At 35.1% G+C, this 110,013-nt stretch overlaps 2 protein-coding genes across 2 annotated transcripts; one reads left to right on the top strand and one right to left on the bottom strand.

Moving 5' to 3' along the window:
• The first annotated feature begins 391 nt into the window (after positions 1-391).
• Positions 392-13,899, top strand: LOC131848713 (synaptic vesicle glycoprotein 2A-like). The gene is made up of 10 exons (XM_059198650.1): positions 392-506; positions 2,110-2,313; positions 6,435-6,597; positions 7,591-7,772; positions 9,127-9,311; positions 9,446-9,597; positions 10,736-10,951; positions 11,655-11,840; positions 12,504-12,631; positions 13,844-13,899. Exons 1-10 carry the CDS (start codon positions 392-394, stop codon positions 13,897-13,899), a joined length of 1,587 nt encoding a protein of 528 aa, XP_059054633.1.
• Positions 13,900-20,337: 6,438 nt separating this feature from the next.
• On the bottom strand, positions 20,338-75,430 carry LOC131848657 (mothers against decapentaplegic homolog 6). The gene is made up of 5 exons (XM_059198578.1): positions 74,856-75,430; positions 57,476-57,529; positions 32,599-32,691; positions 25,115-25,302; positions 20,338-21,283 (listed from the first exon to the last, which is right to left on the bottom strand). Exons 1-5 carry the CDS (start codon positions 75,118-75,120, stop codon positions 20,939-20,941), a joined length of 945 nt encoding a protein of 314 aa, XP_059054561.1. The 5' UTR covers positions 75,121-75,430; the 3' UTR covers positions 20,338-20,938.
• Positions 75,431-110,013: the final 34,583 nt, after the last annotated feature.

Here is a 110,013-nt window from a genome sequence, read left to right as displayed (position 1 = left end):
CGTCACAGATAAACAATAATACAATATAAAACAATAACAAATAAACTTTCACGGATACCAATATTTGCGAAGAGTAAAACAACTTCATATTGTCTAACAAGTGTAGTTTATAATGTACACACAGGTAACTATTTCAGTCAGTAGTTGTTTGAACTGAGATAAAAAGACTGGAGAAATACTGAAAAGTGTTTGCACTGTGCTTGCCTACTGATTCTATTGTAAACTTCAGAGTAATCTCCCAAGAATCCATATATAATATACCATAATTTACTTATGAAGTTAGTTTGGTAGTTGATCATGGTACGGCGGGAGTTTCGTAGACAAATGGACAGAAATAGTCCAAAAATTAATATTAATTAGTGATATTATTGGATTGTTAACGGTTTAGAAGATGGTGTTGTCAAAGACAGATGCGGAGGCCCCGGCAGCTAAGGAGGAGATTCCTCATGACCATCTTTTCAAAGTTACCGGATTGTCGTCGACAAATTTAGAGAAGTTGGCTCAAGGTACGTACATTTATATTAGTATCTAAGTAAATTTTGAAATTATATCTGGTTAAGATATAGAGATTTTTAAAGATGATGGAATAATTCTCAAAACCTTGGTAATGGTATACGCTGCTAGGACATCAATAGAAGATGATTGAGTGAGGACAAAGTCACTTGACAAAGTCACTTAGAATATACTAGAAAAAAACTAGTATGATTTCTAAAGAGGCACGTGTGGATGTTGATCTGTAAAGATGTCCTTCATCATTACAGAACTATTCCCAACAATCCGCTTCCCTCTCAAGTAATGTAGATTTAAGCACACATATTTGCTGCTTTTCTATTAGTTCTATAATTTATCTGGTTTTTACGTACGAGTTCTCACTCCCAAATAGTAAAGAACTTTGAATCAATTTTTGATATTAATTAATATTAATTTACGTCTGTATGTCTATAGGTACCGTATATTTGTTAATGTTATGCTTCTCAAATTCAATTTTTTTTAAGCTACTACCAGTCTTTCCCAATTCAATTCAACTGATTTTATTTAATCATATTTTCAAACGTTATTCAAAAGTGCATGGACTTACTAAAATATTTGAATTTTATATACTGTTTTCCGCCATCTTAGTGTTCAACATTTGCAATTAATATAATTTATAAGTGCTGTATTTATAGTCGTTAGTTTTTCAACAAAATAAAAAACACAATTTTAGATTCAACTGCATTGTACTTAACAACAACTGATATGATAGATGTCCTAAATGTATCAATTATTGTGACTTTGACTTTGAAAATGATTTCATATTCAATTGTATTTGTATTTTAAGATATTTTTGTACGCTTGTATGTTACTCTTCTTTCCACAAGATTTTGTAGATTATTTTTGCAATCAATAAATGTTACTCCTTGTAAATCTAATAACTGACATAATTAAATATCTTTCTGTACATCAAAAATACTAAAACCTACTTTGGTGTTGTATCTTAATAAAACTGGAATTGTGTAATTTGTGGAGCTGAAATAAAATGAAATAAATTTATCTGCGAGTGTAATGAGATAGTTTCAAAAGACATCGCCGAAGAATCTACAGATGTTATTCGTCAAAATTACACCAAAAATATCCCAATACCTGTTACAAAGTAAGAGATTATTAAACAAAATACGCCTCAAACTGGTCTAGTTTACGTTAGCATTGGAATAATGCCAAGTGTGAAACCAGCCGCCCATCGACGTATTTACTGTGAAATGTCACAGTACAGTTTATGGCGGTTTAAAATTTTATGTTTGGAGCTGAATAAATATTTATTTAGAGAATAGAAAAGCACGTCCATAGTCACGAATGGTTGTTCAAATTTTCCAGGATATTAATTTGTTTTATTGTTACGAAAAAAAATTGTAAAATTGATCATTAATTGATCAGTCTCACCTATTTCTGCAGTCAGCAGCTTGTTTTGTAACATGTATTTCGTTTTATTTTTTGTTGTGTTTTGTTTTTTGCTGTTGTTTTTGTTGGTTGCCAGATTAGGCAGTGAAATTACACGGCATCTTAGTTCTACCTGATGATAACGAATGGATGGTATCGCAAATATACATTAACTACGTTCAAATGTATTTTTAGATGCAGAAACAGCAGATTTCGAGACGGCCATTGCGGCTACAGGATACGGCAAGTTCAATGTGTACCTGATGCTGTGCACCTTACCTGCCTTCTGCAGCGCCGTGTCTGTTACCAGCTCGGTGTCATACATCTTCACACAGGCACAGTGTGACATGCAGCTCAGTCTACTGGACATGGGGACACTGAACGCCATCACATATGGAGGTAATAATAATAATAATAGCCTTGTAAATTGGTGGTTTGTATTCACACACTTAAACTTAAAAATGTAAAGTAATAATAAAATTATTTAAAAGAGCAACACGCAAGTAATAATAATAATAAGTTTATTTGAATAAATGATTTTCTATCCTATTCTATTCTATTTCTGGACAACTCATACGTTTCACGTAGTTAGTCGCATGTTCGATTCCTCGAATCGTGTTTACTATGTTACACAAGCTCTGCTTAGCTTGGGATTATATAATAATACGTTATAATTAACACAGCGTCATCTAGTCCCAAGTTAAGCAGAGCTTGTGTTCTGTATACTACACAAGTGGTACAAATACTTAGATATTTATTTTTTGTAGATACATAGAAAACACTCAGACCGGTACAAACAATCATATTCAAGAATACTAATATTTGCATTACGCAAGCAATGTAACCCGCGACCATCGGAAGTAAGGTGGTGTGCTAAACCGCTAGACTACAGAGGCTGTCCAACAATTATATGACAACAAAAGACTGTAAAGACTCATGAAAAGTAATTTTTTATGAGACTAAAAAGTCTGTATCACTTACTTTACCTACCAAAGTTACTAAACTGTGTCTGAATTTCTTTAAAATAGAAAATACTTTATTCAAACAAACTTAAATTTAAGCATTTTTGAATAGTCACATTTATTCTTTTTAATCTTTTTTTATACAATTGTGGTAAACTGAAATCAGCTGAAATAATCTGAAAATCAGCGCTGTAGTGACACGCTGCGGCACCAGCTGAGTGGAAGCCTTTTCAGCATAGCGAATTATTAGTTTTTAAGTTTTCTTTTTTACTCTGTACTCTTTTTTATGCTGAATAAATGATTATTATTATTATTATTATTAAACAAGCATACGGCTCATCTTATGGTAAATGGTTACCGTAGCCTATGGACGCCTGAAACAACAGAGGTCTTACGTGCGCGTTGTCGTTGCCCTTAAGAAACCTTAATATACCCTTCTTGAAAAACCCCATGCTGTAGTCTCGTGAGAAAACCGCGGCAGGAAGTTCCTCTACTTAATCTATATCTCATTCGGAAAGCTGTCTCATCACAAGGAGAATGAGCAATAAATTTGCTTGTTGCTCTACACTCGGTTATATTTCATCATAATTTCTATTTCTTTGCAATATTATTAGTAATTATTAACACTATTACTTACAAAGAATAACTTGTCGTTAAAACACGAAAACACCTAATTTATAACGGTTTATTTAATATTCAAATTCCTCCTAGTCTAATATTTGTATACAAACTGAGTAAAATGAGATCATACATGCGTACATTTATATGATAATATTGATTCAATACTAGGTTATTATAATATAATAACTGGCAGAAAGAAACTGAATAAGCGTGGCCTAGGTTCTTGCCTTGGGGAAGGCCTGGACTGAATATGGGTGGCCCAAGATTGTGCCTTGAGGAAGGCCTATCCCCAGTCAGGCAATATGGTAATAATAATTATACTTAGTTCAATTTCCAATACAGATTGAACTGGAAGGTTTTTTTCAGACTACTCTAATACTGTTTGCCTGCAGTTGGCCTTTACAGCTTCACAGGACGATAAGGAGCGAGTGCAGATGGCACTATAAATCCGCGGAAGAACTTATGAAGCGGCTGAAGGCCAACTCCCGCCTGACGGATATGACTTTAGTCTGCACAGCTAGGGGTTCGAACCTCGTCTCAGGCCGTCGTAACTTCGAACGGGATTGTTAGAGTTGTGCAGGCCTAGTCAACGGAGAGTCCAGTCAAACGAGTTACAAACATGAGAATTATGTATAAACTAGCTTTTCCTCGCGGCTTCGCTCGCGTTAATTTATCCCTTTAGGGGTGGAATTTATCAAAATCCTTTCTTCCTCTTCTTAATGCAAGCAAAGTCTCAGCCAGATTGGTTTAAAATTGATGAAGTTTCATATAAACTTTCATCCCCTATTTTATCTCCTTGGGGTAGAATTGATCAAAATCCTTTCTTAGCGGATGCCTACGTCATATCATCTACCTGAATGCCAAATTTCAGCTCGATCCGTCCAGTGGTTTGGGCTGTGCGTTGATAGATCACTACGTCAGTCACCTTTGAGTTATATATATTTAGATGTATAAAAAATATTCCTTGAAAAAAATTCTGATTACCTATCAAATATATCAGCAAATTTAATTACAATGAGCCTATTTATAATTACGTCATATAGCAATAAGATCGTTTAATTGTTTCACGATGACTTTGTTGAAAGTCAATATAATAGCGTAATTTTCAGATGTAAATATTGATTATACAAACATTCTGTATTGTTTAGCGAATGCGTGAAATTTACATAGTATCATAGTTATTTACGGTTTGTTTGATACTCATACATGTCTTTTAATTAAACGAGACAATATTGTTATCAAAAATATTTCTCGTACCATTGGCAAATAATGTTATGCCCCACATGATAGAAAATGGTGATCATTGCTTATAGACATGAACACGAACATAGAATGTACATATTATATGTATTGATGTGCTCCCTCTAATATGACTTAGTATAATGATTGTAAGATATATCAACTCTATGTACTAATAATAAAATAACAACTATATAACATTAATTTAACTATGTCTCTAACAAAATTCACTTTAGCATTTAAAATATAACCAGTACATCCTGTGCTCAAACACCGAATGCCGCGGCTTACAAAAACCTTCCCTTTTATACAGAGAAGATATGAGTGGGGGTTATACGAAACTAGTTTAACATACCGAGTAATAATGAAACTACCTTCTTTTAATATTAAATATTTGTACTTATTTTTGGTAAATTTGTATTATTATTTTATTTTTATATTATATTGACATCCATAAAATTGTTATATGGGGCCTGACCAAAATAGATTTATATATAAATCAAATTAAGTCAAACAAAAATGCAAAAATTAACTTAATAAGAGCACGGACTTTGTGTCTGTGGTTAATAATAAAAAAACAAAAAAAAAATATTAAATATCAGATTTTTCGACAATTTCGATCTGAACCCTAACATGATGACTGGCTCATCCGTCATACTCGTAAACGGCTGCTGCTATCAATAAATATTAGGTGATTCACATCGGATATGATAATAAAAATATGCCTATGTCCAGCAGTGGACGTCTTCCGGGCTGCGATGATGATGATGATGATATTAAAAATCATTGTCATTTTATGAAGAATTTATATAGTATAAATAATATTAGTGGATGCCCAGTGGAAGTTTGACTATAATTGAAACAGTCATGCTCGCTATAAAGTTCAAACTTGTGGCGGCGTGGTGGGCTGGGTCGATGTGCTCCCTCTAATATGGTTGAGTGCAATGATGACTGGCTCATCCTCGTGAACGGGTGCTACTTGGACTTGAACACTGATTAGACTTTTTGCTTTTGCAATAGCATATGTGTCACTCCTAAATTTGAATGAATCTGTATTATTGTAAACATGTACAACATTTATTTGAAAAGAATACGAGCTGAGTTTCTTGTCAGTTCTCATCTCGAAATCATTCCGAACTGACGGTAGATTTGACATATCATAAGAGTCTGTAATAGACCTACATGAATAAAGATATTTTGATTTTTTTGGAAATCTTACTAATATTATAAACACGAAAGTTTGTAAGCATTGATGTTTGTCACACAAAAACTATTGAACTGAATTTGATAAAACTTTATAGTAATATAGTTTATGCATCAGAATAACACATGCTATATTTTATATTTTATATTGGGACTGGTCTGTTCAGGTTGTGAACACTGATTAAATTTTTTGTTCTTTGCGATATCATATGCTGGTGGTCACTCTATTCTCGCAAATTTGAATTTTAATGACTGTGTATTATTATAAACATGTTCCACTATTATTTGAAAAAATACGAGCTGAATTTCTTGTCAGTTCTTCTCATCTCGATATCATTCCGAACTGACGGTAGATTTGACATATCATAAGAGTCTGTAATAGACCTACATGAATAAAGATATTTTGAATTGGAATTTGAATTGAAATTTAACGCGAGTGAAACCGCGGGTACACAGCTAGTACCTATAATAAAACTTAAAACAAATGGTTTCCAGGTATGATCTCATCAGCTTTGGTATGGGGCTTTCTATCAGACACCCTGGGCCGGCGGAGGATCATGGTGTGGGGGTTTTTGTTCACTGGCATCCTGGAAATGTGCGTTGGCATCAGCCAAAACTTCATCATGCTACTCCTGACCAGGTTCTTCAGTGGTTTCTTGTGAGTATTTATATTACACTAACTGTGGAGCGTGGCTTCGTCTAACGATAGTTGAGATATTACAATGAACTTGGACAATTCACAGAGTGCCATCCAATCCCAAGTTATCAGAGCTTGTGTTATGAGTACTAGTCAACTGATATAAATACTTACACATTTGTTTTTGTATATGTAATATGGATAGAAAACATCCAGACCGATACAAACAATCATACTCATGAATACAAATGTTTGTACTGTATGAAGAATAGGACCTGAGATTATCAAAGACTTTTGAATAGTTATAATAATAATAATAAGAGTGTGTTTATTATGGCATCAATGACCCATTTGTGAAAGTGTGTGTGTAAGTAATTTTAAATCTAATGTTAGTATTTTTTTTTATTTTATTATCCTTACTAATATTACAAATGTGAAAGTAGGGTTGTTTGTTATGCTTTCACGCAAAAACTACTGAAACGATCATCATGAACTTGTGTACAATACCTCCAGAACATGTCTACGAAATACACATGTTCTGGAGGTATTTAAATTTAGAATGAACATAAGATACTTTTTATTAAAAAAAAAAACAAATATTTATTATAAAAATAAAATAAAATAATATCAACAATTTGCCACTTCAACTCCATTTAGCAGCCAGTAATGAAGTTAATTAATGGATTCAATGCAGACGAAGCCGCGGTTAAAAGCTATTTTGAGAATGAGAAAGAAACTTTCATATTGTTATTTTAAATAAGTGTTCTTTATTATTACATTTTTAAGAACATCCTAAGTAGACCAGGACCAGGACCAGACCAGGTTTTAGAGGAGCTTCCTCCCACGTACGCTTATGTCGAGGCCAGGCCCCATGTTGTAGGCTCGCAAAATAACCTGCCGAGGTTTTCTCACGAGACTACAGCATGGGAATTTTTAAGAAGGGTAAATAAAGATTTCTTAAGAGTTGGCAACGCGCACGTGACTACTGTGTTACACGATAATCGTACCTTTCAGTTTCAACGGCCCATTCGCAGTCCTCATCTCGTACCTGGCGGAGCTCCACCGCACCGAGTTAAGGGCTAAGGTGATCCTCCTCACCAGTTTGTTTTATACGATCGCCAACACGGCCCTGCCGCTGCTGGCCTGGGCTATACTCACCAAGGATTGGCACTTCTACATTTTTGGGACTAGTTTTGGTGAGTATAAACATTTTAACTGATTGATATGAAATAAAGATTAACAACTGGAAATAGAAATCTATTCAAATAAACTTAATGTAAGCACTTTTGAATAGTCACATTATAGGCATGTTATGCGGAGGAACGAGAACCATGTATTATGGAAAGTGTATATGACTGTGGATGGTTGTAAAGGGAGGGGACGCCCTAAGAAAATATGGATGGATTGTGTGAAAAATGATGTGAATAAAAGAAGAGTATGCTCAGATATGGCGGCCGATAGAGAGCAGTGGAAGAGAATGACATACTACACCGACCACAAATAATAGGATAAAGGCAATGATGATGATATTTGTTTTATTTTTCCAAGCAGCGGATCATGTATTGTGGGGCCCTGGGCTAAATCTGCTTAGGTGCCTACCTAATTATATTACTCAACTAAAAAAATACACCGACCAAAAACAAGCGACCAGAAATTCTCCGTTCCTTTCTATAGACTCGCGCTTACATGGGTTGATTTATGAGAGTTTTTTACCATTCTAGATATTTTGTATATTCTAAATATCATTTTATTGGTGACTGGCCCTTTGTATCTTCGGGCTCCCTGGGCTGCAGCGCAAAAAGTCCTTAGGTAGATCCGCCCCTGATTCTACCTCTCATTCGGACCGCATACTCATCACAAGAAGAATGAGCAAGAAACTTGTGTGTCGATCTTTTATTTAATTTTAAATAAATGTTGTTTTAAGTAGATTTACATTAATAAGGATTCAGTATACCACAATCTACATAGAAACCGCCACGCACTCGATTTTTGGAGAATAGGGGATTATTAGTAAGAGAAGAATCTTCTCATTACAAGTCAGGTCCCCTGAAACCATCCTGATCAATTCTGCATGATAAGTAACTGATCGAACTTCATGCTGATCTTATCGTAGTCCACTGTGGCTAATACCTCTAACAACCCCATCTAGTTTAATTGTCGTGAAGATATTTATTTGTAACTGCGTTTGTATATGTAGCTAAGTTAAAATTGAAACACGGCAAAAATTTATAAAATATAATAATAGTAATAACCCCAGGACAATTCACATAGCGCCATCTAGTCTGCAGCTAAGCAGAGCTGTGTACTGGTACCCATAAGACAACCTGTACTTAGAATACAACTGATATAATATTTAGCATACTTATATATCTTTTTCTAAATGCATACATAACATAGAAAACACCCAGACAAACAAATGTTGAATTGAACCCACGACCATCGGAAGTAAAGCCGCGTGCTAAACCACAAAACTACCAGGTTTCTCTGTCGAAACTGTAACAAAAACCAAATAATTTATGGCATTGGAGAAATCATAATCTTTATTAACAGTAATCCATGCTTGGAACCTGTTCCTCCTGGCGACGGCCTTGATTCCGCTGATCACTGGCCTGGTCTTCTTCTGCATGCCAGAGAGCCCCAAGTTTTTAATGTCAAGAGGAAGAAACGCAGAAGCAATGCAGATCTTCAAAAGAATATACGCTATGAACACTGGGAAGCCAATGGAAGACTATCCTGTAAGTAGAATAGAAGTAGAATAGAATATAATTGTATTGACTCGTTGTGTTGTGTCAAGGAAAATAATAATGACTGAATGAATATAATTGAAATAAAGAATATTTCAATCTTAACTAGATTAAATTATTTTCAGATAAAATTGTTAGTTGAGGAGAAGTCTGAACAGCAGGCTGAGGGGCTGGCGGCGCTGCGAGGTGGCTGGTCGCAGCTGGCACCTCTGTTCCGCCCTCCGCACCTCAAATGGCTGATGCTTATCTGCGTCATACACGTCTGTTGTATGTTTGGGTACGTTGGTGTATAATGTAGTAAATGAAAATGTCCTGGACAGTTTCCACTTACGCCGCTAGAGGACGTTACTATGCTATTAAGATTTTTTTGTGCTCTGAGTCAAACGAAATGTTTGTATTTGCGATTCGATTCCATCAGGTCCTGTAGCAATCAGTTCTAGTAAAGAATATATCAACCACCTGTACTTATATTTAGTACATCTTGATTCTAGAGATGTGCTAACTCGCAACAAACATAATTCGAGTTAACTCGAGTTGAAGATCAGATGGCTCGAGTTAGATGGTATAAAGATTTTTTTTTTAATTTTTCGAACAAATCTAATGTTTTTGGCCGCAGCTAACCTTGAAAGCTTCACCGAACTATAGAGAGTTATGCCATTCACGAGTATGACAATGTAAATAGATAACGATGTTACAAAATATGGGTTGGTGGTGGAGGCGTGAAAACTTAGGAGTTTATTTATTTATTTTTATTTATTTATATACTCTTTATTGCACCAGGAAAAATTACATTAATAGAGTAATTAAAATAAAAGGGTACAAAAGGCGCTATGCTATCGCTTATGCAATCTCTTCCAGGCAACCTTTGGGTAGAGGAGAAAAAAAACAAAAGGTGGTAGGTGGCACTAGAATAGGAGAGAGAAAAAAAAAAACATAATAATAATAATGACAAATGAATAATAATGAATAACATAACATATTACATATATAAACAGTATACATCAATATTAATATTATATATATATATATAAATATATATATACATACATACATACATACATAACAACATGCAACAAATAGATACAACACAACACAAAATAATGCAAGCAGCAAGTAACTGTGATACACGCATAGGAATAATACCTACTAGTAATATAACAATGATGACGACAGAAAAGAAACATTATAAGGAAAGATAATGTGATTTGACCGAGTTCTTAAAGCTGGGTAGTGATCGTGAGCTACGTATGGAGGAAGGTAATGAGTTCCATAGTCGAACGGCATGTACCGAAAAGGATTTGGTGTAGAATGAGGATGTGTGGGAAGGGATTTTGAGACGGAGGTTTGTTGCACTGCGTAAGCCATGATGTTGAGTTTATGTATTTCTTGGTTATTTCCAATGCTTGTCCATACAGGTCCAATACAATAAGATTGTGGTACCCTCAACTAGCTTCTATGATTGACTCGGGGAGCAACGAGGGGTTGTGCTCGGCCATCGCTCCGGATACCAACCCTGCTCCTGACGTACTGTGCCAGCCGATACAAACAGATATGTTAACATACCTCCAGAGTGCAGTAGTGGGCGCTGGCTCTGTTATTACGTATGGTATTGGAGGTCTGCTGATTAATAGGTAGGTACATATAATACTAGCTACTCGCCCTGGCTTCGCCCGGATGTACATGTATTATACATATAAACCTTCCTCTTGAGTCACTCTATCTATTAAAAAAAACCGCTTCAAAATCCGTTGCGTAGTTCTAAAGATTTAAGCATACATAGGGACAGACAGACAGTGACATTGTTTTATACTATGTAATGAAGGGGCCGTTAAGATATTACGTAAGCAGATTTATTACAATTATTTAACCCCCATTTTTCAATTAATGTATTGTTTTTTAGCAAAGACAATATGAGGGTTGCCATTTTCTACAGATGACGTAATCATCATCTATACTCGCTCACCCCCATGTCACCCAAAATAAGCAATCCAAAATAAGAACGTCAAGTTTTTAATGTTATAATTTTAATTTTTTTCCCTACCGTCCAGTTACGTATATAGATCTAATTGAGAAGAACTGGCAAGAAACTCAATTGAATTACTGTTTTTTTTAAAAGCAAATGTAGTCACAATGTATAGGTATTTATATAGGTGTCTATGTCTAACATTAAATGAAAATCCCGTGCATGAATAACTATTACCATGCACGCTCGTAATTCAAGTAATCGTTTAGTGAGGCTTTGCTCACTAAATATGATTTAACAGATGTTTTGAATTTATTTAAGGGTAATTCCAATATATAATTTATTTATTATTATTCCTTTCTTCATTACAGATGCGGCAAGAGATTTGTCGCTGGCATCTGTAGTTTGTTAAGTGCAGCTATATTGGTTATGCTACCTTTGTGGGGTACCGGAGCTTTCTCTGTGGTTGCTATGGTGACCATTGCGCTAGCATTCACCTCGCTTGGTGGCGCAACTCTGTCTAGCATCTGTGTAGACCTATTTCCTACCTCGCTAAGGTAAGTTACCATCATCATCAAGTTTAGTATTGAATAAAAGAAGAAAATTATTAAGTGCATTTCAAGTTCGCAACACGCAAGTTTCTTGCTCGTTCTTCTTGTGATGAGTCTGCGTTCCGGATGAGTGGTAGAAAAAAAAACTCTTTATTGCGCACACACAAACAAAGAACAATAATTTTTACAAAATTTCTTTTTGAATGTTTTTTTTCATTTGCCGACCAATTTTTTATATTGCGTCAAAACTGGTCACATCATGTTCAATTTAAAATTTTACTGGTCTACCTAGTAAATTTATGCATGTAAAGTCTCAGCCCGATCGGTTTGAAATTGACAAAGTTTCATATAAACTTTCATCCCCTATTTTATCCCCTTGGGGGTAGAATTAATCAAAATCCTTTCTTAGCGGATGCCTACGTCATAACATCTATCTGCATGCCAAATTTCAGCCCGATCCGTCCAGTGGTTTGGGCTGTGCGTTGATAGATCACTATGTCAGTTACTTTTGAGTTATATATATATATATATAGATCTTTATATCCCAGGCTATCTTTATATTAGCCTGGGATATAAAGATACTCATGAATACAATTGCATCGTGCGAGGTATAGAACTTGTGACCATGGGAAGTAAGGCGGTGTGTCATAAACATGTCATCACTTACAGAGTGATGGCAATGGCAACATATCTGATGAGCGGCCGGCTGGGCACTATCAGCGGGACCATAGCCTTCCCGGCACTCGTAGAGTATGGCTGTCTCCCACCGTTTCTCACTATAGCTGCTGTCCTTGCAGGTAAGTCACTTTTGATAGTCTTACGGTTGATAATGGAATGGTGCACCCATTAGGTCCGGTCAGTTAGGCCATCGTCGCAAATTCACCAGGAATTTATCATGATGGTTACCAGGGGGAACCGCGTGGAGGTCAACATACAGTACATTGCAATGGAGTCAACAAACTACATTACTAACAATCCCCTTTCTCCCTAAATTATTTTATTAATATGATATTATTTAGGACTAGCTTTTGCCCGCGGCTTCGTTCTCGTTAATTTATCCTCTTAAGGGTGGAATTCATCAAAATCCTTTCTTAGGGGTTGCCTACGTCATAGTAGCTTTATGCATGCAAAGTCTCAGCCCGATCGGTTTGAAATTGACAAAGTTTCATACAAACTTTCATCCCCTATTTTATCCACTTGGGGGTAGAATTAATCAAAATCCTTTCTTAGCGGATGCCTACGTCATAACATCTACCTGCATGCCAAATTTCAGCCCGATCCGTCCAGTGGTTTGGGTTATGCGTTGATAGATCACTATGTCAGTCACCTTTGAATTATATATATTTAGATTCAGTACAGAATAATGAGACACATGAATATGTAACAAAGATACTCGAATAGTACGGTATTAATATCTATTAGTCAAACTTTTCACTAATAGAACATTTCTATTAAGTAGAACATATAACATGTAACCCCATCTAGTATTAAAATGTATTAACAGAGAACAAAAGTTAAATAGCGCCATCTGTAATAAGAAATTGAAACTACGTACACTTATTTTTACAAAAAATATAAGCCTGTGTTTCTAGATGGCGCTGTTAAAATTTATGCCCTGCTAGCACATACTGCAAGCGCAGATGTCTGGTTTAATTCCCATATTTAATTACAAGTGTATTTAATTACATGACGGCCTCGGTGGTCTAGCGGTTTACCACACCGCTTTACGTCCGATGGTCGCGGGTTCGATTCCTCGCACGGCACAAACATTTGTATTCATGAGTATGATTGTTTGTATCGGTCTGGGTATTTTCTATGTATAATATGTATGTATTTACGAAAAAAAAAACTATGTATTTGTATCAGTTGTCTAGTACCCATAACACAAGCTTTAGTTAGCTTAACTTGGGTCTAGATGGCGCTGTGTGAATTGTCCTGAGATTATTATTATTATTATTATTATTATTACAAGTGCATTTTAAATAAAACTATATATTTTCTGATTTCAGCTTACGGCATTGGCTGCGCATTGGTTCCAAACACCACGCTAAAGAAACTAGAATAACTGTATTCATATATAGCCAAAGATTTTTATATGTTAATGTCCCAAATTATATGTAAAATTGTATTTTTATGGATTCTGTATATGTTATTTCTTTTTTGTTAGGATTTATTTAGTATAGTTACACTTTGTAACTAATAAGTAAAAACAAATTATATATATTGTTATATCATAATTTTTTATTATTAATATTTTAAAATGTGCCCTCTCTCTCTCTCTCCCTTTTTTTTATGCCACTGAAAACCAGAGTTATGTTCAGACAGAACATACAATATAGCTGAGTGGAAACATTTCAGTCCCCATATATATGTAGAAAATGATTCTTATATGTAAATTTATTTTAAATTTTCTATATATACATGTTAAATTGAGTTTAAATATATATTTTATTTTATATTTTTTTTGTTTATATCGTAACTGAAAAGCACTGAATATTTTTTTCTTTCTTCCTTTCATGGAGCAAGAGTGAATTAAATTTATAAATTAACCATAAATTGCAACTTATATTATAATGATAAAGTTTGTGAGTTAGGATGTTAGAGATGATCTCCGGACTAATTTTGAAAATCTTTTAGTTTTTTCGGTGTGTTTTTAACCATAGTGTTAACTAGCTTTTATTGAAGAAGGTTATAGGGCAGGCTAGGCGAACCAATGGCACGCGTGCCATTGACGCACGCGACACAATATTTTGGGCACGTCGTCGATCATAAAACTGTTTGAAGAAGCTGGCTCCTGCTATTTTAACAATATTTTCACCTACCTATGCCTGCGAGTCATTATTTTCAGAGATGAATAACATTAAAAACTCGGTTAGAAACCGTTTGACAGATGAATCAAGTTCAGCATGCATTTACCTAACAGTAACATCGTACAAGCCTGACATAAATTATTTACTAATCTGCAGCAACAGAAGTCACACTAATTTTACAGTAATTTAATTTATGCGCGTAATGAAAACAATCCAAAATGTACCTCTTTAGTTTACTTTATTTCATGGAGAGTTTTGATAGTATTTATTATTATTATTTTCCAAATAATCAGAAAGTCAAAATTATTTGATGGCACGTCGATGACCCCATTAAACATTTTTTAGAAAAATTGTACGTTGATGCGTAAATTTTCGCATACCCTACTATAGGGTATATGACATCTCGCTACAACTAAAAGGAGCGGAGCTACAATAAAAACGTTGCTAAAACTATTTGTTACGATAAGTTGTTTCTGTCTTTACCTGAATATTATGTACAAATAAGGTATTAAATAAAACGTCTGAGATTTTTAAAAATATTCTCTTTTTTATTTATAATTTATTGTATCCTAATCGCATCCGTCTGTCAGTCAAACTCATAACATAACACGCAATAGGCGCATCAGGGAGACTATCTACATTATTAAATTTCTTATTATTTATAGGCAACATATTTTTAACAATATATATATATATATATCAATGTAATAATGAAATATGGACGGTTCCAAAATGCATTGAAGCAAACACACGTGGAGAATTTAACGAAAAGCGGCGCCAATTTTCAGATACATTCTAAAAATATCTCTAAACAAATTTTTATAGAATCTAAAAACAAGTTGAAAATTGATTTCAGTTTCTCTAAAATGAACAATTTTTTAGAGAATCTAAAAACAATTTAAAACTCTTTTTAGTTTCTTTAAAAATATATCTAAAATGAATAATTTTTAGAGAATCCAAAATCAATTTAAATTCGTTTCCTTAATTAATTAATGAATTAATTTAATTAATGAAAAGAAAGCACCGCCAATTCCGAGATATATTCTCTAAAAATATAATCTAAACAGATTTTTAGAGAATCTAAAATGAGTTTAAACATGTTTTTAGTTTAAAAGGCTAGCTAAAAATTATTTAGTTCTACATACTCTTTATAGATTGTACTAATATATCTCTAAAACGATTGTTTTATATAACCAAATGGTAAACAAGCTGTCTACCTTTAGTGGCAAATAGTTTAGAGATACATTTTAGACAACTACAATTTTTTTTAATCATTTGTTTTCATATATAAAAATCTTTACATATTACAAAACGCAATTCGCTTCCCCTGTTTGTTCGCTCATATCTTTTAAACTACGCAACTGATATTAATGCAATTTTCAGCAATCGATAGAGTAATTCAAGACGATGATCTATATGTATAATATATGTAAACCCGTGCAAAACCGGGGCGGATAGAAATATAACAATTGATTGAATCATAAGTTGCCTTCACAAAAGAAATTATCTCCAATAGAAACTATTAGAATTTTCTCCTATTAATTATAAATGTTTTTTAACACAAAATATAAATAATAATAGTAAATATTGTTAAAAATATGTTGCCATTTAACATGCTACATCAGTCCATAGCAATAGCAATGACTAAACAGCTGTTTTAAAACTACACATGGTCTTAAAATCAGTAAATGTTGGATAGTACTCTTGTTTTTCTCGTGTGTAGACAAATTAGGGAGATTAAATATTACTATTTGTCTACACACGAGACGAGTTAAGGTAGACCGTTGTTCAGAATGACCACTGACTTGAAAACCGTGTGTAGATCTCTTCAATTATAACAAGGTTAACAAATTATGCTCGGACTGTACTTTGTGACAGCTAGGCATGTTTACAAATCCCGGATTTCACTGTTTGTTTAAAGAACTATGCTCATAAATATATTGATTTGAAACAAGATTTTTGTTAAGAGTGTTCACTACTGAAGTGTCGCAATATATGACATTATATGTCAATAATAAGAATTATACAAACATACAACAAAAAAAAAAAGTGAGAAAAATTGATGCAAAATATTTTTGGCGCCGGCCAGATTCGAACTTGGGACTTTTCGATCTAGGTCCAGGTAGTAAAATCAATAGGCAACGTTGCTCTTTCTCTTTCACATAATAAATAATTATTAAATAATATAATAGTTTAAAAAAAATAGAGAAAAAAACGTTGCAAAATTTGAATCGCAACACTCTTAATATTCTTGTTGTTGTGTAAAAACGAATATCTCATACATTTTAACTATTAAAATGTTCTATCCAATTATTTCAAATTAAAAATAAAACTAACTCGAAAAACCGAAAAAAAAAAATATATACTAGTAAAAAACCGGACTCCAATAATTAACGATTCATAACTGATAATTATTAATTTCCAGAAACAAATACCTGAATTTAACTGGAAAGTTCAAATACAATCCCTATTACAACATCTGAGAATTTCCCTCGATTAACCTGGGATCACATGGTCAGATCGTAAGACCTGCCTACAACATCTGAGCATATACCCTCGATTAACCTGGGATCACATGATCAGATTGGATCACATGGTCAGATCGTAAGACCTGCCTACAACATCTGAGTATATACCCTCGATTAACCTGTGATCACATGATCAGATCGTAACTTGGTGATAATAAGACTATTTCATGACTATAACCTTTGAAATAAAAAAAGAATTATAAAAATCGGTCCACAATTAACGAAGATATCGCTGAATAATCACTAAAAATGCAATTTACAATATTATTTAAAAAAATTTACACGCCGGAAACTGCATGGCATGTTTAGATTTACTATAATTTTAAGACCATTATCCAGTAAATAAATGTAATAAAAAAAGAAGAGACCGCATATAGTGTCCTTTTTTGAAGTCGGTTATAATGGATAGAACTATTGAACAGTTAAAATGTTTGAGGTATATATTTTTTTGTATAAAAACCGTGATTAACAATTGACTGGGCCGTTCATAGTCGCTGAATAGTGGACGACAAAGCAAGATTGCAGACTAGAATTGTAATATCTTATTGTCCATTCACTTTGTCAATACAATACACACTTAAATTCGAGGCTTACACATAATAATTTGTATATAATTTAATATATATACTTAAATAATATAGGCCAGTTAAATTGACTGCATTACCCTATGTAAATTTGGATTTATACATACCATTAAATTTGAATAACCCAAGGCACAATGTTCAATGACTGATTGAGACAATTATATATTTTAATGTATTATAAATTGATTGCACTAATTTACACGAATCCTTTCAATATTGGCAGATCATTCTCGATTTTAACAACTAAAAGATCGTATTTATGTGATTAAGGACGCTCCACGTTTAAGGTTATATCGGACAGCTCGTGTTTGATTGGCGCGTTGAATGCTACGGGCAGCCATTTTGGAAAATGCACCAATAGCTGCCTTTGCACGTACGCTTTTAAAACTTAACGCGCGATTCTGCTTTCATGCAGGAAAGAATGTGCATAATAAATGTAGACAAAGAGAACGGGAAAGATCGCGCGCGCATACCATCGTGTGCATTAGCGCCATTTTGTAATAATTAGTTATCATTGCAAAATGGCGGACATCTGAGTATGAAGCAAAGATTTATAGATTGATGAACGTGTCTTTGAAAAATAAAATGTTTGGAATAAAAAAGAAAGAAATGACATGAAACAAGCGCGAAAGAGTGAACATAAAAAGTAGTTAAATGCAATCGCTCGCGATTGCCCGCGTTGTCTTTCCCACATTAAATCTTTCCCGCGTTAAATCGCGCGCTGCGCTGTCTTTCCCGCGCTGAATCGCTCCTGATCGCGCGTGTAAGTACGTGTAAAGGCAGATAATCGAAAGGCAGTCATAGGAACGAGTCGTCCGAACGATTATGTGTGAGCGCCGTTATACGCTCTACAACTATGTGTGTATATCTGTGTTCACTGCTCTCCTTACGCACACCATTAATATCTGAGATTACAACTTCTAGTGAATTATTAAGATTAATATTGTTATGTAAATTAAAATATTGCTCATAATTTTAGTGCGTTGATTATGTCATAGGCATATGAATATAAATACGGTACATTCACCAAAATAGCATTTATTACCATCTTCGTCTGTCTGTCTGTTTGTTCCGGCTAATCTCTGAAATGGCTGGACCGATTTTGACGGATTTTTATTGGCAGGAAGAGTAAGTTAGGCTACTTTTATTTTAGAAAAATGAAGTTCTAGGGTGCATTTAATAAACATAAATGCTTCTTAATCTTAATATTTCACTAGAGTTGTTACAATCTCTTACACTTACACGTGTACACTACAAATCTGAATTTGGCTACAAATGCTTATCACACAGCCTTCGCATTATATATCAGAGTGTGATTATATAACGCTGTTGCTAACAATTCTCATTTCAAACAAACAAAACTACACTTCTGTATATATATATATATCTTTATATATAAAAATTACGTGGCACGTTATTTGTCCGCGATGGACTCCAAGCGATTGCAAATTTGCTGTGAAAAAAAGTGTTCGAGCAGCGACAGAATATTCAAGGGACAGAATTTCTCACATTTAAAATATAAATAATCTTTATTCAAATAAACTTAATATAAGCACTTTTGAATAGTCATATTTAAATACAACTCACAAAGCAAGTTCTGACACTAAAGTAGTTTTGTTTGTAAATGAAAATTGTTCTACAACTGCATTTACACAATCTAACATCTCCAGCACACAACTCGCATATACAAAACTATGTCAAATGTATTATTTTTGTACAAAAACGAATACATTACTCATATTACAGTCTAGGGTAAGGCATATTCCATAATTATAAATAGTTAATTACATATATTTATAGTTGAATTTATATACAGTCTCACGCGTTCTCTTAAAGCCGACATTTTACATTATGTTACAAAATTGTATAGGCGACTAATTGTTGATTGTTATATAAAAATGAAAGGCCACCCGATTTGGTCGCTTTAACTCTAGGAGATCGGAGATTGGGTGCACTCTACAACAAAATTGGCTTATCCAATTTGTGAGAGACACCATCATGATGTGTACATTGTAATCACGTTTAAATATCCCCCGTTAGGTTGCTGATATACAGTCGGTTATTTCTGAGATAAAGAACGCAACACTCAAATGTGCTAATCGGAATCCATCTGAACGATGGACTTATAAGAATAACCTGACGATTAACCGACTGTATATCAGCAGCCTTATTCATAAAAACTAACCATTTATTTTGCATTTTGAGTGTTCTATCACTTTCTATCAAATGAAGATACTAATTTAAAAGAAAGGGACAGCAGTTACATTTGGTTTTTGGTGTTCACAAGTTTTTATGAATGGGGTTTATATGTAAAAATTACATTTGTCATCAGTTTCGACAATTACAATGTACACTGGAGTTGAAACATTTGATTATGTTGATTTTTATTAATATAACGTAATTTTAATGATTATATTTCGTTTGAAAATGAATGATTTTTATAATATCTATCCAAAACTCCTCTGAATTTCAGCGATGGGCCCTCTTATATAAAGTTATCAGAAAACAATGACCTATTTGGTAATATATTAGAATTTAACAACAATATAATCATAATACTTGTATAATATAAAATCAAATGAAATGTATAACTTTCCTTGCTATTTGATGTACTAGTCAGATTTAAATTTATATATTAAAATTCATTATAGATATAGAAACGATCATATATTTCTGAACAATCCCAATTTTTATATAACACAACAAGTTTTTTTTTAAATTTATATTTACAGTCCTAACTGAACGGTATAAATCGTAAATAAATATACATACATATTGATGTCAGGAAGGTACTTACATACTCGTATATCCCCAATAGGAGATTACACGCAGCCAATAACGCTGCGTTACACAAAACGCATTACATGCGCCCAAAACAACACATTCAATGATAAAACATTAAAAATACTTAAGTAATGGAAATTATAATCCACAGAAAGATCCACGGCCATTTTGATGTCCGTATTTATATCAGAACGCATACACCTATGCCAGTTTATGTTAAAAAAAAAAAGTCAAAAGTCTACACTCATCGTAGTTCGTAGTCTGTGCACTTCACTATATGGTCCAAATTCCACTGTGCTTGTCATTTGTTTCACTAATTGTTTATGATAAATTAAAAAAAGAAACTCACTGTTCCATTTTCAAATGCGTGGCCAAAGTTTATAACGTTAGTTTTGGCGTCAGCTATTCGGGGCCAGTAGCACCTCTAGCCAGCAGGGGCATGCCGTAACGTCTCGCCTTGAGTATTTTGGTCCCCAGCCCTTCGCGAACGAGATCCTGACCGAGCGGGAGTCCACTGGGCCTATGTGGGGCAGCGACAGCGCTGGCGGCGGGCAGTCCGGGTCAAACACACATAAGCAGTGTCCTGGAGCGACCCGCCATACCAATAGCGCTTTTGCAGCGGCTGCATCAAGCGCTGGTGAGCTGACGAACACGGGTTCTTGGCTGCGATTGTACAGCCAGACGCCGTCGCTCTCGAGTGAGAGAGTCACGCCGAGACCGATTTTCGCTCTCGTTTTTCGCACCTGTAATGAAAGAGACAGATTGACTATCAAATGGGATACTTGTTGAGAACGTCTTGGCCTAGTAGCATACTATACACTTCAAAAAACTGAGATTCGAATCTCGCCAGAACAAAAGTCAAATATTTCTAATCATTGCTAGTAGTGGGGAGGGGGGGGGGGGGAAGAGGGGGGGGAGGGGATTGTTAGTAATGTGTACTAAAGATCCTATTGCTAGCAATGTATTATGGCACCCAAACCACTGGACGGATCGGGCTGAAATTTGGCATGCAGGTAGATGATATGACGTAGGCATCCGCTAAAAAAGAATTTTGATTAATTCTACCCCCAAGTGTATAAATATAAAATAAGGGATGAAACTTTGTATGAAACTTTGTCAATTTCAAACCGATCGGGCTGAGACTTTACATGCATAAAGCTACTATGACGTAGGCAACCCTTAAGAAAGGATTTTGATGAATTCCACCCCTAAGGGGATAAATTAACGAGAACGAAGCCGCGGGCAAAAGCTAGTTCTAAATAATATCATATTAATAAAATAATATAGAGGGAAAGGGGATTGTTAGTAATGTAGATTGTTGTACTCTATGGTAATTCTCCATTGCAATGTACTGTATGTTGACCTCCACGCGGTTCCCCCTGCAAACCATCGTGATATTTCGTGATCAGATATACCAATCCCGGTAAATTTGTCACGTTGGGCTAACTGATCTGACTTCATGTTCATCTTATCATCTCCACTGGTGCCCCGTCAGCGTCATGAATACAAATTGTTTGTGCCGTGCAAGGAATCGAACCCGCGACCATCGGTCGTAAAGCGGTGTGCTAGACCGCTAGACCACCGAGGTCGTCTAATCATAAGTATGAATATTTGTATTGGCGTGTTTTATATGTATGTATTTACGATAAAAAAAACATGTATGTATTTGTATCAGTTGTCTAGTACACAACACAAGCTTTAGCTAGCTTAACTTGGATCTAGATGGCGCTGTGTGAATTGTCCTGAGACTATTATAATTATTACTAGGTATATAACTATTTATTGTAATTCAAATCTATGAGTAATAAGTGTTATTTGTTATCTTATCAGTAATATGTAATAACAGCTTAGAATCGACTATTTAATGATCCAACCTACTTCAATTGTGAATGACAAAAATATATTTGAATGAGTAGACTTATATGTTTATATATAAAAACTAGGTGCACTCGCGACTTCGTCCGCGTGAAATTTAACTTTATTTTCTTAAATTAAAAGTTCTAAAAAAAGACTATGTTACTTATTATAACATTAGCTACCTGCCAATAAAAGTGCCGTCAAAATCGGTCCAGCCATTTCAGAGATTAGTTGGAACAAACAGACAGACAGACAAAAATTGTAAAAAATATTATTTTGGTACGGCACATACCACCGTATAAAGACTATGTTACTTATTATAACATTAGCTACCTGCCAATAAAAGTGCCGTCAAAATCGGTCCAGCCATTTCAGAGATTAGTTGGAACAAACAGACAGACAGACAAAAATTGTAAAAAATATTTTTCGGTGTACGTACCGTATTTATATTCATATGCATGTAGTAAAAAACGATTATTTCAATATTGCAAACAGACACTCCAATTTTATTTATATGTATAGATACGTAACGTTGTTTGTCCGCGATGGACTCCTAAACTACTGAACTGTTTACAAATTTGATTTGCACATTGTGTCCAATTTGATCCAACTTGAAAGATAGGATAGCTTACATCTCAATTTATAGTAGCAATTTTATTTTATTCAAGAACTTTAGCCACAGCAACGCGTGGCCGGGTCTACTAGTACATAGATAAAATACTGTACTATATGTAGTTCTATATTATTTACTAAATAGGTACATAGCCTATATGTTATTCTGATGTATAAGCTACATTTCTGTACAGTTTTTGCGTGAAAATGAATGAACTGTGAAGAATAACAAACATTCATACTGACAATCTTTTTTGCATTTTTTTTTTTGTGGATGATAATGGAATGGTGCACCCGCCTGCGCTAACGGTTTACGCTGGCATACGTTACACGTACGTACGTACATTTACGCTGGATGAGCATGAGGTCAGGTCAGTTAGCCCATCGTGACAAATTCACCAGGAATTTAACACGATCGTTTCCAGGGGGAACCGCGTGGAGATCGACCTGACATGGTACATTGCTAGCAATGGGGTTATCAATCCACATTACTAACAATCCCTTTCTCCCCTCTTTTTTGTATTCATGAGTATGATTGTTCGTTTCGTTCTGGGTGTTTTCTATATGGGTACCCATATCTCAAGCTTTAGCTAACTTAACTTGTGTCTAGATGGCGCTGCGTGAATTGTCCTGAGATTATTATTATATTTAAAATACTAATTGAATATCATTACAGCATTAACTGTAGGCAGAATGTCAGTGCTTTAGCGAAATATTCACGGTATCTCACTGATAACGGGGTTATCAGCAGACAGGGACCATTTCCACTAAATCGATATAATCGGTACGGTTCTGCACAATCATTAGAGACCCCTTTGAAGGAGTAATTAATTCTAAAGTATAATGATTAAGATATTATATATTTTTCCAATAAATAAAGCACAAAGCACCATAAAATTTAATAAATATAGTTTCAGTAGTTTTTGCGTGAAAGAGTAAAAAACTTCCATCCATACTCACAAATGTTCGAGTTTATAATATTAATCATCATCATCATCATCATCGTCATCGCAGTCCGGAAGACGTCCACTGCTGGACATAGGCCTCCCCCAAAGATCTCCACGACGAATATATTATAATAATATTAAGTAATTGTAAATGTAATTTACATTTTTGTCTGTCAGTCTATCTGTTTGTTCTTGGTAATGACGAGCGTGCATGGCAATAGTTGTTCATGCACGGGATTTTCATTTAATGTTAGACATAGACACCTATATAAATATATATTGGAAGTAAACTAGCTTTTAAAAAAAACTCAACCGAGTTTCTTGCCAGTTCTTCTCAATTGGATCTATATACCGAGATAAGGAAAAAAATAAATTTATAATATAAAAAAATTCTCGTTCTTAAGCGGCTAAAATGTCCTACATTAATTTTTTTATTTGAATCTCTGAGACGTTGATATTTTCACTCGCAGGTAGTAATTATTTTAAGCAGTAACTTGTCAAAATTATCTCAGCTAATCTGCTAATATTGTAAAAGGGTGAAGTTTATAATTTGTGAGGTTGAGACTTTTACCATGGGCTAACTGTTGATTTCACTGACTCATTTTATCATCCTCTACTGATGCCCCGCCAGCGTAAACCTTGAGCAGAGGCGATTGCATCATTATCATCATCTACTTCTTCCTTATCCCATTTCTTTGTGGTCTTCGTAATATGTTTTTCTCTTCCATTCATCCCTGTTCGCAGGCATTTCGTTATTCACTTCCTTTCTTACCATATCATCTTTCACACAGTCCATCCATCTCTTTTTCGGTCTTCCTCTGCCCTTATAACCATCCACATTCATATGTTACACCTTCCTTAAAACATTATCTTCATTCCTACGCATTACATGTCCATACCACGATAGACGATTACTCAACCTCTCCGACACCGGCGCTACTTTCATATTCCTCTAATGTATTCATTCTTTATCTTATCCATTCTTGTCACACCACACATCCACCTCAACATTCGCATTTCAGTTGCACGCAGTCGTCTTTCATCCGTCGCCTTTACGGGCCAGCACTCTGATCCATACAAGACAGGGCAGGCCGGATCATGGTCTTGTAAATTTTTCCCTTAAAGCGAATGCACTATTCCATTAAAAAAGATTTATACCTGTTCCACTTGTGGCGCGTCGCTTCTCTGCTCCAGCCCATCCAGGCAGAAACCGCCCTGCCCGCTGCCCAGGGCGCTGCCCCCGAACACGTCGACAGCAGGCACCCGAACACAGAATTGTCTGCCAACCCGCTGGGTCAACTCCCAGTATGCTAGCCTACACCATTCTTCCGTCCAGGTCCATCGCCCTGGAAAGAAAATTATACAAATTCAAATCTTTATTCGTGTAGATCTATTACAGACTTATGATATGTCAAATCTACCGTCAGTTCGGAATGATTTCGAGATGAGAACTGACAAGAAACTCAGCTCGTATTCTTTTCAAATTTATAATAATACAGATTCATTTTTAAATTCAAATTTGTAAGAATAGAGTGATCACCAGCATATGTTATTGTAAAAACAAAAAGTCTAATCAGTGTTCGTAATCTGAACAGACCATTCCCCAAGCAGCACCCGTACACGTATGGCCATGCAAATAGACGTCGACCTTAAAAAACATCGATGTTAAGAGTTTAATTTGCATAAAACAAATTGCGGTGGACCACCCTTATCACTTACAGTTATAAAAAATAGATAATAATCTAGTCTAACTAGTGATCAGATAGTATAGACCCTGTGAAAAAGCAGACTACTTTAAATGCGAAGAAAGGTTGTAAGGGGTTGAAAGGGGTTGAAAGGGGTTGAAAGGGGAGAAGAAAGGGGTTGAAAGGGGAGAAGAAAGGTTATATGGAAATATCGTAATTTTTAAAGCTGCTACATCAAAAGTTTGTAATTTATTTTTTGTCTATGGGTGCTACTTGTCACCACAAGTAACGGGTTCTACTTGTGGGGACAATAAGCACCCGTTCACGAGTATGACGGACGACTATACTTTAATTATCGTCTTTGAGCAAATAAATGATTATTTTTAGATCGCGATAGGCAAAACTAGTTTGTGTAGTTTGACAAACGGCTTATCATATTGTTATGATGTATAATTTATAAGTAAAAGTAGAAGCTACAAAATTCAACAAGACCCTACATTATCGCTATTTTATCATTTATAGCTAGGAACACGAGATATGACGTCACTATAAATATAGACTAAATGCTGGTGACTAACTCCACATTCAGTAAAGCAGGACAAACTTCACTAATGCTGTTTAGAAATTCTTTTTACAAATGGTGGAAAATGGTACTGTAGTTACTACGTTACCACTTGAAAACAAAAGGTCAGGTGAACAGCAAAATGTTTTCAATACAAAATATCTTCATTCATATGGGTCTATTACAGACTTATGATATGTCAAATCTACCGTCAGATCCGAGTGCTTTCGAGCTAAAAACTAGCAAGAAACTTAGTTGGTACATCTTTTTTAAGTGTTTTTTTAATGAACGGGTTACGTTGGCGGGGCACCAGTGGAGGGTGATAACATGAGCGTAAGATCAGGTCAGTTAGCCTATCTTGGCCGATGGCAATTTATCATGAGGATTTCCAGGGGAAACCTTACTTAGCACATGGAGTAATTAATTGACATTGCTAGCAATCCTTTTTCAATTTATTATTTGATTTAGTCAGATTCAATTAATATAATGTTACATAGAATTTAAGTAGTGTATATTTCTAACATTATTTATTTGTCTGTGATCAACGTCCATATGTACTCTGTTTTACATCTAAAAATATATAACTCAAAGGTAACTAACTGACATAGTGATCTATCAGCGCACAGACCAAACCACTGGACGGATCGGGCTGAAATTTGGCATGCAGGTAGATGTTATGACGTAGGCATCCGCTAATTTTTTTCATTAATTCTACCCCCAGGGGGATAAAATAGGAGATGAAAGTTTGTATGAAACTTTGTCAATTTTAAACTGATCAGGCTCAGACTTTGCATGCATAAAGCTACTATGATGTAGGCATCCTTTAAGAAAGGATTTTGATAAATTCCACACCTAAGGGGATAAATTAAGCGAGCGAAGCCGCGGGCAAAAGATAGTTTTATATATTTGTCTATGGTATACATGTCTATGTGCACTCTATTTTACTTTCATACAATGTCGCCTAACAATGTATATTATATATACATTGTTAGATTTTCTGTTAATTTTATAGCTCCGATAAGGATATGTTCGAATAGGTACGTCCACTGTGTCCTAGATTCCAGTGTCCACTGATAGTGTAAGTTTCTATCTACTAGGTTGTAGGTCGGTCAGTTTTAGTTCAGTCAGCTTCAGATCAGTAGGTTTTAAATCAGTCAGTTGCTTACTTAAAAGGAAAATTTTATTCTTACTTTCAAATCTTTAAGAGATTGACTTCCAAAACTCTGGTACCTAACCTATAAGATCTTTAAAAGAATGACTTGAAGTCCAGAGGGCAGCAGGATCGAAAGCTAATATGGGTTTCCAATTGACGGCCTTGGTAGTCTAGGGTTTAGGTCTCACTTCCGATGATCGCGGGTTCGATTCCTCGCATGATACAAAGATTTGTAATCATAAGTATCATTGTTTGTACCGGGCTGGATGTTTTCTATGTATAAACTATGTGTATCAGTTGTCTAGTACCCATAACACAAGCTTTAACTATTTTAACTTGGGTCTAGATGGCGCTGTGTGAATTGTCCTGACATTATTATATGAATACTCATGAATACAAATGTTTACGCCGTGCGAGGAATCGAACCCGCGACCATCGGATGTAAAGCGCTGTACTAGTCCGCTATACCACCGAGGTCGTCATAAACAAACGTCACTTATAACCAAAGCTAAGTTACTGACAAAATTGAATTCGAGCCTGCACGCCGTCTTTGTAGTTCCAGGTCGTTGTACCATGCAATAGTTTAAAGCTGAAAGAAGTGCTGTTTCAGTTTTCATCGAGGTCAGCGGTTCGTTTCGCGTGTGAATATCACATAAATATCTTTAATACACACAAATTATATAATTTTCTCTTCATTTTTATATACGAGATACCTACATAATTATATATATAGGACGGCCTCGGTGATCTAGTGGTTTAGCTCTTTACTTCCGATGGTCGCAGGTTCGATTTCTCTCACGATACATACATTTGTATTCTGTAGTATGATTTCTTTTATAATAAACACATAATATACATATATATTATATCGATGTTTGCATCGGTCTGGGTGTTTTCTATATATATTATGTGTTTATTTTATAAAAGAAAATGGATTTATGTATTCATATCAGTTATTTAGTACCCATAACAAGTTTTGCTTAGCTAGGGACTAGAAGGAGCTAGAATATTAATAGAATTAAAACTCTAAACACGACCACAAATATTCCAAATTCAAAATATCTTTATTCATGTAGGTCTATTACAGACTCTTATGATATGTCAAATCTACCGTCAGTTCGGAATGATTTCGAGATGTGAAAAACTGACAAGAAACTCAGCTCGTATTCTTTTGAAATAAATGTTGTACATGTTTACAATAATATAGATTCTTCTTTAAATTCAAATTTGGGAGAATAGAGTGAGTACGAGCATATGCTATTGCAAAAGCAAATAGTCTAATCAGTGTTCGCAACCCGAACAGGCCAGTCCCCACAAGCAGCACCCGTTCACGAGTATGACGGAATGGGGTGCTATTTAAATATAATAATATAATAATAGCTAGAGCTTGTGTTATGGGTACTAGATAACTGATACATATACATAGTTTTTTTTTTTTGTAAATACATACATATTATACATAGAAAATACCCAGACCGATACAAACAATCATACTCATGAATACAAATGTTTGTGCCGTGCGAGGAATCGAACCCGCGACCATCGGTCGTAAAGCGGTGTGCTTGACCGCTAGACCACCGAGGTCGTCAAAATGAAAGTCTCATGCATGAGCAACTATTATCATTACTTAAATACGATTAAAACCTTCGTATAGACAAATATAACGCAGTGGTAGTATGTTACCACAGTTGTCCCACCATCCCGTGACGGTGACGGTGGTGTGGGTACGGCGCCGGTGTGGCGGGCTGCGGCCAATCGATCAAGGTTACCGCCACCACCTCACCACGCTACCACTCTACTACCACCAGACAAGTGGGTTTGGGACACACTCCGCTGTTTTATAAACGCAAATTTGTCTTGGGAATGGTCTGTTCAGATTACGAACACTGATTAGACTCTTGCTTTTGCAATAGCATTATGCTGGTGGTCACTCTATTCTCCCAAATTTGAATTTAAATGAATCTGTATTATTGTAAACATGTACAACATTTATTTGAAGAGAATACGAGCTGAGTTTCTTGTCAGTTCTTCTCATCTCGAAATCATTCCGAACTGACAGTAGATTTGACATATCATAAGAGTCTGTAATAGACCTACAAGATATTTTGAATTTTGAATTTGAATTTAATATAATAAACACGGAAGTTTGTGAGTATGGATGGATGTTTGTTACTCTTTCACGCAAAAACTACTGCATGGATTTCGATGAAACTTTGCAGCTATAGATTACAAGCACGTACCCCTATATATGCGCTGATCTATTCATACTCGCTCAATTTACATAATATCTTTTGAAATTATACATATATCTATATACATACACATATATGTGAATGGTAACCAATACACAGTATTTGTTATTGGTTACAAATTACTTTTTGCGAAATTTGGTCGAAACAATTTTTTTTTGTTTTGGACAAATTTGATCTCATTGTCATTAGATATACATAAGTAGAGTTGTAATCCACTACGCCATGACGTTCTCTAATATAATATGTTAACAACAAAACAACTTGCTGTTGTTATTTTAAACGTAAAAAAAAATTGAATCATTCAAACACAAAGTTATTGAGAGGTGTTGACTAGTAAGCTGCTAAACCAATACACAGTACCCCCATTGGTTAGAAATTACTTTTTGCGAAATTTAGTCGAAACAGTTTTTTTTTTGTTTTGGGCAAATTTGATCTCATTGTCATTATATATACATAAGTAGAGTTGTAATCCACTACGCCATGACGTTCTCTAATATAATATGTTAACAACAAAACAACTTGCTGTTGTTATTTTAAACGTAAAAAAAATTGAGTCATTCAAACACAAAGTTATTGAGAGGTGTTCACTAGTAAGCGACTAATTAACAGATCTCAAGAAACAGCTGCAGTTAAACAAATCACAACGGATCCCAGCTGATTGATATTACTGTGGGCTGACATCAACAATGGCTCCAGCCAACTTGGCGAGTTCCTACCACGAACAACCACTGCCAACATAATGATTAAATTAATGCTTTTAAACGAAATTTAAATCCGATAAATGCATCGAAAACTTGTAAAAGATGGCGAAGTTGCAAGTTAACTCGATTAAATACTTATTAATAGATATATATTTATAATAATAATAATAATCTCAGGACAATTCACACAGAGCCATCTAGACCCAAGTTAATCTAGTTAAAGCTTGTGTTATGGGTACTAGATAACCGATACATATACATAGATATTTTTTTTGTAAATACATACATATTATACATAGAAAACACCCAGACGGATACAAACAATTATACTCATGAATACAAATTGTTTGTGCCGTGCAAGGAATCGAACCATCGGTTGTAAAGCGGTGTGCTAGATCGCTAGACCACCGAGGTCGTCGTATATTAAAGGAAATCCAACTGACTATACACATATAGAATTAATATAAACGCCATACTGGGGGAAAAGGGGATTTTCAGTAATGTGGATTTATGATCTCATTGCTAGCAATCTGGTTTTTTTATTCGGACTACTCTAATGCTGTTGGCCGCAGCTGGCCTTTACAGCTTCACCGGACGTTAGAAGGCGAGTGCAGATGGCACTCCAAACCCGAGGAAGGACTTATGGAGCGGCTGAAGGCTACGACTTCAGTCTGAGGGCACAACTAGGGGTTCGAACCTCGGCTCAGGCCGTCGTAATATCGATCCCCGTTTGAATTGGACGGGGGATCGATCGGAGGGGCGAGCAATCTGGTATATTAATAAAATAGTCTACAATATGTTACTTGTCGGTTCCTATTTTAATATTAGTAGTAACTAGCAATCGAAAGTAATAATTGGTATATGAGAACTGGCCAAGTTAGAACTTAGGCTACAGTATATTATCCTAAGTTATAAGAAGAAATTATATTTTATATTGTTATAAATACATTTCAGGACAGACCATTGAACTTGGCACCCATTTAGATCTCATCTCTTTTGTCGTAGAAGTCAACAATCAAGGCATATATCATAATATTAAACTCGGCTATCATTTCACATTTATGTTTTTGATGGGATATAGGATTACTTTGATTAGTTAAAATTGGATAATGAAAAAATTAATCTAGTAATACTATTGGCGAAGATTATTAATTGGCATACGACAATATAATATGACAAGTAACATGTGAAATTACACCGTTCATCTTTCTAAAATAAATAAATATATTTATTTATTATATATACAAGCACTAATTAATGTCGACGGCTTTGAAGCCGGCTACCGGAAGGAAAACCCCAAGCAGCGCCCGTGACTTGTGACACGGGTGTAGGTTTAAAAGGCCCTTTTAGAATGCATTAACGCTCACCTTCACTACTTGCAGCTTCCCCCCAGGCCCAACTAAGACCGGGATAAACCCATTCCTAATAAAATTCACTTTAGTATCCAAAACACAACCGGCACGCTCTGCCCTCGTCGACTGAATGCCGCGGCTCACGCAACGAAAGAGGATTATTCAACTACCGACCTCCGTATTTATAGACCGAAGTCAGTGTAGTAATTCGGTCTATAAATACTAGATGGCGCTATTTACAATATTTGTAATAATCTTTACACGCATACTTCATTAGTACTAAACACAAACTACCTTCTTTTAATGTCTTTTTAAAATATCGGATTTTTTCTACAATATTGATGTGAAGTCTAACATATACATATATATTATATGTCATAGTAGAACGAATCAAATATAAACTGTTGAATAGCCACTATTGTTATCTAGTGATAACAAATGGACCTATCGGGCTTAGCGTGTTTTTAGAGTATTAATCATTGGAGAAATGAGGGATACAAGATCCGGTCAAGTGCGAATAAAAAGTATATAAAAGGTTCTAGACAAATTAACTAAATATTTTTTTTCTTTACATCGATAAACACGCATAACTATAATTAATTATCATACTTATGCATATTTATACGTAATGATGATTTCTATTGACAGTCTCGGTGGTCCAGCGGTTAGTACACCGACTTACGAGGGTCGCGGGTTCGATTCCGCACGGCACAAACATTTGTATTCATGAGTATGATTGTTTGTATTGGTTGGTCTTACATAGACAAACCAATACAAATAAATACCATTGCTGGAAGGTAATTCCACAATGTGGTTGTGCGTGGCAATGAAGTAATCGTTCAGCGAGTGGCTTTGCTCAGTAAATATGATTTAACAGATGTTATGATTACAAACATATGACAATAATAACGCAGTAGTATGGTAAGTGGTACAATACCTTCACCGTCAGTGGCGAGGGAGTCACCATCTAGCCGCTCGTGGTCAGTCCTCCTTGCGTCCTCAGTTTTTTTACTCTTCTCTCTTTCGTGCTCTGGAAAGAAAGAAAACATTTTTTACTATAGGTATGGCGGCGATTTAGTCGAAGTTTTTACGTAAAAGAGTAACAAACATCCATCTATACTCACAAACATTCGCATTTATCATATTACTAGCTACTCGACCCGACTTTGCACGGGTTTACATGTATCTAAATATATATAACACAAAGGTGACTGACATAGTGATCTATCAACACACAACCCAAACTACTGGACGGATCGGGCTGAAATTTGGCATGCAGGTAGATGTTATGACGTAGCATCCGCTAAGAAAAGATTTTGATTAATTCTACCTCCAAGGGGATAAAATAGGGGATGAAATTTTGTATGAAACTTTGTCAATTTTAAACCGATCGGGCTGAGACTTTGCATGCATAAAGCTACTATGACGTAGGCATTCCCTAAGAAAGGATTTTGATACCTTCCACCCCTAAGGGGGCAAAAGCTAGTTATATATATAAATCTTCATCTTGAAGCACTCTATCTATTTAAAAAAAAACCGCCTCAAAATCCGTTGCGTAGTTTTAAAGATTTAAGCATACATAAGGGACGGACAGACAGCGACAGCGACTTTGTTTTATACTATGTAATAACATGTTATTCTGATATATAAGCTGCTGTAGTGTCACCATAATTGGTTCAGTAGTTTTTGCACAAAAGAGTAACAAACATCCATCTTACCCAAACTTACGAACGTAAGATGAATCCCTAATGCACATCAATACATGAGGCTCTCGCTCTCTCTCTAAATTACCAACTGACTTAAAAATGCAAATTTAAACCTTTTAAATCTAGACTTTATAATTGGTTATTAGAAAATTGTTTTTATAGTATTAAGGAATTTTTCTGACATGTAAAATAACGTTAGTTGCTGACACATTTTAATACATGAACAATTTAATATAATTATTAGAAATATTTTAAAAATTTATCTATAATATATAAAGCTGCATTACGGTGACTCACTCACTGATTGACATAGTTGTTCTCCCAGAAGGAGCGTCCGGGGGTCGAGACGATGTATGGGGGAAATGTTCCTTTGGCTAGGGTGACCACGAGAAAATTCCGAAATTTGGGAAAATCCAAGATGGCGGACAAAGATGGCGGCTAACTTTTACAGTTTCGCTCGGATCGATTCCGTTCAAAGAGTGATTTGGCACGTCTCGGCGGGACCCAGAATATGGCGTAAAAACAAAAAATTAAAATCCAAGATGGCGGTGAAAAAATTGCCAAAAACTGGTTGAAAATTTTCTAGGATTTCAAAAACCGAAATTCCCAGGGTAGTTGCGGGGGTGCTGGCGACACCGGTTGTAGGGCATAGGAAACTCGAAGGACCCGACCTCTAGGGAAAATTATGAAATTTCGAAAATCCAAGATGGCCGACGAGTTGGGGGCGTGTGAATTTGGTCCTAAAAATCCGGATTATTTTCAAAATCATTTTTTAGATATAGGGCAACCCCGCAGCGAGTCGGCTTCTATGGGGCGATGATAGGTCTCGGTAAGAAGTATTGCCAGCGATAAAAAGAATTTCCGAATTTGGGGTAATTTGGGAGAAATGTCCCAAAAAGTGGGAAAAAATTTTTTCGGCATTTTTGACAAAAGAAGCATCAAGGCCTATCGAGAAACATCCCCTAAAGGGTTTTAGGTGGGTTTTGTTGGAATTTTCTGGCAACACCCATACATGGTTTGACCAAAATAGAAATTGGGGTGTCTCTCCAAAAACTGAAATTCCTAGGGTACTTGTGGGGATACTACCGATCCCTATTGTAGGGCATTGGGAGGCTGAAAGACCCGGCCTCTAGGGAAAATTATGAAATTTCAGAAATCCAAGATGGCGGCCAAGCTATGGGAGATTTAGTTTTTCGAAAAATTTTGAGATATTTTCAATCGCGTTTTTGCTGCACATGGCAACCTCGAAGCTTGTCTCTTCCTACGGACTTGGATAACTCTCAGCAGGAAGGTTTATCCAGCCTAAAAAATTTCCCCGATTTTGGGTTAATTTTGGAAAAAAGTCCCATAAAGTGGGAAAATTTTTTTTTGACATTTTAAATGAAGAACTCGTTTTGGTCTACCACAAATCGTCCCCTGAAGGGTTTTAGGTGGATTTTTTCAGAATTTGCTGGCAACACCCATACATCATCGGACAAATTTTGAAATTGAGGTCTAGCTTCAAAAACTGAAATTGATAGGGTACCTACGAGTATGCTAGCTCAACGCACTGTACGGCGTCGGATAGCCGAAGGACCCGGCCTCTAGGGAAAATTATGAAATTTTAGAAATCCAAGATGGCGGCAGAGATAGGGGAGTTTTGCTTTTCGGAGAAAAATTGGGATATTTGTAAATGTAGTTTTAGGACACTTGGCAACCCCACAGCCAGTCGACTTCTATGGAGAGATGATGTGTCTCAATACAAAGTATTACCTGGTATAAAAATTTTCCCCGATTTTAGGGTAATTGTTGAGATAGGTCCTAAAAAGTGGGAAAAATTTTTTTCGATATTTCAAACAAAAGAATGATGAAAATCTGTCAAAAACAATCCCCCTATTGATTTTAGGTGGTTTTTATCAGAATTATCTGGCAACACCTTACATCAGTATTCTTAGAGAATAGTACTAGAAGGAGTCACCGAGGCTCTATACAATGTATGAACGAAATGTTTCTGTCACTAAGGTGAATACGTCAAAAGTATTAAAAAGTAAAAATCTAAGATGGCGGCCGAGTTAGGGTACTTAATTTATGTTGACATTTTTAGGGACTTTTAAAAATTCAATTTTGGGGTGCCACTAAACCTTGCAGCGAGTTGACTTCTATAGAGCAATGGAAATTCTCGGTGGGAAATATTACCTGGTCCAAAAAATTTTCCCGATTTTGGGGTAATTTCGAAGAAAAGTAAAAAAACGTGGAATTTTTTTTCGTCAATTTGAACAAAACAGTGATGAGCATTGTTCCAAAATTATCCCTCAAAGGGCCCTAGGTGGTTTTTGTCAAAATCTCCTGGCAACACCATACATCGATTTTCATAGTAAACCGTACTAAGGAACTCCTAGGTGTATGTAACCTGGGCTCTGTACAGTATATGGATGAAATGTTTCTATCACCAGTGTATATGTTAAAAGTATTTAAAAAGAAAAAATCCAAGATGGCGGCCGAATTAGGATACTTTATCTATGACGACAATTTTAAGAACTTTTTAAAATTCAGTTTTTGGTACCTATCATCCCTGCAACGAATTGACTTGTATTGAGGAATGGAAACTCTCGGTGCGAAGTATTAACTAATTTTCATAGTAAACAGTACTAAGGAACTACTAGAAGGAGTCACCTTAGCTCTGCACAATGTATGGACAAAATGTTTCTGTCACCAAAGTGGATAAGTTAAAAATATTCAAAAATGAAAAATCCAAGATGGTGGCCGAGTTTAACTATTTTATCTCTGATGATAAATTTAGGAATATATTTTGGGGTACCTGGCTTCCCTGCAGCGAGTCGACCTTTATTGAGCCATGGTAGATTTCGGTTCGAAATATTATCTAGGCTACAAATTTTCCCCGATTTTTGGGTAATTTTGCAAACCCAAAATGTGGGAATTTTTTTTTCTACATTCTAACATAAGAGTGACTGGGATCTATAATAAATCTCACCTTAATAGTTTTATGCGATTTTTTGTAAAATTAGTTGGCAACACCATGCATCGATTTTCGTAAAGAGTAATATTTACTAAGGACCCACTAGAAGGATCGTGTCTCTGTACAATATATGGATGAAAAAGGAAAAATGGTATGAAAATTTACCCCGATTCTGGGGTAATTTAGAAGACAAGTCCAAAAAGTGGGAATTTTGTTTTTCTGTATATCAAACAAAATAATGATGGATATCTGTCAAAAATCATCCCCTTATGGGTTTTTCGTGGTTTTTGTCAGAATTAGTTGGCAACACCTTAGATCAGTTTTCTTAGGGAATAGTACAAGAAGAAGTCACCGAGGCTCTACATAATGTATGGACGAAAAGTTTCTGTTACTAGGGTGAATACGTCAAAAGTATTAAGAAGTAAAAATCCAAGATGACGGCTGAGTTAGGGTACTTTTTTAAATTCAGTTTTCAGGTACTCATTGTCACTGCAGCGAGTTGACTTTTATGGAGCAGTGGAAACAAGGTACGAAGCACTACCTGGTCTAAAAATTTTCCCCGATTTTAGGGTAATATCGAGAGAAGTAAAAAACCGTGGGATTTTTTGTTTCATCATTTTAGACCAAACAATGATGCCGATCTGTCAAAAATAATCCCCAAGGGGTCTTAGGTGGCTTTTGTCAAAATGAGCTGGCAACACCATACATCGATTTCCATTGTAAACGGTACTCAGGAACTACTAGAAGGAGTTACCTTGGCTCTGTACAATGTATGGACGAAATGTTTCTCACCTGAAGATGTATATGTTAAAACTATTTAAAAAGGAATCATTCAAGATGGCGGCCGAGTTAGGGTACTTTATTCCCGATGACAAGTTTAGGGACGTTTTAAAACTCATTTTTGGGGTAGTATTTTATTCCTTACAGCAAGTTACTTCTATGGAGCAAAGACGTGAAGTATTATATAGGCTACAAATTTTCCCCGATTTTTGGGTAATTTTGCAAACCTTAAATGTGGGAAATTTTTTTCCGACATTTTAACATAAAAGTGACGGGTATCTATAATAAATCTCATCTTTATAGTTTTATGCAATTTTTTGTAAAATTAGGGGGCAACACCATGCATAGATTTTCGTAGAAAGTAATATTTACTAAGGAACCGACCGAATATTTTAAAAGGACCGTGTCTCTGTACAATATATGGACGAAATATATCTGTCGTCATGTAATATATACGTCAGAAGTATCAAAATGGAAAAATCCAAGATGGCCGCCGAGGTTGACTTTGAACAAAATTTGGAAGATTTTTTTATTTTGGTACATGGTAACCATGCAGCGAGTCCGCTTTTATGGGATGGCATTGAATCTTAGTATTGCCAGCGCTAAAAACTTTCTCCGATTTTAATATTTATGATATTTTAATTAAAAGAGTGTTGAGTGGTTATTATTTATCATAGGTCCTTTACCTACGATAAATAATAACCCTAAGGCTTTTATCAAAATTGTTTGGAAAACTTTACTATGAAAACCGATGTAAGTTGTTACAACGGTTTTCATAGTAAACTATTAGAAGAAGTTGACAATGTATGGACGAAATGTTTTTGTCACCCGGGTAGCTAAGTCAAAATAAAAAAAAATAAAAAGTCGAAATGGTATATAGAATGGTATAGTAAACAAAAAGGTAGCTTAGTTTAGGTTTTGTATTATGATTTCTACATTAAAAACTGTGAACCCAAATTAATATAGTATACAGAAAGGTAGGTAATGTGAGGTTTTGTATTGTGCCCATTGCAATAAAAATTAAAGGCACAGGTCGAAATGGTATATAGAAAGGTAGGTTAGGTTAGGTTTTGTATTGCGACTCTTACAGTAGAAATTATGCCCTCAGAATAATATAGTAAACAAAAAGGTAGGTTAGGTTAGGTTTCGTATTATGATCTCTACATTAAAAACTTTGACCCCAGACTAATATAGTATACAGAAAGGTAAGTTAGGTTAGGTTTCGTATTGTGACCATTACAATACAAAGTTTCGCCACAGGATGGTACACGTGAAACAAAAATTCACTGTTACAATAGGAAGTCACCTAATCGTATCAAAACAGACAACTCTACTTGCCAACTAAGTCTATTCGAAAAGAAAACCGTCTTCACAAAAAAAATCAACGACAACGCCTCGCGGGCCTCTTGAGGCCCGCGCACACACGCACCCTCTAGTTCAATATATAAAAGTAATAATGTATATAAATGTTGCCTGTTTGCAGGCTGAATATATTGAACGAATATTCATCTTGTAAGACCTAATTGTAACATTGTATTATGCAAATAAATAAATAAATAAATAAATAATAATAACAGTTTCGTTCAATTGGTGGTACGCTGTTGGCTACAGTCGGTTAATTGTAAAGGCCGATTGTAAAGTGGCACTCCCATCACATACGAACGTATAGATACATACATAGATAATTTCTTTGTTACTAACTTCGTCGGAGATTACCTCGAACAAACAAACATACAAACTTTACCTCTTTATAATATTAGTATAGATTGAGTATTGAATTGTAAATTTTTAAAAAATGTTACCTCTATAGCGATTTTTTTTTAATCATGTAGGTCTATTACAGACTATTATAATTAATTTGTAACAAATATATGTATTTTATAAAGATATTAGCGAGTATATATATATGTAGGTGCGTGAAATCTGTAACTGTAAAGTTTCATCGAAATCCGTTCAGTAGTTTTTGCGTGAAAGAGTAACAAACATCCATCAATACTCACAAACTCCCGCGTTTATTACATTAAATTCAAATTCAAAATTCAAAATATCTTTATTCATGTAGGTCTATTACAGACTCTTATGATATGTCAAATCTACCGTCAGTTCGGAATGATTTCGAGATGAGAAGAACTGACAAGAAACTCAGCTCGTATTCTTATCAAATAAATGTGGTACATGTTCACAATAGTTGTCCTCTCCATTGATACAACCATAGCTTGAACTAGTTGCTTCCAAAATCAATACGTCAATCAATCAAATCGCACGGTTATAATAATAGATATAGACTAGCTGTAACCGCGACTGTCCGTCCGCGTTGAAATAACTATATTTTTCTAAAATAAAATTAGTCTAAGTTACATCTTATTACATCAACTACCTGCCAAAGAAAGTCCCGTCAAAATCGGTCCAGCCATTTCAGAGATTAGCCGGAACAGACAGACGTAAATTGTAAAAAATGTTATTTTAGTGTATGTACCGTATTTATACGCATATCCTTAATAAAATTAGTCTAAGTTACATCTTATTACATCAACTACCTGCCAAAGAAAGTCCCGTCAAAATCGGTCCAGCCATTTCAGAGATTAGCCGGAACAGACAGACGTAAATTGTAAAAAATTTATTTTAGTGTATGTACCGTATTCATACGCATATCCATGTAGTAAAAACGGTTATTTCAATATTACAAACAGACATTCCAATTTTATTTATAAGTATAGATTATTGAATTGGCTTGAATGGAAGAGTTGAGAGTAGATCTCTGTAGGACCATAGCTTCAACTAGATGCTTCCAAAATCAATTCGCACGGGCTAATAAAAAAACTCAATAGGTAGAAACATAGCGGCCGGCGGCGGACCAGAATATCGGGTTTATGATGAGATCACGTCTGGACACCTGCACGTGTCTACACAGACACACACACACTATATAATGATATGCTAATACGACAGTATAAAATCAGTATTAAAATAGTTACGTGTATTACTAGCTGTGCCCGCGGATTCACCCTATATGTTATTCTGATGTACATATAAGCTATATTACTGTAAAGTATCTGCAAAGTTCGTTCAGTAGTTTTTGCGTGAAAGAGTGACAAACATCCATCTATACTAACAAACTTTCGCGTTTATAATATTGTAAATGCGAAAGTCTATCCGTCTGTGTGTCACACCATAACTACTAAACCGATTTAAATGTAATATGGTACACAGATAGTTAAGTTTTTAATGCGAAAAAAGAGGTTGTAAGAAGTTGGAAGTAGAGACTAAAAGTTGTATGTAAGTATCGTCATATTTAAAGCTACAAGCTTAAAGCTTATTTTTACAGAGTTGATTAAATACAAATATATATAACATTAAAAAAAACCAATTAAGGCTAAAGAAGGGTTGAAAGTTTGAGTGAATTTTAGTCATTTTTGAAGCTACAACGAAAAACTTTTTCCTTTGGTTTTTTTTGGGTTAGATTATATTATTGTAGGTTTTTCCTAATTTCGTTAATAGTTCAAAATTCGTGTTTTACTGGTCGTTACTTAGATATATTAGATTTTCAAATATGACGTCACATAATTTAGGTCACACCTCTTGTCACACAATGTCACATTTTGTTGACCCCCTCCCCCCTCTGCGCCTACTTAAAGAGTAAAATAATTTATAAATAGCTAATAAAACTTTGATACATACAGGTTGTAATACACATACAAATAAATGTATGGTAAGTAATGGACAACTGAGCAAATGTCACAATTAATCACATTTGTATAATCCCCTAGTGTGACAATATAAAAATATTTTAATAATTCAGATTTAGTGGTTTTTTGGTTTGTTACTTACATATATTAATTACATTTTGAAATATGACATAAAATTTTTGGTCACACCTCTTGTCACACTTTCTGACCCCCTCAGCCCCCTTAAAGAGTGACGCAACGTATGACTAATAAAACTTTGATGTATACAAATTGTTATGCATAAATAAATGTATGGAAATGAATGGACAATTGAGTAAATAATGTTTACGATCTATTTGGGGCATTTACATACATAAATCATACATTCACGAATATATTTAAGAATTACCTAGATTAGTTGTAAATATCTAATCATTATCTGATAAATTTAGTGATAATTATCAGGTAGCGAGTCATTACGTTGAATTTATTTAATTTACAACACTTATATTTTTTTAGTGGATGATAATGGAATGGTGCACCCGCCTGCGCTAACGGTTTACGCTGGCGGGGCACCAGTGGAGGATGATAAGATGAACATGAGGTCAGGTCAGTTATCCAATTGTGATAAATTCACAGGGAATTTATCACAAGATTTATTTAAATAAAAATATTGTTAGATTTCGCAAATCTATCTGCTGTTTTAGATAAAAGGTAGTGAATACGCGATATCTTTATACAATCTATCTTCATTGAAATAAGTTCAGCCGTCTAGTCATGAAAAGGTAAATCAGACAGACAGACGTTCATATATATGTATAATACCTACTAGATGTGCCCCCTATGTATTATTCTAACGTATAAACTAAATTACTGTAAAGTTTCATCAGAATCCGTTCAGTAGTTTTTGCGTGAAAGAGTAACAAACATGCATCCATACACACAAACTTTCGCGTTTATAATATAAATAAAATGTTTCGAAAATTTATATATAGAAATATGTTTTTATATGTAAGCACTAGACAATTAACTGATAGAAAAACTTGTATAGTTTTTTTATGAAATACATACATAATATACAATAAACTCTAACCAATACATACAATCATATGAATACAAATATAAGTAGATGTAATGTGCTATGGGCGGAATTGAACCCGCGACCGTAGGATGTAAGACGTGTGCCAAACCACTAGACCACTTACCGCCGGTTGGCACTTATCGGTAGGCTGTTACCACGTTTCCCCATTTCGGTTATATTAAAAAAAACTTAAGTTAGTCAAAACGGAATTTTATATAAAATCTGCGTGTGTGGTCTGTACCGTATGAGGTATGTAAATGAATGTATGTATGACTTTAATAAAAATGTACGTAGGCCATTCGTATCGACCTTGATAAGATCGCAGTATGTTAATAAATAAATAACATATACCTACATATATGTTAAAAATAACTATGCAAAAAACTTAAAACTTAATATTACATTTGCCAGTAAATGGTAATCATATGAGCAAACTACCTACTCGCTCCGGCTTCGTCCGCGTGGAATTTACTTTATTTTTCTAAAATAAAAGTAGCCTAAGTTACTCCTTATTACAATAACTACCAGCCAATAAAAGTCCCGTCAAAATTGGTCCAGCCATTTCAGAGATTAGCCGGAACAAACAGACAGACAGACAAAAAATGTAAAAAATGACATTTTGGTGTACGTACCGTATTTATATTCATATGCATGTAGTAAAAAACTGTTATTTCAATATTACAAACAGACACTCCAATTTTATTTATATGTATAGATATATAGATTAGAATAGAATTAAAAATGGGTTCAAAATAATGATTTCATGAATGTTGTATGAGAACAATGTATGTATTCTTGTTAATTATGACCGCGGTGAATAATGTATGTATGTATGGTCGGTTCATGTACCTTTTACCTACATACATTGCTAGTATGAATGACTCACGGTTAAATAATCCGTGATATTTAGATTAGTGTCATTTTTATATAAATTATCGTTGAATGGTTCAAATAATTTAACTGTTTAAGCTACTTTAAACAACGAAGAACGAACTGGAGCGAACTGGACGGTAGTAAAAAAAAATTATAATGTAAAAACTTGATGTTCAGAGGCGGCTAAAATGTCCTACATGAATAAATGATTTTTTAATTTGAATTTGAATTTGAAGTGGTTCTCAATATTAATTGTATAATAATAAGTAGCTGTCCCGACAAACGTTGTTTTGCCATATAAATTGATAACGCTATAAAAAAATAGGGGTTGGTGATAGAAGGGTGAAAATTTAGGGTTGTATGTATGAAATGGTTAGCCAAATTTTTTGGCAGGTAGCTAATGTTATAAGATGTAACATAGTGCACTTTTACTTTTGTTTACAATAAAGTTAAATTCCTCGCGGACGAATTCGCGGGGACAGCTAGTATTAAATAAATTAATAATAATTAAATAATGTTTATGTAGATTATGCTAGGTGATCAAACATAAAACATCACAATACGTGTCTTGCTCCTGTCTTGTCTCTATTATGAATAACGGTAAAAGTAAACTACACGTGTTGCCAGTGTTTACACGGAAAATGGATTCCGTTTTAATAACACTTCAAACATTATTCAAAAGCTTATGTAAAGAATCCGCCAATATTTAAACTAAAACACGCTCCCCGTTGGAGGTGTTACCAAAGTATGCTGGATTGTTTGTAAATTGAACAAACAAATGTTTTGTTAAACAAAATTTGAATATAAATCGCGAAAATACAAAACAATACAAACAAAAACAACGGAATAAGATTTCAAATCGTAGGAATAAAATGGAAAAAAGGAGAGAATGTTTTTAGGAAAGTGTAATATACGAATGTGGATGGTTTTAAGATATATATATATATATATACTAGCTGTCCCGGCAAACGTTGTTTTGCCTTAAAATAAAAAAAAAATTAGGGGTGGACTACCCCTAACATTTAGGGGGATGAAAAATAGATGTTGGCCGATTCTCAGACCTACTCAATACGCTCACAAAATTTCATGAGAATCGGTCAAGCCGTTTCGGAGGAGTATGGGAACGAAAACTGTGATATGAGAATTTTATATATAAGATTGAGTTTCTTGTCAGTTCTTCTCATCTCGAAATCATTCCGAGCTGACTGTAGATTTCAATCATAAGAGTCTGTAGACCTACATGAATAAAGATATTTTGTATTCAATTCAATTCAATTACAGGTACAACCGACTATCTATTTATCTAGACAATAATGTTGATCTTAATCTGGAACTAGCCTAATCTAAATAAATTTACGCAGATATTTTGTTTATTTAAATGAAATACAACCTTCTAAGAAAGGATTCATACGCCATCGTTATCAGCCACTATGGAATCTACTCGAGGAGTTGTGGAATGTTTTGCTTAATCAGCAAGTTTAGCTTTATTCTCGGAGATGACAGCATCACTGTTATGAGATGATAAACGTGAGGTGACGTGTGACGTCAACGTAAGCGAATACCGAGATTTACAACATATGTACTATTTAAGGCCAATTTTACACTAGTAATATATATAATAATATATACTAGCTTTTGCCCGCGGCTTCGCTCGCGTTAATTTATCCCCTTAGGTGAAAATACTTTCTTAGGGGATGCCTACGTCATAGTAGCTTTATGCATGCAAAGTCTCAGCCCGATCGGTTTAAAATTGACAAAGTTTCATATTAACTTTCATCCTCTATTTTATCTCTTTAGGGGTAGAATTAATCAAAATCCTAGCCTACGTCATAACATCTACCTGCATGCCAAATTTCAGCCCGATCCGTCGAGCTAGTAATGTGGACTAATAATCACATAGCTAGCAATGTACCATGGAGGTTGACCACCACGATTCCACCTGGAACCCATCGTGATAAATTCCCGTTGAATTTGCTACGTTAAGCTAACTGACCTGACTTTATGCTCATCTTCTCATCCTCCACTGGTGCCCCGCCAGCGTAAACCGTTAGCGCAGGCGGGTGCACCATTCCATTATCATCCACAAAAAAAAACCCAGCTCCGGCATAGGCGCTTACAGATACATCGTGTAGTATTAGTAGTAGTAGTTATTGGGTAAAAGTCCCACTCACCACCCCACCATCTCTCCAACAAGATGACGAATTTAGAAGATTTTTCACACGTTAAAAAAATTGGTTAACTATAGATTAGCAGATATGTAGCTAGACTAATCCTGGATTAATCCTACGCGTATGATAGCCGCAGAATCAATGTTTGATAGTGTAATGATGGCCTTACACTAAATCTAGTGATGTCATGCTATCTACAATCAAGTCTGGCGTCGTGATAAGACACAGTTCAAGTAGTACTGATAAGACATACTAACTATAAGTACAGTACTCTATAATTGGTAATAACAATCTTTAGAATAACCACACTTTGTTCAAAGCCATTTGCATATGTTTATTACTAGCTTTAGTCTAGTTAAAAGTTGAACAAAAGTAATAAGATAAATAAATTCTTTATTCACTAACTAGCAGTTACTTGCCTCGGCTTCGCTTCGTATGTACGAACTTCGTATGTATTATACATATTATTATAAACCTTTCTCTAGAATCACTCTATCTATTAAAAAAACCGCTACAAAATCCGTCACGTAGTTTTAAAGATTTAAGCATACATAGGGATGGACAGACAGCGACAGCGACTTTGTTTTATACTATGTAATGATTACAAAAACAACATACATGAGGGACGTTGTTGCTGGCAGCTTGTCTATCATTCTTTTTATAAACTTTATATTTTTATATCTATATTTTTATACGTCACTTTTGACTATTACATATTGTTTTTTATTACTTCTTGCTGTGAGCCCTTTTGGGAAGAATACACATTTTTACTAATATTTTGGTTTTTATTAAAATAGTACTTGTGTTCCCGCTCCAGTAACAGACGTGTTGAACAAAATTATTCATAAATTACAAACATATAGCATAAATTCATTTATATTTAGAAAAAAAGTGGCTTTATGTGCCGCAAAGGTGAATAGCCAACCAACTCAGCATAAAGCTACAGATAAACCTGCAGCGCTGATAATCTTTTTTTTTTATAGCACAGGAGAGAAACGAGCATACGGTTCACCTGATGGTAAGTGATTACCGCCGCCCATGAGCACCCGCAACACCAGGGGAAATGCAAGTACGTTGTCGGCCTTTTAAAAAGGAATAAGCTCTTTTCTTGAAGGTTTCAATATCGTATCGGTTCGGAAATACCATTGCTGGAAGGTGATTCCACAATGTGATTGTGCGTGGCAAAAAGTTTCTAGAAAACCGCACTGTGGTGGACCGCCATTCATCCAGATGATCAGGATGGTATTTCAGTTTCTGGCGGGTGGTACGGTGGTGAAACTCAGCAGCTGGTATTAATCCGAACACTTCCTAAGAACACTCCGATATATGCGGTAGAAAAAGTAGAGAGATGCAATATCTCGCCGCAGAGTCTATGGGTCGAGTCTGTCACAAAGACGTTGTAATTATGTTGACTATATATATCAGGTGGTCCGTCCATTTCTTTAACATTCCAATTACAATAAAAAGGACGTATTTTTATGGCAGTAGGTACTACTGACTTTACCTAAATGTCATTTAACTAAAGTTAGTAATTCGTTTTATGGTAATTGCGTAAGGTTTTACAACAAAATACCAGAGTTTGTTATAAAACTGGCTGAAAAAAGATTTGAAAGTCGTATAAAAAACTTCCTTTTTAAAAAAGCATACTATAGAATTGAAAGTTCATTAACGATAATAATGTTTTTTTTAAACAATCTTAAAATTCATAGCCCTGACAATATTATCTGATTGCACTAAGAATGAGTGCGTAGCGGTTTCTATGTTGATTATCGCATGCCTTTTACTTGTTATTGTGTTGTTATTTATATAAAAAACATGTATTCAAAAGAGCAACACGCAAGTTTCATGCTTGTTCTTCTTGTGATGAATCTGCATTCCGAATGATTTGTAGAATCAAAAATATGACTATTCCAAAGTGCTTGTAATGAGTTTATTTAAATAAAGATTATTTCCATTATTTCTATTCTATTAAAATATTTAATACATACCGTATTAAATATTACGATTTTAGAAATATGGACCTTAGCAGCATATTAAAATTTCTCACTATAACATTATTACGAATGCTGAGAAAAAATGTAAAAAGAGATTCAGAGGAATTAGTACTAGAATTTTTATTCACAATTAATAAAGATTATTTCTATTTCTATGAATGCAACACTAACAAACGATTTCTCACCAACTTGTTAAGTGTAAACGTGTCGTACCTCAATTCGCATATTTGTAACCATACGCGTCATATGAAAGTGACGCATAGTTAGGACCGATAGAACGATAACCGTAGCATTCCGTGGACGGGTTCCGTGGTATGATGTGTTCACACAGCGCCGCACGGCAACCGAATACTTGAAAGCTCAATGACACCGCCGAGGACGGTTTACACTCGACGAGACGATGCCGTTACAACGTACTATGGACATCCGCGGAGCTTGAGCCTTTAATAAAAAAATTCTTCAAACGTGTTCATCACGGTTAGCTCTGCCCCTTGTATCAATTGAGTAAGTAAGAGATTTTTTATTAAGTAATTAGTTCAACCAATTTAGTTATAATATTTAGCTTAAGTGCGAAACCGCAAAAAAACGTAATGAAGAAGTCCCTTCCCATGGCTGTAGTGAAAAGAGTATGAGGCAGACCACCATGGCAAGTGCACCAAGGTACAACTACCTGTCCATAGGGATATGAAGGAGTTGGGCCTGTCAAAAGACGATGCTTACCAGCGAAATGTATGGCGCCTCAAGATCTGGAAAGCAGACCCCGCGTAACTGGTAGAGGCGAGGATAAAGAAGAAGAAGAATTACATTAACCAAAGCAATCCTTATTTAGTTAGTCCATCAAAAAAACTTTTGCTGTATCTGAATGTTAATTAGCTTTCAGAAAGTTTAACGATTTTTTTTTTGGTTTGACTTGCAACTCGCAGTTGTATACACATTTTTTAAATGAGTAACTTTAACAATTTCACCCTCCAAGAGCGGTGATATAATTAATCAAAACATTTATTAAAAAGAGCAACACACAAGTTTCTTGTTCGTCCTTCTTGTGATGAGACAGCTTTCCGAACGAGTGGAATAAAAAATATTCAAAAGTGCCTATATTAAGTTTATTTGAATAATGATTATTTGTATTTCTAATCAAAGAGATTCCGGAAAAAATATCTTGGTACTAGTATCAACAAATCGTGTCCGACGGACAATATCTCCAAATATTGATACGTCACTAATACTTGCACAATTGGTCTATCTAATCTAAATAATAGAACAATGTTTTGTTTTGTCAGTGGTTGGACACTTTTAGGGACCTACAAATGCCGAGGAACTATGATTAAACAAATAAGTAAAGATAACAGTAGTTGACGACCTCAGTGGTCTAACAGTTCAGCACACCGCTTTACATACAACAGCCGTAGGTTCTATTACCCACATGCTGCAAACATTAGAGTTTGTATCTGGGTATTTTCTATACATATTATGTATTTAGAAAAAATGTATCTATGTATTTGTATCATTTGTCTAGTACCCATAATACAAGCTCTGCTAAACTTGATATTAGATGTGTAAATTTTTCTGATATATTATAATAATTGTTTTTAGTATATGCATATAACGTACTACACGTGTATGTATGATGTATAGTTCATATAACGTATATGATGTAGAACTACAGTAATCTTACAATCAATCTATTACACACTATGATATGTCAAATCTACCGTCAGTTCTGAGTGCTTTCGAGCTAAGAAAAACTGACCAGAAACTCAGCTCTGAATCTTTTCAAATAAGATTGTAAATGTTTACAAAAATACAGATTCATTATTAAATTCAAATCAGAGAGAATAGAGTGACTAAGATAATTGAGAGGTGAAATAGATAAATTTCTATAGGATATTTTTTTTATACTACTATGGTCGCAAACAAGCATACGGCCTATCTGATGGTAAATGATTACCGTAGCCTATCGACGCCTGAAAAACTTTCTAAGGAAATAAACCTTCTTAATAAGTAAATAAATAAATAAACTAAAGAGCTATTACAGCAATGGGAAAACATTCTCATTTCACGCGCAGTTTAAACGCAGTCTGACATACTAACGCAGCATTTATTCACCGCTTGTTTACAAACGTAGTTTCATAGTCGCGGCAACAAATACAAACAAACACGGACAGATACGGGAACACTGCATTCTAAACTTAGACGCGCTGGAGACGGAATAACTTGCAGGTTTTGATGATTGCTCATCATGTTCATCTGAACAAGTGCTATAGTTGTACACGTCTGGGATGAGATCCCATTTACCGACGCCAGTATCTTCGGAACCTTGCCTAAAGGAACTTCTTTCAATAATATAGTATATTTTAGTTATTGTATTATATTTTTTAAGGTTTTTAGTATTACCTTCATTGTTCTAGTATATATTTTTTTATTTCTATTTAAATTAAATATTTTTGTAAGTTTAAATTTCACATTATACTTAAAATTGTAACGATTATAGGAAATTAATTGTGGTACAATGTTTCCGTTATACTACGGGAAACTTTAACTTATTATAATGGTAAGTTTCTCTTTATATACCCATCATTGCTTTGGTAAATGGGATATCATGCCAAAAGGTAAACGCTCGATGAACTGAATTAGACTTTCGGCAAAGTTCTCTGTCACGCAAATTATTGGTTGCTGTGTGATCTGTGCTTCAGCTTGAAGAGTGAGAAATTAATGATACTTTTGTGAAGAAATATGTGACATACCTAGTCATAATAATAATAATTATTATTATTTATTTGCTCATATTCTTGTATATAGACCTACTGCTATTACTTTCTGTTCCGGCTACACAACTAGTAGAGTTTCAAAAACTGAAACTGACAATATTCTCATATAAAATTGTTTGTGTATACCAGGAATGTTAAGGAGCTTTAACCGTAACCGAATCCGAAATAAATGTGTCGGATAATATTGGATAGGGGCGGAGCCTAATTGAGACACGCTATGTAACCATTAGTGTTTTACTTTTGAAATTCCTTAAAAAATTAAAATCTGTAACCGAAATTATCCGAAACTAACGGATAATCTGAAATAATTTAATACCTATCCGTATCCGAAATTTCATATCCATAAATCCCTGGTGTATGCTATCCATTACAAAAAGAAAATCTTTCCTCATTACAATATTAGTACAGACTAGCTGCGACGGTAAAGATCATTTGATTAAAGACCATAAATCAAAGATGAGAGACATCAAAGTCGCGCCCGCACCTTAAGTACTTAGTGGCTCCGACTCAACAGGCCGACCACTTAAAAAGCATTTTGTCACTGATAAATCCTGCATTACCCAAATGCAGCTATCAAATGATAATGCAACAACTTAAATGCATGAAGATTAAAGTGACGCTGTATAAGGTAAGGCGTCTGAACACTTACAAGAAACCTGTTGTACATTAAACAAAGCCAATGGACAGCAATCTAGAAAATATTTGATAAAACCAAACTTGAGGGCCACTGAAGTCTATACAGTGGATGATTAAACTGTAATACCGAATATGGTCTTAAAGAAAACGTTCTGGCTTAGGATTTTCAACCCTGAATTAAAGCCTAAAGAGTTCAAATCTGGCAAACACTAAGTAGTGTGTCAGTTTCTATTTTTGACTAATACACCGATAACAGACCAAAACCAATCCAATAGACAGAGACTTGCAACTTTGTATTAAAATACATAAATGGAAAATCCCCATATATGTCGCTATGTAGTTCTTAAATTAGGTTAAGTTGTACATACATTTAACTAACTTTAGTACATTTAAGTCAAGTTTATTTTAAGTAAATTTCCTGGCAACAGTTTGTATTGCCTCTCCGTTAGAACTGGAATAGATTTCAGTAAGAATATATATACGAACATTTTTAAAGTTCTAAACTATTCTTCATCAGAGCCTTGTCTCTATACCAGTAGAGTAGAGGCAATATAGCTTCTTCCTCAACTGATTCTTATCAGCCGTCAAATCTATGCTTATCGACCTTTTATAAATATCGTCTTTCACGAATACCATAGCCTCAGTTTCGGCCTATTCTTTTTTTAAAATTTAAATGATCTATGCTCAACACCGGCAGTTAATATCCAATGTTTTTCGTAACTTTAGTTGCCTTACCAGAGAACAATAATGTATAGAGTATCTAATTTCTTTTCATATATTTCATAAAACATGTAGTTACTTGTTTTACAATACATTTAAGCACAATCATTCTTAAAAGGACCACACGGAAGCAATTTTTATAGCTTTATTCTGTACCATTTTCCGGTCCTACCATTTACCTCTACTTATATGAGTCCTGTCCTGACTTTCTGACTGACTCATCATTGTTGTTTATATCTTACCGCCATAGCAACCTAATTCTTTATAACTATTAATTAGGTTTAAATATTACAAATTTGTAAATTTGTACATTGTGTTATATTTAGAAGTTATCTTCATTTTTACATTAATATTAGCACTATAATAATTATTAATTTAGTAACTTAAATTCTTATAACATGGATATAAAATTAATTATGCACTATATTTGGAATCTTGTGTCACATTCCTTGTAAATGATCCATTTATATTATATATTTTAAGTATTATCATTTTTCCACAATATTCGGTATTTTTCTGATTAAGAATCGAGTGGACTCCTTATTTATTTTCTTTTTCTTCTATGTTCACGTTTCAAAAATTCATATTTGTGGCTCTCAAAAGCTCCTTGTGTAATAATGGTTCGTTAAGACAATAAATCTATATCGAAGTGGTAATGATTAACAGCACCTAATAATAGAAGGGTCCTGATCACCTCAGAGCAGACAAAGACTAACACTGCATGGCCAGTATCTGTGTCAGGCAGCGGCGCCGGCGCCACGATAACGAAAGGATAACACTAATGGAAGCGGCTGTTATCGGAACAACGACCAATACTCGAGAGAAGGGATCGATACTCAACAACCTACTAGCAGATGAATACCCTAACAACAGGAAATACGGTCCAAAATTCCGTACAACAGTACACTGGCAACTACAAAAGTGAAGTTGTGGAGGTGTAAACGAAATGAATGGATTCGGGGAAGCACGTGAGAAAGAGCCCAAACGCAGGAATGTCAGTGTCAACCGTATCGAAGAGGGATAGTTCATTGAGGAGGCGCCGAACAGGATGTATCGATCGTTGTTTTTCATTTATAATGCTCTGCTTTATAAAAACTACAGCAGTAGAAATATAAATATATGTTCTTTTATATTCAATACTCATCCTTATATAAGAACTTCGTGGTCTTTTGAGATGTCTAATCAGACATCTCAAAAGACTAACAAGTTTACATTTAACTAACATTAAACTAACAAGTTTATTACTGGTAAAGGTATTTCTATCGTAAATTAGAGTTGCCAACCGTCCTGTTTTAACAGGACATGTCCTAGTTTCCCTGGACATGTCCTAGTTTTTGTAGTGTCCTGGTGTGTCCTGGATAGTTTATAAGCAGCGTCCTTGGTTTTTAAAACGCCCTGATAAGATCATATATTTTCAAAATTCACGCGTCTTTTTTACAATGTCTGCTCGAATTGTTGAGTTCTTTTAAAATACTTTTAAGTACTAAAGACCAATTATTACCATTACTTAAATTTTATTAATTTAGCCTATTGACATTATATCTTATATATAAAATTCTCGTGTCACAGTTTTCGTTCCCATACTCCTCCGAAACGGCTTGACCGATTCTCATGAAATTTTGTGAGCGTATTGAGTAGGTCTGAGAATCGGCCAACATCTATTTTTCGTACCCCTAAATGTTAGGGGTATTCCACACCTAAATTTTTTTTTATTATTTAGACAAATTTTATGATACAACATACAAAAATACAATCCTAAATTTTCACCCTTCTATCATCAACCCCTATTTTTTTATAGCGTTATTAATTTATATGGCAAAACATCTTTTGCCGGGACAGCTAGTAATAATATAATTATAACAAGTATAGTACTGAGTCCTACTGGTATTTCCAACTTCAAATCCTAGTTTTTTAAATTTGATGTTGGCAACCCTATCGTAAACACTATGGCGCCAAATGGTTAGTAAAAAGGCAGTAGTCTGGAGCTTTTGGGAAACCCAACGATGAAGGCTCGACGGAATACTGGGGAAATGTAGGATGTGTACAACCAGGAAACATCGATTGTTTTGGGATTTCCTGTGACGCTATGATCATGGCTGGCAACACTGGCGATGCTTCAGATGGTAACATTTCAATGATTCCACGAATCAGTTCATTACATGTGCTTCAAGTTATCGTTTAAGGAATTATGTATACAAAATCATTAAACATTTCAAATACCACTGGCATACTGGCTGAGTGTAATATTGTATTTAGTCCTTATTACTATAAGCAGAAAGTTTTAAATGCCTAACTGGCACATATGTTAATCTCCAACTGTGCGTAATATTTATATAATTACTAGATACTCGCCCCGGCTTCGCCCGGCTGTACATGTACTATATACATTCCTCTAGGATCACTCTAAACCGCTTCAAAATCCGTTGCGTAGTTTTACAGATTTCAGCATACATTGGGACAGACAGCGAAGTTTTACTGAATTACATATAATCAAGTAGATTCATAATAAATATGTTAGAATATTTTAGTCTAAGAAAAATTTTAGAAAGTAAAAGAAATTTTTATATTAACTATGTTTTTTTTCACCTTGAACTTCCTTCTTCCGGTTTGTTTGTCTATCATAAATCTTGTCTTAGGTTCTGATACGTTTTTTTAAATAAATAAATTCATATTCATTTTAAATACATAGCACTGACAATATTATCTGATTACACTAATAATGAGTGCGTAGCGATTTCTATGTTGATTATCGCATGCCTCTTACTTGTTACACTGTAATTATTTATATAACAAAAACATCTATTAAAAAGAGCAACACACAAGTTTCTTGCTCTTTCTTCTTGTGATGAATCTGCATTCCGAATGAGCGGTAGAATCAAAATATGACTATTCAAAAGTGCTTGTTGATTAGTTTATTTGAATAAAGATTATTTCTATTTCTATTTCATAAGTTTAAATTAAACCATTTCCACAATTGTCATCTATATATTTGTCTGTATATACCCTCTCCTGTATCTCTTTTGTTGGACTGTATTTATATCTATTATCGCCTTGTCATTTGTGTACCATCTCTATTTTAGCTAAATGTGTATTTTACATAAATATTAATTTATATCAATTTATTATATACATATTTAGTATATCATATCATAAATCATGTACAACACGGCAATACAGCACCCCAGGTCTTGTGCTGAAAAACAGCGTTGCAGCGCTCCAGCCGCTGCAGCATTATGCTGAGCACGGACCTATTCAGTAGATACACGTAATTTGTGTACTGTTTTTTTTTTTGTAATTTTTTTTGTAATTGTCGCACTGTTATACTTGTTTTTTTGTTTGTTTAATGTGTGTTTTAGTTTTTTCTTCTACTGAATAATTTCATTTCATTTCATCAAAATACTATTTAAAAAAATAAGGCCACAAATTAAGGAGGTCTCCATTAATGAGTGTACGTGTACCGCAAGGGTGTCTATTAAAAACAAATATATTGTGCCCACAGCACGGGGCCGTTGGATTGACGAATAGAAAAAAAAACAGTGTGATGTTTGCCGTGCCGCCGCGCCGTAAGCATTAATAATGTTGTTTAAAGATGGCGGCCGAGGAATGTGCGCGCGCAGGCTGAGGGACCAGCTCTCATAGGGCGGGTAAACATCGAAGGTGCATATATCGATATTTTACGGTTTTTATCGGTAACACGATTGTGTCCGTAAAACGTAAAGTTATCGATATTTTAGATTTTATCGATAAAACTGGAGCCGTAAAATGGAAAGTGTAAGTAAATTTTACAATTCATAAATAATTGATTTATATCGTAAATTGTTTTACTTAGTCATACATTCAAAACACTGATATGATTAGTCAATCATGTTATATCTGTTATCATTAGGTATTAACTTTTGAACTACACTGAACAACAGTAGTTGTTCATGCATGGAATTTTTATTAATGATAGACATAGACACATATATAGGTATACGATGTAAATAATGTGATTTAAAACAAAAAAAGAAATACAGTTGAGTTCCTTTTGTAATTCACTGTCAGTTCTTCTAAATTATATCTGTATATGGAATCGGATGGTAGAGAAAAATATTAATGAAAAAAACTTAACTTCATGAATCGTTGAACTATTTATCGATAAATAAGTGGCTAAAATGTCCTACATGAATAAATGATTTATGAATTTAAATACAAGTCAATCGGTTTGAATATAAATCAGAAAGTACATTTTCACTACAATTGTGTGTTTGTTTTATAGTGTAATTTTTCTAAAATAGCCTGCTGAGATATTGATCGTGTCAGCCAATCACGTGTCAATATTTATCGAGTGTGGAGTGCGCGGGCGCCGGTCGCCTTCCGCGGCCAGATCTCCACATATTTAATTAGCAACGATAACGCTATTTGCGAACAAGCGCGTGGTTATCGCAATAATTATCTGTTTGTAAAGCAGAAATGAAGTAAACATGTAATTTTCGAGTTTGTATAAGCTTACGTTTATTAATTTTATTACATTACTAGAATATTCAATTGAAGATAAACACGACATTATTTGCGTCAGCGTAAGGATTCATTCTGTTTATCTCATATTTTACAATTAAGTATAATAAGAAATAAGAGAGAGGGAGATAAACTATCTCTTATTGCATTTACACAAAAGAAACAAATGTGTTGGACAGAATTTTGATACACTTAATATGTGGAGTGATATTTTACAAAATATAAAAGTAAAAATAGAATAATCGGTTGATATTTCTATGATTAATCAATCTAAATAAAACATTTTGTTAAGAACTTAAGCTTGTTTTTCCTATTGGTGATTTTGGCGTTGCATTATCGCTTTTTGACAGTATTGTGTGTGGTCCATACTGATAATGACAGCTCTAAGTTTTAAAACAAACAATACTGATAAGATAAATCAGAATAGCGTTGCAAGGATATGGTTTGCGATACATACACTTAGGTACTCACTACTTGCAGTAGGTAGAGAAATATATGTGTTTGAAGAAGGAGTAATAACTGAATACGTGAATGTTTTTCTACAGGTCGTATGTAATTTCGCATACATCCCACACTCACCTCAACATTGAAATCGTATTATTTAAAAAAAAGTATCGACGTAACTTAATAAGAAAAATATTTGGTTTAATTTGTAAGTGCTTTGTATTATTAACTATTTTAAATTAGTATATTTTCTTAGTATATTCTTTTATGACTACTAAATGAGAACCGAGCCGAACTTAATCTATACATCTATACATATAAATAAAATTGGAGTGTCTGTTTGTAATATTGAAATAACCGTTTTGCTGCATGCATATGAATATAAATACAGTACATACACAGAAATAACATTTTTTATAATTTTTGTCTGTCTGTCTGTTCGTTCCGCCTAATCTCTGAAATGGCTGGACCGATTTTGACGGAACATTTTTGGTAGGAAGCTGATGTAATAAGGAGTAACTTAGGCTACTTTTATTTTAGAAAAATAAAGTAAAATTCCACGCGGACGAAGTCGCGAGAACAGCCAGTTCTCTATATGACATAAACGAGTTCAAAAACTTAACGACTTGTATAAATCTAAACTTTACGGATATTTTTTATCGATAAATAGTACAAAGAACATCACTACGCATCCCTAATTTCCAGGAAGAAAGAAGGTCGGGCGCCGCCACGGTCGAATTCCACGATTTCCCGCTCTTTGGACCACATCGGATCCAAGAGCGAAAAGATCTATCTATCAAGTCTACGATCTATTAAATTGAACACTAAATATAAACTATATTAGGTTGATAGTTAAATACTAGATTATAATTATAGGAAATTAGAATTTAATATGAAGAATGTATTAACAATGTATGATTACGGTGACCATTGTTTGTATGTAATAGTGGGACGCGTTGAAAATATAAGAACATAGATACCTACACATATTAAGTCAGTGTTTGTATACATTAAACTGAACAATTTAATAAAAAAAACTACAATATGCTGATAAAACTTCATGTAAAAAAAATAAGGGCATAGGAACACTAAGCCAGTGTTTGTATAATAATAATAATAATCTCAGGACAATTCACACAGCGCCATCTAGACCCAAGTTAAGCTAGCTAAAGCTTGTGTTATGGGTACTAGATAACTGATACATATACATAGATTTTTTTTCCAAGTACATACATATTATACATAGAAAACACCCAGACCGATACAAACAATCATACTCATGAATACAAATGTTTGTGCCGTGCGAGGAATCGAACCCGCGACCATCGGTCGTAAAGCGGAGTGCTAGACCGCTAGACCACCAAGGTCGTCTGTAATATATATTATATATATGTATAAGTACTTTAATCTGATTTACTCAATAAAAAAACTTCATAGAAACCTTGCAGTCACATGATCAATTTAGTATGAATGTAGGTATATAGTTGTATGTACAGATTATATTGTTATTTTATAACTTTACTAACCTTTAGATTTGATGTCGTCCATGGCGTAAAGACTGTATGGTGGAGGAGGGGATTCTGAAAATAAAAAAAAAACAAATTAAAATTTTCATTCACTTAAAAAAAAACTTAACTAAGAACATATATATGTTAGCCAATAAACAGCTATGTGATGTTATTTTAACTAATGCATACAAATACTAGAGGGGGTAAACGTCATTATTAGATATTTTTTTATACATACAAAATATACATAGAAAACACCCAGACCGATACAAACAATCATACTCATGAATACAAATATTTGCACCGTGCGAGGAATCTAACCTGCGACCATGGGAAGTAAAGCGTCGTGCTAAACTGCTAGACTAAAATAATTAAGACTCAGTTAACCACGTAGATGACTATCCAAAAAATCTCCTTTAAGAATACCCTCCAAGGTAAGAAACCTGTTTCCAATTCGTCAGATAATCACTAACTGCATTACCTCGGGGTCAAAATTGAAACAAAAGCAAAACGCTAAAACAAACACCAAATGTTCCCCGGCGCCCGTCCAATTACCTCGCCCGATTCGAACCCAGGCCAGGTAAATGAACAACCTATACTTTAGTTTATAATAACAATTTTAGGTTATTTCAAAAGATTGCTCCATAAAATTGGATTTGGAATGTTCTAATGATTTCCAAATTACATGTGACGCAGGAAATACGATGCACTGTAATAGTTGTGTGGAATAGCAATCAGAGGGACACTTTGTACAAAGTTATCTGAGCAGGTACAACCTTTTTCCGGACTACTCTAATGCTGTTGGCCGCAGCTGGCCTTTACAGCTTTACCGGACGATAGGAGGCGAGTGCAGATGGCACTCCAAACCAAGGAAGGACTTATGGAGCGGCTGAAGGCCAACTCCCGCCTGATGGATACGACTTTAGTCTGAGGGCACCGCTAGGGGTTCGAACCTCAGCTCAGGCCGTAGTAATTTCGTTCACCGTTTGAATTGGATGGGGGATCGATCAGAGAGGGAAACTTATTTTTTAGGCTGCTGATTATATTTGATAAATAAATATGACATTCAATCCAAATAAAATAACTCAAGAAAGTGTTTATGGAAATTCGTCATTTTGAAGTTATGAAACTTTTTTCTTTGGGATTTTTGGGTTAGATTATTTCTTTATTTGTCAAGGTCATTATTCTTCGTGGACGAAGTCGCGGGTACAGCTAGTCTCCGATAAATAAATAAATAACCCTGTACAATTAACACAACGCCATCTAGCCTCACGGTAAGCAGAGCTTGTTATGGGTACTAGACAACTGATATAAATATTTAGTTTTTTTGTGGACTGATGAGCCCATTGTTAGTAATGTTCCATGTTCAGGTTGACATCCACGTGATTCCCTCTAGAAACTAACATAAATGTCTGGTAAATTTTTCACAACGGGCAAACTGACTTTTTTTTTGTGGATGATAATGGAATGGTGCACCCGCCTGCGCTAACGGTTTACACTGGCGGGGCACCAGTGGAGGATGATAAAATGAGCATGAGGTCAGGTCAGTTAGCCCATCGTGACAAATTCACCAGGAATTTAACACGATGGTTTCCAGGGGGAACCGCGTGGAGGTCGACCTGACATGGTACATTGCTAGCAATGGGGTTATCAATCCACATTACTAACAATCACCTTCCACCCCGGGCACTGACTTGATTTCGTTCATCTTATCCTCCACTGGTGCCCCGCCAGCGTAAACCGTTAGCACAGGCGGTTTTGGTCCTAACTGACTAGGCTTGAAAGTAAGTTAACTATTGTCGTTTAAATCCGGAACGCGATCTATTCCATTTTCGGATAACCGCGCACGCGCTATTGGCCATTTCGAATTTCGAACGCCATTAACGTTTTCGAATTTGGAATGCGAATTGTGCAATTGTCATTTGCGATTCGGCGCCAGTGCCGGCGGGACGTGTCGCCGCGGTGCATTTCGACAGCATCGGTGTCGTGTCACCGACAGAATATAAATTATGTGACCATTATACATTACCGATAAATACTAAAGTATAGGTTGTAGGGTATATTTGCCTGCTTTTAACATTATAAAGCTGAAGGGTTTGTTTGTTTGAACGCGCTAATCTCAGGAACTACTAGTTCGAATTGAGAAATTCTTTTTCTGTTGGATAGTCCATTTGTCGAGGAAGGCTGTAAGCCAGCTGTCTTCAACGTTTTACAAATCAAGGGCCAAAATATTTTTTTCTATCTAGCAGGTCACATCATATGTGTTTTATAAGGATTTTTTAATTATATTATTAAAGTTACTTTTTATAACTTAATTGATGTCGTTACTGAGTTACCTATGCTGTTGGAGAGCCTCAGAAAACACATCGGCAGGCCGTAAGTGGCTCGCTTTTTAAGCTATATAACATTACGCTACGACCAATAGAAGCGAAGCATCAGGGAAAATTGTTGCAAAAACGTGGAAAATTATTCATATTTGAGATATCTCATCTCTGACAAATAAACAAATATCCCTGGACAATTAACACAGCGCCATCTAGTCGTACGGTAAGCAGAGCTTGTTATGAGTACTCATATAAATTTAGATTTCCCGCCAGCGTAAACTGTTAGCATAGTTGGGTGTACCATTCCATTGAATATTAAAAAAATTAACATCATGCTCATCTTATCATCCTCCACTGGTGCCCCGTCAGCGTAAACCGTTAGCTCAAACGGGTGCACCATTACATTACCATAAAAAAGCGATGTGGCAGGTCTTACGACGAGAATGGCCATTTCTTTTATCTCAAACGTCAAGCAAAACCGCATAACACGGCTAGTTTGCTATATGCCTACATTGTGACGTACCGTCGCGACACGGCGTTCTAAGAAAGGTTAACTGCATTTGCGCAAGAAATGTTTCAACTTTCTTGTAGTCCGCTCGTGCACCTGCATGTTGATGAGGAATAAGATATATTTTAAGTATAGTGGTTTTTGGGATGGGAACCTAAATGAATGGAATGCTTATAGCTATTTTATTGCATCATCGAACCTTTCCACACTCCCACTAGGCTTCCCAACCCTCTTAGATTGCCGATGAGTGAATGAGAGCAACTCTCCAACCAACCCATGGCCATTCCAACCTCACGGTTATACTGGCCGAAACGCGGGAGGTGCGCTTTCGCACATCTCTCTTGACTCCCTACAAGTTCTACATTCCTTGTCCCTAGTGTACTTTCACCCCTTTCTGGGGCAGTGGATTCCACAGCAACAGCAGTTGAGACTTCGGTGCCGGGCAGCACTCCATCTTCTTCCGGATACTCCCGAGTGTCTTCTGTGTTTCCTGATGCCGCTCTACGTGTTATCCTCTCCGACCTGCTACGCCTCCTATGCCACTGATGCGCGAATTTCCGTAGCCGTCTAAAATTCTCCACCGTAGACACGAGATCCTGGTAGTAGACCGGTCTCTCCTCATTGTTGCCTCGACGTATGCCGTCCAGCATCACCATCCTCACGTCGCCGTACAGCGGACACTCCCACAGGGCATGGTGGACGTCCTCGTCTTCAGCCCCGCAGTAGCAGCCACTCAGCTCGCTGAGCTTCATGGCGTGCAGACACTTCCTAAAGCAGCCGTGTCCAGTGAGGCTCTAGGACGTGTCGTAGTCCGGCTCGACCCACGTAGACGTGGTCGAGTGAATGAGAGCAATAATTTCTCCAGTTTTTCCAAAAATAAAATGCATCTGTCGATCCCTCGTTGCTATTCACTCGCTATGCGCCACTAATGCTTTATGCGAGCTCGCATTCAGCATGATGGAGCAATGAAAGAAACCGAATGAATATTTCTTTAGTAAAAGCAGAGTTCCAAGTACTAACAAACTTCGATTTTCCATGTACAAGTACTAATGTTATATTGAAAGTATACACAAATTAAAAAAAAATTGTCAGTCTTTTTTTTACTAATCTCTGGAACGGCTGGGCCGATTTAAACGGAACTTCAACTTGAAGATAGCTGTTGTTTTAACAAGTAAGTAATACTTTTATTTATTTAAATAAAAATAATCTCTATAGTATAGCTGGTGGAATGGCGTATTTTATATTTATTTTTATTTAAATAAATAAAAGTATTACTTCTTATAATATTATTTATCTTCAAGTTAAAGTTCCGTTAAAATCGACCCAGCCATTCCCAGAGATTAATAAGAACAAATAGACAAACAGACTGCCACTTTTTTTTAAATTATACTTTTATGTATCTATTTATAAAAGTATATACTTTCATATGCATTTAGTGATAAGCTGTTAATTTGTAATTACAAACATTTACTATAATTTACTTGTATATATGTATATAAAAGTATATCAAGAGCATCTTAGGTAATGAGTTGAAATGATAAACGCATCCAAAGAAAAATTGGATGCAACATACAAGTATGACTACAACGGACAGACATACCATTTATTAGTAGATAACAAGTATCAGTTGTTTAATATAATCTCTTACATATACACAAATACTCTATAACAAACAGAAATCAACCTTATCTGTCAATCATAAGAAACATTTTCACAATGACCACACAAGTCGCATCTAACCTTCCTCCGATATGTTTTACAGCATAAATGAAGTGGCGTGACTGAAACTTCTTACGGACGTATTATGTCACATTAACCCTACCATATTAAAGGAAAAAAGACCCTATATTGACTATTGTAAAGTATAATTTACATATCACTTTAATTAGACGGCATAAGTTGATTTGTTGCGTAACTTTAAACATTATCACGTTCAAACTGAATAAGACCATATTCTGTAAACAGGAGAGTCGATATTTCAATAGTCGGATATCCGATGTTGTGTTCTGTATTGGTTATCCGTTAATTGAGAATGTTTTTTAATTGCATTGTTTTAGAGTTCGAATTGGGTGGGCTGAACTGATGAGATGGTTAAATACAGTAAGCCAGTCCATCCAGCATATGTAATTAATCTGTATAGTTGATCTATAGCGATAAATACTAAAATACCGTACGCTGTCAGTCGGTTTGTCCTTCGATTACTGTGCAACTAGCGAACCGGTCAATCTAGCTTACATTGCTTATTATTAAACGGTGTACAAATATACTTGCAACACTGTGTAAAGTCTCCATAGGTTTTTTTTTTGACCCGGCTTTGGACGGATGTATTGTAAATCTTTGAATTTCCTGTACCGTTCTATACTATAACATGCATGTATTATATATATAAACCTATTATATTTCTATTGGGGGGAAAGAGGATTGTTAGTGATATGGACTGATGATCCTATTGCTAGCAATGTACTATGTCAGGTTGACCTACACGCGGTTCCTCCTGGAAATCATCGTGATAAATTCCTGGTGAATTTGTCACGATGGGCTAACTGACCTGACTTCATGCTCATCTTATCATCCTCCACTGGTGCCCCGTCAGTGTAAACCGTTAGCGCAGGCGGGTGCACCATTCCATTATCATCCATAAAAAAAAACCTTTCTCTTGGGGGGAAAGGGGATTGTTAGTAATGGGAACTAGTAATCCCCATTGCTAGCAATGTACCATGTCAGGTTGACCTCCACGCGGTTCCCCCTAGAAACCATCGTGTTAAATTCCTGGTGAATTTGTCACGATGGGCTAACTGACCTGACCTCATGCTCATCTTATCATCCTCCACTGGTGCCCCGCCAGCGTAAACCGTTAGCGCAGGCGGGTGAATCATTCCATTATCATCCATAAAAAAAACCTTCCTCTTGAATCACTCTATCTATTGCTGAAAACTGCATTAAAATAAGTTGCGCAATTTAAAAGGTATAAGCGAACGGACAGCGGTGTAGTTTGTAAATATATTTTATAAAATACTAGCTACTCGCCCCGGCTTCGCACGGGTGTAGGATTTTGATTAATTCTAATCTACCCCCAAGGAGATACTTTGTCAACTTTAAACCGATCGGGCTGAGACTTTGCATGCACAAAGCTACTATGACGTAGACATCCCCTAAGAAAAGATTTTGATGTATTCCACCACTAAGGGGATAAATTAACGCGAGCGAAGCCGCGTGCAAAAGCTAGTTTCAATATAAAACCCACGAGAAATCATAAGAGACGAGACAGGACGCAATGCGGAAAAAGGCAAGGCTCTACGACGCTGGAATACTCTATTGGCACTTAACAGACAGACGTACGTACACACAGGTAGGCATGACATATAGTAAAAATGGAACTGATAACATTCAAATGTTAAAATATTAGTAATATTACTAGCTGTACCGGCAAACGTTGTTCTGCCTTAAAATAAAAAAAAAATAGGGTTGGACTACCCCTAACATTTAGGGGGGTGAAACAATAGATGTTGGCTGATTCTCAGACCTACTCAATACGCTCACAAAACTTCATGAGAATCGGTCAAGCCGTTTCGGAGGAGTATGGGAACGAAAACTGTGACACGAGAATTTTATATATAACATAAACGCGAAAGTTTGTACGTATGGATGGGTGTTTGTTATTCTTTCATGCAAAAACTACTGAACGGATTTTAGTGAAAACTTACAGTAATATAGCTTATACATCAGAATAACATATAGGCTGTAATTTAAAAAGATATTATGTATATTGGTCGAAATATGGTTATAAATATCAATGCAGTTGGAGTTGCGAGGGGCAGCTGGTATATTGCGGATTCCTGTATTAGGTTTTTTTTCTCGGACTACTCTGATCTATCTCTATCTAATCTCTTGTATATCCTATTATAATTATAATATAATTAGAACTTTATTTAATTTGTTGAATTTTAAATGTTTTATTTTTCTCAACTTTTGGACATTTCAACATAATAGTGTTAATTGCACATGTGTTACCTACTCACTACTAGCTATGCCTCACTGTTGGGTTGACTGGTAGAGATCTCTCTTAGAGATAAGTCCACCTTTGCTCACTCTGTATATGTTTAAGTTTACAACTGTATTTAAAAGTGCAATAAAGAATATATATTGACGGCCTCGGTGGTCTAGTGGTTTACCACACCGCTTTACGTCCGATGGTCGCGGGTTCGATTCCTTGCACGGCACAAACATTTGTATTCACGAGTATGATTGTTTGTATCGGTCTGGGTATTTTCTATGTATAATATGTATGTATTTACGAAAAAAAAAACTATGTATTTGTATCAGTTGTCTAGTACCCATAACACAAGCTTTAGCTAGCTTAATTTGGGTCTAGATGGCGCTGTGTGAATTGTCCTGAGATTATTATTATTATATAACCTGTTTATACTAAGGAAATATTCGGAATATGGAACACAATAATTTAATAAGAAAATTTTTTCGGACTACTCTAATGCTGTTGGCCGCAGCTGGCCTTTACAGCTTCACCGGACGTTAGGGGCGAGTGCAGATGGCACTCCAAACCAAGGAAGGACTTATGGAGCGGCTGAAGGCCAACTCCCGCCTGACGGATACGACTTTAGTCTGAGGGCATCACTAGGGGTTCGAACTTCGGCTCAGGCCGTCGTACTTCCGATCCTCGAATAGCAGAGGATGGATCGGAGGGATCTATATTATTCTATTTTATTTATTTGTATAGATTTATCTCAGTCAATAATGGAAGGACGAAATCGCAGGGAGAAGCTCATTCTTTTCTTTCGACAATAATATAATAGAATACATATAAATTTGAGACTTCCACTCGTAGATTACCCGCTACCCGCCCCGGCTTCGCCCCAGTGTATTAAACATAAAAACCTTCATCTTGAATCGCTCTATCTATTAAAAAAACCGCTTCAAAATCCAATGTATAGTTTTAAAGATTTAAGCATACATAGAGACGGTCAGACAGCGACCGCGATTTTGTTTTATACTATGTAATGAAATTGAATATATTTTATTAAACAGGACGATGGGGGTGAAGTCGCATACATATAGTGACTATGTGGAACTCTATGATAATTTAACCATTCCATTATCATCCTTCTAAAAATACATATTTATTAGACACATTGATTGTGGAAGAAAATGTCTAATCTATCACATTTAAAATAAGTAATCACGTTGATAAGTAACAGTTGATAAGTACCGTGCAAACGATCGGAATTATAATAAATTATATTTACTGCTGTATGTCTGTAATCCACTGAATACCTCTATCAGGTTATGGGCCCATTATAGGACCAACTATAATTAGTGTTTAGTATTTTAACAGATTTAATTTTGGATATGTTTTTGCTATTGTTCTATTGTTTACTCTTCTGTATATTGTTTTATATTATGTATGTTATTTAAATGTAGAGATGTAGTGCCTTAAATGTAATGGATTAAGGCACCGTATTGGCCACATTGATTTTAGAAGATAAAATGTAATCTATCACATTTAAAATAAGTAATCATGTTGATCAGTTGATATGCAACGTGCAACTGATCGGAACGAGAGTAAATTATATTTACTGCTATATATGTGTAATCCATTGAATATCTCCATCAATATTCAGATTGATGGTGCGTCATTATCACCCATTAAAAGAAACAATCTGAGAGCCAAAAACGTTCAGTTGCTATGGGCTTATAACCTTAAAACTGAACATTTACAATTACAAGCATTGCGGATGTAGATACAGAATGTTTGACAAACGGTGCGCGCGCGCCTGCGCCGGCGCCGACGCCGTGACGCTCGGCGGCACTTCTAAAACAAAGTGGCAAATATGCGGATGAATCATCGGCGTGTTTAGAAAATTACTTTCATATATTGTAATTTAATAGGTGAGATCGTTGCCAGTTGAGATTTTTTTCAGGACAATTCACACAGCGCCATCTAGACCCAAGTTAGCTAAAGCTTGTGTTATGGGTGCTAGATAACTGATACCAATACATAGATATATATACTTTCGTAAATACATAGGAAACACCCAGACGGATACAAATAATCATACTCATGAATACAAATGTTTGTGCCGTGTGAGCAATCGAACCCGCGACCATCGGACGTAAAGCGGTGTACTAAACCGAGAGACCACCGAGGTCGTCAAATTAAAAAAAATAACAATTACTTAACATTATACAATGAATTAATAGCGGTCGCAGACTTAGTTCTAAAGAGGTGATGTATGAGAGGGACCCGTCATCATCATCATCATCATCATCACAGATGCATTACAACGAGCAAACGTCACGTGATTTCGATTTTGGGGACTGTTTGTAGCGTTATAAATATTTCAAAACAATACACAAAGTTTTGTTTCCTAGCGTTTTGTATAAAATTTATTACTCGCCCACTCATTCATAGCGTATTTCTGTATTTACGTGTTTATTATATTTGGCACGTACGAAACTTTCATATTGAAATAATTACGCAGACGTTTGTTTGTTCGTTAACAGTGATCATCACTAAATGTAAATTCTACATCCAACAACTAATTGTTATACCTCGACCAGACACAGTCTAATCACTCCTCTCCATCCTAAGGTTGCCTGGAAGAAATCGCTATTTAGCGATAAGGCCGCCCATTGTTACCTCTATATTATAATTATTTTGTTATTATTTTCATATTTAATGTACATATTAATTTATGTAATTACTCTTTCTGTGAGAGGAACAATAAAGTGTTTTTCATTTCATTCATTCATTCACTATCACCCGTATCACGGTAATGATATTGATCATAAATAACAATATTCGTTGTTGCTATATGTAGGTACTACTTAGTCTTATTGCGTTACTGGCAGCGCACACTATGTCTTTTGCCTTTCATTCATTTGATAGGATTATGATAAAAAAATACAACTGATTCTACGAATAAATAAACGGGTATCTTATGCATTTTTTACTACAGACATATTCTCATATAGTTTTCCATTTATAATAATAGTAGGATCTTTTAGTAACATAAAATTGACTAAAGTTTACATCCCGTCTTTTCACAAATGCATTACAAACCTTTAAATTTCTCGGTATATTCTATACTATAACACGCATGTATTATATATATAAACCTTCCTCTTGAATCACTCTATCTATTGCTGAAAACTGCATTAAAATCCGTTGCATAATTTAAAAGATATAAGCATATTTTAAAGATAAAACAGACAGCGGCGACGAACTATGTATATATATATATATATATATATATATATTATAATACTAACGAATTTAACTTTTTCTAAAATAAAAGTAGCCTAAGTTACTCCTTATTACATCAGCTACCTGCCAATAAAAATTCCGTCAAAATCGGTCCATACATTTCAGAGATTACCCGGAACAGACACACAGATAGACAAAAATTGTAAAGACTGTTACTTTGGTGTATGTACCGTATTTATATTCATATATATGTGGTAAAGGACGATTATATCTATATTACAAACAGACACTCCAATTTTATTTATATGTATAGATGTATAGACTAGCTGTGACACGCGTCTCTGTCTGCTATTATTGATAAATGATAGCGTATGTCATCCCTTGTCATACAGTTGATTCGTGATATAATTCTTTGATAATAAAACCTTATTAATCTTCAAAATTAAAATTAAAATTACGAGTAAATTATGGTCGAAATTCGACCACTAGCACTACATTATTCGACGTTTGAAAATTGTAGAGATTTCTACAAATTATCTATTACTGATAATACATCTAATGTATTAAATAATACGTGAACATATATCTATGAATCAGTAATATGCAAATCAAAAACACCCATCCGTTCAAGATAGTAACAAACAGTACTAAAATTTAAAAAAACGTTATACGCACAGAGTGCGCGCGTGTGAGTCTACAGAAATAGCTCGCCGAATATAACATGTTGAGTGGCGCCAGAGTCGGCGCCGGGCCGCCGCGCAACGGGCGCCCACGCCGTGGAGCACAGCTCGCAGGCCCGGCCTCCGCCACCAATGTATGCAAAGACACCAGAAACAACTCAAACAACGCCAAAAGACACATTAATGATACAAATAGAAGTAATTTCTATTTAAATAAACATGCGATTAGCAATTTTGAATAGTCATATATTGTTTCATTCCCAGCCTACGTCACCGACAATGTACTACCCAAACAGTGTGCAAACACACCTGAAACAAATCAAGCAACGCCAAAAGACACAGTGATGATACAAATAGAAGTAATTTCTATTCGAATAAACTTGAGATTAGCAATATTGAATAGTTACATATATGTTCCTTCCCGGCCTCTCCCACCGGCAACGTGCATCCCGAACATTGTGCAAAAACACCAGAAACAAATCAAACAACGCCAAAAGACACAGTGATGATACAAATAAAAGTAATCTTTATTGAAATAAACTTGATATGAACAATTTTGAATAGTAATATAGTTTTTTTTCATTCGGAACGCAGACACATTGTAATATTTAGCATTTTGTGAGAAAAAACTGACGAATACATCAATGACAAACGCTGATGACACGAATAGAGTAATAGGCCACAATCGTGATACAACTAGATATGTAGAAGGAATCGTTATTATAATAAACTTAATATAAACCGTTGAATAGACGTGTAATAAATTTGATATTCTGAAAGCAGACTCATTACAAGAAGAACGAGCAAGCAACTTTTGTTGCTCTACTATAGGGCTATTATGCTCACTATTGTGATCCTAAGCTTCTAAATAAATAAAGAGACCATTAAGACTTACGGCCTACAAAACATGTCATATCTTCTACAATAAATAATTTAAACTCGATAAAATTTTGTCCATACGATAAGGCAACTAATATCAAAGATTCACACTAGACAGATGTGCTTTAAACAAATTATAGAATGACACGTAACCTGAAAAACAATTTTAATAAATAAAGGATCTTTAGCTCATTCGGAAGAACAATCCAAGTGTAAAGATTAAAAAAAATTTTCAAAGAATTGTAAATACAATGAATATTGATGATATAGGCTCGTAATTAAATTGATTTGAATACCCGACGCGGATGGCGTCAGCACAACGCACCTCAGACCTTGCTTGTCATCAGCTCGCCACTCAACACTACTTTAATCTACCGGAAGCAGCACTTGATGTACGCAGAATGAGGAACACAAATTAAGATGATGCAAATTATAAACTAAGATATATTATTGACGGCCTACGTGGTCTAGAGGTTTAGCACACCGCTTTATTTCCGATGGTCGCGGGTTACATCCTTCTTCCAAGAGGAAGGGTCTTCCTTGCACGGTGCAAACATTTGTATTCATGAGTATGATTGTTTGTATCGGTAAATTTGTTGCATTTACAAAAGAAATGTATCCTCATAGCCTTGTATCAGTTGTCTAGTATCCATGACACTTGCAATGCTTAGGTTGGGACTAGATGGCGCTGTGTGAATTGTTAGTAGCTTATGAATAAATGCCTGATGCCCATAGCCTTGGACATGTAGAGTCGTCTATTGGAAATTTTCAAAAACCCTATCGTAGCGGATTCTTCTAAACTGAACCTATATTCCAAATTTTAGGAAATTTTCAAAAACCCTATCGTAGCGGATTCTTCTAAACTGAACCCATATTCCAAATTCCAGTTAGCATATTAGACTATGTTTTAGAGTGATATAAAAAACAAGAAAGAGATTATGTAAGGTTATTCTATTGATCTATTTACCTATAATCAAATGGAACAAGTCTGAACAGTGTTTGAAAACGTGCAATACTAAGAATGCAGTAAACCGTCAATAATTAGGTTGAAATGTCAAATTATTTTTATTAGAAAAAAATTAGAATCAATAATCTGTATCTCAGTTGAGACTGTTGTATAAATATTAATGATGTACAAATAAAGCAACATACTATGTAACACTATGTACCATAAATTAGAATTATTCCAGTTACATGAAACATCTCAATTATTGCTAGTATATTTAACAGATTTCAGTGTGAAACACTAAAGATTCTGTGTAAATTTGAAATGGAAGTCATAAAAGAAATTTCCTCGCAAAATGATTATAGTATATTGGTTATTGAGGTTCTAATAAACCGTAAATACAAACAATACAAATCAATTGCATTAACAGTGATTATTCAACAGAATTACTCATCGAATTATGATAATATTATTGTAAAACTTTGGGATCTATTTATCTACGCTTAAAATTAAACATCCATTCTAAACATTGCGTAAGCTTAACCACTCTGTCACAATTTCCTATACTTATTGATAGCTAATACAGCGAAGAGACTCTAAAACAACGCAACGAAATCAGATAATTGTAAATCAAATTCTAATTTTAAAAATGATGATATCGTCAAGAATTTAAATGAGGAGAGGTAGCGACAAAAACAAATGAGCGTTAAAACAGCAGCAAATTGTTTAGAGGCGGTAACGAGCGAGGAATTGACCGATCGCTGACCGTCGCCGTCGCCGCGCCGCCCGACGCGGCCCCGTCACTCCACTAGCTAATAAAGACAATTTTTCCAGTTTTGCAAGAGCCGTGGCCGGGAGCAACCGGTTCTGTCACAAGTGCCGCCAGTCAATGGGCTCTTTTATTACACGGCCTTTGCAAAAACATGCTAATCAATCGTTCTAAATTAAAGAAACAAACTTGTACAGGGCCTTTATACTAACCCACTATTAGCATAAGTGACATTCTCATTAGGATACAATTAAAAAACACAAGCAACCTACGACCATTATTAACAATGTAGAGAATTATAAACAAGTTGACAAAAACAAGATTACACATAAGACGACAGACAATAAACAAGTTTTTGTATGATACTAAATTGCAAACCTATTCAGTCAACGGGCGTTATGATCAGCCATTCACAAATTCAACAAAGCAGCCCAAAAACATGACCAGACTACAATAAAACAAAAAAAACCGATCACGAAAATCAAGTTGAGCTTACGCAGTGCGAGCGGCGTACCTGCGCCGGCGCAGGCACAACGCCCGCCGCGTCGCTCCCTCCCCTCCCGCCCCCCGTCACACCCGCAGCCGCTCGGCGCGACATGGCGCCGGCGCCAGTCAGCCGACAAGCAATTATGGCTAAATAAATATCGGCCATGCCGCCGCCTCCGACGCGTCGCTAACATCAACAGATGAATGCTTATACGGATATATCTAGACGACATCATTAACTTTTGGACCCCTCTTGTAGTGTGCTGGTGAAATGGCGTGTGGGCTCAAAATTACTTGTAAATGATGGTTACGAAGTCGGTGATAACGCACGCTCGATGCGGATGTGGGTTTTGATTGCCGCTCGTGGGTGACTGATTTCTTTAATGGTCCTAACATGACAATTTAGCTAATTAACGGATTGGCGACGTCCCTCGCACGAGGTTCGTGGCAATCTTTGATCCTGCGAGCGCACGGCGTCGGTCCGCCGCCTGAGCGCGATAAGATAACGTCCCCTTCCCGCACCCCGTAAGCGCCGGCTGTATAAAAACATTCAGAAATAGAGGCCGCCGCCGAGCAGTGATTGGCGCCGATGTGCGGATATACGCCATGAACTCGAACATTAACGAGATTGTAACATTATGAATAACGTTTTAATTATTTTAATACACAAATATTTCCCTGTGATTCATGAGAATTTAGTTCGCAAAATAAAGCTACCAGACACATCTCCTCTTAAAATAATAACTATGAGTGTTGAGGAAATAATAAAAGACATAAATTTCAAAACATTGCTTTACCCACTACAATCATAAGCATAAATTATACAGCGAAGGAAGACTTCATCGGTATCCACAATAAAAATAAAGAAAGTGAAAATTATGACTACAGCATAAGACACGATCAGTCAAATTGCACACAAATCAAAAGTACCGAAAAAAGTCGGCGTCAGGCGACTATATTTAGTGTGTCTGGTTGTGGGAACTCGCCGCGAAAGTTGACAAAAACCGTCGTCAGACAGAGTGAAGGAGCCGCACAACATCAGACTGTTGCGCCGCAAAAAAAATCGCTCAGGTGATCCGTGCCAAATTATCGGACGTAGACGGATACAGGTGTTAATTTTGCGTTTTCATGTGAGATCTTCATTTTGTTTGATGCAAATTTAATAGTCAAAAAGTCGTATCAACTTATAAACTTATTTTTGAGGAGTAAAAATGCAACTTTCCAGAAATTTCATGAACTTGTTTTAACTTTAAAACAAATTCATGAAGTTAAATGTAGCTGGATAAATTAAAAAGCATACATTTGATTCTGATTTCTAGGAAGGAAAATTGAAAAATTAGAGAGTTGCTTCTCACTCTACTAAACATTTATTCTTTTACTAATCTGTAAATTAGTTAAAGAACTAGAACAGTTCAGCACTAGATCAAAATAAAGATGATAAGATAACGTAAATCGAAACCTATCCAAAGCTTAGAGAGTTATTAGAGAGAGACCATGTTTGGATCACCAAGATCTTTATCATGTTTATTGTTGACAAATCGAAAAGAATGATTACACCATATCTATTTCCAATCCAGTAGATTTAAATTATCTTCCAAAACATGGAAGAGAAGTATATGTAATAAATAAACACAGGAATAGATAAACTTAACCGTGTACAGCTTTCAGTAATTCAAATTCCTTTCTTTCTGAAGAATCAGGTATTTCTTGTTAGTTGTTTTCTGATCAAACTACATTCCGGACTAATGCTATTCCATTAATACCTACATGAAAAGGATATTTCGATTTGATTTTTGATTCTATGTTCTACTGTATACTTAATAGAATTAGGCTAAGCCAACAAAAGGCCACGACAAAATTTTTATGACAATTTCCCCGTTATTATATTTGTAGACCTATCGTCCTAAAAATGTTTTTTTTCGAATCATCCCATTGTTTTACTTATCTGCGATAATGTATTGGCGTAAGCTTTTATAACGCTGCAATAATCCGTAATTCCATGAAACATGATTATCTATTACAATAAGTGATCAGAACACGTCTAACATTAAATTGCATCATCATTTATGGTCGTGATTATTATAGAACAGTGATCAAATCTCGACATGCGGCCCAAAGACGCCGCCATCTTGCCGCAATAGGAAACTTTAATATTCATATTTTTGTTGCCTTTCTTTTTAATTAATATGCTAACAGGCATTGTCAGTACACCTACGTATCGCTTCTAAGCAACATAGGTACTACGGCGTGGGAGCATGTTTGTAGGCGATTTGAACTGCGTGTGAGTCGAAGTCATGGCCAGGCATCAGCGCCGTCAAAAATTATACATCTTCACATGAATAATTTACTTTTCCAAACACCATTTTATGGTATGCATTTTTAATTGCTTCACGTACATTACTACCTATATTAAGTAATCTATATACGCTGATAGTTATATACTCGATACCTTCAAACGGTTACAAAATACGAACGGAATAGTCTACGTATGGAGAAACGACATTAACATTTCCAGCAAAGGTTGCTTCACTTGCAAAAGGTGTTCTTGCTTGTTCCTACTTATTTACTTCAGTGTTTATGGTATGAATTACAAAAATAGACGGCCCTCTGTACACCGCGTAGGGTAATGGAATGTACGCATTTACCTAACAAAGACTGACAACTCGCTTTGCGAGTCGCGAATTAAAAGCTAACGGGTGCGCGCGCCGGGCGTCGCGCCATGTCGGCGCCAGCGCCGTGACCTTGTCTAGTTATCGCGGGCCGACATCGAGTGACCCTCAACACCAGATTAGGTGATAGCTATTCACTCTTTCTACACCTCACGCCTTCCTAATGTATACCGTTCACAACAACGCACATCTAAAAATACATCCGTAACATGCAGATATTTTATCCAAACACGAATGTAAAAATTAGGTACCTTGCAGAATTTAGTATTCACAAAGTTAATGGGACTCGTGAATTTTGTCTTGACATTTAAAATACCTAATCCTATAAAACTTAAAGAACACTGCTAAACTGATGTCAGAGTCTAAAAATAGAGCGTAAAGCGGAAATGTTTACACTTCACAATCTATTCTGCGGATAGTGGTTTTCGCGAAGACGAGTGGAGCTGGAGACGGGACTGTGTGACGGGAGCGTGGTGACGTCACAGTGGACGTAACGATTAGAGAAACAAACAGTAGTGATAAACTGATAACCGCCAGCGCTGATAACGAAACCCATATCATCCGTTCGCTGGAAATTGTAAAATAAGTCCCACCGGCTGAATGCAAACGGTACCAGATGATTCTATGGGTAGATTGAACACTTCCTGATTGATGAACGCAATATTACTGTCATGAAATTCAGGTGTTGAAAATCCAGTAGAAAAAACCAATCCGAGCATTCTGTGCAGGGGTTAGAACCTCACTTACGACGTCTCGCACCATCCATTCCACAAACAATTTCATACACAACCGTTCAATTCTGTTGAAACACAATCTATTTCGAATACACTAGCGAAGTGGCCCGAGTTGCGCTGCGCATAGATTCGACACTCGTGTTTACAATGCACTTGTTGCGCGGGTCAACGGCCGACGTACCAGGCTTGCAGAGGCGGCTCCAGTGGTAAGGGTTGCAGCACTGCCTTTCCTTGCAGCACGGCATCCGGCGGAGCTCGGTCAGCTCGCGGAGTTCAGGGAATCGGAAGCGAGTGACGGCGATCTGGAGCTGGGTGTTGGGCCCGGCCGGCACGCAGTCTCCGCCGCCAGCGTCGAGGATGGTGGCCAACTTTCGCAGCTGGTCGTCGGACACGGAGGCCGCGCCGGCCAACGCCAGCCGCCGCCGCAGCGCGCGTCTCCGGAACATTACATGCCGGCGACGGTCACGAGCCGCGCGGCCGCCCGCGCCACGCGACACCAACACGTTTGCGACACGTCATCACTGGCCGCGTGCGGGCACTCGACTGATCAACGTATGCTTTGGACGGCCGGTGCAGTGACGCGATCGGTGAGGCCTGCTTCAGAACATATTTACCCCACTGCAACGTTGTGCCAAATTTTGGAAGAGAATGGAAATTATCTGTGAACTATATTTACCCCATTGCAATATTGTGTGGAAAAAATAAAAATAATCTATGTTGAAATAAATTTAATACAGGTAGGTAAGGACTTTTGACTTAGATGCTATGCTTTTTATTTACTTATTCAGGCAATAATATTATCAGAAATATGATTATACTGAAATTTTACAGAGGATATACAATTTCATTAAGCAGTAGAGAAAATAATAAAAATTGTCTATGTTGAAATAAAATTCAAAATTAATATAAGCACTTTTGAATTAAGTCATTTACATACTGCCATAATATATAAATATTACTATAGTAAAACTATTCAAAGGATATAGGTACAATTTTATGAAGATGTAGATACAATATAAAAAACTATAATTAGTGAAAGTAAATTACGAGTTGGAATGGTTTTACTTTGTTTGCGAAAAAAATTAAGTCAGTTGTACTGGGAGATCATTCATTTTCTTCTGCAACATGGATATATAATATTTTGCTTTATTAAAACAAAAAAATATTGTAGAAAAAAAGTACAAGGTGGTTTTACAATAGGAAGCTATTTTAGGTAAAATTAATATATTATAAGAGAGAATAACTGGCACTTGTAACAGCAGAAGAGTATCAACCGTCAGATCGGAAAATAGTTTAATTGCTATGATTTTCGTCTAATTTACCGCAATTAAAAGATTACCCCATTTCAAATTTTACAAAGCTCTTACATATTCTTTAAAGTAAAGTGTTTTTAATTTCAATACTTAAATAAGAAATCTTCGAAGCTTGAAATAAGAAGTCAAAAGCGTTAATTATAAGGTTTATATTTGTCGATTTTTTAATAAGGAATTATTATGTTAATAAATTTAGCTGAAATGATTGCAACATTTCTGAGCTGGCAACCCAGTGCGGGCGGCGGCGCGACGTGCGGGCCGCGGGGCTCGACTGGCGCCACCGGCGGCGTCAGGTGCGCGCGTGTGTGTGCGTGCGGCGCCACCCGCGCCCATACCCACATACAAAGCTAGTCACAGACGTGACGCCTGCCCTACTACATTAATGCTTATCCGCTACTGTCCTCTGTGAGACAACATTTGACTTGCACGATTTTTTACATCCTATTTATCTAAACATATAGTTTAATTGTGACTAGAGAAAACTGTAATAAGGTTTCACGTGTTAAAATTTCAAAGCTGGAGGATTATGATGAAATTAGCTGTGCTCGCGGTTTCACCCGCAATCATTACTAGTTTCTAGTAAATTTATAGCCTATGTGTTATTCTGATGTATAAGCTATGTAGCTTAATTTTAATGAAACTCATTATTATTATTTTAAAATTCCATTAAAGTCCATTCAGTAGTTTTTTCTACTTTTATAATACTAGTAAAATTTGCACAGAATATGCTGTTAAATATAACTTATATAAAGTTAAAAAAGCTGAGAAAAATACGATCACAAGAGGAAAAAAGTTAATATTATTAATATATTCAATACGTCCATACAATTTCATTAATTAATTAATTGTTATCGTTACATTATCAAACAACTATACAATAATTAGCTATTTAAGTCGTGCCACTAGTATACATATAAAAATCCATTATATTAATGTAAACTAGATTTATCTTCATTAATTTAAATTATGTTTTATAATTTGTACACGTTTGCGGTGTATTCGATACGATTCGTTATTATCCAGTGGTCGTTGTTTCGATCTCGTAGTGCAAATATTTATATATAATGACCATGTCTATTTAAATAAAGCTGGTTGTTATCAATATATAGTTGATTAGTATTAAAAATGTTATTTATTACTCATAACATAAGCAGAACTCAGCTCGAGACAAGATGGTTATATGTGATATGTCCAGTCATTAATTAACTGATTTGATAATTATTATCATAGATTGTATAGTAAAGTTGAAAAGAATTAAAATTCATCTAATCCAATACGTCTAATGATCTCAATAGGTTTATATCATTAGACGAATACACAGCACAGCACAGCAATTTCAACAACGACAATATCCAGCATGCCATGCTACTCCAAGGCACCGAGCTCAAAACCGTTGACAGTTTCAAGTACTTGGGCAGTGTAATAACTAACGACGGCAGCATCGACAAAGATATCACGCACCATAAGAATGCAGGATGGCAAAAATGGAGAGATCTGTCAGAAGTACTCTGCGACCCAAGGATGCCAGCCTACATAAAGGGAAAAATTCAAAGACCACTTGACAAGAAAAGTTCTCGACCTCAATTCAGGACCGAAAAAGCGTGGCCGACCCCAATTAACGTGGATGTCAGTAGTTAGTAAGGACCTTAAGGACAACAGCAACATAGAGCTGGCAACAGTCCAGAATACACACCACTGGAGAAGGCAGATTACGAGAACCGACCCCAAATGGAAATGGGATAAGGTCGGAACAAGAAGAAGGTATAGATTTAAAATACAGTCTTGGCATAATTTGATCGTATACAATATCCCCACAATTCTCGTTACGAGCGGATTATTAATTTACAATTTTACGTTCTGAAGCAAAATTACATATTATTCATTTTCCTGTGCTTTAATTGCGAATAGATAACAAATTGTCATTAAGTTTCAGATAAAATATCTACAACAGCAATTCAGTGAAAACGTTCGTGCATGGATAACGTGTGAAAGATAAACATCGTACGATAAACTAACTTGTAAATAATATTATTGTCTTAAGTAACATCATTATCTTAGGGATTAACAAGCCTGTTACCAAGGGATATTGCAAACAAGTTCATTATAAATAATTAATTGACTAATTATCCTCAATTAGAAAACCACAGTAATTTCAAATTGCAAATTACAAAATACAATCAGTGGAAGGTCTTAATTTTTAATATACATAAGCAATTAAATTCTTATTAGGTACCTATACTTTTTCTAATGATTATTTGTTTTACTTCATATAGATTGATTGTATCAATCTAATATTGATATAATCAATCTATTATGACGATGTCAATTATTCGTCATTACGTTTCATTTCAAAGAAAAAATTGTGCAATGACTTATTCTTCAACGACACTACCTACGACATGACTAAACTGAGCTAAAATCTAAACTATTGATTGAATTTAATCTATTTTAAGATAATTCTGACAATGGGGAATCCATTTACTCTTGAATTATCCATTATGTTTTGAATTTTTAGAAGGAGAGAATCTTTGTGTAGTATAGTAATGAATAGCAACATTTGTATTCATATAATCAGTACCGAAATCAATAGATTATCAATAGATTAGAGATTAAAGAGACGCCACGATAAAAAAAACAATAACTTTATTAGCAAATTAATTTAATCATGATGACAACATCACTAAGTTCAAGACCGTTTAAAAGGATCTGGCATTCTGAATATATTATAAATAATAATTTAAAAAATATTTTTATTCAAATACATATAACTAAATTTTACCTAACGGTAGAAACTCGGATACTCGGAGTGCAGATTCAGTGAAGAAAAATAGGAAATCTTCAGTTAATGTTTTTTTAAGAAAAGGCGAGTAGCGTTATTTGATATTCTGTGTGATTGGTATCAAATTAAAACAATCATAATCAAAAGTAAAATATAAATAGTATTATTTTTAATTATAATGGTAGGCTCAAAAAATTTGAGACAATTTTAATTTTTAAAATCAGTTGAGCATCACAATACAAATTACCAGCAAATAACAACTGTCACAGCTTCTAAATTAGATACATATCTTATTTATATTGTATTGTATTTAACACCAAATTTCCTGATTTAGATATATTTGATTTGTCATACTTTAAATTTAAAAAAACCCTATTAGACATATTAAGTAGAAACCAGTAAATAAATAATGTATATAATAATAAGAGTAACATAACATAAGTATTAACCCGTGGATATCTGTATTGGTTTTACTATTATTAATTCATATCTATGTACTTATATACATACTACATTGTGAAACTGTTTGTATCTCAAATATTATAAAATAAAAAAATAAAATATTATAAACGAGAAACTTTTTGAGTATGGATGGATGTTTATTTCCCTTTCACGCAAGAACTACTGAAGATGGAAGTTTACTGCAATATAGCTTATACATCAGGCTATAATTAAAAAAGATATTATGTAAATTGGGTGAAATATAATGATAAATGTCAGGTGTGATGGAGACGAAGTTACGCGGATCAGCTAGTATTACATAAAAAAATAATTATTGACCTCCCTATCTATCTATACCAAACAAGTTAAATATATAATTAGAATTTAAGACAACGCATCGAATATATTGACGTTAGAAATCTCCATTTTCAATTTTTGGTGTGGAAACTTGACTACCGTTACGACCTTCTCTAGTGGCGATCAAATTCCGACCGTTATTAAGTCTACACCCATATTGCGACACGTGTTTCGCCTCTGAACGAGGCATCATCAGGCGTTAAATAGAGTTCGGGTACAGCTCGGAAGCCTAGTGTTGACTCATCGGCGACCAAACCGTGACTTTGCAGCTAAAAATCCATCAAGTAGCGAAATGGACTTCCGCAAAATAACATCTAATTCTATTAAAAAATCATATATATTGTTCTCGTTACATGGTGGATTGATTTTTGTAGCAGAGAAAAAAATCTCAAAGATTGGTGTTATGAAAATCTATACATATAAATAAAATTGGAGTGTCTGTTTGTAATATTGAAATAACCGTTTTTTACTACATGCATACAAATATAAATACGATACATACACCAAAATAACATTTTTCACAATTTTTGTCTGTCTATCTGTTTGTTCCGGCTAATCTCTGAAATGGCTGTACCGATTTTGACGGAACTTTTTTTGGCAGGTAGCCGATATAATAAAGAGTAACTTAGGCTACTTTTATTTTAGAAAAGTAATGTTAAATTCCACGCGGACAGCTAGTAACATAATAAATGTAATACACCATTACAGTACTGGACCGTCGGCCGCAGCATCTAATCTTTGGCCATCCATCGGTCGGAATGCGCGCGGTTAAAAGACACATCAAGTTAATAAACAACGCCGCTCCTGCAAGATAACACGACCGAATCTTAAACATCTCGCTGTACAGCCTGTTAGTTCTTACTAACTAACTAACGGGCACTCATTATTAAAAAAATAACTAAATTGACAAACAAATGGACAGGTAGTAAGTGGCAATCATATTGTTTGTATTACTCTATAGGTATTGTTGGTGAAGGTAAAGTTTTTGATACTTCATTACATAGTATAAAATTAAGTCGCTGTCGCTGTCTGTCCCTATGTATGCTTCAATCTTTAAAACTACTACTATCTAGTTTTTGTATGTAATAACTAGTGCAGAGATACTAAAGTTATATAATATACTAGCTGTGCCCGTGACTTCGTCCACATTTTATGTGACCTTGACCAAATAAAGAAAAAATATTGAATAATCTAATTCAATAAAGTCAAAGGAAAAATAATATAATATAATCATTTAAAATTAAGTCGCTGTCGCTGTCTGTCCCTATGTATGCTTCAATCTTTAAAACTACGCAACGGACTGAAGCGATTTTCTTAAATATGTAGATAGAGTGATTCTAAAGGAAAGTTTATATGTACAATACATGTACACCCGTGCGAAGCCGGGCCGAGTATCTAGTTTTTGTATATAATAACTAGTGCAGAGATACTAAAGTTATATAATATACTAGCTATGCCCGTGACTTCGTCCACAATTTATGTGACCTTGACCAAATAAAGAAAAAATATTGAATAATCTAATCCAAAAATGTCAAAGGAAAAAGTTTTAGGTTCTTTGCTCCTTTATTTTATTTAAGGTAACATTTCTAAAAATTTGGAATATCATATTTATTTATATTTAGTCAATAGCCTACAAAATAAGTTACAAGCTTCTAACTTTAAAAATATCGATACTTCCATACAACCCCTCATCTCCATTTTCAACCCCCTTTATTTATTACTATCTCTATTAATTTAAAAGCCTAAAAAATAACTTTCAATCTTCTAGCTTTAAAAATGACAATATTTCCATGCAAACTTTCATCTCCCTTTTCAACCCCTTACAACCCTTTTCTCGCATTAAAAATTAACCCATGTCCTTTATCAGGATGTAGACAATCAGTGTACCAAATTTTATTAAAATCGGTTCAGTACTTTCAGCGTGAAAGCGAGAAAGATAGACGACAGGCAAAGTTACCTCATTCGTCATTTATATATTTATTTATTTAATTCAGGCTACATGGCCCATATTATAAATACCTTATAGACTAACATACATAAGAAATAATAATAAAATTGTCTCTATGGTCACGGCACTGACGACGGCAATCTGCCACGGTAGCGCCGATAGACCACCCCCTTCGGCCAGTAGTCCTCCTTCATGAAGGTGGGCAGCATGTTGGTGGGGACCCAGGCCACGAACGCTTTGAAGCTCGCGTTGTGGCTCGATTCCAACTGCGTCACCCTTAATGTCAGGTTGCTTTTAGTCCGGATGTAGTCAACAATGTCCTGTTCCTTGGTAGCGTAGTGTAGGCGGGATAGGTACATTGGTCGGTGTTGCGGCACGTAACAAGAAGTTGTAGTGGTAGTAAGTCGTAATAATACACCCTTATATTAATAAGAGTTATGTTTCTATCCATTCTGATTTAATTTTTTTTATCACTATGTTTGTAAATAGCCTTGGTTTTCCGAAAATAAATAAATAAAATAAATATACTGGTGGGCATATTAACCCTCCATATTTGAATTTAAAAATGATGATATGGAGAGAATAATAAAAGAGATGGATGGACTGCGTGAAAGATGATATGGTGAGAAAGGGAGTAAATAACGGAATGACTGCGAACAGAGATGAATGGAAGAGAAAAACATATTACGACGACCACAAATAAATGGGATAAGGAAGAAGCAGATGATGATGATTTGAATTTAAAAATGAATCTGTATTATTTTAAACAACATTTAAAAAGAATACGAGCTGAGTTTCTTGTCAGTTCTTCTTAGCCTAAATATACTACTAAATATACTAGCTGTGCCCGCGCTATTAGCCGCGTGAAATTTATAGCCCATACGTTATTTAAATGTATAAGCTATTGTTCAAAACCTACCCTGTACCATCGTAAGCATCGTATTAGAGTCCGTTAGTTTCCTGTTCCTTTCCCCGCGCCTTTGCCTCCTCTCCCTTACCTAGTACTGAACTGACCTTACAGCGGCCTTGACGCGCGCGCGCATTTTGTTGTGAATTCAAATAAATTAGAACTGTGTTAAACCTACTGTGAAACCTACTGTGAAACTGGAAAGCTAGCGAAGATATCTTCGAGACCCGGAAGCCCAAGAAATCCGCAGAACCATACAGGTACGTGACAGACGCTTCCCTATATATATACATAGTACTTTCCCTAACATTTTGGTAGCAGAGTATTTTCCCTAACAGCTATATACTGTAAAGTTTCATCAAAATCCGTTCAGTACTTTTTGCGTGAAAGAGTAACAAGCATCCGTTTATTATAATATTATTAAGTTTTTTTGACATACAATTTATACACTGTTAATATTCCCTCCGATCGATCCCCCGTCCAATTCAAACGGGGATCGATATTACGGCCTGAGCCGAGTTTCGAACCCTAGTGGTGCCCTCAGACTAAAGTCGTATCCGTCAGGTAGGAGTTGGCCTTCAGCCGCTCCATAAGTCCTTCCTTGGTTTGGAGTGCCATCTGCACTCGCGCCCTAACGTCCGGTGAAGCTGTAAAGGCCAGCTGCGGCCAACAGCATTAGAGTAGTCCGAAAAAAAAATCTTATTAAATTATTGTGTCCCATATTCCGAATATTTCCTTAGTATAAACAGGTTATATACTGTTTTAAACTTGACGCGGTCATTATTTACACGTATAATTAGTAAAAATCACGGGATCTTACCACGTTTTATATTTATTTGCTGAGTTCCCGATATTTCGGTGGTGTTTCAACCACCATGATCACGGGTAAACTGGTACGATCCCGTGATTTTTACTAATTATAAGTATATATAAACAAGTTGTATCACCGGCTTGTTTAATGGAGCAAAAGACGCTTTATATATTGACTAAGAATAAAAACATGTGCGGCCACATCAAATTAGAAGAATAAAGAAATTTGAAATTAATTGAACTATAAGAAAAAGGACGCTCGATTATTTTTTACTATTATAAAACAAGAAAATTATTGATTTAATCAATCTGTACTAATATTATAAAGCTGAAGAGTATGTTTGTTTGAACGCGCTAATCTCAGGAACTACTGGTTCGAATTGAAAAATTCTTTTTGTGTTGGATAGTCCATTTGTCGAGGAAGGCTTTAAGCTATATAACATTACGCTACGACCAATAGGAGCGGAGCTGCAATGAAAAATATTGCAAAAACGGGGAAAATTATACATATTTGAGGGCTTCCGTTGCGTGCGCTGCGTAAACGGTTCAAGTTAACAAAAAAATATGTATGAAAGTATGATTCACCTTTAAAGGACCTAGAGAATCACTCTTTTAAGATTGACTCCTTGACCTTTTTTTATGGTAATTGTTAAAGCGGTTCCCTAGGGATATGTATCCCGAGAGATATATTCCTTCGATAAGACTGTCGTCACAGATCACGGGCAAAGTAAGGAGTTACGAGCGTACCTGGCTTTCTGCTATGGCGTCTTGGTGCAGGAATCGATGATCGACGACGATGATGATCGATGAACTGATCACACACACAACACGCGCGGCGGAAATTAGTGTATATACACCTTGAATATTGCACACTATCTATATACACCTTGACAATTCAATAGTTTATTAAATCGTAGTGATTCAATTATTATAAAACGTAATTATGTGCGAGCGGCGTTTCTCAGACACGAGCGGGAAACGAAGAAGAAGCGCCATCTTTCTTTCCATCGATGGCGCGGGCGTACTCGGCTCCTTTCGGCCCTAGATCGTGAGTATGTCTGTCCTTGTCTATTACACGAGATGTGCATTTAAACTAGTTGTGGCGCAAACATTCCCCCGGCCTTAAAGGGTTGCCTTTAAAAAAAAATATACATATATATACCACTGGGAAATGAATAGCAGTATGCGGAAGATATATATAAATAAAATGAGCGGTATATTAATGCGTATAAGATTAATCATAAGCGGGAAGTTATCTGAGGTTATGTGAATACGATATATGAATGAAAGTTATATATAACTAAGCTAAATCTAAATTTTACTTATATTAAATATATAACTATTGATGCGGCAATGGGCACAAACGAACTACCGGGCGAAGGTAGCTACCCTTTGAAGTCCTAACAGTGACCACTCGCGTAGTTCCGTCTTTGGAAGGATGTACCTTTTCAACGACAGCTAATGGCCATGAAAAGGGCGGTGCGTTATCTATTACTAAAATTACAACAGTACCCTCCTTAATGGGAACTGATGGAAGATTCCATTTAGCGCGTGTCTGCAATTGATGCAGATACTCCATTCGCCACCGGCGCCAGAAAGACTGTACAATGCTATCCAGAAGGGAATGGCGTTGATTTAAATCGTGCGTGTTAGCTTCTGGCGCAGGAATGGATGAAAGAGGGACAGTATTTAAAAAATGAGCCGGCGTAAGAGCAGACGGCTCAGCGGGGTCACTACTTCTAGCTGTGAGTGGACGCGAATTAATAAGTGCCTCAACCTGAGAAAGCACTGTTATAAGTTCCTCATAAGAGAGAATTTGTGATCCTATCACCTTAAATAAATTATTTTTAACTATTTTTACGATGCTTTCCCAACTTCCACCGAAGTGGGGAGCAGCGGGAGGAATAAATTTCATACTAATGCGATTTTCTGAAAGTTCTAATTCTAAATGCGGGCGATATTCATCAAGAAACTTATATAAATCGCGAAGATACTTGCGAGCACCCACGAAACATGTTCCATTGTCCGTATATAAACAGTTTATCGGGCCTCGGCGAGATAAGAATCGTTTAAGTGCGGATAAGAAACTAACCGTGCTTAAATCAGTAGCAACTTCAATATGAGTAGCACGGGTTGTCAGACAAGTGAAAATACATAACCATGCTTTGCGGCTTTTAACCCCCGACCACGAATAGGTGTGTACTGTAAGGGACCGGCATAGTCACAGCCTACATGCGTAAATGCCTTATCAACTTGAGTGACGCGGTGGCTCGGTAGATCGGCCATGAGTGGAAACGTAGGGCGCGGTTTTATTTTAAAACAAGCGTTACATTTATGAATGCGATAACGTATTAAGCGGCGAGCGGACAGGATCCAGTACTTCTGCCTGAGTAAGGACATAAGTAACTCTGGTCCAGCATGAAGATGCTTCTTATGATAAAAATCGATAAGAATATCGATAACATGATCGCGGCGCGGTAAAAGTAGAGGATACTTAGTGCAGTAATCCTCAGCGGAACTTGACAAGCGACCACCGACGCGGATGACATCGTCCTTGTCTATAAATGGTCGGAGCTTGTTTAAAGCGGAAGAACAATATTTATTATTTTTATTATTAAACTCATGTGCAAAATATACTTCTTGCACGGCGCGGATTAACCTTAAACTTAAAAGAATCATTAGAGTTATCCCAAAATAGACCTAAGATCTTGTGCGGGGTGGAATTATCGAATGATTTGTCACTGAGGGTTTTGTGTGTATCCGGGATGTGAGCAAGCACGTCGCGGGAGCTGCTCGTCCACTTTACGAGATCAAACTGTGCCATTTTAAAAAATGCAATAAGTTCGTTGCTAATGGTAATAGCCTGTTCATCTGTCATAACAGAAGATACGATATCATCCATATATAGTGCAGACGAAGCAACAGCGGCAGCAGCAGGGAATTTATCCCCTTCATCTTCAACTAGTTGTTGAACAACGCGGAGCGCGAGAAATGGACTCGACCTCAGTCCGAAGCATACACGATTAAATTCATATTCAGTCACAGGATCATCGGTGCTGAAGCGGTACAAAATTCGCTGAAACCTACGATCGGGTTCGCGTACAACTATTTGATGAAACATTTGAAAACAGTCGGCGGAAATACAAACTTTAAAAAGACGAAAGTTAATTAAAATACTAAATAAATCACCCTGTAGGTTGGTACCACTATGCAATATATCATTTAACGAACGACCAGATGTCGTTTTACAACTGGCATCTAAAACCACGCGCAATTTAGTGGTGACCTTATCCTCTCGTAGCACTCCGTGATGTGGAATGTAGTACGAGTACGAGGGTATAAGTGAATTGTCTTGATGCGATTTAACTGGACTTAAATAGCCCTTATCAATATATGCGCGAATTACTTCGTTATAAGAAAAACGAAAATGAGGTGACGCTTCCAACTTACGTTCTAGACATAAATAACGTCTATGTGCGGCAGTGAAAGAGTCGCCTAAGGAGAACACGTCCTCTCGAAACGGCAGGGATACGATATATCTACCACTATCATCACGAGTAGTGGTGGCGCGAAAATAATGTTCACACTCGAGGTCATCGGCACTCTGAGCGGGCGGCGCGGTTATCTCCTCCAATTCCCAAAAACGTTGGAAGAGAGTGTCCATACGATCATGAATCACGGAACAACATGAGGTTGTATATGCGGTATTTAATAATGCGGACTTAGGCGATGCGGAATTAAAAGTGGGTACGGAACCCATAATTACAAACCCTAATACGGTTTGTATCGCGGGCGGAATATTACGATGCTTGCTATGCACAATACCCGGCAATAGCAAGTGCGGGAATATAGAACTACCTATAAGTACGTCTATATTACTAGGAATGGCAAACTCGCCGTCTGCCAGCGGTAGGTTTTTAATGTGTGAAAATGCGGCGGTATTGACAGGAACGGAAGGCAAACTGTCCGTAATACGGTCAACAACAAGCGCGGAAATATTAAAGTGAACATTAAAATTAAAACGAGAAAATATATTAAATTCTACTGAACCCTTAACGTTTTTTTTGTGAGCCACCAATACCCTTTACCATCGTAGATGAATATTTTAATTCATTTAATAAACCTAAGCGGTCACAACATTCATCAGTAATAAAATTACTTTGGGACGCACTGTCCAATAAACATCGAACTAAGTGTTGTTTACCTAATGCGTCATACACAATAACGCGTGCAGTTGCTAGTAGCACAGTTTTGTTACTGAGCGCGCAAAGTGACAGACCACTCTGCTTGGCCACGGCCTCGCCACTGTGTGACGGGAGCGGGGGGGGAATTGTTGTTAGCTTTAATATGTTTATAACGATCGAGAGGTGACAATTTTTCGAATGCACTACATTTATAAAAATGATCATGCATATTACTATTACAAAGTGAACATTTTATAGGTGTTACACTTGAAACATAAGACTGCGGGTCCGGGTACTTAGCAGGCGGGCGGTATTTATTAGTAGGCGGGCGGTATTTATTTGACTCTGTACTGGTGGCGGGCGCGGGTTGTGTATTTTCATATATGCGGCATTGTGTTTTTATAAAATTAATAAATCCGTCAAAATCACGTGATTTTGTTATAGAAGAGTGTAATTCGAACGCGCGTAATGTTTCTGAATCGAATTTACGTTTTGCAATATATAATAAAATGAAATCAGATAATTGTTTTATACCTAAGCCCTTTAATGACATAGCGGCGGTGACATACTTATCTATAAATAATTGAAAACTTGCGGCGGAAGGCATTTTGCCTAATTTAAGATTTAAAATCTGGTCTAAGTAATTAGAACCGAGAACGTGAATATCTTGATACTTATCAAGCAGAGACTTAAATATAATTTCATAGTTTTCGGCGCAGGGTGTAATACCTGCAAATACCGATTGTACTTTGGGTGATAACTTACCCAGTAAATAATACAGTTTTTCTGAGTTTGTAAGTGAGGAGTTGTCATGGACAGTAGATTTGTAACTAGCGTAAAATAAATTCCAATCTTGATAATTGCCGCTGAAGGAGACTAATTCCAGGGGGGAGCCTGGGCCTAGATACAGGTGCATCTATCCCACACGAATTCCCACCCGTGGGCGCAGAAGAAAGATCAGAAAATGTCTGTTTAATTGAACAAAACAAATCTTCAAATGAGTCATATACATGAAAATTAGGTACGGCAGAAGGATTCTCATCAAGCATCCTACTATTATATTCATCAAGTACATCTTGAAACTTATTACGAACGTCATCGATGGTTATACATGAACTAAGAAACATACGTCTTTTTTCTTCCGATTCCGTAGCCGACTTCGACTTATCGTAAATACTTTGTATTCGTTGAAATAAAGCATTACGTTTAGCTTCTAACATAATAAGTTGACGACTAGGTGAAAAGGTAGGCGCATCTTTATCTTTACGTGACATATCTAATGATTTAACGCAATATAACTATAGGTAATTATACAGTGACCTGTCAATAGACAGCGTAAGCGGACAGTAACGAAAATAAAAATTATATGTAGGTATGTAGCGAGAACACGGTTAAGTGTTGCGTAGATTACTATATAAAATATAATGGAATGCGGGATATAGACATTTATATTTGTATATTATAGGTGTGCGGGATGTACAAGTATATTATGTATAATATAGTTATAGGATACAATTTTAAGACTATACTATAAATGCGGTGATATAAATATTTATTATCTAAAGAGATAATACAGAGGAATGCGGGATATCATATGGTATTCTATAGCGGTATATAATAAATATGTTTATAAATAATAAACTATTACACATATAGGTGCTTGGTTGCGGTATAATATAAAGAAATAACAAGGCAATCCTATATGGCTACGCGGGTATGTCTGAGAAACAAATAAGTAATATAAGACTAAATAAGCGGATTTTATATTATCAATTTTGAAAGCGGTTTCTTAATAATAATATTAAACGAAGGACCTTGCGAATAAATAGCAAAAGGGGTACGTTATTAAATGTAACTCAATTTAAAAATAGCAAAATATCCGGTTCGCAACGGGCCAAAAAATGTTAAAGCGGTTCCCTAGGGATATGTATCCCGAGAGATATATTCCTTCGATAAGACTGTCGTCACAGATCACGGGCAAAGTAAGGAGTTACGAGCGTACCTGGCTTTCTGCTATGGCGTCTTGGTGCAGGAATCGATGATCGACGACGATGATGATCGATGAACTGATCACACACACAACACGCGCGGCGGAAATTAGTGTATATACACCTTGAATATTGCACACTATCTATATTGTTAACTATCGTGTGACGCACCATTAATTAAAAATGGTAAAGTCAATAATCATGTAACCTGAAACGGAACGTCAGAGGCCAGAGCCAAAGTAATCTATGTGACATTGACAAGTGGATGACGGATAATTGAACGGAGGGAGCGGGAGTTTTGGAGCGAAAGTGTTTATATTATTATAAAAACAAATAAGAGATAGATAATTGTGAATATTGTAGGCATTGAGGTGTTTCTCTCCCTGACTAACCGGCATTACGCCTAAGTCGTCAGGATACTAGTGATTTTAAAAGTTCAGAAGCGGTACCAATCCCGCCTACAAATTCGACTGTAAGGTAATTCTGACTAGAAGTTGTGGTAAGTGAATTTACGTTAATAACACGCATACCATTAAACGCAGTATCTCACTTGTTTTATTGAACTTTTGGATGAATTGCTTTCTACATATTAAATAGATTTAGTATGTACGATAACTTGCGAGAGTAATGACATGACATGTAGCACGATATTGAGGTATACAATATACCTAAGAAAGAAGTATTATGAATACATTCAGTATAAAACAACATGGATATCTAATTAGTTTAAAATACAGAGTAACTATTGTTATGTTATTAATGCCTATGATAGAGTATGATAGGATATCAACAGATTAGAAACAGTTACATTAACTATGTTGACATACAGGTTGAACATGAGAACACATACCATGTTATACATATAAACAGTGTAATGGTATTGCTGAGTTTGTTGCTAATTCACAGTAAATTAGTCAAACTTACTGTTCAATTTTGTGTGTTTGTTCTACGTGAATTGAATTGAAGAATTGTTATTATTTCTTTACATAGGTACACATATATGTTTGATGATCCCATTTCAGATAAATGACAATCACAGGCATAGTCCAGGTATATGTCTTGATTGTGGTTATATTCCCAAATTGAGATACTGTCATATATTATATATATATTATATTGGTTGATACTTTGATATGTGTTTATTAATGAATTAATAAAGCATATTAAAATAGATAGACACAGTATATTGTTGACATAAACTGATACAAGCTACATAACATGTTATATTTCATAATATTACATATTAAAGACATTTTAGATGCTATCTCATGATTAGCTGTGAAGCTCTCAGTGAAAATAGTACTTAACTCTGATAGTACAATTATTATATTTATTTCTTGCTGTGTTTTGAATTTTATAAATGTATATATATATAGCAATGGCTAACAATTGGTAGTAAACTCCAATGTTAAAAACCGAATAACTGTAAACTATTATTATTAATAGTACCTTATTTAATCATTATTTAGTATAAAATCTAATTGAGATCTATTAGGATCCTCAAGGTTATCATAATCATATAATATTGATTATTAATGTGTTGAAAAAGCACCTAGAGATGATATCCAATTCCTCAAAGGTGTCATATTATGCTGGAATTATATATTAAGTATATGTATGCTCATATTGAATGTATTATATGTTTGAGCAATTGGTTCACTTCTTTGATGCTTCTCTTGAAATTCATTAGAATGGCCCTTAGCAGCCATTGTTGATCAATAAAGGTACTTAAAGGTCCTGTGCAGGTACCTGTAGCTATGTACATTTGTCATTTGAGACAATGTTTAGTAAGTGATTGTTGGAATTTATAAGCACCCAATTAATATGTGACATGTTAGAAAGTGATAGATTACAGGTAAGACTATTCTTACATGGTTTAGTTTTGTAAACTATGAAGTTGTCTTTTAACCTAAGAAAAGGCTTTTGGTAAAGCCAGAAATGGATGTTGTTGGGTCTTGATTGTACAAAAGACCTGTTGACTTTAGTTTAGTTTTATAATTTATGAAGTTGTCTTTTAACCTAAAGAAAAGCTTTTGGTAAAGCCAGAAATGAATGTTGTTGGCTCTTGATTGTATTATTGATTGTACAAGAAACCTGTTGAATTTTCTAAACAATACTTGAGCAACAAGTTTGTCTTTAAATTTACTATTAGTGTTATGAATATGAATAAAAGTTTTTTGAAATAAGTTAATATTTGTGTACATACAGAATGTTTGGATATATATATTGAGTCGCAACAGTGAGAGTATTTGCCTTTTGATGAGTTATAACTCTCCATACAGTAAATTGCACAAAATGTCATGATTTTATAATATGAATATGTACAACATAAGACAATTGTTATCACAATAATGAAAATAGACTATTGTAATATATTGCAATGTATTGTTATATTGTCCAATCTTGTGTACTGCATAAGCTAATGAACTGAAGATTTGCTGCAAGGATCTGAGCTTAAGTTATCCATTGAGTTTTATTATTTAGTGTCATTTGTAGAATGACAGTACTAAGAAACTATAAAGTGGACAGATTCATTGTTAAATCTGTTTTGGAATTGAAATGTCAACCAAGGAGGAAATCATAATTGTTTAAATTCAAATTGTATTATATATTTGTGAAGTACAGATAATAAAAAAAAAAATAGAATATATAGAATATATTATAGAATATTAATATAAATAAATGTATATCAGAAGATGATAATAACTGCTTTAAAGCATTCATGAGTTAATAATGAACTCATCTTGAAGTTAGCACATGGATTGTGTCAAACAGTGCGGTCTAGAATTGTGAAATTTGTATAATAAACTTTATAATTCAGATATTATGGCAGGAAAATGGAAATAAATGAGTGCATAGCACTCTTTTGTTGTATATAGGTATGGACAGATGGGAGAGAATTAAGTGAATATATGTAAACTGTGATATGGTGAAATAGAGGAGAAAGAAAAAATTTGATACTATTTTTAAATGGTTTATGTAACTTACCTTTTATGTATTTGTATACTACAGGATTATAAAATATTTTATAATTTGACTAATGAAGTTTCTGTATATTAATTAGTTATTATTAAATAGTCTCTGTGGGAGGCAATGTTAAGATATTCAAAGTACATAAGCTTTAAAATTATTATAGAGGAAAATTATGAGACACAGACAGACAAGATTGTTAGAAAAGTAAAGAGATATGGATATTCTAGAAAACTTTGCTGATGACCTTGGTAATGTGGTTATTAATAGGCTGCATAACTTTCCATGCATGGAAATTCGTTCCCATTCTATACAACCGTTATATATTTATGAGAATTCCTGATTGTTGGTGTTTTATGCTATGCCTTTATAAGCATGTGGTTTGTTTTATTTAATATAACTTTGTTACCAAAGAGGATGAGACTAAAGAGAGAGAGAGAGAGAGAAAAAAAAGAAGAAGAATAGGAAAAATCCTCAATATCTTGTGAACACAAGTTAATCACTGCAAATATAACTTAGATTGAAAGTGAGATGTTGGTATCCGTTGGGATGAACAGTGATTCACAAGCACAGTATCAGTATAATTTATAGAAGAAAAAAATATATAAATAGCAATGATTCAAAACAAGATTGTATCATATGTACATGTATAAATACATATAGTAATGTCTATTTAACATTTAAATAGTATTGTGATTGATTGGATTGTATGACGCCATATAATGAAATGAAAAATTTATAAGCCAAGAGACCAGTGATAGCCAAAGAATATATATATATAAGAAAATGGCAGAGACGACAGACAAAAGAAAAGTAGGACAGCAGAAAAAAAGATAAGCACATTACAAAAGAAAACAAAAAAGGAAACAGCAGGAAAAGACTGGATGCAAACTTCCATAGAGAGAGACGTGGATAGTCAGTATGGACGAGCTGGTTTATGAATATGGATACTGGCGTAATTTATGAGATTTTTATATGGTTTACTGATGGATAATAAACTACTTTATGAATAGCATATATGTAGAATGAAAAATAAATACTGCATGGTCTAAGTTGTAAGTTTTACATGTTATAGAGAATTATTTGTTGAGAAAATGTTTGCGAGCTGAGCCATTGTTCTTTAATTATAATGGTATTATAGTGAATACAAATTTAAGAAGCACAGGTAGTTAAAAGAAAAAAAAAACAAAAGGACAATTGATTGTTGTTAAATGTATGAGCATTCAAGTTTTGAAAAGTGTACATGGGTATACTAGATTTAAGTTGAAAGGATCCTATTGAACCTATAACTGTTTTAAGAGACCTTTATATCCAATGCAAATAAAATGAGAGAGAATATAAGTTGTGGAAGTAAGGCTATATCTGTCAATTTAATCCCAGGAATATATAAGAAAAGTTACTAGAGGATATAAATGAAAGTTAAGATATAAGAAAGTTAAATATTGTTAAGGATTACAGTTTACAGTTATAAATTACTGTTGTAGATGGTTTTGCCAATTTTATTAATTTCTAGTTAACCTTTGTTAAATCTTGAGATATTGTATCTATTAAGATTTTAATTGGTTGAAAAAAAAAAAGAGTATAATCGAAGCGTATAATGCTAAATTAACGAGCATGTAAGAATTGTTGGTATACATGTTGACTCAATTGACTTGAATATGAGATTGGATGTGTTGTATTTAGATCATTGTAACTTTTGACATAATTGTTGAGTTGAAGTAAAATAAAAGTGTTAACTAAGGCTTTTAATAGTGAACTCATCAACATATGAGAATTGATGTTGTCACTTGCATAGCATACGAGAACGGATGTATTAAATAAGTGAGGGTGTTTTAATGTTGAATTGTACAAAATTACAGTTGTAGAGATATTGGAAGTTTATAATAATAACGGTGATGTTGTTTTCAAATATTTGATTGATATTGATCAGATAAATAAGATTGTATTAAATTTAAAGCGTTGTCTTTGACGACGACGGAAGTTAAAATTTTTATAAGTAATGATCAACGCAATCAAATGCTGGGCATTTGATTCCATAGATTAGTCTGAGCACCTATATGCACTTGTATGTGTGGCTGAACGCCCTTTGGAGAAATCGGATTGACTACTGTACTAACTAAATAGTTTAAATTGAAATTAATCCTTTCAGAATTGATTTTATGTGTCTGTTGTAATTAATGGGAAATTAGAAGAGGTGCTAATTTATAGAACCCAGACACCGTATACAGACACTTTAGAAATATTATGAATAAAGCGCTCGAGGTGTACAAGATAGTTACACTGCAAGATTGTAGTAAGGACGATCACAAGGTAAAATTTGATACACCTCGATGGAAAATAGTCGGTAAATATACGCGGTGAAGAGTTGTACATGAACGAATAGATCTGAAAGATTAAGGAATGATAGTGATACAATGATGAGTTACAATCGATGACAAGCTGAATTATGAGCAAAATGGCTAGTAGAACGGGCGGTTGATATGACAATGAAAAATGATTTGCAATACTTTGATGAAATTATGAGATTAATATAATAATCATATGACTATGAATACGATTTACGGATTTTAAGGTAAATGATGGTGATTTAGATTTGATGATATACTGATGAGATGATTGCGCTGAGATCGCGGCTGATGGTTCCGTATACGTTAGTTCACGGAGAAAATGGGGATCCGCGTGTGCTCAATGCGACGTACAACGAACGACTCGCTTTTTGTTGATGCTACTCAAGAATTGGTAGATAATAATAGGAGTAGGGTATGTGGTAGTAATATATTGCAAGTTCGTTCAGAAATTGGTAGATATATATCAACCAGATATATAATTCGAATATGGTACATAATTAAATTGAATTAACTTATGATTAAATGTTATAAAGTCCTTTAAAGCGTTGGAGAAATAGTAAAATGGAACCAGGAAATCCAGTTCTTAAAGAAATGTAATAGAATAAAAAGTAATAGTAAAATTTGATGGGAGTGCATATAACCCATAGTTGAGTTGCAATGTAGAGCACTTGAGGCTGAAGTAAAAATAGCATAATACCATAAAGAATATGACTAGTTGGAGGCCGTAACTCCTTGCGTGCGCAAGCGGTGAATGCCTCATTGAGAAAATGACCAGTTGTTAAATATTTGATGTGTTTCAGTTGGTGGCCGTAGTTCCTTGTGGCGGCAAGCGGTGGCTGAGTCTAATGAGAATCTGACCAGTTTGAGGCCGTAGCTCCTTGTGTGGGCAAGCGGTGGCTGAGTCTAATGAGAATTTGACCAGTTTGAGGCCGTAGCTCCTTGTGCGGGCAAGCGGTGGCTGAATCTAATAAAATCCAGATCTGTTGAGACCGTAGCCATAGTGGGCAAGCGGTGGCTTTTTTTAATGTTTTGTTTAACAGGTATTTCACTAATTAGCTAGGCAGCCGTGTTTGCAGAGATGCTGACTAGTACCTGGTGTGAAAAATTAAGTGATACAACTTAAGGCGGAAAAATATAACAAAGACTGAATTCATGATGTTGAAATGTAATGTGTAGTTGTCAGTGGCAACTTTCATATTTTAAGTATGTAAATTATCTCAAACTAAATTTTATATGATTTTAATTTTATTATATTGCCCGATGTTAACTGTTATGATAATATCGAATGAGGCCCTTCGATAACGTTGGATGGCCGAAGTGGCTACGAATACCATCGATAAAATATAAAGTGAATAGTAGGCTTACTAAACTCACATTCGTTTGACGAAAGTTAGTAATTCGTTTTATGGAAATTGCGCAAGGTTTTACAACAAACTCCCAGAGTCTGTACTCAATTTGCCAGAAAATGTTGCGCTGTCAATGTTGTCTGATTGAACGGAGATTAAGTGCGTAGCGGTTTTTATGTTAATTGCCGCATGCCTAATCCTTGTTGTTAATTAAATATAAGTAAATCAATATTTATTTAAAAGAGCAACACACAGGTTTCTTGTTTATTCTTCTTGTGATGAATCTGCGTTCCGAATAAGCGATAGATTCAAAAATCTTGACTACTCAAGAGTGCTTATATTAAGTTTATTTGAATAAAGATTATTTCTATTTCACATTAATCTGGAACAGTGGGTTTTGGTTTATGTTAAACTGGTGTTGTAAAGAAAATTGAGATCAGTATCTACAATCATTTATAGTCCCCTAAATGTACAGGGTTCAAAGGGTGCAATAGATTACTTGACCAGTGAGCTGATGGTATTATTTAAGTAAATCATAACTGAAATTCAATGAATTATGTTATATTAAATAATTCTCTGGTAAATCAAGAGTATCGTCGAAGTAAAATAGTAGTAGTAGTATTGAGGGTATTAGAACCACCTGTTATTTTCTATTGGTTAGGTGAAGGCAGGCAGCGATTTTGTTCTACTTTTATGTCACGAGAATATTACTTTCTCTTTATATTTTTTTTCTCTATATATGTAGGTAATTAAGTTTTACCTTTTGTAATGTGATATGTTAAATTTATCCGTTAAAATATTCATGATGAGAAATGTCAAGTTCTATTTTGGAGGTATAAAAAAAAAAAAATGCAATGTTCATAAGATCGGAAACTTACGTTGTGATGGTGATATGTTACAGTCTGACTCATCGAAGTCAATCACCGCCAAATAATTGTTTGTTACTCTAAAAGGTTGTTTATGTTTTTGGGTGATTTGGATTATGTAAATTAATATATGTTATGTCATATTTTGTGCATTCTGAATGCATGCCGAAACTTAGCTCTGTTAGTATTGATTTTAGATTGGAAACCTTTGACAGTATACTAAGATAGTCAATGTTATGAAAGTAATGTGTATCTTTAGTTTATTTAGTTTAGTATTTGTTATATGATCCTGTAGACACTATATCCTTTGATAAGCATGACTACGCTCATCAGTTACCTATGTGTCTGGGCCAGACACTATTGCAGGATGGCCGACTGTTAACTATCGTGTGACGCACCATTAATTAAAAATGGTAAAGTCAATAATCATGTAACCTGAAACGGAACGTCAGAGGCCAGAGCCAAAGTAATCTATGTGACATTGACAAGTGGAGGACGGATAATTGAACGGAGGGAGCGGGAGTTTTGGAGCGAAAGTGTTTATATTATTATAAAAACAAATAAGAGATAGATAATTGTGAATATTGTAGGCATTGAGGTGTTTCTCTCCCTGACTAACCGGCATTACGCCTAAGTCGTCAGGATACTAGTGATTTTAAAAATATACACCTTGACAATTCAATAGTTTATTAAATCGTAGTGATTCAATTATTATAAAACGTAATTATGTGCGAGCGGCGTTTCTCAGACACGAGCGGGAAACGAAGAAGAAGCGCCATCTTTCTTTCCATCGATGGCGCGGGCGTACTCGGCTCCTTTCGGCCCTAGATCGTGAGTATGTCTGTCCTTGTCTATTACACGAGATGTGCATTTAAACTAGTTGTGGCGCAAACAGTAATAAAAAAAAATAAACGCAATAGTGTTTTTGATAACCACGCGAACGAAGTCGCGGACACAGCTAGTCTAAATATATATAACTCAAAGGTGACTGACATAGTGATCTATCAACGCACAGCCCAAACCACTGGACGGATCAGGCTGAAATTTGGCATGCAGGTAGATGTTATGACGTAGACATCCGCTAAGAAAGGATTATGATTAATTCTACCCCCAAAGTGGATAAAATAGGGGATGATAGTTTATATGAAACTTTATCAATTTTAAACCGATCGGACTAAGACTTTGCATGCATAAAGCTACTATGACGTCGGCATCCCCTTAGAAAGGATTTTGATAAATTCCACTCCTAAGCGATTAACGCGAGCGAAGCCGCGGGCAAAAGCTAGTATATATATAATGTTTTTATTAAAATATACAGTGTAGAGTGCGTGGCCACTAAACAGTACTACAGATCGGGACGTTTTTGAACAAGGATGAGTAAGTTTGGTGTTATTTTGTTTATTTTGGAGTGTTCGGAGTGGAGAGGACGTTCTTCCTGGGCGAAATCGTATTTCTCCTTCCTGTTCTATTATTTTTTTTTAAATACAGTCCACTATCACTGTTCTTCATTCTTTATATAGATTAAAAAATTTAGGGGTGGACTACCCCCTAACATTTAGGGGGATGAAAAATAGATGTCGGCCGATTCTCAGACCTACTCAATACGCTCACAAAATTTCATGACAATCGGTCAAGCCGTTTCGGAGGAGTATGGGAACGAAAACTGTGACACGAGAATTTTATATATAAGATTATCGTAATAAATATATTGGCATATTGATATTGGTACATATAGACTTAGGTATTGCTTATTATTTTAATGTTCTGTTAATATTATTCAAAATTAATTCAAAATATGCATCATAGTCTAAATTACGTACGTATTATATTAACTTATGTTTAAATTCAAACTAGTTAAGTATCTAATTTGCAACATGTATTTTATTTTTTAATACTTAATATAAAATTTATTTTTATTTTTAATACTTAAAATAAATAATAACTTATCGATTTCACCATAAGTAGTAAGATAAAGAGAAATTAGAACAAAAGATATATATTCTAATTTCGCACAACCACATTGTGGAATCACCTTCCAGCAATGGTATTTCCGAACCGATACGATATTGAAACCTTCAAGAAAAGAGCTTATTCCTTTTTAAAAGGCCGACAACGTACTTGCAATTCCCCTGGTGTTGCGGGTGCTCATGGGCGGCGATAATCACTTACCATCAGGTGAGCCGCATGCTAGTTTGTACACTGTGTTATAAAATAAAAAATTTTTTAAATACACGACGTAGGTATTTAGGAAAAAAAATCTTATATATTCTTAAAGTACTGTAAAGGAGATGCATGGACTTTTTAAAATACTAGTAATTATTATGCAAAGTAACACTTATTTGTAACTTACGAGAATTAATTTATTAACCCTTAGAACTGGCTTATAATAATAATAATCTCAGGACAATTCACACAGCGCCATCTACACCCAAGTTAAGCTAGCTAAAGCTTGTGTTATGGGTACTAGACAACTGATACAAATACATAGATATTTTTTTTATATAATATAGAAAATACTCAGACTGATACAAACAATAATATTCATGAATGTAAATGTTTGTGCCGTGCGAGGAATCGAACCTGCATCCATCGGTGTTAAGGCAGTGTGCCACTAGAATACTTGCTGAATGATAATATAACTTTGTCATAAATACAATAATTTAAATGATTCTTTTTTAATCTAGGTATAGCGTTTACTGTCGTTTTAGTTTGATATTAATTTTGCCGCCATAACTACTCGAATTTTTACTTATATAAAATCACCTACAAAATCTATATTAACAACATACCTTGATTATCTGCTTTTATAATTCCTTAACATCCTATAAAATACACATAAAAAATCACAATAACAACAAATACGTGTAACAAGCTCTGAATTATTGTCAATATTATTTATTTCATTGTTTTTAACAACATTAAAAAGTTTCATACTATTGTCGTGTTTATACGCGAAAAAGAAAATGGCGGGCGACGATCGGTTAACATGGCGTCCTCGACGGGAATGGCGCGAAATGCGGTAGAGCTGAAACTCTTGTATAAACATGCGCGCGCTTCGTGAACTGGTGAATGGACATCTTGAAATGAATGATAGAGACGTTAGAGAAGTGACAGATATATAACATACAATCTAATCTGACTACATTAATAATGAGCGCGTAGCGATTTCTATGTTGATTATTGCATGCCTCTTACTTGTTATACTAAAATTATTTATATAAAAAAACATCTATTAAAAAGAGCAACACACAAGTTTCTTACCCATTCTTCTTGTGATGAATCTGCATTCCGAATGAGTGGTGGAATCAAAATATGACTATTCAAAAGTGCTTGTAATGAGTTTATTTGAATAAAGATTATTTCTTTTTCTATAAATGATATATCTGTATATGTAAACATATATGTATTCAATGTTAATTAGATTTTTCGCGGCTGTTTAAGTTTATTAAATCATTATAATTGTATGCATTGGGTAAACAAATATTTAATAAAATATATGTATGTGCGAAGGATTGACGCCACATCCCTCCGAAGTAAGGTGATGTGCTAAACCCATAGACCACCTACAGTTCAACATTTTGTTATAATAAATGATAATAATCATAATTTCAAAACTCACAAGGAATATTGTATATATGTATAAACTTACAAGTTATTCCTTGTGAGAGACTGGAGTCTGAACCAGGGCCTTTTTTTTTTTAGAGGATGATCATGGAATGGTGCACCCGCCTGCGCTAACGGTTTACGCTGGCGGGGTACCAGTGGAGGATGATAAGATGAACATGAAGTCAGATCAGTTAGCCCATCGTGACAAATTCACCGGAAATTTATCACGATGGTTTCCAGGGAGAACCGCGTGGAGGTCGACCTGACATGGTACATTGCTAGCAATGGGATCATTAGTCCACATTACTAGCAATCACCTTCCCCCCAACCAGGGCCAGTTCCAGGTTCCCTCCCGAACCTTACAGTGTAATACGTATTATAAATAATAAATAAATAGTAAGAGAATTGGCGCCCAACGTGGTACTGTATATAATTTGCAGGCAAAACTCACTAGCCCCATAAAAAACTTCAGTCACTAACCAGCTTGCTTTGTAAAATATATCTTATATATAAAATTCTCGTGTCACAGTTTTCGTTCCCATACTCCTCCGAAACAGCTTGACCGATTCTCATGAAATTTTGTGAGCGTATTGAGTAGGTCTGAGAATCGGCCAACATCTATTTTTCATCCCCCTAAATGTTAGGGTCTAGTCCCAAGTCAAGCAGAGCTTATCTTATAGTTACTGGACAATTAATACAAATACACAAATATATATTTTTTTCGTAAATACTATACATTGAAAACACCCAAACCGATACGAACAATCATACTCATGAATACAAATGTTTGTGCCGTGCAATCATCGAACCCGCGACCATCGGAAGTAAGGCGGTATGAAAACCACTGAGGCCGTCAAATGATATTTATAATATTAGTAAGATAACATAAGATAAATGCAAACGAATCCCCGAAATAAGAGTACAGTCAAAGTGCATATCCGATCGGGGTTAGGAGCAGGGCGACGGGCGGGCGCGCCGGCGGAGCAGCCCGGCGGGCCGAGGTGGCGCGGCGGCGCGGCGGCCGAGCGGCGTCGACGGGACCTCACCGACACTAGCTACACTTGCCAATAGTCCTGCTCACAACACCAGCGATTCAGAGCCCACGATTCAGTTCGCAGATCTTCGAGAACTGACTCTTGAGCGTAACGAATAGTTCAATTTATTGTGATGTATATGTTAGTTCACCAAAATCCGTAGTTTTTCTATGAATAACAAGCATTCATCCATCCAAACTCACAAATTTCCGCGTTTATAATATTAATAAAATAAGATAAATGCAAACGAATCCTTGAAATAAGAGTACAGTTAAAGTATTTGATCGGAGTTAAGAGAAGGGCGCCGAGCGGGCGCCCTGGCAGGCCTATGTGACACGGCAGCGTAGCGACGGGACCTCAACGACACTAGCTACACTTGCCAATAGTTCTGCTTACAACACCAGTGATTCAGTTCACATCTCTTCTGAGAAGTTACTCTTGAGCGTAACTAATAGTTCGCGATTCAAAGCGTTCAGTTGCAGGTCGTCTGAATGGTTACCTTTGCCAATAGTCCTATACGTAACACGAATAATTCGGAGCGCACGATTCAGTTCGCAGCCCTTCAGAGAAGTTAGCCGTTCCATAAGTCCTTCCTTGCTTTGGAGTGCCATCTGCACTCGCCCTCTATCGTACGGTGAAGCTGTAAAGGCCAGCTGCGGCCAACATCATTAGAATAGTCCGAAAAATAGTAATGTACAATAAATAGTATAATTATTACATGTCTATACTCACTACCTAGGTAGAACAGGAAACAAATAAATTAGGTAGCGACCTCAAAACATCACATATACAGTGGTAAGGATAACCTTCAACCCACAACCACCTTCCAATAATGACATATAAAATGAGAGAGGTACTCACGCAGACCACTGTGCAGGAAATCTGTGTTTTTAGGATTCATGGGTAACATTTTGTTGCTTCTCTTTAAGTAGTCATTTGTTTTATTATTTGTATGGTATAAAATATGGTAGGTCACGGTGATGGCAAAAACGAAGACTTTTAAAACAATTGGATTTATTTTCGACACATAAATTTTATAAGGTTAATTAGAGATAAGACGTGTGGTGTCGATCGCATCTAGGTACAGACTGCGTGGCGTCCGTTGCGTCGGTTATAAGTTTTTTTTAAAAACGACTACGACAGCGCACGCAGAGACAATAACATAGACAAACATCATTTTAATTATTTTGTTTTTTAAGGCACAGAACGCGTCGCTTACATTATTCTTATAAAATATTGAGTTCATCCGCAAAATATGCCAACCCCATTGGTGCCGTTTCGGATACAAGGGATCAATTCGTGTCTCAAAGAGGTCTAGGGGTAAGTCCCCTAGATCCCCTTGACTTTCTTAAGTATTCCATAATAATAGAAAGAATAGAATAGAAAATCATTTATTTAAATTAACTTACATTGAAGCACTTTCGAATAGCCATCACATTTTTTTTAACCTACCGCTCCTTCGGAAAGCTGTCTCATCACAAGAAGAACGAGCAAGAAACTTGCGTGTTGCTCTTTTAAATAACTTTATTGTTACTTTACACTTTAAGTTGAAGTGTGTGAATACAAACTACCAATTAGCACTAATTCAATTAAATACTACCCATATCTACTTGCCAATACACTATTTGTTACGTTATTAAACTCCACAATGCTTATTATGTGGTGTTTTTTATATATAACATATTTGGATTCCACATTCCATAATGAAATCATATACATCTCATTTTTTTACATTTGTTTCTTTATTTTAATAATACTTCTGTTAGGTGTATATACGGCCTCCTCACCGATTACGATTTTAATAATAGTTGTTGTCAAAAATACTGATTGACATTGTTGTAAAAGAGAATTATAAAAAAGAGACAATACAATTATTCTGCAAACATACATATTATTATTATTTAACACATCTCAACAAAAAAGAACCCCACCACAACAACTTCTGCACTATTTTATGACACGAACTAAAGAGCGAATGACCTACGAACTAGATCCCTTAGTTCATATTTGTGTGCGCTCATTACGAACTAGTTCGTTTGCGAACTACCCGTGTCTACTTGCCAATACACTGTTTGTTACGTTATTATACTCCATAATGCTCATTACGTGGTGTTTTTATGTAAACATATTTGGATTCCACTTTTGTTCGTAAAAGACTAACTCTTAACCGCGACTTTTTCCTTCTTCTTCCTTCTTTCTTTGTGATAGAATCCAAGATGGATTCTATCAAAGAAAGAACCCGTATTTAAATAAGACACATTCAGCCGTTTAATTAATATAATGTAAGAAATATTTGCTGGAACCGCTAGGTTTAGCAGCTTTAATTCCGATGGTCGCGGGTTCGATTCCTCGCACTGTACAGATATTTCTATTCATTAGTATGATTGTTTGATTTTATTTGGATGTGTCCCAATATATATTGTGTATGTATTTAGATAAAATGTGTCTAAGTATTTGTATCAGTTGTCTAGTACCCATAACACAAGCTCTGCTTAGCTTGGGACTAGATGGCGCTGTGTGAATAGAAATAGAAATAATCTTTATTCAAATAAACTCATTACAAGCACTTTTGAATAGTCATATTTTGATTCTACCACTCATTCGGAATGCAGATTCATCACAAGAAGAACGAGCAAGAAACTTGTGTGTTGCTCTTTTTAATAGATGTTTTTTTTTATATAAATAATTACAGTATAACAAGTAAGAGGCATGCGATAATCAACATAGAAATCGCTACGCACTCATTATCAGTGTAATCAGATAATATTGTCAGTGCTATGGATTTAAAGTGTCCTGAGATATTATTGTTATACAGGCAGAAGGACAATTATAATATTAGTATGCTGCCCTGGTTTCAGACGGGTGTCCACTATCAGCTTATTTTATACCACAGCCTACTGTGGTATAAAAAATATGCCACTAGGCAATCAAGCATACGGCCTATCTGAAGCTATACGGATACCATAGCATATGGATGCGTAAAATGCAATGCGTTTTCGATGCTTAAAACTTTTATAAGTTAGTTAATTTATCTAAATATAAATACTCGGATATTTATATAAATTAACTAACTTATAAAAGTTTTTAAGCAACGACATATAATGTTTTTGGTGTACCTATATTATAGGCCGTAGGCTATTTTTAACCGACACCAAAATAGGAGTAGGGGGTTCTCCGTTGGTCAATATATTTTTTCTGTTTAATATTTAATACTTTATAACTCCGTCATTAATAAACCGTTCTTAAATAACCTATTTTATTTTAGAGAGCATGTACTTTCAGATTGTTCCCATTCTTTTTCAGTGTTTGAGTCTTTTTTTAAAAAAACAAGGTAACTAGAAAACTTTCCGTATATAATTACTAAGACAGAAAACAGAGTTTGTTTCACAGCGAGTTAATTTATAAATACTATTTAACTGTTCTCTATATATATATTTAAATTGATATAAGTACAGTATGAAACAAGACATGTAATCTATACATATAAATAAAATTGGAGTGTCTGTTTGTAATATTGAAATAACCGTTTTTTACTACATACATATGAATATAAATACGGTATATACACCAAAATAACATTTTTCACAATTTTTGTTATCTGTCTGTCTATTTGTTCCTGCTGATCTTTAAAATGGCTGGACGGATTTTTTTGGCAGGTAGCTGATGTAATAAGGAGTAACTTAAGTAACTTTTATTTTAGAAAAATAAAGTTAAATCCACGCAACCAAAGTCACGGGTACATCTAGTAAAGAATATAATAATAAATAATGCTAACAAAACAAAATAAAATACAATATCTTAATGTGAACGTGTTGTCAGGATCACGCCTCATTGGCCCGAGTTTGATGTTTGTTTCAAATGGTCCGTATTATACGAAAGTAGGTAACATTCTAAACTTTTCTGAGCTGAGCAAACTTTTGTTAATTCATTAGGTAAGTACACTAGTACTGATACCTATCTTATTTAGTATAATTAATAAAATAATCGACTCATAATAATAATCTCAAGACAATTCACACAGCGCCATCTAGACTCAAGTTAAGTTAGCTACAGCTTGTGTTATGGGTACTAGACAACTGATACGAATACATAGATTTTTTTCGTAAATACATACTTATTATACATAGTAAATACACAGACCGATACAAACAATCATACTCATGAATACAAATGTTTGTGCCGTTCGAGGAATCGAACCCGCGACCATCGGACGTAAAGCGGTGTTCTAGACCGCTAGACCACTGTGGTGGTCTAGCACACCGCACCACCACTATGGTGGCAAACAAGCATACGGCCCATCTGATGGTAAATGGTTACCGTAGCGTATGGCTATAGCAGTGCAGAATTTTCTTAAAATATTAATATAGACTTCCAAATTTAGAACAGAACATACGTAAATACATATTCTAACACTAGCTGTACTCGCGACTTCGTCCGCGTGGAATTTAACTTTATTTCTCTAAAATAAAAATAGCCTAAGTTACTCTATTACATTGGCCACCTACCAAAAAAAGTCCCGTCAAAATCGGTCCAGCCATTTCAAAGATTAGCCGGAACAAACAGACAGACAGACAAAAATTGTAAAAAATGTTATTTTGGTGTATGTCTCGTATTTATATTCATATGCATGTAGTACAAAACTGTTATTTCAATATTACAAACAGACACTCCAATTTTATTTATATGTATAGATGTATAGATTAAATCAATAGTCACAGATTGTTTAACAAGATAATGAAAATATTTCCAATAATTTAAACTCTGTCCAACTTCCAACAACATCTAATATATAAAATTCTCGTGTCGCGTTGTTTGTTAACAAACTCTAAGGGGCTTTACCGATTTTTATGAAATTTTATATGCATTCTGTATGTATATATATATCTTGCATAGTTATTTATATGTATTAGCAAATTTAAAAAAGCTCTCGCTAATACCCCACCACGCTTTCTGTTTATACCCTAAGGTTAGCTGGGAGAGAATGCCATACGGCATTTTAAGCTCGCGTGATGTACAAAATTTTTTTTTTGTTCAATAAAGAATAAATAATAATAATAATAATTCTGTAGGTCTAAGAATCTGTTACTCTCTATTTTTCAAACCCCTAATCATAAATAGGGTCCCTAAATGTATTTTTTTACTTTATTGCCAATTTTTTATTTAATTTTGAATTGACAAATTTCAATATTTCACTCTTTTACCATCAACCCCTGTTTTTTTACTAGCGATATCAATTTATATGAGAAAACGTTTGCTGGATCAGCTAGCATCTAGCTAGCTGATCCAGCATGTTCTACTATCTGTGCCCATGCCCATATTTCAGCCGCGTTAAATTTATAGCCTATACGTTATATAGCCTCTTGAATCACTCCATCTATTAAAAAAACCGCTTCAAAATCCGTTGCGTAGTTTTAAAGATTTAAACATACATAGGGACAGACAGCGACAGCGACTTTGTTTTATACTATGTAATGATAAGATGTATAATACATACTATATTAAATTATGTATTGTTTACAAAAAATATTTATTTATTTATATATAGAGAACTGTCTCTAGTACCCATAACACAAGCTCTGCTTACCATAGAACTAGATGGCGCTGTGTTAGACATCCAGGGTTATTTGTTATAGTTATATAAATTCTCAGTATAGAACGATGATTTGTCAGTTTGTGAATGATTTGCCGTCATCGGCGGATGTTTCTTTAATATTTCGATTTATGCTGCTGAGTTGCGGTATGTTTGATTTATGAACAGTGAACACAACCGCCGTGGGAAAAGATCGCTATTGTAAATATCTACGTTTCGTGTGCTGAACAATTCTGAATAAGGTTTGTTTTTATATATCCGTCGCTATATTTGTCAGTTTTACAAACTAAAACAGGCCGATTAAAAAATCTTTAACTAAATTATAAATGCAAAGTCAGTTTTACAGGCCGATTAAAAAATCTTTAACTAAATTATAAATGCAAATTCAGTTCTACAAACTAAAACAGGCCGATTAAAAAATCTTTAACTAAATTATAAATAACAAAAGTAACTCTGTCTGTCTGTCGCGCTTTCACGCCAATACTCATTATCATCTGGATCTTCCTTATCCCCTTTATTTGTGGTTGTAATATGTTATCTCTTCCATTCATCCCTGTTTGCAGTCATCTCGTTATTTACTTCTTTCTTACCATATCATCTTTGACACAGTCCATTCATCTCTTTTTCGGCCTTCCTCTGCCCTTATAACTATCAATATTCAATGTAACACCTTCCTTAAAATATTATCTTCATCACTTTACATGCCCATACTGATTTTCACAGTCAGACATTATTGTTCCTGACCATGCTTACAGACTTTAGTCGTTGAAAAAGACTCCTCAGACAAAAGACCTCTTATTTTAAAGTCAGTTGTTCAGACAATAAGTGTTTTTTAAAAAGGTTTTAAAAAATCACTTTAGTTTTTAATGGGAGAAGGTAAGTTATTGCAACACTTGGATTATATCATTGTTGTCCTTAATAGGTCATTATACTGACCCATATTAATATTTATAATATTATAAACATGTAAGTTTGTAAGTATGCTTATGTGTTACTCTTTCAAGCAAAAACACCTAACCGATTTTGATGAAACTACAGTAATATAACTGCATCAGAATAACACAAATTAAACGCGTGTGAAATGCGAGCACAGCTAGTATATAAATATATTAGTCTATAAGGTTTTAATATGGGCCATTAGTAGCCTGAAATATAGAAATAAAAAAAATAACCAAACGAGACGCGAACATTTCAACAGTACGGCTGTACTCCTAGTGAACGGAATTCGTTTCAGTCCGTTTCAGAAATTGGACTTGGTAATGAGCGCGCAAACGTGATCCATCATTACTCTACGGGCACAGAGTAATGATGGACATCACGCGCCCAATGACGGGGGATCGACTTCTGATGACGAATGACGCAAGTGCGCCGCGATGACAGATCATTGGATAGAAATAAAGATGTGGTAAATATCCGCATCGAAATATCATTCGAATTGGTTTTTTTACGCAAACAGTGAGGCCAAGGAATACACAGACACTTTTATTATGAAGAATTTGGTTGAATCGTAATATCACTTGTTTTTTTTTTTCAGACGTAAAGTGAGGTCAAGGAAAACACATATAGGTACTTTAGTATAAACAAATTTGAATGAATTTTATATTTCACTCTTCAATATTCAGCAATACAGTTAGTTAAAAGAAATAGTTTTATGTTTGTGTTTGTATGAAAATTCATTCTGAGCGTAAAAGTTTTGAAATGTAGTCTTTAGTGTTAGGGAAAAATAAAAGAGTTTTATTCCAGATTACTTTGTAATGTTCACAAATAATTTATTACTAAATTTTAAGTTAAAACCAATAACACCAATAGTATATGGGTAGCTTAACCACATGTCTGATTTTCATTGAGACTTAGGTCTTTGACCCTTTACCTTCCACTAGCTGTTATCGACGACTTCGTCTGTGTGAAATACAAATTACTAATTACATGTACTAAAATAAGAGTAGCCTAATTTACTTCTTATAACATTAAATATCTGCGAGTGAAAGTTCCGTCGAAATAGGTACTGCCATTTTAGAAATTAACATCAACAAACCGACAGACAGACTCAGAAATATATATAATTTAATATTTGATGTATAGTAAATACCATATGTAATTTCATATGCATTTAGTGAAAATCTGTTACATAGTTAGAAATTAAAAACGGACAAATTTATTTATTTGTATATATTTATTTGGTTTCATACAACATTACTACCAATTTACAGATATCCTTCCCTTTCCTTAACTTTGAAGTACCTTTTAGAGTAATCATCAGATACTAATTTGATCCCGCCATTGCTCGACAAATGGCGGGAAATTTAAATAAGATATATTTATTTAATTCTTGTTTGTTTTCTTATAGATAGCTACTTGAGCCAATTAAATATTTGTCCACGATATCTATCAATCATACGGGTGGCACAAAAGAATTATAAGCAAGAATTGTTTACGTCTGCCGTGTAGGAGCTGCGTCGCCATCTCGCCGGCCGCCCGCGCCGCCATGACGCTGCTTTTGGCGCCAAATTCCGGGCGCCATCTTGTCACATTCACATGATTCTTGACAATAAAAATAATTCCGATTAGGAATGAGGAAGGGACATGTAATTTGTTCATGACTCGGACTGCAAGACGATCAACAAGGTTATATTAACTATAACGAACGCGGAAAGGAAAACTCTCATTTCAATACGAAGGATATTTACTTTTTTTTTAATTTTAGAGTTAGGCATTGAACAAGTATCAAATTTTATGTGTAGCGTTTTTTTAAAAGTATCTCGCCTAAAGTGCTAATAAATAAATAAAATTTTACAGATAAATAAAGAAAATATATTTACATTTTATTTATAATTTGGTAAATGTAATAAATT

Source organism: Achroia grisella, unplaced genomic scaffold (genome assembly GCF_030625045.1).
Source record: "Achroia grisella isolate CSIRO2021 unplaced genomic scaffold, CSIRO_AGI_Agris_v1 utg567, whole genome shotgun sequence".
Lineage (NCBI taxonomy): Eukaryota > Metazoa > Arthropoda > Insecta > Lepidoptera > Pyralidae > Achroia > Achroia grisella.
This window is presented reverse-complemented; position numbering and strand designations above follow the sequence as displayed.

What these genes read in the sequence shown, in the direction of transcription:
- LOC131848713 (XM_059198650.1), top strand. Translation starts at nt 392, where the DNA reads ATGGTGTTGTCAAAGACAGATGCGGAGGCCCCGGCAGCTAAGGAGGAG. An exon ending in CTATTTCCTACCTCGCTAAG is followed by an intron (nt 11,841 to 12,503) that starts GTAAGTTACCAT and finishes CATCACTTACAG; the next exon opens with AGTGATGGCAATGGCAACAT. An exon ending in TATAGCTGCTGTCCTTGCAG is followed by an intron (nt 12,632 to 13,843) that starts GTAAGTCACTTT and finishes TTCTGATTTCAG; the next exon opens with CTTACGGCATTGGCTGCGCA.
- LOC131848657 (XM_059198578.1), bottom strand. Translation starts at nt 75,120, where the DNA reads ATGTTCCGGAGACGCGCGCTGCGGCGGCGGCTGGCGTTGGCCGGCGCG. An exon ending in GAGCCGCCTCTGCAAGCCTG is followed by an intron (nt 57,530 to 74,855) that starts GTACGTCGGCCG and finishes TTTTATTTTCAG; the next exon opens with AATCCCCTCCTCCACCATAC. An exon ending in ACGCGCCACAAGTGGAACAG is followed by an intron (nt 21,284 to 25,114) that starts GTATAAATCTTT and finishes CTTTCATTACAG; the next exon opens with GTGCGAAAAACGAGAGCGAA.